The sequence below is a fragment of the Pipistrellus kuhlii genome, unplaced genomic scaffold (genome assembly GCF_014108245.1).
Source record: "Pipistrellus kuhlii isolate mPipKuh1 unplaced genomic scaffold, mPipKuh1.p scaffold_m20_p_24, whole genome shotgun sequence".
In the NCBI taxonomy this organism is placed as follows: Eukaryota; Metazoa; Chordata; class Mammalia; order Chiroptera; family Vespertilionidae; genus Pipistrellus; species Pipistrellus kuhlii.
In genome coordinates this window covers 10,204,028-10,314,046 of record NW_023425523.1, presented here as the reverse complement: position 1 = coordinate 10,314,046, position 110,019 = coordinate 10,204,028, and the positions used below count along the sequence as shown (strand labels likewise).

Below are 110,019 nucleotides of genomic sequence, written 5' to 3'. Positions count from 1 at the left end.
AGTGGCCGACGGCATCGCCCTAACACTCAGTAATTTGCATTTCCAAGGAGAGCAATTTATTTTTAATTATTTTATCAGGCGCAGACTCCTCTCCAAACATAATTAGTTCCTTTGCTGGGGGATTATCCGTGGCTATGAGAACTCCCACCGTAGACCTACTAGTTCCTTCACTTCACCTCCCTTTATGGCTTCGTTTGAGATACTCCGAATGTTTCCTTAAACACGTCAGCACAGTTTCTCTCAGGAAGGGGAGCGTAGCTTTCAGAGAACAGAGCTCAAGTTCAGACTTCTTAGAAAACATGATTAATGCCTCCCCGTCCCAATTTTTCCAGAAACCTCTATTTTCATGGGGATATTGAAGGGAAAGAGAGCAGAACTGAGCCCAGGCAGAGAATCGGTGGATTCTGGTGCCTCCCCCCCACACCCCTCCACCGCCTCTCTCCCCACCTGGAGACCGCCTTTCAGCGCTTGGCTCAAATACCACTTTTTCATGTTTGACTACAGCACAGAGGTTGCCAGAGCAGACACTGGAATATCTAACTGTCTCCCCTCCCATCCCCCTGCCCCCCCCCCCAACAGAGTCGGGGGATGATCATTTCCCTGTGTCTGGCCCGGGATGGGTGTGAGGGGTCCATGGAGACTGAGTTGGCCCAGCCCCACTCCCCTTGCTTATCCCCTTGTCTGCTCTGGACGCTCTGCTTTCACTGATGGGATGTGGAACATGTCGGGTTTTCTAAGAAGCCACATTGCACTCTTTGGCTCATGGTGCCGTTTCAGGCAACGAAAACCCCAGTCTTCTTTTTTTCCTTTTTGAACTTCTAGAATAAAATTTGTTTTCAGCCATTTCCACAGGCATTTTACATGAAACCTCTACTCACCCCAATTGTGTCCTTGTTCATCTTATTTCTTAAAACTTAACATCACCTTTCCTCATTGATTTCAACTTTTCCATTCTGGGTCACCGCCTGGTTTTACTTTACTTGCTTGTGTTATAAAGTCTCCCTGGCAACAGGACAAACCTCTGCCTCCGGAGCTGGCTACTTACGCCCCACGGGCAAAATACAGCCCACCCCTGTTTTTTAAACTACACTTTATTAGAATACAGCCCCTTTCTTTCATTTGCCCACAAATTCTCTCTGGCCACTGTCATGACAAAATGGCGGAGTCAAGCAGTTGCCATGGAGACTGTAGGGCCCTCGCAAAGCCTGAGATGTTTGCCGTCTGGCTCTTTATGGAAAATATTTGACAACCTTGCTCTGTGTAAGTGGCTGGTGTTCTGTCTGTCTTCACCTTGTGTTATATTCCTGGGAAACTTGACTTGAATTATATATGTACTGGTTATAGATCTGATTAATTTAATAAAGAATCTAAAGCTTCCATATTGGTGTCTAGCTCAGCAGTTCTGAAGGTGAGATCCTCTCCACCATACTCCTACTAGCCATGGGAAGTCCACACCCTCCTGTTGAGTACTTTCTCTGTACAAGATGAGATGACTCAGATATGAGGCAGGAACAGGCTCCTTTCATTATCCTTAGTCTATTGGGGCATCTATAGGAACAATGGGTTTATGGCAGCAGATGAATGCAATGGTAGACGAAGTCATGTGACATGAGAACTTGTAACCATGGGACAAGTGATCATCATCTCAGCGTTTCATGGCCTCCCCATGTGAAAGGGATTCTTCTTCCCATCCTATAGGTAAGAAGCTGAGGTTCAGAGAGGTGGGATTTACCTAGGATCACCCAGCCAGCTGCAGAAGAGCAAGAGCTCACATTGAGGTTGGCTGGCAAGTCCTGGGCTCCTTCTGGAATAAGCGTGGCAGGTGCTTGTTTTGTCACGTGCTCTCAAAGTGCTGGTTTGTTCTAAAAAGCTGGAAAGGATTCAGACTGTAAGAGCAGGGGACCCCTTTGCACTCTGCCCTGATTCCCAGATTTCCATTCAACCCAAAGCATGTGGATTCAATAGCTCCTCTGTGTTGCCTTGTGATGGTGCTCAAACAGACACACAAGAGCATGTTTTTGTTACAGCCTCCCATGACTGAAGGCGGATGCTACAAGTTCTGAAGTCTGTCTTCGGGGAATCTTTGTGTTATTTAACTGTCTGTCTCCAGCAGCTCTTTGTACCACCCTGCTGGCAGCAGGAAATGGTTTGAGGATCTTCTGCTCTCCAGAGCCAAGGCATGACCAGCCCCATCAAAGGGCGCTGATGCAAAATGGTCTTTGCTCCCTAAATGTGGGCCGAGTACCTTCTAGCCATAAAAGCGACAAGTTGGGATGCTGTGTGCAAAAAGGCACCACAATTGAAGCAAAACATTGAGCAGTATAAAAGAAGTCTGAAGTGGTTGGAGTTAGCGTCAATATTGAGTAAGGGTTACTGGCTTTGTCCAACATCAGCTCCCCACACATGTCTGAATTCCACCGGAAACATTATCTCTGATGGAGAGAGGTATTCAGTGTAGTATTAAGTATGGCTCATTCAAATGCAATAAACTGGGAGACTTCCACTTGGCAACTGTGACGTTTAGTAATCTTTCCACACACAAAAACCATAGTCAGCATTTGAGCCCTCATAAGGAGTAAGCTGCAGCGAGATACAACTGAGGCTGCCACTACTTCCTCTTAGGATCTTCCACTTTGGCTTTTTGCTCCTTTTAAATGATGTGCCCCATGAGTCCTTCTACTGTAACTTAATAGTCATGAATGTGATCTCTGGACTTAGATTCCTAGGTTCAAATCCTGACATAACTCATGGGCTGTGTAGTCTTTAGTAGTTAACTTCTGTTGGCCTCGATTCCTTCCTCCATAAAATGAGAATAATCCCCATTACTTCAGAAGATTTGTTGTAAGGATTATATGAGATATTCATGTGAAGGAGAAGTCATCAATGTTAGAGATCATCATCATTATTGACATCAATGACAAGCTGGCCGTTGGAATCCTTTCTACGCCTGAGAATTCCTTCTCAGGAATTCCTTCTCAGACAGCTGATACTTTACTACCTGATTCTTAACACAATAGTAGAGAGAACAGGACAAGAGAATGAAATGCGAGCAGGGATTTGGCCACAAAATGGGATCATTGCTTGGGTCCTCAGCCCAAAAGGCTAATTTAGAGAAAGAGAAGTGTAAAGTTCCAGAAAGAAGATATCAGGGCAGTGTGGACTGAGGAATATTTGGATAAAATTGAGCGCTTTCCAGTTAAATGAGGAGTCAAGAAAGTTTAATCCAGGAGTTCCAAGTGAATATATGGGAATTAATGGGAAATGAAGCCACCAGAGGCTCCTATCCTGAGGTTCTTTATACCTGTATTAATTAGCTAATTCAATTTACATGTAGATTTGGAGGCAAATAATTAGCTTGGGAATTTGTATTAGTCTGCTCAGGCTGCCATAACAAAAGGCCATAGACTGTGTGGCTTCAACGGCAGGAACTTATTTTCTCACGGCTCTGGAGGCTGGCAAGTCCCAGATCTACCGGTAGATGCCAACTGACTGACGAGGGCCCTCCTCCCAACTTATACACGCCAACTTTTCAATGTACCCTCACATGACAAAGAGAGAGAGAGAGAGAGAGAGAGAGAGAAACCCTCATGACCTTATCTAAGCTTAATTATCTCCCAAGGGCCCCATCTCCAAATGCTATCACATTGGCAAGCAAAGCTTTCACATATGAATTTGGAGGAACAAAAGTAATTCAGTCCATGGCACTTGGGAAGGGTGCCCAACTTAAAAGGACAACCATTCGAGTGAGCAGAATTCTTCCCCAATCTCTCCTCCTACTTAGCCATGCTCCAGCTCCTCCATCAGCAGTGGGTGATTACTAAAGGGGCAGGAAGGGTGTCATCATGAGGAAAGTTGAAGGATAAATAGGGATTGCTTAAACATACATGCAGGGCTCTGGGTGGGAACACAACGAAGCTGGGCCATGCGTCCTCCACAACCATCACCAATGGCATTTATTATTATTATTATTAATATACTTTATTGATTTTTTACAGAGAAGAAGGGAGAGGGATAGAGAGTTAGAAACATCAATGAGAGAGAAACATCGATCAGCTGCCTCCTGCACATCACCCACTGGGGATGTGCCCGCAACCAAGGTACATGCCCTTGACTGGAATAGAACCTGGGCTGGGACCTTTCAGTCTGCAAGCCGATGCTCTTTTCCACTGAGCCAAACCAGTGTAGCACCAATGGCTGTTTTTGTCTCCTCTGGACCAAAGAAGTATTGAGGGTTTGAGGGAGGTGTTATGGGGGAAGCAAGTGAAAAAGAGGAATTGGGGAAAAGGAACAAGCAATTAGCACATAAGAGTGAGAAAGCAGAAATAAAAGCCAACATCTACAGAAAAAAGAACCTCACACCCCCCTGCCCACCCAAGCTCTGCCCTTGGGCACAGATGAGTCTCTGACCCGTCCTCCCCCACCCCCTCTGCACCAGGCAGCTTCTGAAGGAGGAAGCCTGCCTGCCCGCAGGGAGAAGCCCTTCCTTCAGACACCAGGAGTGGCAGCAAGCTCCACAGCACTGGAGGAACACCTTAGGTTTGAGGTGTAGGAGAAACAGTAGGAGAAACACCTTAGGTTTGTCGTTTCTTTCCTTTAAAAAAAAAAAAAAAATATATATATATATATATATATATATATATATATATATATATATATATATATATATATAATTTTTATTTTTTAATTTCAGAGAGGAAGAGAGAGATAGAAACATCAACGATGAAAGAGAATCATTGATCTGCTGCCTCCTGCATATCCCCCACTGGGAATCAAGTCTTCAGCTCAGGAATGTGCCCTGATCTGGAGTCAAATCGTGATCTCCTGGTTCATGAGTAAGACGTTCAACCATTGAGGCACACTGCCGGGCTGGTCTGTCAGTTTCTGCTCAGAGTAAGGTGGAAGTTCAGCCCAGGAAAGGGAGGGTGAGAAAGTACTAAAGAGGAACTGATGAGCTAGGAAGAGCTGGACCTTTTGAAGGGGCTGCCCTGGGCTGCCTCAGATCTTCATCAAAAGAGTCATTAACTCTTCCTCTTCTCATGATTGGACTGAAGCAAACCCCTCAATTAGCCTTCTTTCTAATGCATGCAGACCTCCAGAGAGGACCAAGAGGGAGAGGAAGGAGGGGCTGATTGGCGAGGAAGTGAGAAGTGACAGGTGTTGTGAGGCCAATTGACAGGACAGGAGATGGTGTGACTGAATGAGTGTGACAGCCATTGTCCTGAAAAGCCACATCCCCCTGTGGCTTCTAGTCTGTGTGGTGTCCTGTTTACCCAGAAACAAATCACCCAGATGAACCCCACTTCCTTTTCTGCTAGGCTTTGCAGGCTGAGAAGTCAAGGGCTAGCTCTACAGAGCTATGCAGGAGCTGCAGCGAGGTGCTCGAACCAGAACGAACAAGTGGCATTTATGGGACTCCAGGCCTGACTAAATGACCTTACCCAGAGCATGATGGCTAAGGTGTCATGTTTACCTGGAGCTCTCTCCGGATTGTGCTCAAGTGCCTGCTCGGCATTTTCACTGGCAGCTCGAAGGCAAAGGGAGCAGCTTGTCAAGTGTTCAGCTGACACAGAGTCGGGAGATGGCACTACTAAGTCAGCTGACAGGAGTGGACAGGTTAGAATGATGGATAGAAACTAATGAGATGGAGAGAGAACCCCTGGTTAAGTTTAGGCAATTAGATGCACCAGGCAAGGGAGAGTTGAGTTCGTGTGTGAAAAAAAAGAAATAGGTGATTTCGGTTGATTGCACACTTGATAAAAATTACTAACTAGCATGATATGTTTGCAGCTTTAAGTTGCTTATATAGAGTGGTCAATACATTTATAAAAAAAATGATGACAGCAATACATGCGAGTTTTAGAAATTAAAACCACACCCAAGAGGAATGAAAACCAATGCCCATAGAAAGATGTGTGCATTCATGTTCCTAATCACCACAGAAGGAAATCAACCCAAATATCCATCAACTTGTCAATGAATATCATGGAATACTGTTTAGCAATAAGAAGGAGTGAAATACAAATACATGCCATATAACACGATGAACCTCAAAAGCATTATGCTAAGTGAAAGAATATGAGGCAATAGACTACCTATTGTGCGACTCCTTTTACGTGAAATGCTTAAAAATGTTTAAAGGCAAATTTCTAAAGACAGAAAGCAGATCGGTGGTTGCCTTGTCCTGAGACTGTTATTAGGGATACAATTTAAACACCGCTGAAATGCATACAAATTATGGGTACGACTAAAGAATTTGTAAAGTCCCCCTGCGCTTTCAAATTATAACCAGAGTGGTTCCTACTATAATGGCAACCTGACTGTGCCTGTGTGAAAGGACAAATTGAAAATGGTCGTTTTTGTGAAAGGCACACAATGGAATGAAATTGAATTAGCATTACACATTGTTAAGCCAGAAGAATAGAGCCTCAGAAGAGGAGGGCCTTCCGTTTGTTTTTTATGTTAATATGCTGCTACCTAGTGATCATTTAGAAAATGGCAGGACTCGGCTTTTTTTTTTTTTTTTTTTTTTTAATTTGTTAAACCATCTCTGTATGCCACAAATATCTGAATGCTGGGCTATTAGGTTGGTGAAATATTTGCATGAATCACTGAATAATTTATGCTTCACAAAAATATTATAGTGGCAAGAACTGGATTGGGAATCTCAAAAAATGATTTCCAGTCCTCATCTGCTGGTGTCAGCTTTGTGATTTTTGAGCCCGGGAGAAGATTAATCTGATTCCAAAACCCAAGGAGAAGCTCTGTAAGGCAGTGGTTGGGAGCAGGGCCTGGGGGCAAGCTCCTGAGGACTCTAAACTTTGAAATCTTATGCTTTAAATGAGGATAAAAGAAGACCCACTTCCAGGGTCATTATGAGAACTAAGAATGCATGTAAAAACCCTTAGAATACACCTCAGAAAAAGTTAGGCCAGGTCTGGCTAGTGTGGTTCAGTGGGTTGAAGTGTTGTCCTGTACATCTAAAAGTCTCAGGTTCTATTTCTGGACAGGGCACATACCTAGGTTGCAGGTTCGATCCCTGGTCGAGGCGCTTACAAAGAGGCAAACTGTCAATGTTTCTCTTTCACATCCATTTTTTTTTTCTCTCCTTTTCTCTCTATCTCTCAAATCAATAAAAACATGTGCTTGAGTGAGGATTTAAAAAAAGTAGGCTCTAGTACAATAGTATTTCCCTAGAGTAACAATTTGCATCATCATTGTGACCCTCTCCCACCCCATCCCAAAACAATGAGCAAAACCCAGAGGGATATATATATTCAGAAAACTAAATATATTTTGGTTTACCAATTAATTGGAAAACACATTTGAATAATTTAATTTCAAAGTAAGTAAAGGTTGCATAGAAGTTGGAATTTTCCAAATAACTTGAAACCTGGCATTGCTGATGATGTCAAGGGGCGGCTGCTCTAGCCGAGCCTCTGACCACTGGTATCTTCTAGATGTCCGACATGTTTATATATACCAGCCACACAGTGCTGACCAGAGAAAATACGTTCCTTCTACATTGAAATTGGGTCTCAAAAGAACTGGTGGCCCAGAAAGAAACTCACTACAGACTGGTTCATATGCCTTTCAGCACAGCAATTATTGCTTGTCTCGTTTTTTATTCTTATAAGTATATTTCCAGTAGGACATGATCTCACTCATCCAGGGGAAATGGTGAACAACAAAGACTGATGAACAAGAACAGACCCAGAGAGAAGGAGCCATGGGTCAGATTGTTGGACCTCAAAGGGAGGGTGGGGATAAAAGGGAGAGATCAACCAAAGAACTTTTGTGCATACATATGAGCCTAATCAGTGGTCAAGGACAATAGGGGGGTTGGGGCATGAATGGGGGTTGGGGGATTGGAATGGGAGGTTGAGGACAAATATGTGATTCCTTAATCAATAAAGAAATTTTTAAAAATACGTTCCTTCTATGTCCCCATGAATTACAACGTGTGTTGGAACCACTCTGGATTTCGTTTCACACATTGGAGAACCATTTTGCTTAAGGAGCTACACTATCTGAAACAAAACAGTTTCTGCTACAATATTTAACTTCTTCACCATTTTATTTCCCGAAGATGTCAAAATAGCGTAGATAATTAACCTTGGCTCTTATTTTCCATGCTGACTTTCTGACATTGCTTGCACCTTATATCTTTTGTTTCTTTGTTTTGTACCGCTTCTATTGAGTGATAACTCAGATGCCACAGAATTCATCTAAAGTATGCAATTCCGAGTCTTAATACATTTATAAGGTACAGCCATTACCACAACCCAGTTTGGGAGCAAACCCATCACATACTTTGTGTTTGACTAGCCCCATATGGAAATAATTTATTGGATCATTAACTTGCGTATTTAAGCCATCTAGCTCTAGGACCTAGCTAGGCATTCCTTTTGAGTAAATCATCAATCTCTAAAGAAAAACCAAATCAAGATCTCAATTCGACTCAAAGTAGAGGTCCGGAAAGCACATTCTTCAATGATTTCTCCACAGGCATATAAGCCATTTAAGGATATAAGTTAAAAATGTGAATAAAGAGTCAGAGTTAATGCACAGACCCTACTGTACGTGTATATATTGAAAAGCGTATATTGTATAATTCATCATATTTTATGCTGATATTATGGCCACCCTTCACCCAGTGACAAATTTTTTTTTCACTCTTATGAATATGATTAGGTAGGATAAACTGTCCAGAGCCTAATCATTTCTTCCCTTTATTTTTTATTGTTGACATTATTACAGATGTCTAGCCTATCACATATTTATGAAAGAAATAGTCCCCCTTTCTGTGATCTGGCTGTGCACACTTTCCTGGAGTTGGTCTTGAGATATATTGGCTGGGATATTTACAACGGAAGAGCTTCTTCCTGAATGGGATATTTAAAGGGGCCCCGACTTTGTCTTGTTTCAAAAGGATATTATTCAAAAACTGATTACATTACCATGCCCCTCTTCCTGCAAACCCACCATTTATGGTCTGCTTCTCCCAATTCAGCATCTATTAAGTGTATGTACCTAAAAATGTCTCAGTGCAAGAATTATAATCTGGGAATGATGAAAATGCCTCTATTTATTTATTTGATTTTGCTTTGTCTTTGAATTTAGCTATAGGCATTTCAGAGGGGGAGTTAGATACAAACTAACTCCACTTTGGTCCCAGGGACATCTTTATCTAGCCCTACAGAGTTTACTGCTAATTCCACTCATCTTCACGTTTAAATACTATTTCGTATTATTACTTAAGTGTTCAGTCTCTACCAAATATTGAGTAAGCCTTTTGTGTTAGTTGTTAGAAACTTTGTGTGTGTGAATAAATAAATTCCATATTTCTCAAGCGCCTCGTCCACACCAGACACACAAAAAGCTATTTAATATGTATTTGTTTAATTAATAAATGATACCTAAGGTTTGCTTTCCCTCTTCCAGACCCCAATGACATTTACATTTATCAGATAGCCCGGGCTTCCTAGACATTGAACCTTTTCTGTCCTGCTGTCCCCACTAAGTACAGCAGCACATGTCATACAATATGTCTGACCATATGGCCCTTAATAGCTATAATACGAAACCATCTCTATTGCAATAATTTTGATTTCTATTCCTCCATTTAAATACACACACACACACACACACACACCCTAGAGGCCCGGTGCACAAAATTCATGCATGGGGGGTTGTCCCTCAGCCCAGCCTGCACCCTCTCCAATCTGGGAATCTGGGACCACTGGCTCCTAACCACTCGTCTGCCTGCCTACCTGATCGCCCCTAACTGACTCTGCCTGCCACCTGATCACTCCTACCTTGCCCCTCTGCTGGCCTGATCAACCCTAACCACCTCTGCCTTAGCCCCTGGCCTAATCCGAAGTCTGGCCTCCCTCTGTGGGAGGCAACCTGGCGAATCAGGGGAAGGTGCCACCCCCATTACCCTGCTGCTGCTGCCACTGCCAGCCTGAGCCTGGGTCCTTCGCAGCCGCTGTGGCTTTGTACACGTCATCTGCTCTCATTAGCATATTACCCTTTTATTAGTATAGATTTTTTTTTATATTATTGATTTCAAAGAGGAAGGGAGAGGGAGAGACAGAAACATCAATGATGAGAGAACCATCCTTCCGATGCCTCCTGAACGTCCACTACTGGGATGGAGCCCGCAGCACAAGCATGTGCCCTTGACGGTTGACAGGAATCAAACTTGGGACTCTTTAGCAGGCGGAGGCTCTTATCCAGAGCCAAACCTGCTAGGGCTATTCCTCCCTTTTTAATGGATAACTTGGATTGTGATTTCAAATACAGTCCCCTTTCATTTAATTTCACCCTCGATTTTTAACATTATCAGAGCATACTAGTAGAAAAAAGTTTGACAATAAGTACAAAGTCAAGTTTCCCTTCACCCCTCCACTACCAGCGTCTAGAGAACATTCTGTACACACAGGAGGCAGCTGCGCGGTCCGCTGGGCACCTGCCCTTAATTCGCTGGTTCTATGACCTTGGGGGAGTCACTTTAACCCCTATGGGTCTCGGGGGTCCCTCCATAAAATGCTGCCCATCCAGGTTATCTAGAGACATGCGTGTGTAGGCACTCTGTGGGGTCTTAAGCATTACACAAATTTATTTTTTTTAAATACGTATTTTATTGATTTTTTACAGAGAGGAAGAGAGAGAGTTAGAAACATCAATGAGCTGCCTCTTGCACACTCCCTCCTGGGGATGTGCCCGCAACCAAGGTACATGCCCTAGACCGGAATCGAACCCGGGACCTTTCAGTTCGCAGGCCGACATTCTATCCACTGAGCCAAACCGGTCTCGGCAAGAGCTACACAAATTTAAAAGACTGGGGTCCTTTAAGCCTGTCCCTGGGGCACACCTGTCAGTTCACCACTTAGCTTTAAAGGACGCCCCCGATCACCTCTCACCCGCACCCCATCTTGCCCCCCCCCCCCCACCCCCCGCGGCTCCAGCACCACAAGTTCGGCGGCTCCTCCTGCGGTGGCCGCTCCCCCAGGCCTGCCCCCCCCCAGTGACCGTGACCGAGCACCGCAACAGAGCGCCCACGAGCGCCCGGCCCCGCCCGGGGAGACCCGGAAGCCCGCGGCGTTCTCTGCCATCGGGAGGAGCGAGCCTTCTTTGCAGCGCTCCTTCCTCCCTGCAGTTTCTAAACCCGTGTTTCTTCTAGGTTCTTCCCCCCCCCCCCCCCCCAGGGTCTTCAATGGAAACCCGGGTCACCCAGGCCTTGGTCCAGCCCGCAGCTCCCCAAGCTCCTGCCAAGCGAAACCCCGCCGACCTCTACTCTAAACCACCCTCCAGCCTTAGCCACGCCCCCAACCGAATGCCCCGCCCTCACGCCGCAGCCTCAGATTTGATTTCTCGCGCGCCTAGTCTTAGCGTAGCTATGATTGGTTGGAGGTGAGCAAATCTCCAGTATGGTTGGCTGGTAATAGCCAGAGGGTGGGGCTAATGCCACGGCGGGGCATTGTGGGCGGGATGAAGACTGATGATTGGTTCTGGAGGACCGACTGAAAGGCGGAAGCAGGTGTTGGGGCGGGACTTCGTGGGAGAGGCCCGAAGGGACGTGATGGAATTGGTTAGGTGTCCAGAGCATGGTGAGGGGCCAGGGTCCTCGGGCCCCCTCCCCGGGGTCGGTCCATCTGTCATGGCGTAATTGTTGTCGACCTTCTTTCCTCAGGGACTGTCTGCTTTCTGAAGACCGGCGTTCGCGATGGCCCGAATAAAGGGAAGAGCTTCTACGTGTGCCGGGCGGACGCTTGCAACTTTGTGCAGGCCACCGAGTAGGTCCCGACTCCCTGCGGCCTCGCGGGGCCCCTCCGGGAGGAGCCGCCGACTCTCGGCGCCCCCGGCGTCAGAGGGTGTAGGAGCGGTGGGGCCCCTGGTCTGCGGAGCCAGGGCCCTTGAAGCAGTTGGTAATCCCAGGACCGCAGGGCGTGCTGGGAGACGCTCCGCTCCTGCTTGCTGTGTGACCCGAGCCTGGTTGCTTACCCTCTCTGGTCACCAAGAGCTGTATAAGGGGGGAGGGGATAGGCTATAGCTAATCCTTTCCAGCTCTGGGTTTCCATTTATTTGACGGGCCTAGGCAACTTGGACATTCTCCTCCTCCGCCCCAGCTGGGCCTTGTTTTGAATTAGTTTCAGGCTGAACTGGTTTTTAAGTGTTTGAGGTTTAAACAGCCCGATGGCCCCATCTAAAAACAGGATTCTCTGCATTTAAGTGGTGATGATAATGATAATCCAAAGAAAAGTAACTTCAGGGGTTAATGCTGAAAGGAAATCAGATATCTGATTTCAGCACTCTAGTTTTACAGAATGGAAAGCTGAGACTCAGCAATATTAAGTATCTTTTTTAAAGTGAGAAAAATTAATACTATTCTCAGAGTGTTCATGTTTTGTAGTGCCAGCTGTCCACAGTCTCTAGACTAGAGGACTTGAAAGCGATCACATCATTAAACACGTTTTCCTTTTCTCTGCTAGACTTGATAAAAAAATAAATAACTTTTCTCTACACCATGTAAAGCACACAATGGATATCAACTAGAAAATAAAGTATTTTTCCAACATGTAATGTTAACTTTTCCGAGAAAAAAATTTTTTTTTTCAATTATCTCTCCGAGAAAATATTCTTTTACTGGTAGCCCTCTACTAAGGTTTTTAATTGAAAGAAATTACTGGGATCCACTTTAATTAAATACAAAATGATTTTGAGTAAAACTGTCAAATCTTGAGATAGGAGGAACCAACCAAAAATCAGCTACCAGCAGCATACTATGTTAGGGTTTGCTATGTATTTCTAGTTTCTTTACTGAGCTTCTTAGGTTCTGTGTCTAGCTCAAGTTTCATGAAACATGAAAGCATGTTCAATATTAGTAGGAATTCAGCATTAATGGTAGCATAAGATCTGGTTTTACATTAAAAGGAAGACACCCTTATGTAGAGTGCCATTTATACAAATGTACTGCTATATAAACTATAATAATAATAGTGTAAAATGCTAATTAGACTAGACATCCTATAGGGCCATCTTCTAGAGTCTAGACAAAGGGCTGTGAGGGAAGCCCAGGGCCTGGTTGCCTGTTGGCGGCTGGAGGGAAGCCTGGGTCCCAGGAGCCAGAGGGAAGCCAGTGCTGTCAGCTGGGGAAAGGAAGGCCTATTCTTGCACAAATTTCGTGCATTGGGCCTCTAATACAATAATATTTGACTTGAAGACAGTAGGATAAACTTGATCTGTTTGGAATATGCCTGGTAACCAGAATATAAGCAAAATAAAAAGAGTTGCAGGTCATAGGAAAGGAAAGTACTTCACTTAAACCAATTTACTCTAAAATGTCACATCTTTTCATAATAAGTTGGAGGATAGGATTTAAGTTTATGGCCATGCATGAGCAAATTAGGGTATATTGCTACAGTAGGTATATGAACAACACTAAGTGGCAGCGAACAGGTTATGAAAGGAAAAAGGAGGATGGAAGGACCTAGGGAAAATTCCCAGCCACTCTTAGATACTTCAGGCATTCCTGGGGTCTTACAATGTCAAGGTCATGTACCATAGTATATTTTAAAACTCTTGAGTCATCAGGAAAGAGACAGTATTGTCACGTGTGATTTGAGGGGTGGGAAAGAGGAAAACTGGGCGCTTTCCCCAGAGGAGTGCATGTACACATGAAATGTCTGGGGTTTACAAACTCAGTAGAGGTCATGCCTGGACTTGTACAGTTTGGGTTTAATTGTAGGATGTTTGCTTCTGTTCTTTGCCTTCTAAAACAAAATTTCAATTTTTTCCCCCTCTAGCCTTCCTGTTTCTCATTGTTTACTGCACGAGGGATTTGTGGTAGAACTTCAGGGCTTATTGCCACCCCAGGGCACGAAAGAACATAGGTAAGTGTCCAAAAGGAACATCTAAAGTACTTTTTTTTTTCCCCCCTTGCCTGGAAGAGTTAGAGCCAGATAAGTTTTCCTAGGATTCTCTAATACTCGTTATTTAAAAAAAAAACCAAACAAACAAAAAACAAAACCAACAGCAGTATTTTTACATATATTGAATATTATCTGAGCTGTCACTCCCTCACTGCCAGTAACACCAGCCCACCAACGGCCATTAACTCGTCAACTTTCTCATTCTGGTAATAGAATGAGGTCATGTGTAAAAATGTCTAACATATGTTAAGTACTCAGTGAATGTTAGTTGCCCTTTTTATGGGAACTCAGAAGTGCAGGAACGTCTATTTAGATGTTAGATGATATTTCCTAGGAGAATTGAAAGATAAGTAGGAATTTACAAGGAGCAAGAGAGGGGTCATATTTAACTGGTTAATACTCTAAATTAGGGTACAGGGGCACGAAGTAACAGAATTACATGCATTTGGTTCAGTAACAGTTTAGCACGTGTTTGAGTAGAGACTTCAGAAGATTAGGCCAGCCAGGAAGGCAGGGGCCAGGTGTGTTGGTCTTTATGTGATATTCTGTGCAGTATGGAATTTATATATTCTAGATTGATTTCCCCCAACCCTCTTCCCCACAAATAGAGGCATTCAAGGGTCATCATCACAATTTTTACATACCTGAATACTGCCTGTTTTACTATTTTTCTTAATTGAGTTATACATGCAATAAGATGTATAGATCTTAAGTCTTCAACTGGTTGAGTTTTGGGAGTATACTAGTACACCCATTTTTATGACCAAGACCTCAGTCAAAATATAGAATGTTTTTATTGCCTAATTAAGTGCTATTGGACTCGCCTCTAATTAGTCTCCTCATCCACCATAGGCAACCACTATTTTGATTCATAATATATACATTTTTTTTGTTTGTCGTTTATGTAGCAGTATCTGTGAAATTCTCCATCTGGTTTTGTGTATCAGTAATTCATTCATTATTATTGCTGAGTTGAATTCTGTTTTATGAATTCCACAGTTTGTTTCATGTGCTCATTTGCCATCTGTGTAGCTTTGATGAACTATGTTTAAATTTTTTGCCCATTTTTTAAGTTGAAATTTTTATGTAATTGTAGTTTCACTTGCAGTTATGACAATACAGAGAGATCCCTGTAGACTTTATCGAATGGCAACATTTTGCAAAATTTAGTATAATGTCATAGCTAGAATATTGATATCAATACAATTCATTGATCTTATTTGTAAAGATAGTTTTACTTATACAAATTTGTGTGTGTGTGTGTGTGTGTGTGTGTGTATTTTTATGAAACCGTTTGCAAACTACTGGGGGCTCTCTCATGCAGAAACACTGTTCTAGGTGGTAGGAAACCACTGAAGAATTTTTGATCCAATTTGCATTAAAAGAAGAACTAACTATGGAGGATAGATTAGAAAGTGAAGATAGTGGAGGCAAGGGGACCACTGAAATAATAGCTACATAGCATATTCATGATCTCTTATTGTCATAGATTCTGCTGTGATAAGTTTCAATACCCCTGTTTTACAGCCAGATAGGGAAAATGTAGAGAGATTAGAATGGAATCCGAGTTCCCATGGTTATAAGTTACATTGCTGATATACAAACCGAGTGAGAAAAATGGGCTTGGATTGAGGCAGTGGCAGTGGAATTGGATACACTTAGACTGGAGAAAACTTGCTGAAAGAGAATTGATAAGATGAATTTTCCGGTAGGGCATTGGAGCATGCTTCTTCCCTTCTTTCTCATCAGGAATAGTGATCATGGTACCCCTGGGCCACTTTCCTGTTTGTGAGGACCCAGTGGGGCTGTGTGTGATGCCCTTAGTCTGGTGTTTGGGTTATTGTCAGCGCTCAGTCAATGGTTGCTGAGTTGGGGCTTATGGGTGATGAGTAATACCATTAAGCAAGATAGGAAGAAAGGGTTGGAATGTGATCACGTGGAGAGCTTTGGATTAATCATATGTGGTGTAATGTGAAACCAGCTAAAAGAGGTTTAGGCTACTGGGGATTTTGAGAACTTATCATTAATATTCTCCATACTAGATAGGTGAAGTTGAGAAGTGATTATTGTTTTAAAATAGAAAAAAAATATGCCACATGTAATTCTTTTAGCCCAAGTCCAAAACATTATTACTAGGAGGTATTTACTAGAGCTTTAAAAACATTGTTTTAGGATAAATAAAATAAAGTTCTGCAGCATTCAACCCCAACAAAAATCATGTATCCAGCTATGTGGTACAGGCGGGGAATAAATACAAGCAGAAGTAGACAGCCCATGGATGATGATGTCCTTTGTAGACAATAATACGTTTAGCCAGTACTCCTGTACTCTGGAGAATGACCTCACACTGGCTTTTCTTTTCAAGAACTAAGGTACTTTGCATCCCCAAATTATCTTAATTATCCTGCAGCCCAGGATCGCAGCTAAGTAACAGGAGAGAGGTGCAGCAAAGTAACGCCCCTTCTATACGCCTTGGAGTGCAGCTGCATTTGTGTGCAGTTCTCCAATTTAAACACCAGGTGGTATCACTCACCAGCGTTTGACTGGTCCTTCAGCCATGGCCCTCTGTTGGACAGTGAAGGAAGCTGTGTTAGTCATTCAGTAGGATCAGAGGGAAGGACTCTTGCCTTGTTAAGGTGTCCCGCTTTTTAACAATTTTAACAAGTTGGCTTTTTTTAAAATGCCGCGGGACGCGGGACAAATTGTTAAAAATCGGGACTGTACCGCCAAAAGCGGGACGTCTGGTCACCTTAGCCTTGATATGCATGTTTACCATATAAAAGTGGCACATTTTGATTTACAAATGTGGGACATTGTCATTGAGCTCTGAGTTCATGTTTTCTTTTTTTCTCTCCCTGTTCCCAGACCTTTTACTTTTTATTCTCAAGGATTATGGGATCAAAATGGGTGGAAATAATACTCTTGCCTATAAATAATAATACAAGTTAGTTCTTTAAGAAACTGGTTTTAATAGGATGCTCAACATATTTTATTTTTAATAACATTTGAATCTTTGTATGCCTAGAAAATTCCTTGAGCGGTTACTTTTTGGGTAAATTTGGCTTGCAGATTAGCCCAATGAAGATTACCTAGGCTGTTGACAAAGGGGCATTAGGTCATGAGCCAGAAGGACCTCAGGCCCCACCAAACCTTAAAGAACCCACATCAATAAAGCCAGTACCTAGTAGGTATTATATAGTATCATTCTCTGTGCTGTACAGCAGGAATAACCCTTGTGTATAAAGGATATCAGCCCTTTGTAATATGTGTAGCAACTACTTTTTCCAGGTTGCTTTTTGTCTTAAATTTGCTTATAGTATTTTTACTATATGGAAGTTTAAAACTTATGTAGTCGAAATTACGGAATTCTTTATTTCTCAGCTGTAGAGTCTTATGTCATGTAAGAAAAGCCTTCACTTTAGGATTACAAAGATATTCAACCTTTTTCCCCCCCTATATTTATCGTTTCATTTCTTACATTGCCATTTTTGTTTCAACCTGGGTTTTAGTGTTGAAGCAGCGAACCCATATTCCTAAGTGCCTTATGACAAAACTGGGTAAGAATTAGACATGGGAAGGTCATCGAGCAGCCCTATATGCACATGTTAGAATGCCAAATTAGATGTGTTCAAATGCCAGGTGCTTCTGTGACTTTAAGACCTACAGGGAGGGATTATTGCAAATCAAGATTACTTAGAAAGTGGAGGAATTCAGACTTGAACTTGGCCTTTAAGATTTGGATAGAGATAATGACAGGGGAGTGTTCCAGTCTGTAAGCAGAGGTCTGGGTATAGGAATAAGGGCGCCCCCCCCCCCCCCCCCCCTCCTCGGCTGCAGGAGTGGAGAAATGACTGTAGTTATTTATTAAGTTTTTATATAATATGGGTCAGACTTTGATCTGACTCTGTTATCTTCACAGCAACCAAATGAGGTAAGTACTTAATTATTTGCTAGAGGCCTGATGCACGAAATCCATGCAAGAGTAGGCCTTCACAGCTGCGATCCTGGGCTGCAGCCCCATCCATAAGGACGTCCGGATGGCTGTTTGGTCGATTTGCATATTATGTTTTTATTATTATAGATTATTATTACTTTTTACTATTTTACAGGAAAGTAAACTGCCACATATGGTGTCATCATTTTCAGAGCTAATTATGTGGTAGGACTGAGATTCGAATCCTCCCAGCCTGCCTGACAGTGTGACGCTGGGTTGGACAATCAGCCTTTAGAAAGAAGGGAGGATGTGCTTTCTGATGAGAGAGACTGAACTGAAGATGTCTGGCTTCCTCTGGCTGGTTTCTTCATCCTTGCTGTTTATAACCTGTATCCTGGAAAATAATATGCTACAGACATTATGTTCTCCTTATAGTGGAATCAGTATTTGCTTTCACATGTGTTTTACTGGATTTTCACATCCTTGATTATTTGTGTTTTATGCTACATTAGGTTGTTATTCCGTTGCACTAGAAGTAAGGCTGAGAAGAAACAATGGTGCGGATATATACCATGGCAGGTAGGAGTTTTTACCTGTTTCAGACCTGCTCTGTTCAGACTGTTTAATCTGTGGCATCACCTGGAAAAACTCTGAAGTACAGCATAAGCTGGTTGGTCTTCATCATGCTGTCTCTGTTTCTTTTCTTTAAGGAAGATAGACCCTGTTATGGCTTTTAATTCAAAGAACTATTTGGTTATAGTAAAGATTTAATTAACTGTCTTCTATTTTACTTAACTAAATATTTTTGGAGGCCTTAAATGTAGTCAATATTCTCCTACTTAGGGGAAAATTTAGATTTACTTGACTAACTTCAGCATCTTTTTATACACTGATATCTCCTTGATATTGGTATAAGTTGATTAGAATTCATAAGCTCTTAGAATGTGAGAACTAGGAGAGATCCCACAGATATCCAGTAGATGAGAAACTAGACCTAAGGAAGTGATGAGACTTGTTTTGATGGAAGGATAGCTTGAACTTATGATTCCGTACTCCACAGTGAGACCTTCCAAATCAGGTAAGCATAGGACCTTGATTTGGTTTGGGGAAAAGTTCACATTGAGCAAATAGTTTTTCGTGAAAAGAAAACATGTGGCTGTTATTAGAAAAGCTCTTTGATTTAGTTAGCACATTTCCTGGATGCCTGGGAAGCAGTGATCGTGGACAGAGAAGGAGCCAAGCATTGAAAGTGCTGTTAAGAAACAAATACTTCATGAATTTGACAGGAGTCTTTTTCTAGAGGCAGGCCTAGTCGGAGGCATATTCAGAAATATTGTAATGCTTTTACTGTTTCCATTTCTTCTGGAAAGAAAGGCATTCTAAAAATGAAGTTTGCATTAATATCTTATATTAAACTAGAGGCCCGGTGTACAAAATTCATGCACTGAGGGGGAGGAGTCCCTAAGCCCAGCTTGTGTCCTCTCTCAGTCTGGGAGCCCTCGGGAGTCGGCTTAAGCCAGCAGTGGACATCCATAGTGCTGCTGTGGAGGCGGGAGAGGCTCCAACCACTGCTGCTGCACTCACCAGCCATGAGCCCGGCCTCTGCCTCCCCCGACCAGGGGGCAGCTCCTGCGTTGATCGTTTGCCCCCTGGTGATCAGTGTGTGTCATATTGACAGGTTGTTCTGCTGTTCAGTCTATTTGCATATTAGCCTTTTATTATATAGGCTCATGTTCTTTTTCCTGTAGGATCCTAATTCCAAAGAGCATTCTGTAACCAGCAAGTCTCAGCATGCATCTGAGCCATCTCATTATCCTCCCATCCAGCAGAGAAACCCGTTCAAGGTACTTGACAAGAATCAAGACCCATCTCTGTGGAAACAGCACATCAAAGGTGAAGATGTGGGAAAGATGGCTGGTAAGAAGCAAAGGGAAAAGGAAGACCCACTCTTGGATCAAAAGAAGGAGCAGAAGCCTGAATCTAACTGCTGGGTGGAGAAAGATCTCTCATCCGGCCAGGTGGTAAAGGAAAAATCTGCAAGTCAAGAGAAGCCACGAGGGGAGAAAGCAGAGCTTCAGCGTGAAACAAAGGGAATTGCAGGGATGCACAAAAGGTACCTTCCTGAGATGAAATCCAAGCAGTGCCATGGTAATGAGCTGAGAAAACCACCTGCAGCTCCTCAGGAGAACCTGAATGGTGAGAGTCATGTCCAAAAAGAACCAGAACCTCTGAGAGAAAAGAAAACCAGGCCTTTGCCTGAAACGGTTCACAGCCAAAACCCAATCAACAAACCCCCGGAAGCAGGACACCTCAGCAAGGAGCAGCCCAAGAGCCGGGAAGCTACAGACACAAAGGCCAAGGACGACCCCGGCACGCAGGCCACCAGGGAGAGGCGGCTCCAGGGGCCTTTCCAGGCACAGGCAGAGGCCCATCCCGAATCTGCCCCAGAAGGGCCGGCCGTCCAGCCTGCGGCGCCGGCTGCAGGGCCTTCCCTGGGAGAGAGGCGAGAAGCGGACGCGAGCAGCGGCGAGGAAGATGATGTTGTTTTTGTCTGCTCGCAGCCAAGGATCCCCTCATTCTCAGACAGGACTTCGGACTCACAAAAGAAAGAGAGCCTCCAACGCCCTGGTCAGACTGTGCCAAGGAAAATGTCTCCTGCCTCAGGCGTTTCCAGGAAGGTGGAACCCTCAGACCCGGCATCCCAACGTGCGTCCCTCGCAACGCAACTGAAACAGAAGAAGGTAAGTGGTGCCTGGTGCTCCTTTTTGAAGGTTAGGACTCTGCTTACTCTGATAGGGACTCCGCCAATAAGTTAAAGGTGGTTATGTGAGCAAAGTGCCATGGGTGGGTGTTCAATCCTGCCTTTTCCTATGTTTGTAGTTTCAGGATGGGTAAATCAGCTGGGCTTAAAAAAAAAGTTTTGGTTTTCGCATGTATAGTTCAAAGACCATCATTTCAGAGTTTTAGCATTTTAGGTATTTTAATCTGAAGCTATCTTGAACAACTGAAGAGGAGCGATCCATTTTGTTGGATCTGTTTTCCAGAGCACACTGGCATCAGTGAACATTCAGCTTCTTCCAGACAAAGGTCAGAAGCTGCTCAAGCAGATTCAGGAGTTGGAGGAAACACTCAGCGCTCTTGCCCTCTCCCCAGAGCCAGGTAAATGGGTTGTTCCCCAGGACATTCGAGAAGCCACCTTTTTAAAAATGTATATATTTTTATTGATTTCAGAGAGGAAAGGAGAGGGAGGAAGGGATAGAACCAACAATGATGAGAAATAATCATTGATTGGCTGCCTCTTGCATACACACATATCCCCCAACCCCCACTGGGGATCAAGTCTCAAGTCTCAAGTTGGGCTTGTGCCCTGACTGAGAATCAAACTGTGACCTCCTCGTTCACAGGCTGGCGCTCAGCCACTGAACAACACTGTCAGGCACGAGAAGCCATCTTGATACAGAAATGTTGACTCATTCACCTTTCCATTTCAATATCTGCTTCTGAGCTTCCTTTTAAATCACAAGTGTGATTTATGAAAGCTTTCTCCTATTTCCTGTACACTCACCTCTCTTTCCCATAGTTTTATGCACCTGTAATGCTACATACTCTAGGAAGCTTTCCCTAGCTTATTTCAATGGCGCTCATCCCACTCTCTCCTTCCCTTCCCTCACATATAATCCCTTTACTTTTCTGAACTTTAATCTGTTCTCACCTTGCTTTTTTGAACAGGCCCAGATGAGAAGAATAGCACTCAAGTACCGCAACAGAGTAGCGTCATCAAAACTACCCCTGCCCCTCCCCACTTGGTGCCACCCAAACCCCTACAGCCACAGGGTCAGGGTCTCCAGCCTCTGGGTTCTTGGGGACTGAAGGCTGCCAGCCAGGCAGCTGCTGGACAGTCCATTCAGCGCTACGGAGGTAAGATCAAGGGCCTGGGCCTCTTGTGAATAGCTTACCCTTAGGAGGTAAAATTCTGCCTGGTAGATGTCTTTCTGCCCACATGAAGGCGAAACCATTTCTGAGCTGTTAGTTGCCTGTGTGAGAAAGATTGCGATGCTCAGCTGAGCTCTGCACAGTGTGTTTGGATCTCTGTGAGGGCAGACACTGTGTCTGCATGGTTCACTGACCTTGATCAGTCAGCCAGGGGTCGGCACATAGGAGTCAGTAGTAAGTGTGAATGGAAACTTGAACTCACAGCATGGTGAAGTAGGTAGACCAGCAGATACATTTGTATTTCCTCTGTGCAGAGCAGAGGAATGACATGTCTGAAGACCGATAGCAAATAGACCCATCAAGAGCAGTAACCCCCTGTGTAGCTCAGTGTTTTCATCCTGAACTTTCCAGAAAATGATGAATTTAGAAGTAACTGCAGAATGAAGATCTCATGGAGAGCCTCAGATATGTAATAGGGTCATTTGGCTGCTGATCACGAGCCAGGAGCTCAGTTTCCTTTCAGTGAGAACTGTTCGAGAAAGATCTTTTCTTTCCAAAATCCTGATGGTGTTTAATTTCCTCTGCTACTTCTTCAAGGCTGAAAAAAAAACTCAGCAAAAATATGATGGGTTATCTTATTTTTTCATTTTACTTTATATTATCTTGTCCTTTATTATGTGATTTTAAAAAAATACCCCACACCCACAAACAGAGAACGGGGACAGAGGAGCCTGTGGGCTAGGAGGATCTGCAGGCAGGGAGTTTTAGTTCAATATTGAATGCCAGCTATAAGTTAAAAATAAAGAGAAAGAATTTTTAGTCCACACAAATCCATCATTTGGCAAATAACGAATTTCTTTTTACATGATAATGGCTGTGTCACCTCTAGGTAACACCTCTCTGTCCACAGGCCCTCCCAACCAAGAACGCCTTCACGCCGTGTGGAAAATCACAAGTGAAGCCATTGATGAGCTGCATCGATCACTAGAGTCCTGTCCTGGTGAGACAGCCGTGGCAGAGGACCCAGCTGGGTTGAAGGTGAGCCGGGGGGTGTCCTGTGGGGATGTCCCCACGCCCACGGAGAGGTGACCACTGTGCGACGGCTCCGCAGAGTGCCGCTCCGATGTGTTTCCTGCAGATGATGCCTCAGTAGCTTCCTTTGCATTATTTTGTCCTTTTCTGTTTAGCAGTGAGAAATAAACAATTTTTTCTCCTCAAGGTCATAAAGTTATACAATTGACCTTGCACAATACCGTTTGAACTGCATGGATCCACTTATATTTAAAATCCACATATAATTGGATCTGCACAGTTCAGATCTGCATTGTTCAAGGGTCAGCTATCCCTATGTATAGCAGAAGCAGATCTACTTAATGAACTTCGGTGGGTGCCACAGGATACAGAGGAACTGCTGCTCTTAAAGAACTAGTTGCGGGGGAAGTGCCTGCACAACATACATAGAACAATAGAAAGTGACTTAAAGATAGGGATAAAAATGTGCATTGTCAGGCACTATGGATTGTATACAAAATACAAAAGGGATTCAAAGTAAAGGAAAGGTCACGCTAGGTCAGTAATTACTAGTGCCTTGAAGCTGCAGGCCTAAAGATAGCTGGGAGGATGGAACCCAGACACCCCAGTTAGAGGGAGGGGTGGTTAGAGGGAAGATACAGAGATTGATATTAATAACTGGTGACAGGGTTACATCAGGGCCTGAGCTGGGAGCAGCAGGTGATGTTCCTGAGTGGGAAGACTCCCGTGCTGTGGAGCCTGGCCTGGTGAAGGGGCTTAGACCATACTCGCTCAAGAGATAAGGAGTCACTGTAGAATTTTGAGCAAGGGCGTTGTATGAAGATTATTTTTGTCACTGAGTACAAGATAAACTGGATTAAGAAAAGACTAGAGAGAGAGGTGCCAGTTAAAGGGCTGTTGAAAATTATGGTTAACAATGCAGACTGGGATATTGGCTACAGAGAGGAAAGTGAAATCTATAATAAAGTAGGATATGCATATCGACTGAACAGCCGAACAGTGAATGACCACCCAGATGTTTTTCCGGACAACCTTCCAGACAAGCTGGGGCTTTGAGGGTGGAGGCAGCCGGGGCTGGGAAGGCCTACTCTTGCATGGATTTCATGCGTAGGGCTTCTGGTTGAAGAGATAATAAGGAAAAGCCAACAGAATGGCTGGTAAAAGCAGGGTGACCAGTCAGAGGCAAGCAGTAGAAACTGACTTTGGCTGATTAGGCAGACAAACCAGGACTCTCACTTGATAGACATGCTGGACAAAAGGCGTAAATCACACTGATAGATGTACAGGTACCCAAGGTGACATGGTGGAGTCAAGGACTTACAGGTTATGTGACATCTAGACTATTAGGAGGATCTCTTAGAGAAAATAAAAGAGTAGAGTGTGGCGTCGCTGTGGGCAGGATCCAGGAGAGCCTGTCATGAGGAATTTAAACTTGACTTTTGGCGATTACCTTTGCCAGGTCCCTTTGCTGCTGCACCAGAAGCAGGCATTAGCCTGGTTACTGTGGCGAGAAAGTCAAAAGCCACAAGGAGGAATCCTGGGTAAGCTTGGTATTATGGATACAAAGATAACATTGTACTATTTCATCTGATCCTCTCAGCGCCTCTTCTGTTGTTGCCCTCTATTACAGTTGAGAAACGGGTTCAGAATGGCTAAGCAACGTGCTCAGGATCCTCAGCAGTAGGATCAGTCAGGTCCCCGTTGCAAGCAGTAGAAGCTGAGTCTGGCTAATTAGCAGAGACGGTTTATTCTGTGGTGGGAGGTGTGGAGAGCCAGGCTGGCACCAGACTTCTAGGAGCCATGGTCAAAGCCAAATAGCAAGCCCGTGTCTTGTGGGAACTGGCACTGCTGCTTCGCTCTCTCAGGCACTGCTACCCCAAGATCAGACACTTCTGTGCCCTGTCCTTCTAGCCTCTTTTCTCAGGTCGCTTATATCTGACTCTGGGTCTTGATTTCAGTGGATAGCTGGGTTTCCTCTTTTTCTACACAGCAGCAGAGCCAGGATTTGAACCGGTATTCATGCTGTCACATTTCACTTCTGCTTATGTCAGAGTGATAAACGGTTGAAATGAGGATACTGTTTTGCAGGGGATAAATAGTAAATTAGGCAAGTTCAGTTACTGACACATTGACAGTTCTCAAGGAATGTTAATTCATGCCTCTCTCTGATGAATAAATTAAGGGGGTGTGGGACTGTTTTGAGCTAACTGTAACTCCAGACATATAGAAGCACCAGGAAAGTAGGCATAGGATGTATTTATTTTCTGGAAGCTGAGTTGATTCTTTGCCCTAAGTAATTAACTCTCCTGTCTTTATTTTTATTTCCCAGCGGATGATATGGGATTAGGAAAAACCCTGACAATGATTGCACTCATTCTGACCCAGAAGGATCAAGAGAAAAACAAAGAGAAGGACAAAAACACGACCTTGACTTGGCTTTCCAAAGATGGTATTCAAGTGCCTTCGTGGCCTGTCATTTCCTACATCATCATTTGAGCCAGTGGGGGGTGGAATCTTTTAAACTCCAATAGAACACCTTTGTTCATCTTTAATTAATCTATTGGAAATCTAGTGTTAGACTACTTTCCTACAGTATCATTTCTGATGCTGAATAGGCTAATTTAAGTGATCTTTTTTCTCGTTTAATATAAACTTAGCTTGTCCTGTGAACTAGAAATATTTTATGGAGAGAGCTAAGGCTCTAGAAGACTTAGTCTAGACATAATGATTACTTTTATTAATATTGAGGATATAACCACAGGATAGGTCCATATTAGTTAACGTATTATTTTTTAAAGCAGAATCTGTCACAAACTCAGATTTGAGCCACCATAGCTGAAGCTGTTTTCCATGTTTCTGAAGTTCCAGGAGTTTCCAGATTCTAGACAATTCCTATCTTGTTCCATTCTATTTTTAATCTGTAATGACTATAAGTACTTTTAAGTCCTGTGTATTGTTTATAGACACCACCACAGTAAGTTGCCATGGACACAGTACATTTCTCAGTTGGTTAGATAGTTAAACAAATCAGTGACCGTCTGCTTTCAAGCCTCTGATGACCACTGTTGCAGCTGGATCCTGTGTCCCTGTGTGGAATAGCACCTTAGGTGTGCACATATTTATACTTATGCACACATGCACGCATGTATACAAACACACACACACACACACCCGGAATGAGGGGCAGAGGTACAAATACTACATTATTACCTGGTTCCAAAGTAGTGGTTGCCTATCTTAGGGATTTTTGTACTTACATTTCAATATAGATATAATTAAGTTAAAGCTTTAAAAAAAAAATAATACTCCCCCATAAAGCCCAGGATGAGCTAGGATATGATCCAGCTTCTACCTTCTGGCCACTGAAAGTACTCTGGTTTCTTTTTCTTTTTCTTTTTTTAACTGAAGTTGTGTACTACCCACTTTCCTTTCCTTTTTTAGCCTCTATGTCTGACATCTATACAAGGGTAAATAAGAAGTAATTAAGTATTTTGAGTTAAAAGGCCATCACTTCCATTTTCTATTCTGCTGTTACCTATGTGTAGAAATATTATAAGAGCAGCCGCTGTTAAAAAAAAAAATTGACTGAAGGGATGAAACCAGTTGAGAGAAAGGGAATGTCTCTCAGAAGCTAACGGCTATTTAATGGGTGTAACTAGGTGTTGCTTTTTTCTTCCTCTTGAGACTCCACCGAGTTTACTTCCCATGGAACACTTATCATCTGTCCTGCTTCCCTGGTCCATCACTGGAAAAAGGAGGTGGAGAAACGTGTAAGCAGCAACAAACTGAGAGTCTATCTCTATCATGGCCCAAACCGGGATCAACGTGCAAAAGTGTAAGTGCAGAAATACTGAAGTCACTGGGCTTAAGAGGCCTCATTGATTGTGCCTGTTTTCCCCGAGGTTTCATTTAATCAGAACTAATGATATTGTCAAGACCAAAGGTACTCTTATCCCCAATCAGCCTTCACCTGTGTTGAGAGAGAACTTTGAGAGAAAATGGTGTTCTTTTGCTATATCCTTGTCACCTGCAAAAGACGCTGCCATGTGAGCAGGCCTGATACGCCTGAGTTGTCAGCCAGGCAGCAGCGGCATTCCTGGGTAGAAGAGTTGCTGTCACAGGTATTTCATGATGGTGAATTTCTGATTCCAAACTCACATTCTTTTTCTGTTGGTGTGAATGGAACTAGCCCAGTCTTAAAGAGCATCTTGATACACTACTAATGATTAGTTGATATAGGCTGATTATATTTTTATTAGAGGTCCAGTGCACGAAATTCGTGCATGGGTAGGGTCCCTAGGGCCGGAGCTTTACTTCCCCTGCGGGGGCCTTCCTTCTTTCCGTGCCGCCCCCTGGTGATCAGTGCATGTCATAGCTAGTGATTGAACTCCTGGTCTTCTGGTCAAACTCCCGAGAAGACACTTTGCAAGTTTCAGAAAGTGATCTTTATTCTCTTTTAATATAAACTTAGCCACATATATAAACATATATATATATGTGTGTGTATATATATATATATATATATATATATATATATATATATATATATGGCTTTTATATATATGACTTTTATATATAGAGGTGACTATAATTTTTAATATGTGAATGATCTAAGACGTTTAAGAGTTTAGGATTTGACCTAACTGTGAATTCCTGAGGAGGAATGATCAGGAAGGGGAATATTTCCTCAGATGTTAAATTGAGTCCTAGTCTTTGTCTTTTGGTTTTAAAGATTTTTTTTTTCTTAACTGTGATATAAGGGTCTGAATTGAATATTTGCTGATCTAATTAAGAACGGATTTGTTTCCACTTCTCTCCCCCACCTCCGATACTGAATCTTTTATCCCCTAAAGAACAGGGCAGTGGTCTTTTAGGGGGAAATTGCCAGACTGGTGACCCTTGTATTATACACCAATTCTTGTGACTGAGAGTCCCTTCAGCTGACGAGGAGATTGGGGCAGCAGCAGCAGGCCTGCATGCTTCTCCGGCAGAGAGCACTGAGTGGCCTGCCTTTATTTAGAAATAAATTGCATTGGCTTGCACTTTGATCATACCTGGTTTGGTATTCAGAGTGTATTAGTTGACTGATTGACTTCATTCTCAGTTATGCTTTGTATGATGCTAAGGCCACCTGGAGTCCTTGCTGCCTCTCTGAATTAGGCATGTCATTTTTATCAAAGATACTTATGGACGTTCTCTCAGGTTCACATTATTAAGCTTCTTTGGGAAAAGATTTGTGCCTTTCACTAAGTATCTTTACATGTAAAGAGTGTAGGCAAGGTAAACTCAAAGTTTACAGCGTGATTATACCCACATGTCAAAGCTAGATCAATGGGGTTTTACAAGTCCATTGCAGAACAAAGAGGAGAAAGCGTCCTTGATGAAAGGCATACTGCTTTGAGAGTCTCTTTACTTCCCTGGCCTGGAGCATCATCTGTGTCAAGTCATTACTAAATGTTAGTTCCCAGCATTCTGTACAGGCCAGAGATTATTATCAAGGTTAATCTGAGCCCCGCTGGTTCTCCTTTATGACTCGTTGGATGGGAAGAGGGAAGCTGTTCATGTTATAGTGAGTTAGACTGTAGAAATGATCGGAGGTAAAATGGAAAAAAGCCAAATGAGTCAAGTTTACCTCTTCAGAATTATGTGTGTTGATGAAGGACATAAATGAAGGAATTCTGCCGTCTGTCCATCCAGCCACGGGAATTTTTATGACGAGATCAGCTCTGCTTCTCATGGTCAGAGTCACAGGGTGATCGTTTACCATTTGCTTTACGTTATGTCTACACAGCCTCTCTACGTATGACATCGTGATCACCACCTATAGCCTTCTGGCCAAGGAGATCCCCACAAAGAAGGAAGAGGGACTGGTCCCGGGCACAAACCTCAGTGAGGAGGTGAGGCTGGGGGCTGCCAGGAAAGGAGGGGTGGAGCCCCATCTCCTTTTGCTCAGTCTTGTCACAGCATCAGAGACAGCAGAGGTACCTTCCTGAGGGGCCAGGAGAGTCCTAGCCGGTACACTTGTGAAACAAAGTGCTCTCTGTTCCCTCTCTTTTATTCTAGACCACCTCCTCAGTGATAAAAGGAGAGGCTTGGCACAGTGTTAGCTGTTTACTTATTTTTTATTTTTTTTAAGAAAGAATGATAATTACATCACAGTTGCGTTGGTCATCACACAATTATAGGAAAACCTCACTTGTTGCAATTTTTATTTTAGATTCTGTGGGATATCCTCTCAGGATATGTTTTATATTTGGTGTGAAGACTGGTATTTTAGGATTAGTATTTTGGTATTAGGCCATCATTCCCTGCCTCTCTCCAACTCTCAGGAAAAGGGGTGGCAATAATAAGACTACACATGGGCCAGAGGCTAAATGATAACCAGCGAAAACCTGATGTTTGCTCTGCACTCAGGGAGTCGCAGTTGTCTAGGGCAGAGGCCTTATTGCGTAAGTGATTAAGGGGCTTTTTTGTTCTGAAAATACAGTGTTGCTCCAGGAACTCCTCTTTCACATATGTTTTTACAATAGAATAGTCACAGATTCTGTATGTGGGGAGATCTCTGGCATGGAGACATTTGATAACTCTGCCTTTTTTGCAGATAATTAATTTTGCAGGTTTCTCAGTGGTTCCTCATTGCTTTTAGGATAAAACCTTATTTTTTTTTTACATGATATTTTAGGCTTTTATGGTCTTGCCCTGCTTGCATGACCCTCTTCACCTACACCCCAGCCCTCCCTGTGGCCCCCCCTTGCTCAGCCATAACAAGGCATGTGTGCTGCTCTGCCACGCTCTGCCACCCCGTTGTGCCTTTGTTCACTCTAAGTGGGATGCTTTGCCTCCTGTTTGGTTCAGTGTGTCTTTTATGCTTATGTGACAGCACTCCATTTACCCAGCAAACACTGAGCTGCCTCTCGGGTTTTATGGGTACAGCAGTGACCAAGACTGGGTCCCTACTTCACGTGCTGAAGGATGCAGTGGGGCTTACTATACACTCACAGTAGTGTACATAGTTATCTTGGTGCTTGCTTTTCTCCGGATTGTGAGCTTTCTGAGGGTAGGAACTGTCCGTTTGTATGGCTTAGTATCACACATATGAAAGCAAGGCTTTTAGTAAGTTTTCAGTGATTTAAAAAAAAATTTAGTAAAATTTAGTAAATATTTTATCAAATGAATGAATACCTGGTGAAGTCCTGACCCATAACTATTGCTCAAAAGTGGATTGAAAGAGTAAATGCAAACTCATATTAGAAAACATTTTATTCTTGAGCATCTTGAGCTCAGGGACTGGGCTCTCAAGTGATTTGTTTATTTGGACCCATTGAGAGTTTCCACTCCAAGTTTCTTAAGCTTAATGCTTATTTCAGTGTACCCCAAACTAGGAGGTCAGAGCGGATCTTCAGTGGAGGACCACTTGTTTGTCATCTCCCCTTATCTTCTTGAAGACATACACGTTTTCCCATACTGTTGGTGTGTCTTCCAGGGTACCTCAACACCTTTGCTTCGCATAGTCTGGGCCCGAATCATCCTGGATGAGGCTCACAATGTTAAGAACCCCCGCGTGCAGACTTCCATCGCTGTGTGTAAGCTGCAGGCCCGTGCCCGTTGGGCCGTCACTGGAACCCCCATTCAGAACAACCTGTTGGACATGTATTCACTGCTGAAGTGAGTAAACTCTTTGGGATTATGCAAATGTGAACCCTGTCGATGACCTTCCTAATCATTTCGTATCTCATCGTAAAGCTCTGGTGTATGCCAGGTTATCTCATGTAGCAGATGGCAAGCCTCTCAACCTCTGAAGGGTAAAAGAGTTAATATTTATGAGAAAAATAATCGGTCGATTGACTGGCTGATGTCGGACTTTGGTTACATTCAGCCACTGTATATGGAAAAATATAAAACAGATTAAATTAAAGGAAACAAAATCACCTTTTTTCAGTCCAGTGAATGTTTTGGGCTATTTCTGCTTTAAAGCATATGACCTGGGGTCAGCACTACAATTTATTTGAAGTGAACAGAAAAGAATGCTGACTTTAAAATACTGGCTTTTATTGAAGTCAGCCTGTAAGGGGATATGGAATTTCTTTGCTAGCCTTTTAAGCTTTAGGAATAAATTCTAGCTATTGGTTATATGGCCTGTTGTGACGATACAGACAGTGTGTTAATGGGAAAGTTCACAGTTTTATAATGTGGTTTTCCTTGTTGACCTAGGTCCTTTTGATCTGCCTAGCAGAGCTTTACTGTGACATTCACTTTTAAGAATGATGGGATGGCAGATGTAACAAAATCTGATTTGTTTTTCATCTGATGTCTTTCTTGGTACCTTTAATCTGTCCTCCCATCCTTTTCCTTCTTTCTATGTCCTTCTCAACCAAAAAGATTTCTCCGTTGTGCTCCATTTGATGAATTCAATCTGTGGAGGAGCCAGGTTGACAACGGTACAAAGAAAGGAGGTGAACGGTTAAGTATTTTAACCAAGAGCCTTTTGCTACGGAGAACAAAAGACCAGCTGGACTCCACCGGCAAGCCCTTGGTAATCTCATTTACGTGTGTTCCAGGGAGGGGCCAGGGAAGGATGGGGACCATGTCCTTGTCTTGGGTTGAACAACCATCTGCTTTGCTTCGGAGCCTCTGAACCCCACTTGCCAGGCAGAGCCCTGGGTTGCTGTCCTGCACCCCTGTCGCAGCAGCCCTGCTGTGCTGGTGTTAGGCAGCCCTACTTTTAGGGAAGGGTGGAGGCTGCTGTCCAGCCTTGACTAGATTTCAGTGTCAGCTCTGGGAATTTACTCTAATATTCAGTTAATTTCTGTAACTCATCCTACGGGTTTTTCCCCTTTACTGTCCCAGGTGGTGCTGCCCCAGCGTAAGTTTCAGTTGCACCGTTTAAAGCTTTCTGAAGAGGAAGAGACTGTTTATAGTGTCCTTTTTACAAGCTCAAGGTGGGTGCCATGAAGAAGCACCTTCTCGCTTGTACTGTTGCTTTTCTGTCCGTGGCTTGGTAGTGGGTTCAGGGTAAAGTCTTCTCAGCCTGTATTTCTGGTATTACTGATAAGGCAGATATCTGTTCCTTTTTTATAATCTCCCTGTCTTGCTCCTTACCCCCTCCCCCGCTCACCTTTGTCTCACATTGAAGGCTTTTGAAGCTGCTCTTCATTGGCTTCCTTGCATCGAAGTACCAAGTGATCTGGTCCTTGTGGGGCCATGTTGGGAAATTATCTCTTTGACCTTTGACCTGTTACCCAGCATCTCATTGGAACTTAAAAACAAAAACTGCCCCATAATCCTTGTCATCTGGTCTTTGCACTTTCTGTAAACCCTTCCCCTTCCCTGAATCCAGATATATTCCCCCACTACCTCTCACTTCCAGCATAAATTTATCTTTTTCTCTTTGTATACCTCATGTTTATTAATATCAATAAATAATATTAATAAAAATACTAATTTTTAATAACATCAACATGTCAGTGATTTACATATTAATATTCTAACATTTTGCATTGATATTTATTAATTATTTAAAAATGATTTGGGGGGTTTTCAATAGTTATTTTTCATTGCCTTTGGGCCAATGCTTGCTGTGAGCCTGACATCATTTAACAAGCCCACCTTCATAGTTTTTCGAGGTGCGACTGCAAGCACAGTTAGGCAGTGGCCATTGTAAACCTATTTAGTTGTAGTGAACATTATATGTGCATTTTCTTTTTTGATCTGAGGCAGATCAGCTCTACAATCGTATCTAAAAAGGCAGGAAAGTGGGGATAAGCAATCTGGACGAAGCCCTGATAATCCATTCAGTAGAGGTAAGCAGCGGGGCACTCATACATAACCAATGACAGTGTGCAGTCAGATTCATAAAATCACAGCAGGGAGGTTATGGATTCTTGGTATCAGAGATTTGACCTTAGCTGGGAACCTCAAACCATAGTGTATAGACTGATCTGTAGCATCAGTCCTGGTTGATCTAAGCTTTTTAATTATTTTCAAACTCTGATCTATTAAATATAAGTAGGTCAATAAAAAAACAAAACAAATGCATTTCATTTGGCTTACTTGGTATAGAAGTGTTATAACTATATCATTGGGCCTCAGATCAAAGAAATTTAAGAGAGCATCGCTTAGTTCTTGATTCGTCCTCATACCTCAGTTTTAAACCCTTACTGTTTTCCTGTGGTTTGTTTTCCTTCCTGAAGTGGCACAGGAGTTTGGGTCCAGTGGGCCTGGACGCTCTGTGGCCACAGACTCCCAGAGATCCAGCACCGTCCACATACTGTCACAGTTGCTGAGACTCCGCCAGTGCTGCTGTCATCTCTCTCTGCTAAAGTCGGTAAGAAGGGCCTTTAGCTTCGTGCCAGAAGGGCTGTTAGGAAATTCCTGTCTTTCTGCATCTGGGACCTGGTCTGCTGGACCAAGGAAAATGGGGTTTGGGTGTGTCTTTGGTGTTTGATGGAGCAGAAAAGAGGGTGCTTTTCTTTTACTTTGTTTTACATTAATTTTTATTAATCTTGATAATTCATTCCCATGATGTTGAGAACAGTTTTTATTGTTTGTTTTGTTTTAAATAAGCTTTTTATCGATATAAAGAATGGAAAATAGCATTTTGTTAAGAAGGAAACCGTTTATGAATACTTTGGTATTTTAGGATATCATAAAGCTAATTTAGTTACTTTTTTTATGCCTTTAGGCAGTAGGACTTTTAAGTCTAGTTATGAAAACTCAAGTATTTGTACAATTGGAAAAGTTGCCTTTCTGTTTGAGAGAGGTACATTCATAATTAAGGGGCGTATTTTATTCTTTTGAGGAGTAGTTGTAATGTATCTCGATAAACAGTAGTTTAATTTACTGTTCTATCCCAGCTGGGGAAAAAGAATGATCATGTGATTTGTCTGGCAAGTCACTAAAAAATTCCATCATTTGATTTATCTTTAATCTGGTGAAAAAACTTGCAAAATTACATTTTTAACGGTGGTTTCTCTGAGGAGCTACTGGTGATCAGTGAGAAGACATTTTGCAGTGTGGGGTGTTACAGTCAGCACTGCATTGGCAAGGGCTGTGGCTTGCTGCCTCAGTGCCCACCTGCTCCTGACCCGTCTGTCTCCTGCTCAGGTCCTGGATCCGACAGAACTGAAGAGCGAAGGCCTGCTCCTCTCCCTGGAGGACCAGCTCAGTGCGCTGACCTTGTCCGAACTCCAGAACTCGGAGCCGTCTGCCACTGTTTCCCTGAACGGCGAGAGCTTCAAGGTGGAGCTCTTTGAAGACATGAGAGAGAGCACCAAGGTACTTTGTCGCCTCTGTTCTGGGGGACAGAGTTGGACTCCACACGTTTATCCACGTGGGCCTTTGATGGCAGAGCTAGAACTGCTGGATTTTAACTGCTCACATTCTCCTTCCAGTCTTAAATTCTCATTTTATTTCACAATTAAAACTGAAGTTAGATAGTGAGCCAGCCCGGGCACTGGGCTGGCAGCTTTTGGTCGTGGGTTCCTGGGAAAGGAGCCAATCAGGTTTGTGCGATTTGTTTGGGGAAGCCTTCAAGAGAAACAACAAAAGCTGGACCCTAGAGGCTGTGTAATACATCCGAGTGCCAATGGCTCTGACTTGTCGAGAGGCTTCCATCTGCGCTGGTGTTTCTCACTCGGCCTCCTATCTCTTTCAGTCACTCTGTTCTGCTCATTAGAGCTCCTTAAGGCGGACAGCCTGTCAGAGGAAGGCTGAGACGCACTGCAGCTGTAGCCCTACCTTTCATCTCACGCCCACTGCTAGCCTCAGCCTCTTCCTTCAAAGGCTTCTTTAAAAAGTAACTAGAAAGGCGGTCACTGCCAAGGGAAATGTGTTACTTAAGAATACTTTTAATTAAAACTTTAAAGTATTTATCTAGGTCTGTACCACTCATAATCAAGAGAGACATAAGAAGAGCGCCATATGTGGCCAGACTTCCTGTCTTGGCTCCTTCTGAGTTGGTGATTGGGTTAACACTTACATTCCTAATAATCAGTGTTCCTTGTCTAATACTCGGGTCATGTTTATTCACAAGGCTTCTTAGCATAGCCCATTGGCGGTCGCTCACACCACTGAGGTTGCCCTATGAAGGGAGGGAGTTTTCTCTGGTCACATAAACCTGAGTTCAGGCAGGATGTCACTGGGCTTTGACCCCAGCACATGGCCCACGAATCCTGCTCTCACAACACTTTTCTCAAAACACCTGTGGCCATTCTCTTCACATGGCAATCAGAGCACTTTCTAGAATCTCAAGTTGCCAAGATACCACACGCTTCACATACCTGCTTTTTTACTTCCTCTGATTCAAAATGGTACGGTCCTGTGACTCACTTTCGGCTCAGCATCAGCATGTTTTCAAATTGGAAAGCAGCCGCATGAATGGGGGCCTCTACAGGTCACTGCTGTAACCATAGTGTAGCGTGTAGGGGCTGAGGGCACCTCAGAATTCATCTAGCTCAGCCCAGTTTTTTACTGATGTGGAATCTGAACTCTTCACTGGGAGTTCTAAAGTGATAGTCGTGTGGCGGCAGAGGAAGGATTGTCTTCATCTCCTGGTTCCTGGTCTAGTTTTCTTCCTCCTCCGTTATTCTAGGGATGACCTCTAGGCCCCTTCAGAGGCTTTTGCAAGGTCATTCACATTAGCAGTCAGGAGGAATGAACTGAGCTGCTGCCCAAAGTCCTGCCCATGTGTTCTTATTGACCGGTCCCCTGTGGACTCAACTGTGACAAATAACCAGAGAGCTTGTTTGGACGCTTTAGCAAGTGTTCCTCAGTCTGGACACATCCTCTCCTTCAACAACATCTGGAACAGGCCTTCCCTTGGGGAAAGCCTTTTTACCTTCTTCCCCAAATGTTAAGATGGTTCCTTCTCTGGTTTAGTAATGTGCTAGGGGTACAGAAGTGAACCAGACATATGCTGGCTCTGCCTCCTTGGGGCATCTCAAGTTATGGAAGCAAGAGATGATTAAATGAGCAATTAATATATAGCATGAAGAAGATCTTGGTCATCGAAACAAAAGAAGCTTTGGTAGCACATAGGCAGTGGACACCTGACCCATACTCTGAGGGTTAGGGAGGACCTTCAAGAAAAAGTGACATGAAGCTGACGGGGAACAGAATGGACAAAGATGAGCTAAAGCATGGCTTGGTGAAGGAAGAATTTTCGTATGTCTAGAGTGTCGTTTGAGGAGGGCATAGTGAGAGATGAAGCCGGAGCTGGAAGCAGAGGCCAGAGCAGCCAGGATCAGTGTACAGAGCGTGGGCTTTATCCTAAGCGGGGAGCCACTCAAGGGGCTTGAGCCAGGGAGGGAAGTGACTATACTGACATTTTAGAAATAGCTGCCTGGCTACAGAGATGAGAGTGGAGTAGAGAGGATCAGACCGGAGCAGAGAGGCCATCCAGGTACCGCTCGGTAATGCAGGAGAGTGACAATGCGAAGAGTTCTTAAGCTACATATGTTAATGTAACCTTTTCCAGGTTTCAGCTCTGTTGGCAGAATTGGAGGCAATCCGAAGGAGTCCAGGGTCTCAAAAGAGGTAAATGTGTGGTCTCATTATCCAGGTATTTCTTGTAATTAAGCAAGAAAGTGTGGTATTGCTGATAGTCACAAATCTTAGCGTTTTATATCAAGGGACCTTGAGCAATGCTCAGCAGAAAGTACTGACGTTATAGCCCAACTTCCCTCTGATTTCTAGGGAAAGTTTTTGTGGCACTGGTTAGAAAGGAAGGCCCTGGAGGATCCGAGAAAGCTAAGCCTCCGAGAAGTGTTTAAAGGTAGAGCAGTATCTAAAGAAAACCAAGGGTGACAGATGCAAAAGGGAGGGAGAACTGGGTGAGCCGGCCGGGAGTCCATTTGGTGTTTGTTTCAATTTATGTGCATGTTATAAACCTGCATTTGTATATGTGAAATATTTTGATCTAAAAACTTTGAACTCTAATTAAAATAGCATGGAGGGGTTGGGTGAGGGGAGTAGAGAAGTCCTAGCAGCTTGTTACTATGACTGGCGACGGGTCCCTCTCTGCAGGGTGAGCTCTCAACCCCCAAGGAGTAGGAGGCTGCAGTGCTCACCCGAGTTTAGTCACCACTGTGTCTTCACCTCATTCAGTGCCGGATAGATTGGAAACAACTCGGGAGCATTACAGTCTTTTTTACATTGTCACAATTTATCTATTTATCCACATATAATCTTAAAATGTGACCTAAGCATGTGCCTTTCCCCTGTAGGTAACAGAAGGCCTTTGCTCACCACATGATAACAGGTTCTTAAGACTCATAGGGGCATGGCAGGCTGCAGACGAGTTTAATCTGTTTGTTGGTTGTTTTATCCTTCCTTCCAGTGTCATTGTCTCTCAGTGGACCAGCATGCTGAAGGTCATCGCCTTGCACCTGAGGCGGCACAAACTGACTTATGCTACCATCGATGGCTCTGTCAACCCCAAACAGAGAATGGACCTGGTGGAGGCATTTAACAACTCCAGGGGCCCTGAGGTATGAGCTGGTCACATCAGAGTTATAGAATTAAGAGCAAATTTTTCTCAGTTATACAGAGAATTCCAATGTAGCAGCTCAATTTAAATATATTCCTAGCTTTGATCCCTCCAGGTCTTTTAAATTTATTAAACATTTATGTGGTACATATCAAAGTATGCAGATACTCTAAAGAGAATAAAATATGAGTGCTAAAAGAAGAGGGAGAGCAGAACTGGTTAGGGTCAAGAGAATCTTTGTGGAGGAGGCAAGTCATAAAGAATGGGTAGGATTTGGAGATGAGGAAATACGGGGGGAAAGGGGAAGAATGAGGCATCAGATGATGAATAATAAAACTTTGGAAAGCATTCATGAGTGACGGGAGGATCATAAAGGTGCTGAGGGTAAGGGTGCAGAGACTGATGGGATAGACAGAATCTGGTTAAAGGAAAGTGTATTGAGCTAGCCACTCCCAGTCCTCTGGAGTGCAGTATTTGTATGTTTTGTATTTGCATATTTTGGCAGGCACATAGTGTTTTGAGATTCACTCACCAAAAAACTGAAATGAAAATTTTCTTAAAGGTGGGGCATTTCAGGGTTTCAAAATAGTATATTTATGGCAGCAGAAGGGAGTTTGATAGGAACTCGGTGCTGCTCTGTACTGATGTTGGGCTTGAACCTGGGACAGAGGAGAGTGTATTATATGGAGTTACTGATGTGCTCTCTTTTGTAGGTCATGCTAATCTCTCTTCTGGCTGGAGGTGTTGGTCTAAACCTGATTGGAGGAAACCACCTTTTTCTTCTGGATATGCACTGGTAACAATTCTGGATTTTTCTTGAGTTTCACAGCAGAGCTGGGGCCCAGCAGGCTGGAGGGGCAGCAGGGCCTGCCTTCGTTGGTGACTCTGCTCTATCTGCGTTAGGGAGATGCTGCTGCACTTGTGTGGAGATGCAGATCTAAATAGGGCACAGGGCTAGTGGACAGCCCTAAATTCCTGACCAGCAAGGCTTCACATGCTACTGAAAATAGTCCATTCACTTTATTGTTATTCTAATGTCTGTTTCCATGGAAACTGGGAGCAGGGCTTTTCCTATCGCTAAGACCTAAGACCTACATCCCTCGGTTCTGCCTCTTCAAAATATACTGTATTCCAGACATAGGTGTTTGCCTCCAGGGAACTCTCAACTCTGGAAAAGAAAAAGGGGGAGGGATTTTCTAATTATGTAAGGACTACACTTAACATGTCGCCCTTGGCCTCTCGTGTAATGTCAGCACCAGGAGCATAATAGCACCTTTCCTGGAAATAAGATAAATGGGTAGTGTGTTGTCAGGAGAAAGTGTGCCAGCTTTTGGTTTTCCAGTTATGCCAGCCAGGGATTGCTGCACGTGGGTCTAATTCTCCGGCAGTGGAATCACAGAATATGAAAGTTGAGAAAGGTATTCAGCTTTCATGTTTCCAGGTAACAGCCAGGAATGCAGAGGGTTGAGGTTAGTTGACTTGCCCAGGGTCCCTCAGCTAGTTAGTGACCGAATTTGAATGTTGGTTCCACCTCTGTTACTTACTGTTTGAACCGATAATGCTGAGTCACTATTAGCAGTGACCCCAGTTTCTCATCAGAGGGCAGGAAATATTAGGTATTCAGCTCTCACGTTTCTAGGTCTGCAGCCAGTATAGCCAGGACAGGGATCTGCAAACTTTTTCTGTATATAGTTTAGGCCAGATAGTAATTATTTTAGGCTTTGAAGGCTGCATAGGTTGCTGTTGCATATTTTTCATTGTGGGATTTTGCTTATTTTTCAACCCTTTAAAGCTAAAACAACCATTTTTAGCTAAAGAGCTATACCAAAGATAGGCTGTGGGTTGGATTTACCCATGGAGTTGGCTGCCCCTAGCCTAGGATGTCTGAGCCTTTGAGCTTTACCTCTTTTTCTCCCAGGAACCCCTCACTTGAAGATCAAGCTTGTGACCGAATTTATCGAGTAGGACAGCAGAAAGATGTTGTCATACACAGGTAAGTAAGGGTCTCCCAAGACCTAGGACCCACACTAGTACAGTGAATGCTTAATCAGAAGTGGTTGAGTGATTGAATGACAACAGTGGCGTTTTCTCCAATTGTAAAACCTGTTATAGTGTGAATTAGCCCCAAAACAGATACTCTGTTTAAACTAGCACTGCATGCCTAGCAGAAACTTCCTCTCCATCTTATCAAGACGGAGCTGCTGGTGTGAAAGCTGGCTCTCTGTGCTTTAATGGATAGGGATATCTTTTGCTCATGTTGGCATTTCTCAATCACCTTGCTTCAGAAAGAAAAAGAAAAAAAAAAAAGTCAATTTGAGTCACATAATTTTAAATGTACATATAGTTAGTGTTGTCTGGGTTGCCTAAACTTAAGAGTTCTTAACCAAACCTAAGAAAGCTTAAATAAAGAAAGAAACCTCATTTAAAAACTAAAGCATAATTAGAAGTTAGAACATGTTATTAGATACGCTACCTCGGATTTCTAATTGTTTGCTTGTCTGTGTTTTAGATTTGTTTGTGAGGAAACAGTGGAAGAGAAGATCTTGCAGCTTCAAGAGAAAAAGAAAGATTTGGCCAAACAGGTTCTATCAGGATCTGGAGAATCTGTCACTAAGCTGACCTTGGCTGACCTCAAAGTCCTTTTTGGCATCTAACTTCCTTTGTAGAGCTCAGAAGGGTGCCACTGTCGGTGTGTATTAGGATCTGGGAGAACAGCCTAACCCTGGTCCTTTGGGCTCTCCTTGCATTCCATTCCACCATCACGCCTTCTGCTTCCTCAAGTGAGGCATACTCTAACCCCCAGCACTGAGTGAGTGGCACAAACCCATTAGTGGCTTCACATGAAAGAAAATGGCTTAGTGCTGGATAACTTTGGAAAACAACTCCGGGAGGGTTGTGCGTAAGCTTCAGGAAAAGCTCCGTTGCCTTTCTCTTCTCAGCTGATGGGGGACCTAGTGTTGCTGCCTTTCTAACAGTTCTTCCCTCTCCTGCCCATGAGGCTGCTTCTATAATATTCTCTTTATGGGCCAAGCAGAGAGGACCTTACACCCATTCCTCTGCAGTGGTCTCACTCCCAGGCCCTTCTCCCTCTCAGGGTAAGATCAGAGGTGCCCTATACGTCATTTTGTATTGCCATCATATCATGTAGTATTTGTGTCATAATTTAGTATTTTTATCATTTTTATAGTATTTGTATTTTTACAAATCTACAGTATTCATAGCATTTAGTATTGTGTTATTTAGTCTTTGTACCATAGTATCATTTAGCATTGGTATAATCTAATGTGTCTGACAGTGTAACAGAAATAATGCTGTTTTCATTAAACTGAATTTTCTTTCCTCCTGGGTTCCCAGAGAGACTACAGTTCCCAGTCTTTACTGCAGTTACATGGGTCATATTATTAAGTTCTCACCCCGGGAATGAGGACAGAAGTGATGTAAGTCATTTTTTTTAAATCTTTCCTCTAAAACTTTGCAAGTGATTCTTCAGAGGACCCTTTGGAATGTTACAAGGCCGCAGAGAATTGCAAAGCCTCTAGATTAGAGATTCGTACCCTGGTTGTTGGCCATGGACCCTTTTGGTTCCTGAATGACTGGGACCCATATGCGCCTCCCTTCTCGCCCCAGCTCACCCACATTGGACTGTGACATGGTTTTTTTAAGGGACAGAGATTTTAGGGTTGTTTATATAAGAGTTAGTACCCTAATACAAACCCTTTAGACTTTTATACTTTGGGAAACTCATCAGATTTCCTTCTTCCCATTAGCAACTGTTTCCAGAACACTTACTGTGCTAACGGTGCTGGAAAGAATTGAGTTTTCCCTAGATAGACCCTCCTTTGAGTTGGGAATAGGAAACGAAATCCTCTGTTAACCCAGCCGTGGTCTGGACAGGGGCATTGGAACCTGTTAAAGCAAAAATGCCTTTCTAGGACAAGCATGTTAGAGGAACATAGTCGGTGTTCGTTCCAAGCACTGGTTAGGACAGAGGAGATGTTGAAGTCCAAGTATTCTTGCTTTTGGGCTGGAGAGGAATGAAGGGATTATAGCCGACAGTATTTTTCTAAGGCCTGCAACGGAAAAGACAGTATGGCCTGGTAGGAAGGGTTCGGTTTGGAACTTAGACTTAACTCCAGTCCCAGGTTCACCGTAGCTGGGGGTGTAACTTTGAAAAGAATCCTTCACTTCTCTACACTTTGGTTTCCACATTTGTAAGGTAGGTATTGTTTTCAGAACTCAACAACTACAGTGTGGTCGCTGATAAAATCAGGAACGTAAGATTACCCTCCCGGAGTTATGCTATAAGATCACACCAGGGCACAGATAAATGTCACCTGAGCAGCAGTGGCTCCCAGGCCAGCAAGAGCTTACGAACCCTGCCTCTTGCTGATGGTCTGATAATAGGCTGGTTACACATTTCATGTCCATCTCCATTCTGTTATCTATAAGATACCTAGATTAGCATTTAGCCCAGTGTGCTCCACTGGGAATTCACCAACAGATACCCTGCTATAACCCCTTTGACTAGCTGGACGTTGTCAGAAAGCACGTTAGAGGAACATAGTCGGTGTTCATTCCAAGCACTGGTTAGGACAGAGGAGATGTTAACTTGGAAGTGTAAGTAACAAGGCCAAGAGGGAAGTGCCTCTTCCCCGTTCTGCTTTCAATTCGCATTCACTTCACCCAACCGTCTCTTCACTGAGACAGACCTAACACATGGGTGTACAGCCTCTGCAATGAAGCTGAGCGACTTTCAGAGATTAGGGTGGGTGGGCTGGCAGGTGTAACGTGTACGCTTGTTGCCCAAGACAGCAGAGGTGTTTATCCTGTTATAGTACCCCAGGGAACGAGGGCTGTAATTATGGCTCTTTTTTCTGATCTGTTAGCACCAGAGGTATAACTTACATCATAATACTGCATCGTGTGGATGCTTCGGTGCTCACAACTCAAAGGTGACTTCTGAAGTACTCTGTTACCCTAGGGTAACAGAGTACTTCTGAAGTACTCTGTTACCCTAGGCTTTTTTCCCCTTTACCTTGGAGTCTTGGGCTCTGCAGTTCACTCATCCTTTGCCAGGTTTTTCAGCTGGCAGGGCAGCTAAATTAAATTGAGGGTAGATTCCACTGTAGCGCAGGCCAAGGAACATCCCTGCCCCCACCTGCACAAACTTTCTTAATATCTGTAATGGAACCATTGCCATTAATATTGCTTAAGGGTTAGGGCATTGGCCAAAAACTAGGTATCTTATAGAAGTTTTCTGTTGCTCTTCTACGGTAGTGTTATCTAATTATTGAAATATTTTCCAACTGAAATAAGCTTTTTATCCTCATTTCTGAAATCTTATTCATTAAAAGACCGTGGTGGTGGGGGAGAGAATGATGTAACTACAATAAGCTTCTTTGTAGCAAGCAATTCCCTACATGTCAGAGGTCATTAGAAAATTTAAGGCTGGTCCCCAAAGTGCATTTAATTTATCCAATGTGTTTGAGAGAGGCCGATTTTTTTTTTCTAAGTGGTATATGGTTAAATGGCAAATATTGTAGTTTAGGGAAGGGAAGTCTGGCTTGTAGAAAGATATGAAGGAGATCCAGACTAAAATTTCTAGCAATCACTTTTTTATTCATTCAACAAAATATTGATTAAGCTCTACTGTGTGCCAAGAACAATGTAAAATACACAGGGACAAATACAGTAGTTAATGCCAAATCTCTGCCTTCATAGAGCTTACAGTCTAGTATAAGAGGACAGACAATAAGCAAATAGAATATTTATGATAGATGGTGATTAAGCCAAGTAAGGGTAAAATAGAGTCCTGGTGAGGGGAGGGTTGCTCTTTTGTATGATATACTTAGGGTCCTTTCCAGAAAGACACTTGACAAAGCAGAAATCTGGTGGTGGTGGAGGTGTGTGTGTGTGGGGGGGGGGGGGGGGGGGGGGGTGATAAGGCTACAAGACAGAGTACTTGGAGGGCTTGAGAGCACCAGGCAGGCCAGTATGGCTGCAGTAGAGTGATGGGCAGTGGGGAGGATGGGTAGGGAATGGGAAGAGCAGGTGATACAGGGTCTTACGTGCTGACATAAGGACTGGCTTTGTTCTCCGTACCATGGGAATCCATTGGAAGGTGTTGAGCAGAAACATGATTGTCTGGCAGGAGCAAGACTGCAGTAAAGGCATGAGGTTCTATTTCAACACCACTTCCCTTTGTCTACTTACTACTTGTGTGCCCTTACGAAGTAGTCTTCTAGGCTCTGGGGGTACGAGATGAACGTGGTATGGAGGAGGAGGAAGGGGACTTCCATCTAAACAGCAAGATTACATGACAATCCATTGAATCTGCTAGTGAAAAGTGGATGTGATAAAAAGAGGTGTTTATTCCTGTGGAAATTATCTATATAAAATGTACCTCGGAGAAGTAAAAAAAAGGTTAATTACCAAAAAGTCAGGGACACGGTGATTGGTGGGGTGTCCTCCATGTCCCCACTGGTTGCCAGTGGAAATGGTCTTGTAATGCAATGAGGAAAGGTATTTTCTAAGACTCGCATGGGAGAATGAGTGGTACTTATTGGCGTGGAATTAAACCCCTGAGTTCTCAAGGACCCATCTCCCTCTATCCCACCAAGAAAAAAGTCCATTTTGTCTTTAAGCAGAGCTAGGATTAAAGCTAGTGCCCAGAATTTCCACTTTTTCATATTTGCACAGACCAATCCAGCATCAGGCTAGCTGAGTTTGTATTCCCAGCTTGCAGCCCATTGCGTGTGGGGTCCGCATGGCCACGTGGCTATGGAGGGAACATGGGAGAGTGCAGGGAAGCAGGAGCAAAACAAAAGAAACTAGAGGAATAAGAAAGAGAATTCCTTTCAGTTTAACCTTCTTACGATTTTGTGCACTCGCAGTGATTTCACCCTCTAGCCAAGGATTCTGTTCCTAGGTTTGATTGACAGGCAAGCATCTTTCCTACATCACCCCGACTTTACTGCGCATGTGTCCATCTTCCCCTCCCCCCAGTGATCTGCAGGGACTGGAACAGTGGTCCCTGGGAGTGTGACATTGCAGCTTCCTGGCGAAGCTGCCCAGATGTCCATGCTTATAATGTCTGGCCTCCCTTTTGCTCCTTTCCTATTATTAGCTAGCTGGTGACAAGAGTAGCAAAACTGTCCCCATGATCTTGAAGTTTAATGGCATAGGTACCTTCATACCCATACAAACAGAAGCCAGCCTCCTGTGACATATAGTGGTGGCGTCTTGTGCTCAACCACCCACACATACAATCGGTGAATAACTCACAAAAAGTATTTGCGCTCGAGCATCTAGGTAAGGCACTTTGTGTTTAATTCTATCAGTTTCTTCAGAATTAATCGAGGTCCGGGGTCTGGTGATCTGAAGCCGTGCTGGCTGCAGCTTTAGCGGGTTGACCTGGGAAACCGTCAGAGTGCCACCGTCCTGAGTACACTCCTCGCTGTGCTCTGCCCGCCTGTCCACGTGCATTCTGACTTCTCCGAAAACTTCCCACAGCATGACCAGTGGGGACGGCCTGGGTGGCCTTTGTGTCCGTGGCCACAGCCCAGGTACCCACCTGTGTTATACAGAGAGGAGAGGGGGAAACACCATCAGTACCCATGGACATTAAAGCTCCTGGCAACATTCCAGCTCCTGGATGTGAAAACATCTCATAAAAACCCGGTGAGAGGAACAAACTACCAGATGCCCCTATAGTCAGAACTCCCAGGACTGATGACAGCAAATCAAGTAAGATGAGCTGAAGTTCTGAGAAGAGTGTTATTTTAACATTGTGCTAACTCAAGGAGATGAGCTCGTTTGGGTTTTAATTCTGAAATAATACAAATAAAAGAGTGGTGGAAATAAGAAGATAGATCCTAAAATGTTTATAGCAAAGGGTGCCAAAGCCACACTGAAGGCCCGCCATTGGAGTAAGGACACAATAGAACGCTTTTAAAAACAATTAGATCTCTTGCCTGAGCTGAATCCTCCCCCCAGAAGAGTCAGACCTGGTTCAGTTGATTTAATCATCCATGCCCCCGTCCCTACCTCATTTGGGACTTCTTTAACCTTTTACTAGTATAAGGAACAGGATGGGTTAACATTGGTTATGCTGCCAGGTTGCTGGAAAGAGCAGAAACGGGAAACCAAGCTTCTAGGGAGAAGCAGGGCTCATGGGATTGGTGAACTGTATCAAAATGAAAAGAGCTCAGAGCTTGTAAGCTTGCTGTTTCAGTATTCAGAACAAAGAAGCTTTAAACGAAAGTTTTAGAACTGTGGTCCTTGTAGCCACAGACTATATTCTTTCTTTTTATTATGTTAGTCCTCACCCAAGGATATTCCTCCATTGATTCTCAGGGAGAGGGGAAGAGGGAGGAAAAGACAGGGAAACATCAATGTGAGAGAGAGACATCAACTGGCTGTCTCCCACGTGCTCCCGCTAGGGCCCGGGCCAGGGAGGTGCCTGCAACCAAGATACATGCCCTTGACTGGAATCGAACCTGGGACCCTGTGGTCCACAGGCCACGGTCCATCCACTGAGCCAAACCAACCAGGGCCACAGACTATATTAGAAACGAAGCCTAAGGCAGAATATCCCAAACTTAGTGCCTGTGCTAATTCCCACTGCTGGGAGACGGTCCCAGAGGGGAAGGACTTTCAAGAGCGACTGGCCTTCCTTACCTGGCATGGTGCCCCCGCAGGCACAGCGAGCCGTTTTCTGGCCTCCGCTGGAGCAGAACGTGCAGCAGTGAAACACGCCCGGGTGCGGGTGGTGCTTCTTCCTCACGGTCACGGTGAACGGCGAGCCCTTGGGTGTTCAGACCAGGAGCAAAGAACGGCACCTTACGTGTGAGCCAACAGGATGTGCGGAGCATCCCGTGTGCTAGAGGGAGGGTAAGTCACAGGCCTGCCCAGAGAGGGGAGCACTAGGGGACAAGAGCCAGCTGGGTGCTCAGCCAGGAGTCTGCGCTGCCCTCCTAACACCTAGACCACGTGACACACTGGTAAACCCTGTCTGTGCTTTCATGCCACTCACTCGGTCTTAGCCTCTCCGTCCTTGAGGAATCTCGGTTAATCCGTGGAGCGCCATAACCAGAGGCCCGGACATCTTGTGATTCTCCAGTTTCTCAGCCTCACACGTCCTCCCTCCCCTCATATACTGAGCTACCTCCTTCCCTTCCACCCCTCCATCCTGGACACGTTTGTGTACCCACCCTTTTATTCTGGGACAGTGAAGAGATTTGCAAGGGAGAAAGGTTAAGAGCGTGGTTATTCATTCTCAAGTCAGAAACTCTCCTACCTGCCCCCTTTCCTTCAAGGATAACTTCCATTCTCCAGCTGCTAGCCTATGTTAAGCAATAAATATTCAGTAAGTGTTACTGTGTGCCTACCCCTATGTGAACCATGCAAAGTCGAGAGTCTGGCATATTAAAGCCTTTCAGATGTTAAGTCTCTCTGCCTTTAGAGAATTTACAATCTATCTTAAAAATAAATTGGAGTTTGCTGAAACCGGTATGGCTCAGTGGTAGAGCATCGGCCTGCGGACTGAAAGGTCCCGGGTTTGATTCCGGTCAAGGGCATGTACATTGGTTGCGGGTGCATCCCTGGTGGGGGGTGTGCAAGAGGCAGCTGGTCGATGTTTCTCTCTCATCGACGTTTCTAGCTCTCTCTCTCTCTCTCTCTCTCCCTTCCTCTTTGTAAAAAAACAATAAAATATATTAAAAAAATAATAATAACTTGGAGTTTAAGAAAATGGGGTCAAATTATGGTGTTGCTATGCAGGTACTGTATGCTTTGACACATTTGGTGTCTCAGTCTAATCAGATGATGATCTCCATACCTAAAAATGGTTCGGAGGAAAAGTGAAATAAATGTATGCAAAAATACCTAACCCACGCTGGCACACCGGTTAGGCAAGCGACGTGTGGCTAGTGAACAATGAATCTTCTAGTACGCAGACCACAGGCCTGACATGTCATGACTCCATGGTATTTGTGTCCCTGTCAGTATTGATTTCCGGTTGGGGGGAACCTCTGGTTACTCAAATGTCAGCAGAGAGATTCTGCTGGAAATGTTGAGTATGGCCCAAGTTTTTAAAAATTCATAATCTCTAGCCAGAAACTGTTACACTTGTCTGTGGAGGTGGTATAGTAACCATGGTAACAGTTAAGCATCGATGTCAACAGAGAATCACATGGGCAGCAGACAGATGACTAGGCAGTTGAAAGGAGAGGGTGTATGCCTCCCAATCATATTCCAGTAAGTCCACCATCTGGTCATCGTCCGAGCCAGATTTTATTTCTTGAGTGTGTATTCTTGCCTGCTAGTAGATTGTCCCCTGTGATTAAGGCATCTTTCCCAAATTCAGAGTTCCAACAAGCCAATTGGGAGAGTGATAAAATACAAGCATCACTGCCCAAAGGTAAAACGGGGCTCGAGAATTCTTAGGTACAGCATCCTCTGGTAAGAACGAATCACAGAATCGGGGGCATTTCCAAAGGGAAGGGCAGCAAGAAGGAAGAGAATCCTATTCGGTCCCTCTCTACAGCGGATGCTATGAGAAAGGTCTCCACATCCGAAGGCGACAGAACCCACGAGGGCCAGGGCGAAAGGAGCTCGGAGAAGCGTCCGCACAGGCCTTACTCACCTGCACGTGCTGCTCTTTGACGCAGACCAACACCTTGTAGATGCCAGGCTCCTTGGGGGTGTAGGAAACGCCGTAGGTCCCGTCCTTGTTGTCTTGCACTATTGTTCGGACTGGACTGGACGGAGAGAAGAGTTCCAAAAAGCCACTCACTCTCACCGCCTGCATCATTGCCCACTATTTTAGGCTGGAAACTACACCATTCAATTCAACCAACTTTTAAATGTCCCCCACACAAGATGCTGCTCCCACCTGCCTCAGAAACTAATTTCACAACAGAGGGAAGTGAAATAAACACCGACTTCATCTGCTGTGTGGATGAGCTCCATGGAGACCTTATGGCTCTGCTGTGGCCTCCTGTACTCTGTCCTTCCCTTCCCTCATCGGAGCCACGTAGCTCAGCTCCCAATACAATTCAGTAGCCAAGTGGGGTTGAATTTTGAGAAGGGCACCGTTCAGTCAAATATAGACTATTTTTTCACTCTATTCAAAGCTTGGGATGAAGACAATCGGGCAGATCGGACCTTTGGGAGAGAATTGCATATAGGCATGGAGCCCAGAAGAGACACCTGATCCAATTGGCCATATTTTTAGTAGCACCACAGGGAGGCAGATGGTAACCACCACCATTACCAAGCCACCATTGCTTCAGACCTCAAGCTTCCAGTGTCATTGCCCAGGCCACGTGACTGTGTGGTACAAACCTGTCTTTCTTATCCTTAGGGACAACGGCGACTTGGATGTTGTCTCCTCCCCTGCCCATGCCCTCTCCCGCAGCGTCCTTACACAGCAGGGTGAAGGAGGCCGTCTGCCTCTCCCGGGCTCTGTGGAGATCTGCAAGATAAACACAGTCCTCACCTTCATGGCGGAGGCGGTGCCTCCCTCCCCAGGCCACCATAGAACAAAGGGCTGTGCTTCCCGTGCACGGTGGTCTCCCTGTTCCCTTTCCCCCCTCTTCCCGTTCTGTCTCCCAGCGCCATGTCCCTATTCACTGCCCTGTGCCAACGGGCAGTGCTTTCCTACCTTTTCCTTGAAGGACACATTTGGCTGGATCGACCTCTTTGGTATTGATGGCCCCGTAAACTTCATAGCCACGGCACCGGCCTTTCTCCTGAGGAGAGAAGCAGATCTTGTCGTTGACTCTGGGACGGGCGCTGTACTCGACTTGGTTCAGCTTCGTGAGCCGCTCCACGACCACCCCCTTGGTGATGAGGATCTCCAAGTCGGAGCCGCTGGTCAGCAGGTGCTCGGTGAACTCCACTCCAGTGCGCATGTCCGCCAGCAGCTGCTCCAGCTGGGCCTTCTGCAGCTGCAGGGAGTTCTCCTGCTGGAGCCGGATGTCTTCCAGCTGCTTCAGCAGCCCATCCCGGTGCTCTTCGACGGCCTTGATGTAGCCCTCGGAGAACGTCCGGATGTCGGCGGCCACGGCCTGCACTCGCTGCTGGAGGGCACTCTTTGTGTCTTTGACCTGGGCCAGGGCTCCCTCCAGGGCCTCCACGCGGGGCTGGGTGCCTTTGAGGAGCTCCCGCACGGAGTCCCCGTGCTTGTGGATGACGTTGCCGGCGAAGTCACAGGGGTGCTCCCGGTGCGCCCCCACCGCGCAGTCTCGGCACACCGGCTGGTCGCACAGCTCACAGAACAGCCTCAGCTCCTCCGCGGGGTGAGCGGGACACAGGATGGCCTTCCCAATCCGGCTGCAGTCCTTCAAGTCCTTGAGGTCCACCATGGTGTGGTAAGTCGTTTTCTTCTGCCTCCTGGGGGCAAGCAGAGTCGGGAACAGGACATGAGGGAAGCATTCTAGTGGGGAAACAGCCCCGCAGTTGTGAGAGCATGGCCTCTGAAGTCAAACAAACCCGAGATCGGTTCCTGGCTCTAATCTCTGAATAACGACATGATCCTCCCTGATCCCAGGCCCTCCTCTGTGCAGTGGGGATAGCACGTGCCTGAGAGGGCTGTTGTACAGAATGCATAGCAAACTAGGGCTCTCTTGCTCAGGACATGGCATTGCAAAAGGCTGTGGCACTAAGTTTACATCTTAGAACTTTGCCCAAAGAGTGAAATCGGCAAGTTTAGACAAGAGCCACAGCCTCCTCCTCCAGCAAGCTGGAGGTGAGAGCACGGTGAACACCCAGCCCCAAGAAACAACAGCCCAATGGCACAGCGGTAAACCCCGGCCACCGAAAAGCAGCTAGCTGGCCCCGTAAGCCTCCCTCAGCTTTTATCTAAGGTGTGGGTAGAGCTCTTCCTTTGGTCAGTGCCTACATCACCCAAAGCACCAAGCTAGAATTGTCCTCAAGAGTTATCGACATCAGAAAGAGGGAAATCAATGATCAGAAGCAAAGCTCTTAGCACCCCTCTTCTCTGTAGCTCTCCAGAGACTCAGGGGAACTCCTGGGAAGCTGTGGTGCCTGTTGGGGCAGAGGAGTGGCTGTAGAGAAAACGGGGTCAGCTGTTCAGCTGGCAGCAAGACAGAGTTACAAGTTAAAAATAGACCCAAGACTCCTAACTTGTTCTGTGGGTGAGGCCAGAGAATAAATGGAAGGCAGAACTCAAAAACTACCTGAAGCTAACCCTAAACCTTGGGTTATTTTATATTCTAATGTGTTGGAATGAGCACCTGTGACTTCACCAAACACTGGGAAGCCAGCATGGACTAGCAGGAAGCAGATCTGGATTGAAAAACCAGTTGTTATATGTTACCACCTGCGGGGCTGTGGGAAATCATATATCGAGGAGCTCGTTTCCCCAATAAATAGGGGTGGAAGCAGTGCCTACTTTTTTTTTTTTTAATAAGAGGGGCAAGGATCAAATGAGATCGAGGCAGGAAGTACGCTATTCTATTCATTCTCTTTCTCCAACACCCAGTGCCATTACTCAGCATACAAATAATCGATGAGCCAAGGACCCCGTGAACGTGCTTTGCCACCAGAAAAGGACTGTGCAAGCCTGGGATGCTGTTATTGCTGTGGGTATTGTCTAAGGCGGCAGGAAGATACTACCACGCTATAGAGTATTTGCTGTCGGTGGCTCTTTGACCTCCCATGGCATTTGAGAAAGCTTTCCTTCCCATCTGCTCACCAAGGAGGGATGTGGCTCAACACCTTTCTCCTCTACTCCTAAGCCACACCAGGTGGGGGTAGCCCGTCGTTACCTATGCGCCTGGCAGCAGAAATGGCACAGATTGGCTTTGCAGGTCTGACACCTCTTCTCCACGTCCCTGTCGCTGCACAGGTCGCACACCAGGCCCTGGCCTTCCCCACGCAGACTCTCCAGCATCACATCATTCATGGCCAGGTGGTCTATGGTTAAAGCTTTCACTCCGCCCATGGGCAGGTCCACCTGAGCATCACATACTGGGCAGAGGATGCCGGTCTGCGGCTGCAGGCAGGGTGGCTTGAGTTCCTGGAATAGTGACCCCTCAGAGCTTGCGTCAGAGTCTCCCCCTCGGATGTCCACTACTGAGAAGGGTTCCAGCCGCTCCAAACAGGTGGTGCAAACTGTGTGCAAACAAGGCAGGAGCCTGGGGGCTTGGAAAAGCCCCATGCACAAAGGGCAGTGCGTCTTGCCGGAGTTCCCCAGGGCAGGCCCACTGGGGAGTTTGCCCATGAAGCCCAGCAGCGGCTTCCTCTTTTCTGACATATTCCCCACGTCTATGCCCAGTATCAGAAAAGGCCCCGGGCAGTTCTGTAAGGGAGTAGTTGATTAAGCCCACCCAAAGAGAAAGCTCCCGGCACGGGAACAGAGACCATGGGGAACCGCTCTCCAACAAATAATCAAAGGGCAAACGGGGAGAGGATTCCTCCGAGGAAGGACCCACCGCTCTGCTCAGGAGTGCCCCCTCCTTTCCACGGCATCCCATGCCAGACACACCCACGCCTGCCTCTGCCCCCCAAATCCTCCCCGGAAGCGCTTCCAGGTCTAGGTCAGGCGTTAGTCTCTGGCTGCTTCCTCCTCAACCTATCCCTGCACCTCTCAACCCCACCCACCCCCACCCTGCCCTCCCACCCCACTGGTGCCGCGCCCGACACGCGACAAGCGCCCTCCTCGCCCCCCGTGATGAGGTAGGGGGCCTCCCGCTCCTCCCCTCGACCCGGTCCTGGGGGGGAGGGCACACAGCGGGCCGGGATGTGGCGAGTCCGCACCAGCTCCTCAGCGGCCGCAGCCTCCCCAGGTTTGGACCCCAGGTGCTGGAAGGCCCCGGCCGCTCTTCGCACCAATCCCAGCCCTCCACTCAGGAGCGTCCAATCACCGTCCGAGAGGGGCGGCCCGCCCTCTAGATGGACACCACCGACACTCAATAAGCTCTGGAAATCCCACATCGCCTGTCCACTCAGGCGGGGAGGGGAGAACCAAACAGAAGGGCGGGGCGGTGGGAGGGCTCGGGCCTCACTGATGGGAAAAACACACACAAAAAAAGCAAGGTGAGGAGTGAGCGGCATAGTAGAGCCAGCGTCACCATTTTACGGGGATTGTTCTCTTTATCCCTGTGGTGTCAGAGAGGCCAGAGGACCACTTGATAGGCCTCGGGGATGGCCTCCTTGGCGCGCTCAGGAGGGTCCCACCAGCCCAGACTGGGCCCTTCCATTGGTGGTTGGGGCTGTCAGTCAGGCCGGGCATGCTGGGAGTTGTAGGACGAGACGTTTTCCTGTTTCCGGATGTGGCGGCGGCGGAAGTTTCCCCTCAGGGCCTAGAGTGCCCGCTGGTGGGCCTCTGGGGCCCGCTGGCACCGGGCGCTTTGTGGGACCAAGGGCCCCGCCCCCGGGGCTGGAGAAGCCGCTGTTTCACCCGCTACGATCAGGATGGAAATGACCTAAGGAGTTGAGTGTTTGTCGCCCAGAACGCTACAGTTCATGCCTGACACGGAGCAGGTTTGTCCCGATGTTTTTGCCAGTCCCTCCAGGAGGGCCCGCGGGCGGTCACAATGGGATAGTGGAGGATGCCAAGGAGGGTAGAAATGAGCCCTTTGTGGGCTCACAAGCTAATCAAGCAGATGAACTCACTGAACACCCTTGAACATGCCTGTGTTTATTGGTGCCCTTACCAGTCGTCTCCTGGTTCGGCCATGTCATGTGGCGCCTTTGCTGTTCCTGGGACCTGGAGCCTCTCTCCCCAGAACTCCACACGTGGCAGCACCGGCTCCTCAACTCCGCCCTCTCTCTGTCTCCACCGCTTAGGCCCGAGTAGGTACCATCTTATATTCTTTGTTCATGGCCTTCTCTACATTGACTTGGATCCAAGGGACAGCTGTGTCATCCATGTCTTTCTTATCCGCCTTTTCGAGGCACAGTGCCCAGAGCACAGGCTTTTAAAAATAAGGTAATCTGAAAAACAACAACAACAACAACAACAACAAAACTTGTCGACTCCAAAATATGAAGAAGAAAAAAACACACCTATTTACAAAAATTTGAAATGTTTAGCCATTTCCAAAATAAATATAACCTGTCAATGAGTCCAATGCCACTTATACAGGGTGAGGCAAATGTAGGTTTACAGTTTGTATGGGAAAATAATACAATAATAAGTAATAATACCAAAATAAACTGTTTCCTATACTCAACTGTAAACCCTCTTTTGCCCCCACCTGTGTATAAAAATGACACGTGATTTCCAAAAGTAAGCATGCCTCCAAGAATTCTTACCTAGATTTCTTCATCTACCCTGACTCAGAATCTGCTTTCTCCGTCCCGGTGTGATGGAGTTCAGTCACACAAACTGTGCAGACTTGGGCTGGCTATATATTCCAGCTTGAACTTCACCTTCACCTGATGGCTTGGCAATGCTTCATCTCTAATTCATGCCCTATCCCATTTCCCAGGTGGGTGTCCCAAGCTTCTCTTGTTTAAGAAGTGCTTTATAATTTACATTAGCGTTATCTTGTTTGATCCTTGAGCAATGCTTTGAGGAAAAGCTCAGAGAAGTCTGGTGGTCAGCCCAGGTAATAAATACATCTGAAGACTTGTACTCAGTCTTAAAATGCCTTTTCTTTTTTTTCTTTTTTTTTTTTAAATCAATCTTTATTGTTCATATTGTTACAAAGATTCCTCATTTCTTCCCCCCTCCACCAGGTTCCCACCCCACCTTCCACCCCCTCCCCATCCCCCATTGTCTTCATTTATAGGTGCAGTTTATGTTCAGTCTCTTCCTCCCTCCCTTTCCTCGATAATAAATCCCTGTTCAGATAGTAAATCAGTTACTTAGCATTTTCTCATATCAATAATACCACTACATGCCCAATGATAAATTTCACATAAAAGACATTTCCAAGTAGGTCAACCAGCCTCATCCAGGCCCCACCCAAGGCACTCACAGATCAACACCTCAGCCCTATATTAACTCAACACATCCAGATCTAAGCCTTCATCACTTGATTCAGCAGACCCTCAAGTTCCCACAAAAGTTTTCAGCCATGTCTGAGAGGCAGCCGTGGGGCAGAGGCAGGCGAGAAGCGAGCTGTTCCAGGCCTGGCTGCTTCGGGCCTGGCCTCTGTTGCTCTGGTTCGTTCCACAACCAGCTGCTCCGGATCTGGTCACCGCCGTTCCCGACCTAGTTGCTCTGGACCTGGCTGCTGCTGCTCCGGGCCTGGCCGCACCCGACCCGGCTGCTCCGGGCCTGGCCGCTCCCAGCCTGGCAGCCGCTGCTCCGGGCCTGGCCGCACCAGACCCGGCTGCTCCGGGCCCGGCCGCTCCCAGCCTGGCAGCCGCTGCTCCGGGCCTGGCCGCACCAGACCCGGCTGCTCTGGGCCCGGCTGCCCCGGGCCCAGCCGCTCCAAGTCTGGCCGCTCCCAGCCTGGATGCTCCAGGCTTGGCTACTGCTGTTCTGGACCTGGCTGCTCCCAACCCGGCTGCTCTGGGCCCGGCTTCTCCGGGTCCGGCCACTCCGGGTCTGGGTATTCCTGGACTGGCCACCCTGGGCTTGGCTGCCTCCGCCTCAGGTCTGGCTGCTCCAGTGCTGCCTGTTGTTGCTCTGGTTCTGGCTGCTGCTGCTCTGGGGCCTGGCCGTTGCTGCTCCAGGCCCGGTTGCCATTGCTTTGTGCCTGGGCACTCTAGGCCTGGCCGCCGCTGTTCCAACATTCTGTCCTTTTTTTTTTTAAACGCATTTATGTTGCAATGTTGGCTGGTGAGTTGAGTTCTGACTTATCTTTGATTTTTCAAGATCTTCTTTGTATTCTTAAGTAATTTTACTATCTTTTGCTCTCACTTGATTTCTTCACATTGAGAACTTTGGTTTCTTCCTCCTTGTCCTGGGAGCTCAGCAGATTTTACCCCAATCACCTCTTTCTTTTCCTTTCCCAGTTTGTTACACATCTCAGCAGGTTCTTAAATTTTTTATTTTTATTTTTTAAAGATTAAGTATTTAGCCTTTAATTGAGTGAGAAAAGCAAAGCTATTTGGAGAATTCTTATTTTCTACTTAAAAACCTGATTTATCATACCTCCTTTTTTTTTAAAAAATATATTTTATTGGTCTTTTACAGAGAGGAAGGGAGAGGGATAGAGAGCTAGAAACATCGATGAGAGAGAAACATCGACCAGCTGCCTCCTGTACAGCCCCCACTGGGGATGTGCCCTCAACCAGTGTACACGCCCTTGACCGGAATCAAACCTGAAACCTTTCAGTCCACAGGCCGACGCTCTATCCACTGAGCCAAACATAACTCCTTTCATACCCTTCCTGCTTGCCTTTCTCCTGTTGTAAGGTTAACCCCTCAAGACCTTTGCTCTTGAGTCCCAGCCTCCTCAAAACCTTGCTGCTTTTACATTTTCAATCTGTTCTTTTAAAAAATGTTTTTTCATTTGCAGTTTCTGCTCAGTATTATTTTGTATTAGTTTCACATGTACAGCATGGTGGTTAGAGACAATCATATACTTTACAAAATGTTCCCCTTGATATTTCCCATGCCCAACTGGCACCATAAATATTAATTACAATATTATTGACTAGATTTCCCAGATTGTACTCCAGGTCCCCATGAACTAGTGTGTTCTTCCGCCAATAATTACAAGCAAGTGGAAAAGGGGGAAACAAATCCCCCATTGGCCCCACTGCTTTTCAGCTTAACTTCTGTGACTCTCGGCTCTACATTGCTGAGTCGCCTCACTCTCTGCTGTCATCATCATCTTCCCATTATCATCATCACCCCCCCGCCCCCTTTATTTCCCTGACACGGATGAACTGTTGACCCGCTTCCCTATTGAAGCTTTCCTCTTGCAGATCACAGTGATATACCTGCTGGCCTCTTCTTAGTACACGGTCTCGTAGTAAGTAGTCACCGTTGCTGTGTACTTCCCCAGCCTTACAACGTGCTTCTTCTTGACTTCTGAACTCCTCTCCTCTCCTGCCTTCTAACCTCTTGGGCTGCCTCTCACACTCCTCCCTCCCATACTTTATCCCCTACCTTTTCTCTGCATTTTTCTCTCATGCAGGTGACTCCCGGGTCCACACTCTCAGGACTGACCTCTCCCCCTGAGCTTTGGCCACAAACATCTATTAGAACTCTGCACCCAACTGTGTCCCCATCACCTTAAGCCCCACGTATTTTAGACTTCAGAGAACTTTTCTGCTCACTAAACTGTGCTTCCTGAATTTTATTCTCTCAAGGATAAGAGCATTCTCCCTTCCCTCCAGCTTGAAACCTTATAGTGCTCTTGGCCTCCATGATCGTTTTCCATATCCAGGCAGGTACCGATTTCTTTCCATCCTCACTACCAACCCCGTACTGTGTAGACTGTTAGGACCCGGTCATCCTGACCTCAAATATCACGATAGTCTCCGAATTATCCCTCCCCTCCGCTTTTCCCCCCCAAACAATCCCACACAGCTTTTACCAATTAATTGTAAACACATGGTACGTGGTCAGCCTTTATTCTAAAAGCGTCAGTGGCTCCTTATGTCCATAGGACAAAATCTGGATATAATAGATCCATAAAACTGGCCTGTTACTTATTCCCTGAACATTGCTAAGCACACTTCTTGGCCTTTTTTTTTCCCTGCAGAAATTGTTCATCTTTATTTAAACCTCCCCTTCCTTCTGAGTCAAGCCTGTCTTTCCCTGTTACTTCAAGGTCTCAGATTTGAACTCCAATAGCTCTTTACATATACTTTTTCACTTTCAAGTTTATGCTACATTGTAGTAGCAAATGTTTTTATTTATTGTGTATATTGTACGGTATGCCTGGATTGCAGGCTCTATCTCTATCCCCAGTAGGGGGCGTGCAGGAGGCAGCTGATCAATGATTATCTCTCATGGATGTTTTTATCCCTCTCTTCCTCTCCCTTCCTCTCTGAAATCAATTAAAATATATTTTTTACAAAAAGAAATGTACAATGTTAAGGAATTAGTAGAGGTTATCACAGAGCACCATCAGTACCATATAGAGGGGCGTCTAATACAGACTTGGTCGATGCAGAACTCCTAGAGAAAATGATGTCTTGAAACTGAGCTCTGAAGAATGGATGGAGGCTAAGGAGGCAAAGGAGAGAAGGCATGCATCTGACTCAGAATTGAACCGTGATCTCCTGATTCTTAGGTCAACCACTGAGCCACACTGGCTGGGCAACATTCTCTATTTCAGTCTTTTTCTAGTTGTTCAATAAACATTTGTTGAATGAATATGTCATTGCTGTGTTTTCTTCCCGTATTTTTTTTAAGAAAAAAAAATCACATTAAAATAAAAACTGGTATCTGTTCATTATAAAGAATTCAGTAAAACATGCTGAAATCCCAAAGATGGAAGTGAAAAAACAACCCCAATCCCACCAGCCATAATAACCAATCACATTCGGTGAACATCATTTTGGGTAACTTAATATGCAAACACAAGAAGAGAAGCATGGGTAATGAAAAGATGGATAGAGGTACTTTTTTAAAAAAACAACAATCATATTTCAGAAACAATTTTAAATTTAATTTTACTTGAATTTCACAAAAGAAAAAGAAATTGAAGTTGATGGAATTGCTTTCATATAAATATTTCCTATAAACCGAGCAGGTTTGGCTCAGTAGATAGAACGTTGGCCTGCAGACTAAAGGGTCCCAGGTTCGATTCCGGTCAAAGGCACATGCCTGGGTTGTGGGCTTGATCCCCACTGGGGGGCTTGCAGGAGGCAGCCAATCAATGGTTCTCTCCCATCATTGATGTTTCTCCCTCTTCCTTCCTCTCTGAAATAAAAATAAATAATTCCCCCACAGAGGCTGCTGCTCTGATGACTACAGACCGGCCTAAACCAGGAACAAGTGCTGTCCCCATCTGGGTGCCAGGATCTGAAACCAGGCCATCTAGGGCTGTGCTCTGTCAGAGGGCTCCAGGGCAGGGTCCTTCCTGCCCGGTCAGCTTCTGGGGGCTCCCGGTGCTCCTTGTCTCCTGGCCCCATCCCTTCACTCTGTGGCTGTGGACGAAAGGGGCCACATGCTGACCTGACAGGCTCACGGAGGCCTGCGTTGGCGGTCTCGCAAACTTGGAGACCTAAAGTGACCACAAAGGATGGTCTGAAATTAAACTTTAACTAAACGCGGTTATGGTGGGTAGCCACATCCTAGGCCAGTATGTTCACTGACAAGGTCAACCTTTACCTTAACTGAGCCTCTCTTGTCTTTTTGCATCTATGGTAACATACCCTTGAAGTGTCTGGGAAACTTGTAACTTACCTTTTTCTGGAGCCCCTGGGGCACAACCTAATGTGGTGGACGCCAGGACAGATGTCTCAAATTCCTTCATTATCATGTTAATTGTTCCTGCACCCTCCTAAGTTTGTGTCCATCATTTTACTTTTTATCCAGTCCCAGGGGTTTCCCACCGCTTTGCTTTCTCCCACCTCCTTAATCCATCACCAACGAATTTCACATAACCCACCTATGTCCCTCCTTTGATTGCAATTATAAATAGAAATGTAACGCGCCATTCTCCGGAGTATTATCTCAATTCGTTGAGGTTCTGCTTCCCGGCATATATAGACAGCGTGGCTCAATAAACTCACAAAAATTCTTTACAGATTTCCATGTTTTTTTACGTTAATAAGGACTGTCTTCAGTTGCCCCCTCCTCCTTCCTAACATAGCCCCACACTGTGTTCACGTGAGCACTGCCCGCTGGCCACGTGGCCACGCCCCCTGTTCACCTGTGCACTTCCGGCTGATCACGTGCCCCCACCCCCTTGTTCACGTGCCCATCTGGCTTCGAGGGTACACAGCAGTGAAAGGACAGAGCTGGAAATGGAGCCCTCCGCTGCCCAGAGCCTCTGTCTCCTTGACCTGTGACCTCTGAGTAAGCGACCCCTCACCCTGTGGCCATTTGCTCTGATGGGCTTCAACCTTCCCCTCACCTCCCCCCCTCCACTCCAGCAGGTCTGTCTGGCGGCTGCTCTCTGTCCCTCGGTCCCTCCCAGCTGGGAACCTTGGGGAGTCCCGCTGCACTGGGGTGAGGGCCTTGCGTGGAGAAGGTCCCGCCTCCCCTCACTGTCTGTGGCTTTGACTACAAAGTGCCAGGATTGTCCTGTCTGGCCCACACCGCCTGCCTCTCCTGGCCGATTTTGTTTTACCTTGAAATGAATTGATTCGGGGTCTGCAAACCAGCAGACTCCCTGCATTCGCTCTGTGAGACCTGGCCCTGCCCCGGTGCCTCCGTGGCAGCATCTCTCATCCCTGGGCCCCCAGTCAGCACACAGCACCCTCAGCGCTCCCCTGCAGCCCCATGGACCTGCTGAGCCCAGGCCCTGCCGGTCACCTGTTCCCCAGGTCCTGCCTGCAGCCCCAGGCCCTCAACCCAGCCTGGGAGGGGCGGAGGGGATGGGGTTGACCCGTTAGGCAGAGGGGTGCAGACACCAGGTGGGCACTCTGCCCCACACCTGCCTCCCCTCTCCCCGGGAGGAAATGCTGAGAACACTTAGTCTGTGCAGACATAAGCTCCTGGAGGGCTCAGCCTGCGCAGAGCGGTCACCAGAGGGGACCTGTCTGCAGGGTGGTGGTAGAACAGCCTCCCAGGGCAGCTGGGTGCCCACCTGGCCCCAAAGCCATCCTTCTGCTCCCCCTTGCCCCTTCTGAAGGGGAACCAATGTGGTTTCTGCCCAGCCCAGCAGTCTGTCTTGGGAGGTGGCAGAGGATATCTCCATCTGCTGGCCAGTCTTGTTACTGCAGAAAATAAGGGTCACCCTGCCACCCAGCCCATGCCCACTGGGAGCCAGCCCAGCACATCCTTCCCATTCCACAGGTCAGAACCAGACCTGGGCGCTGCCCTCCGCTGGGATGGGGCAGAGCTGGACTGGGAACCAGGTCGGTCTCTGCCGCTGACGTGTGTGGTCCCCGTGTTCGCGAACCCAGGAGGCTGGGGGCCCTCTGTGCCTGTGTAACTGCGGCTGTATCACCAGAGGCCCCTTCAGGGCCCACGCTGGGACATGGCGGCCAGGATCTGCATGTAGCCTCTAGGATTGGAGCCCTCTGCTGTTTCCTCCATACGCTGCAGGGACACCCTGCAATGAGCTCCACTCAGAAATAAGGGGGTCCCTTGCCTCCAAATGGGCATCTGACTCAGGCCTGCGGATATGGAGACGGCCTTTGAGCCAGCTCCCAATGGGATGAGGCAGAAGGTGCTGGAGCCCACGCTCAAGTGGAGGCGGCAGGAAGGGAGCGGCTTTGCTCCGTGCCCAGGCCTGTGCCGGGTGCTCATGGTCCAGATCCTCTCCCATCCTGGTGTTACAGAGTTCCCGAACAATCAAACAATGCAGGAGGGGAGTTTGGAGAGACTTACTTTATTCATTGTGTGATGGGCTTAGAGAAAATGAATTCAAACTCTAAGCAAGGCTACAAGCAGAACTTCCCTTTTTACTAAAGAGCCAGCCCTATGTGCACATAGTAGTTATCTCAATGCTGGCCTTGAAAACAATACAGTTCTATCCAATTAAAAAACGCACCTGGCATGGCATTGAGATTGTGGGCATATCTAGTCTCTGCCCTACAAGGTCATACAGCTAAGTTTATCTTCATCATTATTCAAACAGGCTAAAGCAGACTAGAAAGCAAACATTTTAGAATAAGAGGCCATCTCAGAGCAGAAAATTCCAAACAGCAGTTTGTTACAAAATAGGGGTTTTCCTTCTCACTAGGAGAGGTGTTTCTTTGCTCCTTTCCCTTCCCTCCCTCCCTCCTTCCCTTCCTTCTGGCTTTACTGAGCACCTGTTTGTGCCAGGCGCTGGGGTACAAAGGCAAAGCCAGCATCCCAAGACCAGAACCCGCTCCCTGGGCCTTCTGCCTCCTTAACCTCCTTTGCTCTCTGCTGCTTGGCCAGGAGAGATCCCTTTTGTCTACATGCACAAAAGGAGGCTTAGCCGGAGAGAGTGAGTGAGGAAGGAGGGGCCAGCTGATGTGTATTTTTGGATTGCTTCTCAGAAATCTCCTCCTCTCTGTATTATACTTGTTTTATACTTGCTTATCTGATTCTGCCCTTGACCCTCACAGAATCCCCAATCCCTTCTTCCACACTGGGAACTCTTAAGGACAAGGAACCGTGTTGTATTTCTGCATCCCTATCGTTGGGCACAGTGTCTGAAACATAGTAGGGTTAATAAGTGAAAAAACTGAGATTCATGTTAATTTCTAAGAAACTGGTCATAATGACAGAGTACCGGGGACATTTATTCTTTATTGCAAGATAATTTTTGCCCTTTGATTTTGAGTCTGATTTTCTAAAACACAGAGTCTTTAGTGCCACCTCGTGGCAGTAGCTGCAATAAAAGTCTGTACCATTAAAAAAAGCTTGGACCTTGCATACTCCTGTTTTATTTATTTTGAACTGAGACACAGAAGGGAGAACTTGCATTGCATGATGGTACTTTGATTTTTTTTTTTTAATGTATAAATTCTCTGGACCATGAGATCATTCCAATTGTGAGACCTAAGAAGCATCAATAGTCCCTTATAACGGATATTTTGTGAAAAACGGACAACTCTTCAATTTTGAGAAGGTGCAGGATGAAATGTTCAGAATGATCTGGAGTTCGTAGCTCTGCTAGTGTAGCTCTTCTGGGTCAGAGTGGAACGAAATGAGACGTAAGTTCCGTTATTAGTACCCTTCCCGAAAAGACTCTTCACTGTGTGATCCGAGGTTGTCTAACACCTACAATACTTTGTCTCTTCACTTAACTCCTCGTTGCCGGACCAAACCCCTGCCATGACCCCAGACTGTCTGCAGTTGATGTAGTGAGGGAGCTGCCCCCAGTCTTAGTTGGTTTGGCATAAAGATATTCTTAGACTGTTTACACTTTATTGTGCACTCGATTCATCTCTTCCTGTGAATCCCTTTCTTTCTTTCCTTTTTAAAATATATTTTATTGATTTTTTACAGAGAGGAAGAAAGAGGGATAGAGAGTTAGAAACATCGAGAGAGAATCATTGATCAGCTGCCTCTTGCATACCCCCTACTGGGGATGTGCCTGCAACCAAGGTACATGCCCTTGACCGGAATCGAACCCGGGACCCTTCAGTCCGCAGGCCAACGCTCTATCCACTGAGCCAAACCGGTTTCGGCTGAATTCCTTTTTTTCAATGTTTAGTCAAGTAATAAAGCTCATTATGACCTTTTTGAAATAAATATTTTAGGAAGCAACTGATACATTATATTCATGTGTTTATTTAAAAATTATTTTGGATGAACGCTTTGCGATAACATTATCTTTTATATAAACTTATCTTCCCTATAAAATATACACTGTTAAATGGGTAATACTATAAAGAAAATGGCATATTTATAGACTGCGTTTTGTGGTGCAGATGGCAATAATTCCCGTGATTAAAATTAGCAGCCGTATGGAGTGCTCCTACTGTTGCATTAAAGAATGGATCAGAAAAGGCATCCGTTGCACTCTTTACAATATGGCATTGTAATTTTATATACGCATTTTCTCTTTTTTCCTTTTAGGATTCTTCCATTCTTATACTTAATGAACACGTCGTCTTGCAAGATTCATCATGAAAATGTTGGCCCCTGGTATCTTCATGGCTTGCCGCAACTCAGAATAGTAAGTCCGTTGAATTCTCTGTGTATCATGGTATCTAGGTGCATGCCTGGCCCAAAATTGGAGCCACCAAATAAATACTTGGTGAATGGATGTATGAGCAAATTGAGGCACAGCTGTGCCAAGGCAATGGCCTAAGATCACACAGGAAGTTACTGGAAGAAGCGGGGCAAGAACCCATGACTTCAGACTCCTACTCTGTTGAGTGGTTTAATATGACACCTTGTCTCTCATGAGTACTGCTTTTCATCCGGCACCTGAGTTTCCTGACCTGGGCCTTTTACTTTGAAGGGATTCATTCTGGCCCTTTCCTAGTCACGGTTTTCCGCAGGGCCTACGGGATTCTAAGAATATGTTTCCCACTCCCTGCTTGGAAGCTTTCCCCACAAAGGCCCTCTTTTATGTGTGCATCTTAGCACTAGAGGTGAGCATGTTCGCGCTCCCCCCCCCCCCCCCTTGCATGACTTTGGCCAATCATAGATTTTTTTCAGTCTTTAAGAACTGCTAAGAGAATTTTAGTGAGAAGGAAAAAAAAAGTAATAAGAGCTATTTTCTGTCCTGAGAGCCCCAGGACAGAAAAGATAGTAATCTACCTCCAGCCCAAAGGCAGACTTACTGCTCAGCATTTAGCTTAGTCACATAGAGCCAAGCTGCCCCTAACCCTCAGCCCTCCTCCTTTGAAGGTTGGACCCACACTGGTTTTATTTTCTATATTTTCATGCTCTGTGGTCTTTTCGTAACATTTAAAATAGTAGCCTGCAGTTTGGGAGGCCATAAGCCAATTCAGTTCTTCTACCTGCTGAGCCGTCCTGCGCTGGTTTTCTAGCGTCCTCTGACCTGGTTTGAATTGGTAGCAAGGTTTTCATCGTGTGCCAACTGTTGAAACATTAACCATTTTTGGTCAAATAGCGGGTAGAAAGCAAAGTGGTTCATCTTCTCTGTATGGTTGCCTTGCTATTCATTAGCCCTGCCCAATCCATGTTCTTAAAAATAGCTCATTTTTATTAGTCCCTTGATATTTGCCTGTATTATGAACTGAACTGTGTCCCCCAAAATTCTTATGCTGAGTCCTAACCCGAAGTATACCTCAGAATGTGACTGTATGTGGAGAGAGGGCTTTTGAAGCCGTAATTAAGGTTAAGTGAAGTAATGTGGGTGGACCCTAATCTACCATGACTGGTACCCTTATAAGGAGAGGGATACAAGGAAAAGGCCACGTGAGGACACAACAAGCAGGTGGCCATCTGCAAGCTGAGAAGAGAGGCCTCAGGAGAAACCAAACCTACTGACATTTGGGTGTTGGCTCTCCAGTCCCAGAACATGGGGAAATGAATTTCCGTTGCTTAAGTTACCCAATCTATGGTATCTTGTTATGACAATCTTAACAAACTGTGACAGCTAGGCAATGTAATAACTGCTTTTTTATGAACTCTCTCTTCAATGGTCATATTGAGGCAGGCCCTATGGAGACAGGGCCTGCAATAGAGCATTTGCCGAGCAGGAACCCTCTTCAGTACGCTCAGACCTGGCCCTGAACAGAGGGCAGGACAATACTCTGGCTCCTAAGCGGATAAGGTGGGGAGAGAATGGCATTTTTGACACGTGTACCTCTATCCTGATTGTGTTTGTGTTACTCTCTGTTCATTATATTAAGAGAGAATAGTAATATCTGAATTTACATCAGTGTAAATTTTTACAAGGCTCTATTGATTGAACTGATAAGCCCCTTCTGATCATTCACTGTTCTTTTCTTATTTTGTCCTATATTTTGGTCTTCCTCGCTGAGAATCACAGGTTTACACTCTGATACCCCAAGTACCTCTCACTGGTTTGATGTTTTTATATGATACTTGCACTTCATTTCCATGAAATAAAGGTTTGCCTCTATGGGAGGGCCATACATTAAGCTAATGAAAAAAGTAGTTAATAAATTACCGTCTCATGTGTAGCTAGATGCTAGGGGGCAGTTCTTATTGGGAGGAGGGCAGAGTTTGAAGGAAAGAATGGTAGAAACACTGAGAGTACTCAGGGTCTAGAGGAGGTTGATTGGGCCACAGAGAAGATGGGTAAAAGGAACATTGAGAGGAACTGATGACAACAGTCATTTAGCAGGCTGTGACTTGGCTTCTGCTGAGAGTACCTACTGCCTCTCAATAGAAACTGCTCTCTCTGTGCTGTCACCCTGTCACACTTCCACCCTCGCCTACCTAGATGTGATGGGACCTGGACCTGCCACTTGGGTCATGTATGGCTACTTGAACCATCTCATCGAAGTCATATTAAGTACATAAGGTCCTGGAATTTTATCTGTCAAAACCTAAATAGTTGTCCCTAAAATAGCACATGAATGGTTACAAATAAAATTTGAAAACTGCAAACATGGGCGGCAAAGACAAAGAAAATAGTCTCAGTCTGCTATTGCTCACAGACTAGATGAACTGAGCACCGCTTTTGTCTTGTTCTAAAGAAGGGATGGAGGACCAAGGGACCCATAAAGCTCTCATTTAAAGTCTTATTTAGAGTTTTGGGTTAGGGACCTTATCATTGAACATGCTAAAAATACTTCTTAGGCCAGGCAATTCGATTTGGACTGAAGAGATAAGATAATGCTGAAGGTCAACTTTTGACTTTGAGAAGACACAGGTGTATCATTATCTGGGGGAGCCGTGCTTTTCCGCAGACACAGGGCCTCCTGTAGTGATAACCACAGACCCCTCTTCCAGGCTCTGACTTAACTGCTGTGGCCCAGCAGACACATCAGCAAACAAGGCTTCCTGCCTGGCCCTCTTTTAAGAGCAACTTCCGAGGACAGCCTGAGCTCCCAGACCTATTTTTGTCATCATCTTCAAAGGAGTCCAAGTAGACAGCCGAGAGGGACCGTCAACAAGACAGTGTGTGATTTTGTGCTAAATTGATGAAGGACTGCTTAGAGACAGCTTCGTGGGGAAAGAAGAATTTTTGCTTGAGGGTAGATAGAAAAGAGAGCACACCTAAGGTCCTGTTTTTGAGACTGTTCATTTTCTCTCCTGGCTGCCATACTGAAACTCCTGGAGATGCTGATGTGAAAGGGGATGTAAGACAAGGTCAAAAGGAGCAAGGAGCGCAGGCACATAGTGAGACAGTCTGGATGAGAGCTGCCAGTGGATGTGTGGAGACTTCACCAGCTGGAGGGAGGTTGGCAATTATGTATGTGATTTTGAAATCACTGTGTCTTGAAGTCACACACAGTGTCTTGAAGTCACTGTGCTGTTAAGTCTCATACAACCTGAGCTGTACTTCACGTTGAAGTTAGAATTGTCTGTTCCTTCCAGTGTGCTAAAACTTCTGAAGTGTCTTAGCCTTGGGCATCTAGATGTGAGCTTCCCTGGATGTTTGCGGTGAACACGATGTCCTGGTCCTTGCACTTCCGCTGACCTGACGTTTCTGGTGCCTGATGCATCTCTGTGTGCTCATGGCCAAGGCCAAGGGGTTAGCCTGGGCGGGGCTGAGCATGTTATGCTTTCACAGTCTGCTTTCTTGATTTGGTTTCACAATATTTCCTTTGTGCAAAGGGCCTATGGGAATCTGAAAATTACATTTTCTATAGATTTTACTCTTCCACCAACCACCAGTGTGGTTTTGGGCAAGCTATAGAACCTGGAGATAGCCAGTTACCCACACTTCCCCTCTGGGTCTTCATCTGAAAAGTGAAAAGCCCGGGAATGATGATTTTGAGTTTTTTCTTAGGAGCTTTGAGAATTTGAAATTCCTGAGTAGTCGAAGCCAAATTTTGTTGACACTTGAGCATTGGGTTTGTCCACCAACATATACCCTTCCACACTTATGTGTCAAGCCCATTTCAGCACTTATTTTCCTAGATGGGAGAGATGCCAGGTTGGTGAGCCTCGTGGAGTTTCTTTAAGAAACTAGACCCCGCGACCTGGCCATGCTCACAGGCCCCTCTCGTGTCTTCCCATTCTTTTATCCATTCACTCAACAGACATTCCCTGAACGCCTGTCATAAGCGCGGCACTAAGCTTTAGAACCTGATCTATGACTTTTTATTCATCTTCCCTTATGCTCACTTTCTTGGACAAACCAGGCAGGCAACAGTATAGGAAATGTCTATTTAATCATTCTCATGAGTGATCAGAACTATACAATCAAGTTTCCTATAACAAAACGTAATACAGTCGTGGTGGCCCCAAGTGCCGTGGCGGCAGTAGTCAACACGTGCAAGGTGTGGGTAGGGGGCTGGAGACAAAATATTCTTTCCTATCAAAGCCTCGTTCCTCAGGGCCTCCCTTCGAAAGTTTATGGTCCCTGCTTTCAGATTTCTCTGCGCGCTTCAAGGAAGGCACACGTTTTTATCGTCTTAAATGTGACGAGGCAGGGTTCTGAGATCTAAATTCAGAGCGGGAGAACTTGAGGTGGAACTCAAGCAGCTCTCTCACATAACTTAATTGGTAGAGAAAATTTAAGGGAAAGGAACTCAGAAGCTCAACAGCTGCAGATAATCCATCAGAAAGTCCTGAGTTCTGGCTCTCTGGTCTGAGACATCAGCCTACATCACAGAGGCTAATGCCTACATTTAAGAACCTTTCCTATTTCGAGTCAGGGTTTCTTAACCCCAGCATGAGTGACATTCTGGGCTGGATAATGCTTTGTCGTGGGTGGATGGCCTGTGTATCATAGGGTGCTGAGTTCTATTCACTAGGTGCCAGTAGCGCCCCTCCCCCCAAAAACGTGACAGCTAAAGTCTCCAAACATTTCTCAATGTCCCCGGGCGTTTGCAGAATGAGTCCGGTTGAGTGAGTTTCATGGCTCTAGATGCTGCTGAGACCTGAGGTCCTTGCAGGCCACGCAGGCTGGAAAGCACAAGCCTGTGACCTAGTGGTGACTCAACACCCATGTGGTCACCTAGATGGGAGGCCCTTCTGAGCCCACCTAAGGCTAAAGCCACCTGAGAAATAATGGGGCATGTTTGTTTTTGAAAAGAAGGTACTCAGATTATTTAGAAAATGTCACCCAACTACGACTTGGACATTAAATGACAGCCACGTCCCACAGTCCTCCGGCGTTTGTCAGGTGGGAAGAGGTGCCAGGGCACATCTGGAAGCATCCTAGTGACAAGCGACTCATTTGACCCAGCTCCAGGATGCAGCCACCTCTGTTGGGAAGTGGCAGCTGATTGGCTGCTTCCTGCTGTTTCCACAGAAGTTTAAGGTGGGCATTCTGCACCGGAAACTTTCTGGGAGCGACATTACAGCAGGGTAACTGAAGATCCAGAGATGGGGAGGAGAGCAGCCCACCCTCTCACTCCCCAAATGGGGATGGGTAAGGGGAGGTCCCTGAGATATTGGGGGAGGGGGTACACTTGTCTCCACATGCATTTTACTTAGCAGTCTTAACACACTTCTCAAGTTCAGATGAATTATTTTCCCAACTTTGAATACATGTCTTTGAAGATAGATTTATCTTGTTCATATTGGAGTCTTCAGTGGGTTGCCTTTGGCTTCTTTTTGCTTCTTGATCTTTGTATGTTCACTCCAGGCTTTTAGGCATGAATTCATTTCCCCCAAGAAATAGAAAACTAGGTCATATCTTGTGGTGAAATCGTTCTGCGGATTCCTGGGATTCTGAAAAAAAAATAACAGCAACAAGATACCATTACAACCATTTAGCAAACACTTATTGAGAACAGAACCTCTCCCTGCCATGGATTGAATGTATGTCTTATTCAGGGGTGGCCTCACTTTCTGTATTTTGATGATGTTCTATCAAGGCCACATGGTACCCTCAGTTGCTCAGGGATAGGAGCTGGCTTGAGTCTCTCCTTCAGGGAGGGGATCATCCTCAGAGATGATGCTGGAGCAGCTTGATCTTGTTAGGAACACAAGCACACACACAATGGACCCTCCCATACCATTCGGGACTCATCTCACCTGCTGTACTAATGACATTGCATGTTTCTGTGTGGCCAAGGCACGTTATTTTAGGACCAGGTGAGAGGAGAGAGGTAGGAGTACCCAGCCGATGGCAAAGAAAGAAGGGCCACACAGCGAGGCCTTTGAGTCCAGCAGCTCTAGGTGACTCCGCCTTTTGATCTCAGAGTCTGTGAAGGGAGAGAACAAGTTCAGGGTCAGAGAGGGGAAGCTGCATACCTTCTTCACGTGGCTGGTTAGCAAGGAAAAGTACTGGCAAACAGCAAGTTCCTAATATAACCTGTTCCCAACTGGGGGGCAACTTTGTACCCCACTATCCATTTTTCCTTTCTTCGAAGCAAGCTCTATTCCATGGTTCACTCCAGTCAGCACGCAGCCAAATGAAAAATGATACCAATAAAGAGATAATAATTGGTGACCAAATAAAGAATGGGCTGTACAAATAGCCATAGCCAGTCCTTGGTTTCAGACACATTTTTTCCCCTCTCGGCAGTGACCTTTACAGGTTCTGGGATGCTCGCTTTCTTGACATCATTGCAAAGTGATGAGAAAGTATTGTTCTCATTTTGAAGTGGGGAAGAGAAGTAAAGAAATTAAATTACTCTGTTTTTTTCCCCTCGACAGTCCACTCTCATTTAGTTAATTTTGGCTCTTACTAGCTGTGTGACTTTAGTTAATGTATGTGTGTTTCCATTTCTATAAAGTCTATAAAGGAGGACTAAAATAATAATAACCTATTTCTTAGGAGGATTAATGAGTTAATACATTAAAGAATGTGGGACGTACTTGGCACATACGTAAGCTCTCAATAAGTATTAGCTGTAAAAACAACAACGGCAATCCTGCTCAAGCCCAATTCATAAATATTACTTCCATTAAGTTGATCATTTCCAAATCCATATCCTTATTCTGAATTTGGTCGAGTTTTACATCGGGATTCACAGTTGCTACTGGGTAAGTTAAAAAGATAGTTAGTGAGTAAATGTTTGAACACCTACTGTTGGGGTTCAAAGGAGCCCAATAAGCAATGCCCCTTCTTACAGCTGAGTTCTGAGTCAGTTAAAGAGTGGGACAAAAAGAATGAGGCAATTGGGAGACCAAAATATCACTTTGATTGCTAATCAGTCTGATACCAGATGGAGCTTTGTCTGCTCAGAAGGGAGCTGCAGCCCAGGCATCTCCCGGGACAGGCAGCACCAGCCCGGGGCAGGCTTCCCCCGCCAAGCGGATCGCACCCCTGAAAACTGGATGGCTGGGGAGAGCAGAGTAGAAATGATACTTCCTGAGGGTAGCTAGAGAGATAAGAAAAAAGAAGGAGCTGAGCCTCTCAAATCTAGCTTCTTTTAATAAACTCACACATCAGATAAATGAGTAACTTGTGCTTCTCTGATGAGGCATGAAAGAGGGGCGGACAGAGAGGTGAGAAGGGTGAGATTGGTGGGCATCTCTTCTCCTGGAGGGGAGTATGTGGAATAGGGATGGAGCGTTCCCAAAACCCTCGTTTGCTGGGTCACGTGCAAACCCAGCAAACAATGGGCACTTCCAACTCAACATCTCTAAAATCCTCATCTTTTTCTCTAAACTGTTGCTTCTGTGTTTTAACTGTTTGTTGGCAGTGTTATTAACCTCCTAAGCAAACAGGGTAGAAGTATCACGCCCATTTGACTTGCTCTTTCTCTTCTCTTTCACATTTGTGTCTCTAAGGCCTGTAGATTATTTTCTTCGCTAGCTTTTGATTCTTCCCTTTTCTTTCCCATTGCCACTGCCCCCATTAAGACCCTCATAATTTCTCCTTTGGACATTGACATAGGCTCCTGACTTCATGCCTTCCTGTTCTATCAAAACCATTCTTTTGCCCTGGATGGTGTGGCTCAGTTGGTTGAGCATTGACCGTTTTAATACCCAGTCAGGGCACATACCCAGGTTGCAGGTTCGATTCCCAGTCAGATCGGTACAGGAGGCATCCTATCGATGTTACTCTCCCTCTTCCTTCCTCTCTCTCTCAAAAATCAATAAAACTATTGTAAAGTAAATAAAGTATACCTATGAAAACCTATGGAATGAGATAAAATATTTGCAAATCATATGTCTGATAAATGTTTCCTATCCAGGATGCAAAAGAATTCCTACAACTCACTCAAATTGAATTCAATTTAGCCTCAAGAGGGATGGTTTTAAAAGTTATAATTCGGTCTGTGCATTTCTTCGATGCCAGCTCATCCCTAGGTTTTGTATGCACTAAAGCACTGAAGAGAGACCCCAGTGCTGGGCTCCTTGGGTCCGGGTCTTCTCAGCCTTGGAGGCCAGTTCAAACTAGAGCTGTCAGGTAATCCTAGCCACGTTAGTGGGAACATGAGCTGACCAAGAAGAGAAGGGCCGAATGAGACTAAGGCAGGCTCTAAGACCTTTCGTTTTCAGATTGAAAGCCTTTTCAAAGGCAGGCTAGAACCAAACCAGTGTTGTTGGACTTGGCATATAGCTCACTAGCTGAATATATCAGAGATGTCAAGTAATCATCACATTCCACTGCTTCACCAAAGCAGTCCTGCTGACTTAGGGCCTCAGAACCCTAAACACCGCTCTCTAAGCAGTCAGAAGATTTATGAGGGAAGGCTTAGTTGCCATCTTTGACCTATTATGCCATAAATATTGTTTTGTATTAGTCTTCTTATGTAGTGTAATCCCAACTGGAATGTTGATCTAGGTCTCCGTGAGGAGAACTCCAGAGCTTTCTGTGCCCTAGTACATGATATATCAGTTATAGAAATTATATTTTAATTTAATTCTCACCCCAATAAAACCATACAAAAAGCCTGAAGGGACCCACCTGTCACTTTGATATCCCCTGTGGCTTTGGCGATGCTGTTCTCAATCATACAGGAGTATGTGTTGTTGATGGTGACATTGTAGAGTACAGAGATAACTTTCATGGTCACGTTCTCCGAATCCAGCTCAAAGCTGGTGTTGGCGACTTCTGAGAAGTTGGTTCTTCGGTCAACTTGGGATGTCCAGACCACTGTGGGCTGGGGGAACCATCGGGGAGCCTCACACCGAAAGCTCTCTGAGCTGGCATTATAGTCCACATCCATCTCTGGGATGCTGAAGGCTGCAGGGTTGAAGGTCAGAAAGGGCTGATGTCAAGGTCAGAAAGAGAAGACAATATAGCCTTGGAAGTACTAGGTCTTAAATACCCCGCGATTTCTATCATTGAGGTGGCTCAAAACTTCACTTCCCCAGTGGGCTCTCTGTGTATGGCCCATTGTACTGTAGATGCAAACAATAATCTGCTCATGATATTATTGTACATCATACAATTCTGGCCAAGATCACAAATTTCACAGACATAAGTTCTAGGTTTCATTGTTACAACAGGCAGATTCTCCAAGTAAGAGGAATTCCAGTGATTACAAAAAAAGTTTATCCATTAGGGAAATTGGGTGTTCCCTCCTGAACTTTATATCTTTTTGCTACCTGGAGAAAATAGTTAGGGGAGGGAGAGAGAGAGAAGGAAGAAACAGTCTCTACAACTGTCACTACAATATATTATTTAAATAATATATATGAAAATTCAGAAGAAGCTAGGGTTCAGAACAAAAGATTTTAAGACCTAATATAATGGGGTACTTTTGGAGTTGGTGTGGATCTTGGACAGCAATGATGGTTGCTAACAGACTTGGAGGGTCTTGTCGGATATTAATCACTCATGAATGTAAAAGCATTATGTTTCATCAGCTAACCGCTCTTTAGCCTCAAATAGTTTTTGGCCCTCTCTTTCCCTCTGCCTAAAAATAACTTACCTCCAGTTTTATACTCAAGGTTAGCATTCCCCCTGCCTTTGGAAGTGATGATGTAACAGGTATAGGTGCCAGCATCTGTGAGTTGCACATTTTTCAGCCTCAGAGAAGCATTGCCAACTCTCACTTGGTCAGCAAACACCGCTGTCCGGCCTCTGAACATCTCATTCTGGTCTGACAGGTCATCTTTGCCTTCTTTGAACTCATGGACCAAGCCCATGACACCTTCCTTTAGCCACTGAATCACGATGTCAGAGAGCCTGATGTCAGGTTCGAAAGTGCAGCTCAGGATTCCATCCTCCCCGATGTTCCCAGCCGAGGTGAGAGTCGTGACTGAGATGGAGTGTGTACCTGCAATTTAGGAAGCAGGGGTCAATGCCAAGGCAAGCTTTGGAACTTCTGTCACCAAACCCTTCATTACCAAAAGCCACACAGAGACTTCTGTCATAAATTAGAAAGACAGAAGAGCAGGGAAGGCATAGGAAAGAAGACATAAGATGGGTAGAAAGAGCAGGTAGACATAGTTTGTTTTTATAGCTGCAGCGATCTAAAATAAATAATAGCTTTTTTGGACCAAGTAACCCTATCCTGGGGAGACAATGAGAGGAGAACATATGGGGTTTGGGGTTTAAAGATGAGAACTCAAGTCCTGGCACTGCTGTTCAGTATCGGCGTGACCTTGAATAAGTCATGTAACCTCTCTGGACTGCAGAGAATAGAGGTAATGATATATATCTATCTTGCCTATCATAAAGGGTTCCTGTAAGGATCAAATCAAACGATTATGAAACTTGACTTGAAATTTGTAATTACACATATAAGGTATTGTTTATTCTTAGTTAACCAGAAATGGTGTAGGAGTGAAACCTCATGTTAACCAAATGTGACTAGGAATCCTGAAGAATGCTAGATTCTAAGGCGCTGTTACTTTTATCTCCATTTGAATGATGAAGGAGCTAAGCAGAGAGAAGATAAGTGACTCGGTCAAGGTTATAGTGCCAGCAATGGCATAGTGAAGAATGGTACTTAATTAAATTATTTTTTGGCCTAAGATAGAAGATATCCCCTCCTCTCCAAACACACCACCAATAGATATGAATCACGCTGCCTGATGTGTCCACTGCCTTTTCTGCGCTTGCCCAGCCGACAGCCCACTCAGTCTATAAAGGACTGACCAGCTCTTCTTTCTGCACTGGGGCTGCTGGCTGGGGACGCCTGTAGGACTGAGTTAATGAAATGAATCTTCTTGAGAAGCTCCTTCTGGGTTATGGAGGCGAGGATGGTTATTGAGCCCAAGAGGACAGTGGGCCAGACAAAAAATGTAGGGGGAGGGGAGAAAGATCATGAAAGAAAGATGAAGAGAGAGCCTTCATCCCCAGAGGTGTCTTACAGCCTGAGGATTTTCAGGTCAAGTTCCATCCCAATCTTTGAGTATCCTTTAATACCTTATATTAAAATGGTCTTCACTAACCTCTCCTCCCTAAAGCCTGAAAAATGTGTGCTGAGTGCTTTCTAGCTTCTTTATTGCTTTACCTTCCTCTTATCTTTGCCTCTATCCAATATATTTTACATGCATTAGTCTAATCGGTAGTGCTTAAAGAATAATATGAACATGTTAGTTTCATGATCATTAGTCTTCTATGGCTCCCAAGGACTGTGGAGTCAAGGTCAGCCTACCCAGCATGACCTTCAGACCTAAATACTGCATGGCACATAGGAAATTCTCATTAACTGTTACCTTTCCACCCTCATTTCCCACTGCATTCTTTCAAAGTCTATATTGTCTGTTCACATCAAGTGATTTATTGATTTTCTGCTTTCAATGGAAAAATAAACAAGCATATTTGCTATTTTTCAAATGTCAGAGGTAACATTATGAACATAAGGATATTCTCTCTTGCCCACAGGCATTGGAATTGTCTAGCTGGGCCCTAGGCAATGGATGAGGGACAGACATGAAGAAGCTAAGCTAGATGAGTTTGTATTAGAAAGAACAGAGAGCTACTGATGGAAGAAAAATGACAAGTAGCCCTAACCAGTTTGGCTCAGTGGATAGAGTGTCGGCCTGCGGACTGAAGGGTCTCAGGTTTGATTCCCGTTAAGGGCATGTACCTTGGTTGTGGGCACATCCCCAGTAGGGAGTGTGCAGGAGGCAGCTGATCAATGTTTCTCTCTCATCGATGTTTCTAACTCTCTATTCTTCTCCCTTTCTCTCTGTAAAAAAAATAAAAATCAATAAATAAAATATATTTTTAAAAATGATAAGTAAAAAAGGCAGAGGAAACACAGGTGCACAGGCTGGGATGTTTGGAGTCTTAGAGTACAGGGGATAGAGCGGGAACTGCTGCCATGCATGGCCACGCAGGTGGGAGGTTTGGGAGAGAAGTCATGAGAGAGGATGGTGCGAAGTTTTGCTGTGTGATATGAGTGCCAAACACCCCTTCCCCCACCTTGGCACTGCTTTAAAGATTTAACTTGTTTTCAATGATTTTTTTTACTCGACAGACTAATATCCCACACATCCCAGGCTAGTACTGGTTATGCCAATTATACTGTTATCTTCACTCCCCTATTCATCTTGTACCTCCAATTCATAGTTCCGTCCTCTCTTAGCAACAGCTAGTCAGCTGTTCAGATGGCAGCCCTCACAAAAACCCTCCTTCGATCTATTATACCAAGAAAGAATGAGTAGACTCTCTCTTTCCTCTCCCTGAACGCTTTCCTATGCCTCTATCACAGCAGCTGTCTCCCCTCTACCTTGTCTCTGGTTTCTAGGTGATACTAAGCTGTAGGCTTTCCAAGGGCAGAAACCGTTGGAATCATATGTGTAATTCCCATACTGCTGTGGTGATTAATTTTTCACGTCACCTTTCCTGGGCCACAGAGCGCTCAGACATTTTGTCAGATCCTTTGGGTGTGTCAGTGAGGATGTTTCCGGGTGAGAGTAATATTTGAATGAGTAAACGGAGCAAAGCTGATCACCCTCCCTCTGACGGAAGCCTTAGAGATGGGCCACGTGGGGCCTGAGGGTTCTTCCCCGCCTCCAGAACTGTAAGAAAATAGACTTCTGCCATTTAAGCGCCAGGTCTATGGTATTTTGTTATGGCAGCCTGAGCAAAAAAATAGGTATTTGTTTAGTGAATGAATAAATGAATGGAAGTCAGAAGAAAGCAAGGGACTGTTGAATAGTTCTATCCAAAATGATGTTAGGAGTGAGGAATATTTGGCAGGATTACCACATCTAAATTTGGGGCAAATGTGAGCCAGTGAAAAAGAAGGCAATGAGCCTGGCCGGTGTGGCTCTGTGGTTGAGCATTGATCTATGAACCAGGAGGTCAGGGTTCGATTCCTGGGCAGGCTACATGCCCAAGTTGTGGGCTTGATCCCCAATGTGGGGTGTGCAGAAGGCAGTTGATCAATGATTCTCTCTCATCATTCATGTCTTTACCTCTCTCTCCCTCTCCCTTCCTCTCAAATAAATTATATGTATATGTATATGTACACATATGAATATGTATATATATATGAATATATATTTATAAGCAATGAAAATATATAGAGATTCTCAATAAAACCATAAGGCAAATGTAACTATATTAGAACAAATCAACTTTAATGGCACTTTATCAAGTACAGTCAAAGGTAAATTTGACTGTACTTGATAAAGTGCCATTAAAGTTGATTTGAAAAATCACTTTTCAGGAAAGATACATAATTAGCACAGTTTATGGAGAGAATGAAATGGTAATGACATATCTTAGTTCGGTAATTGTGTTACCGAATTAACTGTAATGCGTTGGCCTGGAGCCCACTGTGGAGGACTTGTTGAACTCTCTCTTAGAGAACTTAATGAACAAAAGTAGCAGCGGTGGGAGCCCCAGGGAGCACTGTGGGTTCCAGACCAGTTAAGGCTGCATTGCAGATGTGGCAGATGGAATGAGTGTAATGTTGATTAAACCCCACCCTCCACATATCAAATCAAGAGGAGGAATAAAGACCCGTGAGATCTTAAAACAGCATGAGGACCAAGCCATTGTTTTGTACCCAGAAAGCAATTAATAAATACTTGTTAGCTGAATAAATGATGATAAGAAGGGATAAAATAAAATTTAATATGCTAACAACAGGGAATAAATATTGCTTCTCACAAAAATAAATTTATATACATACTTGCAAACAAATACTAATTCAAGGAGCTGTGCTCTAGGAAACACAGACTGGTCTGATATGACTCTCTAGGCCTCAGAGCCACCAGGGGCTAGCTCTTGAGTGATTTGGTGAACCACAGGGCTGTAGGGGATGGGTTAAAAGCAGCTATTTTTTTTTAAAAAAACATGTTTTCATTGATTTTTAGAGAGAGAAACATCAATAATGAGAGAATCTGCTTCCTGTATGCCCCCTACTGGGGATCGAGCTCTCAATCCTGGGCATGTGTCCCAAGCAGGAATCGCACCGTGACCTTCTGGCTCATGGGTCAACATTCAACCACCAAGCTATCCTGGCTGGGCAGAGCAGCTATCTATTAATAGAGAATTCTGTTAATTTAAACAGGCACGTATTCTAAGGATTTCATTGGCCTCTAAGAGCCCATCAAATTCCTTTCAAGTTGGAAGACCAGTCGCTTACTGAAAATGAATGACTGTCACAGGGGAGCAAGTGAAATCTGAGCACTATTCAGTTGCCCTCTGATGTAGGAGCAGGCATCTCTGGGAAAATGAGGTTTCAGGTAACACAAGGCAAGGATTCTTTACAGAAACGATGATTCTGGGATGCCCAACAACACTGGATAAAACTTGAAAAATTAACTTCCCTCTGAAAGGACTCAGTAAGACAGGTTCTGTAGCGTCCAATAGCAGAGAGCGGATACTGGAAGCCTTCAGCAGACGGTCACTCAGCATCTGCTGGAACCTAGCTGTCCAGATGGGCGCCACGGCACATGGCTTAAAGGTGGAAACACATAGGTTTACGCCTGTGCCAGTGTAGTATGTGAGTCCCACTATTGCCAGAGAAGAGGGCAGGGTTGGTGGTAGCAAGTGCTTCTGTGAGAAGAAACTATTGATAGAAAGGATTCTGGGCCGGACTAGATTAAGGCACACGGTAGGGAAGTGGCAGCAGAGCATAGTGTCTGAGAACAAGGCGCAGGTATCCGGCGGTCTGGGTTCAAATCCCAGCTCTGCCCCTTACTTGCGCAAGATTTCTAACTTTTTATTTTTATTTTACTTTTTTTAATTTTTATTGATTTTTTACAGAGAGGAAAGGAGAAAGATAGAGAACTAGAAACATCGAAGAGAGAGAAACATCAACCAACTGCCTCCTGCACACTCCCTACCGGGGATGTGCCCGCAACCAATGTACATGCCCTTAACCGGAATCGAACCTGGGACCTTTCAGTCCGCAGACCGATGCTCTACCCTAGGGGTGTCGAACTCAATCAGAGAAGGGGCCAAAATCTAAAATCCAGCCTAAATCGCGGGCCGAATGGTTTACTGAACAGTCATAAACTGTCATTGTGATGGAAACACAGCGGAGTGCAGTGATGACAGCGCGGTGCGGGCCACATTGCAAGGCCTGGCGGGACGGATTTGGCCCACGGGCCTTGTGTTTGACACATGTGGTCTAAATGATACCACGCAGGTAAAGAGCTTCCCACAGTACCTGATTTGCCACGTGTTAAACCTTCAGTTGTGGTTGATTAACTACTATTAGCTAGAATCATTTGGAAGGATGGCAGATGAGAGTACCAGGAGGAAAGAAACAGTTTACTAAGTACTTACAGTCACTCGTGGTAAGCCTGATAAACCATGGAGGGAAGATGGTCATTTGTGAATGAGGATAAGGAGGCTCTGTGGGACTAAAGGGCTTTAGGAAAGCCCTTTAAGTAGCGAGCAGTAGAGCTAGTGTCAAGCTGCATCTTATCCGGTGCTAAGCCTGTGCTCTCCCTCCCACGTTTTCCTGATATCTAGGGCCACACTGAGATATGTAGAGAGCCTCCTCACCTCCTATAAATATAGAAACAATTAAAAACTATAACACAAGTATAAGAAAAGCCAATAGCTGTTCATTTCTCAGATGACCACAATAAAAAAAAAATCCATTTTGTTCCAAACAATTTGTTGAATGCTCCTGTTTTGGTGCCATAAGCACATCCCTGACCGGCTTACTCAGTAATGTTTGCCCAGTGTCCAGAGTTGGAGAATTTGTGTCCTGTGGCTTCCTGCTCTGGCCTCCCTAACTTCAGAGGGGGCCTGGCCTGCCTTGGTGTGGCCAGGAAATTGTGCAAGTCTCAGGAGGTGGTATATGAATGCACCAATACCAGCAAACTCTGAACAGCACTGATGGTGTCACCATAAATAACAATGGCAGCCACCTATTCCACACATGCCAGGCACTGTGCAAATACTTGTTATTTAGTCCCCACAGCTACTCTGACTGTCTTACCCATGAGGAAACTGCCTGGAAAATTAAGGTATACCCAAATGGACACACACCATTGGCGCCAGACCAGAGATTAGAGCGCCTCTGTCTGATTGCTAGCTCTCCCACCACACAGAGCTGCCCCAAGCCATCCAGTGAGCGAGTGAGCGATGATAGCACAGGGACCAGGCAGGGTCAGGGGCCTCTCCCCTGCCACTCCCTCCTTTAACGGCCACCCGGGCTGGCAGCACACCCACAGTGGAGAAGAGTGACAGAGAAAAGGCGGCTGAAACTATAAAGTTTTGAAGTGACAGCTCTGGCCACAGACTGAGCTCACTGTGTTGGCCTGAGTCAGACAGCTGCAGGGAAATAGGAGCAAAGCACTCGCCTCAGCGCAGACAGCTGCTGGCCAGCTCACTCAGTGTCTTAATTAATGTGGCTTAAGTAACAGATGCTTTTGAGACACAGAAGAGGAAGAAAAAGACAGTTCCCAGCAGCTGCCAGCAGATAGCTGCCTTCTGAAACACACCATCCATGCTTCCTATGTGAGACTACCGTACATGGAAGGACAGCCATAGCAGGTCTTCTGTTTTCCTGAGACCCCTGTGTGCAAAGACTTGATATTCTTTAAAAAAAAAAAAATTATTGATTTTTTACAGAGAGGAAGAGAGAGGGATAGAGAGTTAGAAACATTGATGATAGAGAATCATTGATCAGCTGCCTCTTGCACACCCCCTACTAGGTATGTGCCCGCAACCAAGGTACATGCTCTCAACCGGAATCAAACCTGGGACCCTTCAGTCCGCAGGTCAACGCTCTATCCACTAAGCCAAACTGGTTTCAGAAAGACTTGATATTCTTTAACAAGCCAGCTGAGGCTTCATTGCAAAGGAATCATCCACCCAGGCCAGCCATTGGTAGAGCGGCTCAGCCCTGCAGCACTTCACCTGTGACCCAGAACCCCCGAGCGCTGTCTGATAGAGAGAACACTGATAAATGTCCATTTGGTTCTCTCAGCCACCTGGTGATGCAGACACTGCTCCCTCCACCCCGTAAACGGGGAAACTGAGGCCCACAGAGGTGGGTGACTAATGCGGAGAGAACACAATCAACAAGGAGGAGGCCCAGTGCTCTACTCTGAGGCTTTCTGGGTCCAGGACCCGCACTCTTTCCCTTCTGCCACCCTGAGTGGCTGGGGGCTCCATGGTGAGGGGTGAACGGCTAGTGGTGATGCAGGAAATCACGTACCTGAAATACCAAAACCGATGATAAGGGCAATTGCTCCAGCCAACACAATGATGATGCTAATAATGCTAGGGAGAGACAGAGAAACAGGAAGTTATTTAATTACGTGAGACGTGCTGATATGCAACCTGGGCTCATATCTGTTGTAACAGGTGCTGCCTAACGCCCCTCAACTTTCCCTTCAACACATCCCTAGCAATGGGCACCTTAGGAAGGCATCTCAGCATTTCTGCCCCGTCCCCCTGGGGCACGAGGTAGGTTAAAGGAGTGACCCTTTCATTTGACTGTTGTAGCATCTTTCTTTCCCGTGTCCAGACCAGGGAAGACCACGCCTAAAGAATGTTGGGACAAGACTGACCATATGTCTGTAGTGCAGGTGCCACCTGGGGAGTGCTGGCCACACCCAGCCCACCCTGAGCATTGCTGCCCATCCCTCCCTCCTGGAGCATTCGCCTACCTGTTTCATCTCCTCCCATAGACTTCAAACTTTGACCGGGGTCTTGTTCCCTTTGAACTCACTATTCCCTAGTCCCCTGCGTCCCATAGGTCCTCAGTGGGACCTTATTTCCTCTTATTAACAATTAATACATAAAGGTTAGAAAATACAAATAAGCAAATATTCCATCAGCCAGGCATAACCACTGTTAACTGCTTACTGTGTCTCCTGCCAATTTTCAGTGACCAGATTAACAAATGACATCTGGGAAGCAAACAAGGAAGTATAGCTTACATTTACCGAGTGCTAAAATTATGTGGCAGAAGTGTCCTAGGCACCATCTGTGGGCTATATCACTTATCCACACGCCAACCCCGTGAGGTAAACAGAGTTATCAGCTCCATTTCACCAACGAGGCATGACAGGGAGGTGAAGCATCTCCCTAAGTTCACACGGTTGGAAAGTGGCAGAGCTCCGATTGGACTCTCTGGAATCTGCACTTGACTATTTCCTACACTGTCTCTCAAGGGTGGGGGCTCCCAAATGGGGTTTGTCGCTCCTCTCTGGTCAGGAGCACCCAGGGGCCACCAGCTTTAGCCGGGGAGAGTGACAGGCAGAGCAGGAGGTGCGCGTCAGAGCTGGTGTGTGGCAGAGCAGTTCCTGGGAAACTTGCCCATCGCTGCCCACCCTGGCATATACATAGGTCATCAGGCTGGTGTCCCCAGCCACACCCTCTCGCTGCTGGCAACCGACAGAGCCCACACCCACACGGTTGTTACTCCACAGGCAGGACAAAAGAAAGGCACACGGAGGCAAAGAACGATGCCATAGAGAGGAGGGGAAGCACGGGCATTTTACTTCCTTCCCTGAATAGGATTGTTGTACCCAGCTCCCATCGGCTCAGGGATGGGCCCCCAGGGAGAATCATCAGATGCACAAGGAACAGTTTGGGTAAACAGACCCCCTGGAGGTCAGGCCCTCATGAGGTACAGCCAGAGGGGCAGCACCTGAAGACGCAGAATGGAGCTTTTAACACCAGGGCGTCTGCAATTGATCCCAAGAGGAGACGGCATATGACTGCTTCTCCTCTGTTTACTCAGCTCGCTGCAGCCCCCGTTCTCACTGGACCGTGTGTGTGAGAACAGCTAGACGACCTCACTGCAAGAGGCCTTGTCTGGCTCTCTCAGCCACTGAATTAGGCAACAGACTTGCATTTGTGACCCTGGGATGGACCTGCCTTGGGGAAATGACTTCAACCCTCTGAGACTCAGTTTCTTGATCTTTAAAATGGGAATAAGAGTAATTCCTGCTGTACCTGCTATAAAGGTGTTATGGGTTGACATGTGTCTCCTTCCCCAAATTCTTACTTTGAAGTCTTAACCCCCAAGTGCCTCAGAAAGTGGCTTGACTTGGAAATAGGTTTGCTGCAGGTGTAATTAGTTAAGATGAGGTCATGCCGGAGTAGTGTGGGCCCCTGACCCAATATGATGGGTTTCTTGTAAAAAGGGGAGACTTGGACACCGACATGCACACACAGGGAGAACACCATGTGAAGAGGAAGGCAGAGATTTGGAAGTCAAGGGACACCAAAGATGGCTGGCAGGTCACTAGAAGCCAGGGGACGGGCATGGGACAGATGCTCCCTCATGGCCCAGGCGACACCCGGACTGCTGGTTTCCAGGACGGCAAGACAAGCAGATTTCTGTTGTTTAAGCCTCCCAGTTGGCAGCACCTTGTTACAGCAGCGCCAGCAAACTCATACAGGAGGGCTGCTTTAAGGTCTAATGAAGTAGTTGCAGTGAATTTGATGATCCAAAGGGCTATTCATTTATTACTTTTTATTATTTAAAAAGCTGAGTTGGCTCTGGCCAGGTAGCTCAGTTGGTTAGAATGTCACCCCCATATGGGAGGTTGCAGGGGCGTGTGCGGGAGGCAACCAGTCGGTGTGCCTCTCTTACACTGATCCCCTGCCAGGGCACATACAGGAATCAATGACTGAATGCATAAATAAGTGGAACAACAAATGGATGCCTCTCTCTAGCTCTTTCTCTCTCTCAAATCAATTAAAAAAAATTTAAAAGAGCTTAATTGCACCTACCTGATTGAATTTATTAGGAAAAGCTAATGACTTAAACCTGGAGAATAATCCAACTGAGAATAATAAAAATATCTTAGTATTTTGAGACATCAAAGTAGCAGGTTCCAGCCTTGGTGCTCAGGGTTCACATGCGTTTGAATCATCCAGTCCTGTCACCTCCTTCCTTTCTCTTTCGTCCCCTCCCTGCGCCTGCTCACCCCCATGCCTCCCCAGCATTGGTGCACCACTCCTGTCAGTTACCCCTGCGTGCAGTCTGTCCACATTGCCAGGGTCAGCAGTGACTTCAGAATTTCTCAGTGGCAGCAGCGTAGGGGCAACAGCCTAGTTGAAAATGGGAAATGGGGTGATCACTGAGGCTTCCAGACCCAGCCTGTACCACGTTCCAGGCCCAGCACCACCACTTACTAATGGAGGGGCCTCAACTTCCGGTCTTGTGAAGATGGAGTCAACACATTTTAACAAATCACTTAGCACAGTGCCAGGCACGTAGGAAGATCTGTGTTAGCTACTCTCATTCTTGCCTTTCTGCTAAGTTACTTAACAAGCACGTGTTTCTAAAGGAGCGTGTGTTTCCTCAGTGGGGCTGATGGGTATTGTGGGGACTGCCCTGTGAGTCAGCTACTGAGCTATTGGCAAGAATGAGCACAATACTGGTGATCATGGTAGCCCTCGTGATAGTCTGAAAGCTTCCAGTGCCCTTCCTATTTTCCTCCTGATAAGACTCTACTCTGTGATGTCACCCACAAGGTCTTTCAAAGGGGTTCTCATCCTCTCTCTCCAGACTGTCCCCTGGGGTCCCCCTGGCATCCTGCACTCCAGCCGTGTTAATCATCATAGACCCCACCCCCACCACAGATACGCTGCCCCTCCACTCCCCCCTCCTCTCTGTGGGGGGCTGGACAGCAAGGACACGGAGCAGATATCTGCACATTTGCCGGTAGGAATGGGATAGTGGAGGTTGGGAGCTCCTCTCCCTCCCCAGACCCACGCTCCCCCTGCTGTGGAGGCAGAACCCCCTCTGTCAGCAGGTTCCCTGTCTGAGCAGGATCACCCTGAGCTTTGTTCTGAACGGCCGTTCCCTCGGGGAACCGCTCGACCTGCAGAACCTTGGAAAGCGAAGCAGCAACTATCAGAGCAGCTAAATTAAGTAATTCCTGCTGCTGATGAATTTTTTAAAACGATGAATAAAATATTTCACATAAGGTGTTCTTACACTGCTTCTTGGTTTTCGCTTCCCTAGCATAATTTCCAGTAACTACGCTATAGGAAATTTTTAATGCAAAGCGAAGCCTTCCTACCACTGCGTTGGCATTCACAGGGCACTGTTGTCACTCTGTGCAGAAGGGCCCAGACATGAGTCAGGGCTTCTGGAGGGTTTGTTCACATAGGGAGTACTTATTAGTGCTTTCCATGCGAAAGATACTGCGTGGGCAAAGGTGAGGAGGCACAGGGAACAAGCAAACAAGCGCCTGCCCTCAGGAATTAGAGTGCAATTGAGGTAACACTCACACACACACACACACACACACACACACACACACACGCACTTGCACATAGAGCGTCCACAGACACACACACACACACACACACACACACGCACACACACATGCCACTGTAATAGCACAAGACAGAATGCGGTCGGGGCTTCAGTAAAGAGAGGAGCATGTTATCACAGGAATTCAAAGAAAGGAAAGAGACTAGTTTCAAAGAAAGGAAAGAGACAGGCATTATTCAGGGATATATTTAGCAATTCATGCTGCTACGTCCTCTCTCCAAAGCAGACACTCAGAGAACAGGGTATTCTGCTGCACTGGACGGGGCAGGACCAAGCAGCACACGTTAGTGCTCTGGGCTGGGAAGAGGTGCTTTTCAGGAATATGGAGCTCAGAGCCACCAGCCAGGGACCAGCCTTAAACCCCAGGCTCTGCCCCAAGAGTGGCCCTTCTCGCTTCCTTTCTGTGTCTTTCTGCAGCACTTGAAATGAATTACGAAATGGTATATTGTGCTCCTGAAAACCCTCACATTCTATAAAATCACACTGTAAAGGTAGCAGGGCTGATGGAAAAACAAAGTTAAGGTGAGGGCAGATCACTAAAAACCTATGTGACTCTGTAATGGGCCCCTCACGGAAACGGTAACTGGTACCTCGGGATAACGTGCACAGCCAAAGTTGGCAGTGAGGTAGGGCCGGAAGCTGCTTCAGGGATGTTCAAAATGCACAGGGCCCTGGCCGGGTGGCTTGGTTGGTTGAGCGTCATCCTGTGCACCAAAGAGTTGTAGGTTTGATCCCTGGTCGGGGTGTGTATGGTAGGCAACTGATCAATGTTTCTCTCTCACATCGATGTGTCTCTTTCTCTCTCTCTCTCTCTCTCTCTCTCTCTCTCTCTCTCTCTCTCAAATTAATAAAAATATATCCTTATAAGGTAAGGATTAAAAAAATGCACAGAAACAACTGAGCAGAAACTCTGACTTAGGGTGCCGTGAGCCAGTGAAGTCGGGGTACAGAGGGAAGTACACCCTGGGATGTGCAAGGCCAGGATGTGCTTCTCGGGGGACAGTGCTCCCAAAGCAGGTGCTCATTTATAAGAGAAAAAAAAACCAAAGAACTGAAAGCCAGTGAAGCTGACATTCTCCTCTGCTGTCTCAGCTCCCTCGCCTTGGGGAAGATGCATGTGAACCAACACAACTTCCATGATACAACTGTCCTCATTCCCCAGTGTCCCAACCATGTATGAGCTAATTGGTGATACAGAGACCCATTCTGCTGCAGACAGGCTGTGTTACTGGGTTACCAAGAAATAAACTAGGACAGAGATACCTATCTTTGAAGAAAGGACAAACTTTCATTGTCCCTGAGGTCCATGAAGGCCATGAGGTCCATGAGGATAAAACAAAAACGCCAATGCTGATGGGCACGTTGTGGGTGACAGTGCTACATATACATACAGTGTCTCATTCATTCCTTCACTCAGCAATGCCATGAGTAAGCATGACTATCATTGCCTTTTTACATGTGAGGAAACTGAGGCTTAGCCCAAGTAACTGACCAAACTCTCACAGCTAGGAGGTGTGAGAGCCAGGTCTCAAACCCAGGAGTCGAATAGATGAACCCGTGCTCCTAAGAACCATACTTCTAGAAAGAGCCCCATGTGGCAGGCAGGAGGCCATCAGTTCAGAAGGCTTCCCTCATCCGCATCCCGCATAGCTCCCACAGCTCCATTTCAGAAAACAAGGGCTCTGGATCTGCTCCAGGACGTAGCATTCTGGAAGACATAGGGCCTCTTTGTTCCATTCAAATAGGAATGGTTTCTACGTTCTCCAGTGTCTGCCCCCGTCTCAAACACTGACAGAACTGAGAGGTGTCACATTCCTATAGATCATCAGCCTTCTCCCACTGTGTATCCCATAAAGGATTAACGCTCTGAAAGCTAGCTGAAATGAGCAAATGTGTGATTTATCTGAATAAGTCCTACTTTAAAATTACATATACCAAGCAGAATATTTGAGTAAATCAAGTAAATCTTTGAAAAACAAACGTATTACTTGATTCTTAAACTGATGAAGTGACTAGGTTTATAAAGGAATGCTGAAAGTGAAGACATTGATTTCAGCCTGTCCAAAAAGTTTCTCTCTCTCTCTATATATATATTTTTTCCCCATAAAAGGAGAAAAGGCATTATTTTTAAACACTATGTGGAACAGAGCATGTGTTCTGTTACAAATTTTAAAAATATTGATTAGTATGGGTTTTAGGTTTCTGAGACGCTTAGATTATTGTCTACTTATTATTTTCCCCCTGAAGAATCTTTTATTTTCTGTAGAGAATGTTTCCTCATCTCTGCATGCCTCTCCTTTTCCTCTTTGTGTTGGTGAAATCAAGGCCAGCTTTGATCCGGGGGCGGGAGAACACGAGCATGAGGAGTAGTAACTGGAGGGTCAGGAAGAGATGGACATGGAGGTGCCATATGGGCCTGTTCTCCATCACTCTGTAAGGACTGACGCCAGTAGGTGAATGTTCTAGGCGGTTAGACTGAGCTTTATGTACAGAGAAGCTTTCCAACAGAGCTCTCTGGTACTTGCCTGAGACTGAAGAGTTACATCGTTAGACGTGTGTGTACAAACAAGGGCTGAGCAACCACTTAGGGAGAGATGTGGGCAGGGGAGAGTTTCTGGCACCAGGTTAGGTTGGGATGATTTTGAAAAGTCCCTTTCAAATGCCGTTAGTTGCATGATTCTGTACTGATATTCCCTGGGATTGCCTCTGGCCTTGCCCTGGTCATAGTCAGGTATTCTGATATGGTGCCTAAAACCTTGGTTAAGAACATAACGGTGATAGCTGATATTAACTGAATACATGACCTTGTTTATCTCATTTATTTCCCACAACAACCCTATGCGATAGGTACTGTCATCTTTGCTTTATGGATGGGGAAACTGAGACCTAATATTAAGTAACTTATCCAAGGGCTCATCCCCAGAGAAATTAGAGCAGGATTGGACTTGGGTCTGAGACCCCCTCCATGGCTTTCATTATTATGATGTATTTTATGTAAATCCAACGCTTTGTAAATCCCCGGATTCAGATCAGTTCCCAGGCTCATGTTCTGTACAGCCGCACCTGCGGAGGGACAACATGTCCCATTTTACACTGACTGAAGAAGTCCGTCTGTCAGGAGGGATCTTTTGTCTGAGACTCTGGAAGGAAAGCTAGAAGGAGCGTCTCGGCTGGAAAGACACAGACTATTAATAAATAGACACCTTCCCCTGAACAGTATTTGAGTCTGTGGCGGAGCCATTCCATTATTTTCCTAAGCCTGCTCTGTTTATAACTGCTCCCCCGATATCCCTGCAGCGCACGCCGGCATTTCATCAGCCCCATTCACTGCTTCCCAGAAGCACAAGCAAAGTGAGACAGGAGTCCACGTGAGGGTGATTACCGGGCCTTTTCCTAATCATACCTCATTTCCCCGTCCTCCTTATTCTCACTGCAGAGAAAAAAAATTTTTTTTTTCCAGAAGATTCCTTCTGCAGTGTAACATCCTGTCGTGTTCAATAGCACACATGCTTTAAACCCTCTCTGAACCTCCCACGAAGTGTCCGTCCTGTGAGAAGAGCTGGGTGTCCCCTGAGCAGCCTGTGTGGTCTGGATGGAAGCAGCCTAACGATTAAATCTCCCAAACTGGAGTTTAGGACAGATTGCCAGGGGTGCTCCCAGCACCTGCAGTGTGGTTTGGCAGCGAAGGAGCACTTCCTTTTCAAACTGTCAGACACAGCCCCCTCCCACCTGCCTCACCTTGTCCGCTCAGCCCTGCCCACCCGCCTCCTCAGGCCCATAGGGGCACTGCTCAGGGACAGCCTTGTTATCTCTGGAATGGCCCTGCCATCCCCCTTGCTCCACCCTCATCAGCTCCCCAGAGAGCCTGGCCTTCTCCTAAGGAAGCCTCCGTGGGGGCAGGGGGCTTCACACCTGGGCAGCGCTGCACTTGACCCCAGACCTGTGTCCGGATTAAACACTGCTGTCTCCACAGGCCCGTTGTAAGGGTCCCAGGAAACCAACTATCAAGGTATAAATATCAGCTGCTATTTTGAATTGTAAATGTTGATTCTTATTTTTACCCCTTCTCCCTCCCCCAGATGTAAATGACTTCTTACTGCTCACAAATTTAAGTTCAAACTAAGCCTAGAAGTTAAGACTCTCCCCAGATACTGCAAGCTGTCTGTCCAATGCTTCTCCCCTTCCGGAACCCCCTGTTCTGGTCAAACTGACCCGTGTTGTCCCCTGTCACCTTCTGCCTAGAACATTCTTCCACCTCCTCTTGGCCACCCAAAGCGGGCCCCATTCACAGCCTGGCTTGGCTCCGACTTGCCCCTGACGTCACTCCTGAACCCAGCCTGGAGCTTGCTCCTTCTCTCTCCTTGGTGGATGAAAGGGGCTAGGGGCAGTGCATTTCCGAAGGCTGGGCTCCATTGAGAGAGGAGAGCCAGGCACTGGGGTTTGGGATGGCAGCTGGGAGGCGGGAGCTGGAACTGAGAAGCTCTGATGGGGAAGGACAGGACAGCCTGTCTCTGGAGAGAGCACATCTCCATGCACTCTCTCCCCCCATCAGTCACGGTGATCTGGGCCGCGGGCAGGTGGACGGCCCGCAGAGCCCCAGTGATCTGTGATCTAGATGACTCAGCAGCGCCCTAAAGCACGGTGGCTGATTGACTTGTCGCCCTTAAGGTGCCTATCGGAGGCCCGTGTTGTCACTGATGACACATGCTCGGGCTGCCTCCTCTCAGGAAGCCTAGCCCTGGGTCAGTTCTGTGCCTTCATTACTAAAGCTGGAAACAAGCACATGTCACCCTCCGAGCTCTTCCCCACCAAAGCACCTATCCCTGTCTCAGCATTCTGATGCCTGTGTTCTGAAATGGGAGACAGGGTCCTGTTTGTGCGCCCGAGGCTTCTGTCACTCACTCTCTTCACTTCCGTGACACCAGAAAATCTCCCCACTGAAAAGCACACCAGCAAATCTCAGAACCACAGGGATACGTTTGCGGTCTTCCCAAGGTCCTACCTGGAGTCCCATGGCAAACCCTCATCTGCTCAGACACGCGTTCTCGCCTTTTAGATGTGAGCACTGTTCTGCAGGGCTGGCCGGGTAAAGCTTGTGAGGACAGAGGAGGCCCGGACCGCGTGAGCCGCACTCATCCACAGACCCTGAGCTGCCAAGAATGGTTCTGAGACCCAAGGCAGGGGAGATACCCCTGTCCCAGGTCCAGAGCCAACCTTAAGGTGAACTCCTCCGTGAACCTGTCCATCTGTAACAAACACAAAGGAAACTCCTCTGGCCTTCCTGGAGTCTGTACCTGCCCCTGCCCTGGAGTGAACTTGAACCTAGGGCCTCCTTCTGATTTCACGCTCTGCTGCTTGGTCCTTTCCCTCTGGTCCCGCCTGAGCTGCAGAACACCAGTCTTCACTCTCCTGTAGATTCGTGGTTTCGGCAATCCCCTCAGAGGGACTCCCAGCCAGTTACTGCATGCAGGAAGGTGCTATTGTGCTCTCTCGTAGGCACCCCAGCTCCTGTCCTGGACCCTGTGGCCACCCTAAACCACTGTGGCCCAGGGCCTGGCGATACCAGGGATTGGTTACAGGGCTATTATAAAACACAGAATTCTGTTTTAACTTTTACACATCCAGATAGCATATGTTAGTAAAAGCTTACGATTTAAATCTAAAGTATTGATTTGAGCATAAAAAGTGAAGAATGCATAGCAATTCTAAAAGTTTAAAGAGTTTGAACACATATATATAAGCTCAAGAAAAGTTTACATAAATTTGTAATTACCCCATTTTTTTAGCCCCATTTCTGGCCCCCTACCTCCATTCTCTTATCTATTTTTAACTACTTGGGCCCCTAATTATATCAGGCTGTTTCTTGCCTCTAAGCTTTGCTTATGCCCCTTTTCCATGGTAGGAACTTAGTAAATGTCTGTTGAATAAGCGCTCCACCTTAGAGAATGCTTCCCAGTGTGTCTAGCAGATAGTATTTAAAACTTTTTGAATTAATGAATAAATTAAATGGCCACACAGTGTTACTAAGAGCAACGAGCTCATTTGTAACTTCTGAGTAGCCATTTATGGGAGGAATTCTCATTTATCTTCCTCCTTAAAGGAAAATAATATTTTATAAAACTGTGGTGTGTGAAATCTTCCTGACACTATGAATTATTACAGAATTCCCTGGAGAGTTGAAAATGGAAGACCTGGTTGGCTGGGGTCAGGAAGGGAACCTGGAGAAGAAATTAATTGGTAACAGCTATGCTTGAGTCCTCGCTAAACTTCAGCCATTTCAGTCATTACTCTCAACAAATGTCTTTCAAAATAGAGATATCCTTCCAAAGAAAAAAGGAGCTTTGCAGGGAATGAAAATTTAAATTTTTAGCAATAGTGCATAGAAATATCCTTAAAAGAAGTAATAATCTTACTAAAAATGTTTAAAATACTGAATAAAAAAAAAAACCCACACGCATTTTTGAACATTTAGTTTTGCTGGCAAGAACAAGGAGATTTGCAGAGGCTAAAAGTGAAGCAAAAAACATTGTTTTCGGCAGATAAGAGGGAACTGAACACAGTGTCTGTCTATGAATTCCACTGACAAAAGAGCTATCAGAACATCAGTGTCACAGCAAGGGCCCACACAAGCTGGAGAATCTAGTTGGAGAACCACATAAGCTAGAACCCTCCACTTCCCTGAAGGCACTAGCCAAGTCAGATTTTGGCTTACATTTAACCTCATTTGGTCTTAGTTCTGGATTAAAAGAATGCTTCCTGAGATTTGAGGTCTGAATTTCCAGTGCCTCCAGTCTTGAAGAACCCCAAACCAAAAATTAAGTCTACAGTGTTCCTAGTTGGTGTAGTTCCAATGCTTAATAGAAGCAAAAGCAAAGGATCTCTGAAGAAATGCATTCTGTACCCAGGCCTCAAAGAATTTCAGCAAATGAAACTTCCCAAAATACAAGTTTATAATAAAAAACCCCTAAGGGTACAAAAAAAAAGGCACCAGGAACAGAATAAAGGAAAAGGCTTCATATATTGAAACCATTAGGTACAGAATATAAAATAAGCCTTCTTAATGTGTTAAATGAATAAGGGAATGGAAAGCTTGAATATGGAACAAAAGATTAAAAAAACTGACCAGATAAAGATTTGAAAAAGAGTCAAACAGAATATCTAAGCAATGAAAAATAAATAATTGAAACTTAAATCTCACTGGACACATTAACTAATAGATTGCATACAACTGAAAGAGAATTGGTTAAGCAAAAGAGTTGAAATATTAAATATTAAAGAGAAGGTAAGACACATGAAGACCAAAATAAGAAATTTTAATATTTATATCCAATCAGAGGTCCAGAAAAACAGAACACAGAGTGAGAGAGAAGCAATAAATGAAGAGAAAAAGACTGAGTATTTTTTATTATGTTTGAAATATCCCAATCTTCAAACTCAGGAAGCTCAATGAATCATAAGTAGGTAAATAAAAAGAAAACTACAAGACACTTCATAGTGCAACTGAAGAAGAACAAAGCAAAAATCTTAAAAGCAGTGAGAGAGAGAAGACAGATTGCCTAGAAAAGAATGACAAGTAGACTAATAGCTTACTTTTCACAGTAACAAGGGAGGCCAGAAAAATTATGGAATTATGTCTTCAAAGAAAAGGAAATACGAGACATAGAGTATATCTATAGAACCCAGCAGGTATTGTAGACTGTGATGTGACATGGAGAGAATACAGCCCCACCATTAAGGCTTCATGCCCAATAGGCTGCTAGGTGATGCTCTAAAAACTGGAGAGTAAGATGGATGATTTCTCCAGGGGATAGAGACAGCCTTAATGGTCATCCAAAGGATTTGTTTCAGGCATAATAAACAACTTGGAGAAACAAGTCATGGACAAAGCTGTGCTGTCCAGAGGTCTAAGGGATCAGGAACTTCAAAGAGATAGACCAAAGGAAGCTTTGATGGCCAGCATAGTGTGCCTGAAGCCAGGCAGCCCTGGGTGATTCACTAGGCCCGTGGTCGGCAAACTCATTAGTCCACAGAGCCAAATATCAACAGTATAACGATTGAAATTTCTTTGGAGAGCCAAATTTTTTAAACTTAAACTTCTTCTAACACCACTTCTTCAAAATAAACTTGCCCAGGCTGTGGTATTTTGTGGAAGAGCCACACTCAAGAGGCCAAAGAGCCGCTTGCCCCATGCATGGCATTAGAAAGGCAGGGATGGCAACCCGCCATTCCCACACCAGACCAAGAGACTCACATACAAGGGGACAGAGGTCAAAGTTAAGGTTCAATGAACTTACCTAAAAATTTATAATGAGGAAACCAGAAAGAAGTGTTTTCTATTTTGACTTGTGTATAGTTTTTTCTTTTTTCTTTATGGTTTTGTATTCTTTATACTTGAATTATGTGCTAGCTGGTAGGGACATTGGCAGGTACCACTTTTTTTTTATGCTTAAGGCATTATTTTTGAATTTGAAGTCAGAAATATTTGAGGGTCAGCGAGGGAACTACCTTCTTTACTTGGTGCCTTTCTTTATAATGTGTATAATTTCTGTTACACAGTGCTGGCAAATGCACTAAAATGTTAGTGTCCCCTCCTGCTACCAAGCAGTTAAGACCCATCCAGAACCAGGGTGACAGTGGATACAAAGTGTGATTTATTTCAAGGTCAGAGAGATGAAGAGTAAGGTCTCCCTCAGAGACACTTAGAGGCAGATTGTGTTAGGGACTGAGATCCCTATTAGGCCTGAGAGCAGTGCCTCCCCACTTCTCCATTGTCCCAGAAACTGGTTAGCTCTGCCTCTCATAACATACCTAGAAGAACAAGGCAAAAGTCTTTAGAGCCGTAAGAGAGAAAAGAATGGAGATGAGAAAAGAACCAAAGCTGGTGCCCATGAAGCTGCACCAGCCACGTCAAATCTTGGCTTAGATTTAAGAAGTTAGGATAAGAGGCTTTGTTAGTTTCATATTCACAATGTTTTTAATTTCCTCTTCTCAGACATGTGGCTCTGGTGCCGGGAGAACAAATTCAAATTGGACTATGTGTCTAGGTTGCTTATAGGTCTCCTCCCTGCTCCAGAATAGCTAGCTCACCTCCAAGTTGTAAGCAAATTAGATGAGCACCTATGAACTAGGAAGATGATAACATCCTAAAAGGATGGACTAATTAATAATTATAATAATGAGAGGGCTGTCATAATAATACACTGTGTTTATTTAGTATCTGTCACTTGAGGAAAATGGGGTGAGCCACTGATGTCACCTCATGAACCTTCCCTTCATGTTTATAAGAGAGAAAAGGGCAGAGATTCGTTACCAAAAAAAAGCCTATTTGGCTGAAGGTCAATCATGGGAGGATTACTGTCGAAGGGGAAGCTCTGAGAACTGTGATGTCTGTGGATGCAAAGAGGAGCGGGCGGCCCGTGAAGGAGACCACGGTCTGCCGGTCTCTCCTGGGCTCAGCCCTTCCTCCTGCCCCAGGCCCTTTCATTACTGTGCTTGCTTTCTGTTCATGCCCTCTGTTTTTTTGTGATTACTCCAGCCCCTCGTTTCCAAAAGTGTGCCCTGTATATAAATAAGTATTATGTTTAAAAGAATTACATTTTCATAACATTGGGTCAACCACAATCAAATAGATTCCTCTAGCTTTAGGACTTTAATATGCTCATTGCATAGTGAATGTCCCAGGGGAGTATATGTTAGGCTGAACCGTTTGAAATAATCATTTCTGTAGGTCAAAATCAATCAAATGTTGGCAATTTCATATGGTCCAGCCAATTACTATTCAGGTCTCCCAGCCTCGCTTGACTACAGAACTCCGGGAGGAAATTCTGTGGCAGAGGCGGTGTCCCTGAACTCACCTTGGGAAAACAGTCGTAGACACTTAAATACAGACTGTCCGGTGCCTGGACCCATGATGTTCAGATGCAACAGGGTAATGGGCTGAACAGATTGGGAAAGATGGAGGAATCCTGCCAGGCCCCCGGGTGGGCGGAGCTTCCAGGAATCTTCCACCCCATTGGAAGTAGGGAGATGCACATTACTCTACAGTTACACCTGTTGCAGTGGTAAGACACAAGGATGTTCTTAGCTATAAGATTGCTTTAAAATTCTTAGTATAGTACACCTAGGTTCCGCAGAAAAAGCGGATTGTGAAAGGATACACACTCTACTAATAACTATGTGAAATGATTTGCAGTTGGGTTTGAAAAAAATCCGATTTGCAGTTGGATTCCTAAAGCTAAAGGAATCTATTTGATTGTGGTTGACCCAATGTTATGAAAATATAATTCTTTTAAACATAATACTTATTTATATATATATACAGGGCACACTTTTGGAAACTAGGGGCTGGAGTAATTACAAACAAACAAACAAACAAACAAAAAACAGAGGGCATAAACAAAAAGAAAGCACAGTAATCAGGGGGCCCAGGACCAAAAACTTGTATTTCCTTTTAAAAATTTTTTTCATAAATGCTATTATACTGCTTCAAGTGAAAAAGAAATCATACCAGTTGCTCCTTAAGCTCTGAGTCCGTACCAGAATATCTTGTGGGGAAATCCCACTGTACCCTCTCCTCTTCTTTGCAGCTGGGAGAATAGCATCAAGGAGCAGATGGCCTCCCAGCCAGGACTTTGGTAAATTAGGTTCCTCTGGCCAGGACTTTGGTAAATTAGGTTCCTCTGGCCACCTCACTGAGCTGGCTGGGGTCCGTTACCTCAGAGATGGACACCTCTGCCTGCCCATCCAGATGAAGGGCTGGCCCAAAGTCTACAGGCCTTCCCAGGGGCAGGGCTGAGACTGCACCGATGCAGCCTGGCCTCAGACTGTGCTGGGATCCTCATCACTCCTCGCCACCCTGCCCAGGAAGATCGGAACTCAGACAGCTCTTTCAACAAGCAAGTCTGCTGAGAAGGAAGAGATGGGGAGGGAGCTGGAGAGGTTGGGGGGCTGCAAGAGGGTTATCCTTTTAAGATAGAAAACACTGACATGTGGGTTGCCTGTGGACGGGGATAATAGAGTAGCAAAAGAGAGATGGATGACGCTGGCTGGAGGAAGTGAAGCTGGGTGGACCAGGACACAGAGGGGTCACCCATTGATAGGAGTGAGGTTTGTCCTCTGGAGCCGGGAAGGGAGGCAGGGGAAAGGGCCCAGCTGAGGGCAGCAGGTGGTTTTGGAAGTGCACAGATGAAGGAGCACCTGTCTGCAGGCTCCTGCTTTCTCAGTGAAAGATAAAGCAGGATTGTCACCTGAGACTGCGCTAGGGGAGGAAGAGAAGAGCACTGAGGAACGGCCATTTGGGGGATGGGTGGTGGTGGTGGCAGAAGAGTACATGAGCAGTTCATCAGAAGCTAAAAGAGACAAGTTAAGACCCTTGGATTTTATGGATGCTGCCTGTGTTTCCGAAATCTTTCATGGTTTTTATTCTCTGAAGATTTCTATTTAAAATCTGCAGAGAAAGGAAGAGGGGGAGTGCCTGTCCCCCCATCACTGTGGCACTGAAGGGATGTCAATCTGAAACATCTCAGGCGGGTGGTTTGGGATTGTGGAGCGCCGCTACAAAGACAGACACAACCTTCGTTTAGTACCTGCAGGAGCGCCATGCTTCTTCCTTGTCCTCAAGGCCCATCTGTTCTCTCCTAAGGACATTTCCTAAGGAGACATGTGGACTGGGGAATGATCCTGGGTGAAATGTATCCCTCTATGGCAGTGGTTCTCAGCCTTCCTAATGCCACGACCCTTTAATACAGCTCCTCACGTTGTGGTGACCCCCCCACCATAAAATTATTTTCGTTGCTACTTCATAATTGTAATTTTGCATAATTGTTATGCATCATAATGTAAATATCTGTGCTTTCCAATGGTCTTGGATTACATCCTATGCTTCCCCTGAGGAGTCAAGGAACCCAGAGAGAATGCTAATGCAGTTGACCCCCAACCCCTCGCTGTGCCCCTCAGTTTCCGATGCAGTGGGTCCGGAGGGTGGGCCTGAGAATGTGCATTTCTAACAGGCTCAGGTGGTGCTCCTGCTGCCAGCCAGGAGACTGCATATGGAGTTTTGAGTGGGTTGCCACCTCAGTCAGCCGAAGATTTCCCCTTCTGTCCCAAGGAGAAATCTTTGAATAAGGACTAGGAAGTCCACTGAAATCCCTGAATTTGGACACATAGGTCCCTTAAACCCAGCTGCTCCTGTTGGACTTGTCCCTCCCACCAAGTCACTTTGTTATTCTGTAAAACCAGTGGAAGGGAATGATTGAATAAGCTTAGCTAACACATAGAGGCCAACGAGGTACAAGGTGCTGCTCTGAGCTCTTTACATGTATTAACTAATTTGGTTTCCACAGCAACTCTAGGAGGGAGGTGTGATGAGCCACATTTCACTGAGGAGGGAATGAAGATGCAGGTTAAGTAGCTTACCTGAGGCCAGCCAGCTAGGAAGTGGAGAGCTGGGATAGGAACCCAGGTCAGACTAACTCCAGTGTCCACATTATCCCCACTTCTGCATATGTCACAGGTAAATGTGGATGGAGCGTTGGTCTCTCAGATCTAGGGATCCTTGATGTTTGGGTAAACCGTGGTCAGCTGGGGTCCAGCACCATTTTGAGCAGGGGTCACCGGGCAGTATGCGTATGATCATTGACAAAGCTCTGTTCTGCCCACTTTTAACTACTTGACCGTTGAGCAAGTTGCACAATTTATTTTAACTAACCCTATCCTATTCTGTCCCATTCCTTGGCCTATCGTGTCCTTCCCGCCCTTCTTTCCCTGGATCACGCTAACTCATCTTTCAAGACAGCCCAGCCCTCACCTGCCTCAGGAAACCTTCTCTAAAGCCTCAAGTTAGGGCCGTTGCATCCTGCCCTGACTGTTTCATGATTTATGAACCACATTATGAAATGATCTGTTTAGTAGCCTTTCTCCCCATTAGCCTATAATCTTGTCCACAGCTTAATCATCTTTGCTCTAGTATCTAGTGCAAGGCAAGCACATAGTAAGTGCTCAGTTAATGTTGTTTACCAGCATGTAACCCCTTCAGAGCAGAGATCATGACTCTTCCACCCTGAGACTCCTAGCAGCTACTCAACACATGTTCCCTGGGAGAGTGCTGTGCCCTCTGACAGCCATGATGAAAAGGGGAGTATGGTTTTGACCACACAGCTCATAAATGTACCACAGAGGTCAGGCACAGTGGAAACTGCCTTCCAGCATTCCATCCCTAAGTGGCATGCATGTGAGCATGAGGTCTGGAGGTCATGAGCTCTCTAGTCATTATTTAAGAGAACGATCCATTGGGCCTGCAGGCCCTCTGATGAGCTCTCCTACACCACCAATGGTCACCATCACCTCGCCAATAAGAATCGCTATGGATTAAGGAAATTATGGCAAAGAGAGGGTTTGTTAGGGCCAAGGGTAGATACCAGGTTTCCTCAGGACGAGCTTTGTTGATCCAACTTCCCACCAAGCCTGCCCATGGACCCTCTTCCTGGGGGCCTCTTTGCACAAGAGATCTGCTGCCCGTGTGGCTTATCTCTGCCTTTGCAACTGTAGAGCCAGAATAGCTGAGCTAGGCCAACAGGATGCGCCTCTGTCCGTCCCAGTGGTCTCCCAAGCCTCCTGCAGAACCAGTCAGGCTGGTTGCCATGTGTTGTTAGAAAGCCCACATATCTGTCCCTGGAACAACAGAGCTGCCTGTGGAAGGAGGAGTGTGCATATCTATGAGACTGTGGCACAGTGTAGAGGGAGGAGCTGGGGTGGGCAGGGAGGGGGTAGGCAGGGCACCCGGGACAGAGCTTGGGTTTCAGAGTTCAGAAGAGTGGATTTCAAAGCTGCCCTGCCTCTTACAGGCTGTGTGGCCTTGAGCAAATGACTTAACCCCTCTGAATGATAATGAACCCTCACAGGCTGTTGTGAGGAGTGAAGGAGGCTCCTATGCTAGTCAGGCATCTAGCCCAGGGCATGGGGAGAGAAGCGCTGGCACAACACTGGCTCCTCTGACGTGGGTGCCGTTGGGGACATTCTTGCAGATAGAAGAATCCAAATCCCCCCCCCCCCCCCCCCCCCCCCCCCCCAACACACACACACCTGCTGCTTCTCCAGTGAGGGCTGTCCTTGCAGGGCACAGAAAGGGGAGTGCTGGCCCCAGCCCTGCCCGCCATGCAGTCCCCCAGCACCCGCTGCAGGCCTGGCCACTTCAGGCGGACACAGTGAGGGAGCCGACCTTTTGTTTTAAGAGAGAATTTTCTAGGCTGCCTCTGGGAAGCAGTGCTCTCTCAGTCTCTTCCCAGACTTCTCTGTGAACCTGAGGTTTTCTCTCCCCTCTCCCTTTTCTTCCTTTCACTGGAAAAGACCCCTAGAACCAACGAGCACCGGCCTTCCTACACACCGGCGGCGGGAGTTAGGACGACATGGAATCACTGCCGTTTCCGGAAAACCCTTCCTTTCCTTTCCTTCTCTTTCCTCCCGAAAGGGGAACAGAGGCAATAGAGGTGGCCGGGGCACGGAGCCACAGCGAGGGATGGGGCTTCCTTCATCCTTCGGCTCGGGGAGTTAGGCTGGGCCCGGGCATCCTCCTCCTCCAGCCCCTGTGGGCTCTCCATCCTCAGCTCCCAGCTCTGCCTGCACAGCAGCATTGCACACGCCCACTCCTCCTCTCCTGCTCGCCACCCCTAACCGCATCCCAGCCCCAGGGTGAGCCGGCTCTAGCCTCTTACAAAGGCCTTTTTTTCTCAGCGGCAGCAGGGTCCCCTCTCCAGCGAGCCCCCAGGAAGACCAGGGACCCCGTCCTGGAGCGGGGAGTGGAAGAGGGTTGGTGTGAATCCCTCACCAGTGCAGGGACATCATACCCAGAGAAGCAGCAAAGCATAAGCAACCCCGTTCTTTATCCTGGGAGCTATATACAGAGTGCCCCCCCCTGTCCCCGCCCCACACCTCAGCCATCATCAGCCATCGATTCTCTTCCTTCCCACCAAGCATCTGTGCCATCCCGCGCGGTGCCCCCGTAAGAGCCTCGGTGCTCCCAGTCAGGCACACACACTCCTCCGTCCAGAGCTGCCTCAGCAGGTGTCAGCTCTTCATGGCAGAAAACCAACCCAACCCTGAACAAGTGCCCCACATGTCTGGGGTGTTATGTCAAGTTAGGTTCTTGTCCCACCAGGCTCCTGTCAGCCCAGGGCTGGCTCAGATACGGATGGGGACCTATGGGGCAGCCTGGCCGTCTCAGCACCCCCCCAAAGCCCCACCCCTGCCCCCTCCACCCATAGAGACAGAGAAGTGTGCACTACCTCCAGAAGATGATCTGGCCCAGGGAAGCCATGGCGCGGGGAGAGTCCCTTCCCCTGTGCCGGCGCCGGGAGAAGCAGGTGCCTCTGCCCTCCTGTGTGTGACTCGCAGCCAGCGGGCGGGCGCTGGACTTAAATAATGAGCTCAGGCCGGGAGTGTGCGTGCAGCGGCGGAGGCTCAGGTATGAGGAAGCAGACACCCCTGCAGGCACACAGGCTGCGGCTCCCAGCCGCCAGGAGGCCAGGCCTGCGGAGCTGCCTCTCCAGGCCTTGACCCGAGAGACAGCAAAGCTTCCCAGACCCCCTGCTTCAGGGCTGGTATTTGGCACAGGCTTGCTCCTCCTGACCCTGGGATGGAGATTTAATCTCCAAGTGAGAAAGGACTGGGACCACTCAAGGAGTCAGGGCTCTGCCGAGAAGCTGGAGGCTGGCATCCCCAGGCCGGCTGGGTCCCCATGAGGGGCCTCTTGTGGAGGAGGGTGGTGCTGAGGGACCTCGGGAAGGCTGTGGGTCAGAAACGAGGAACGCTGAGTTTGTCTCCCAAGACTGAACTCGCCTCAGGCACAGAGATTGCCCAGCTGGTTTTCCTCAGTGAAAGCGCGGGGGGGTGGGGGGGGTGGGGGGGAGTGGGGGGAAAGGGGGCCAGGGGGGCTGCCCTGCTCACCTCACAGCTATCTCGAGACTCAGGAAGACACCGAATGTGCCCTGCACAGGAGCCGTTGCTGTCGGGTTAGGTTAGAACAGCTCGTCTGTGACATCCCCAGCACCCAGACTTCCAGTGGGGACATTCTTGAGGCATAAAGCTGGCTCCCTTCGTACTGTTTACCACCCCCCACCCCCCCCATCCCCTGGAGGAAGAAGACCAGGTAGAAAACCTCAACCAATTGGACTGGCTAACCTGTGTGGAAAACAGCTGCCTCACATGCCACAGTGCCCCAGTCCAACACCTGTACGTCGTCACCCTCTACTGTCTCTTCCCTTCGCCCTACATCCCCATGCTCCCCAAGTCTCCTGATTCGTCCTCCTTGTACTAGTTTGCTCTGGCTCCCATAACAGAGACCTGCAGACTGGGTACCTTAAGCAACAGAAAGTTACTTCCTCAGCTCTGGAGGCTGGAAGTCCAAGATGACCGTGTCTGCAGGGTCAGTTTCTCCCGAGGCCTCTCTGCTTCGCTGGTAGACAGCTGTCTTTCCCGTGTTGTCACGTGGTCTTCTTCCTGTATGTCTCTGTGTCCAAATCTTACAAGCAGAGCAGTCATATAGCATTGGAGCCCTCTCTAATGATCTTCAACTTAATGACCTCCTTAAAGACTATCTCCCGTACAGCCACAGTCTGAGGTACTGGCAGTGAGGATTTCAACATAAGAATTTTTTTTTTTAGAGGAGGACATAATTCTTCCCATAATACTCCTTTATGCGTCCCAAAGCCACCCCCTTCTCTCTATCCTCACTAGGACCACCTGCATTCAATCTCTTGTCGTTTCCCATTTGAAGTGAATTATTAACGAGTCTCCTATTTCATTGGCCTGCTCCCAGTCTGCCCCTCTATATGTCAGTCTACCCACGTCTACTGGAACGATCTTTCTAAAATGCAAGTCTGGCCGAAACCAGTTTGGCTCAGTGGATAGAGTGTCGTTCTGCAACTGAAAGGTCCCAGGTTCGATTCCGGTCAAGGACATGTACATTGGTTGCAGGCACATCCCCAGCTGGTTGATGTTTCTCTCTCATCGATGTTTCTAACTCTCTATCCCTCTCCCTTCCTTTCTGTAAAAAAAATATAAAAAAATAAAATAAAAAATATATATATATAATAAAAAAATAAAATTCAACCACTTCCGAGCTTGACGTGAGCAGTGGTCCTCCAGCGCCTGTGGTCTGGCCCCTGCCTGCCTCTCCCTATTTCACTCTCCCCCTTCCCACTCTGCACCCCAGGCGTGCTAAGCTGCTGTGGGTTTCTCCAACACGCCACTCTCTGCCAAGCCAGTCTGCCTTTGCTCATGCTATTCTGTCTGCCTGAAATCCATCACGCACCCACTTCCGGTTTTATATAAATTCTATAGGAAACCTTTCGCCACCACTTCAATCTGACAGGTGCAGCACTCCCATGTGAACCTCGTGTCTACTTCTGTGTTCCCAAATGGTGCTAGTTGGCTTGTCCAGCCCCTTCACTAGACACTCTTTAGCAATAGAAGGGAGTCTTATTCCTTTTTGTATTTCACACCATGAGGCATGCATGGAGTAAGGGATCGTTAACGTGTTTGTTGAATAAATGCACTTTTTTCTTTCATAGCACACCGTAATAGTCCTATTTCCTGTTGATGCATCTATCTCATCACTAGGCTGTGAGCTCCTAGAGGATAAAAACTAGGCCTCATTTATCTTCATGTCACCAAGTCCTAGCACCATGCCAGATACATAAAAATGACTTGGTAATGTTTGATGGATGGGTGAGCAGGGATCAACTTGGAGTGCAATCCATCAAAGCCTTGTAAGCTGGGACATCTCGGAAGCTGGAGTGAGGCTATTAGAAGCAGGAGAGGACAAGTTGCATATGAGATAGAGAAACAGTTTAGGGCTAGAACAAAAGGTGAAGCAGATGTGTGAAGCATACAAAATCTGTTTTCTCTTTGTTGGTCTTGGGGAGGGGGTGGGAAGGAGAGAGAGAGAGAGAGAGAAAGAGAGAGAGAAAGAGGAAAAAAAGGAAGGGAGAGACTAAGTTAATGTTATCTGGAACCAAAAGGTCTTTTCATAAATTAAAAATTATTTAAACATCCCACTCACCCGGAGCTCTGTGTTCTCCTTGAATATCTGTACCGTCCCCTGTGCACCAGTCTACAGTTTCCCTCGTAGCCTCTCCTGGCTGGTAGAAGAGCATCTGTTTCCGTGAGGAGCTTTGCACTTTTCACAAAAGGCTAGGGAGCTCGTGTGACCCTTTCCATAACCCTATGAGTTGTGTTTTGCAAATGGGAAACTGAGTCTCAGAGATGAAGGGATTGGTTCAAGGTCAATGATTTTAGTTTCCCCAGACCTACTTGCTGTGTATACAGATGGGAGTGTAGTAATGAAAATAACAAAGATCTTACCAGCTCTTGAGCCTACCTCCTAAGGTAGAACCTCCAGCTGCCGGCAGTTTGACCTTTGAGAGTCTCAGGACAGTTTACAAAGGTTCTCAGAAAAGCAAACTGGAAGATTCTCTACATCTGAAGGCTCCCAAGGAATCATGCTTTGGTGTCTGTGCGAGGCCTTTGTGCAGCTCTCCCACACTGACTCTGGGCTTCACCTTGGCTTGGGACATTAGCAAGTGTGATGTAAACAGAGGCCTCAAAGGATGTGCACACTTGGGCTTGCTCTCTCTGGCTGCTGAGGACTCTTCCACCACCTTATGATAAAGCCTATGGAGCAGAGATGAGTGTCCTGACTGAGTGTCCCCTCCATAATTAGGCCCTCGGCCACCTGACAGCTCACTGCAGCCACGTGCATGACCTTAGATGAATGGAAGAACCACCCAGCTGAGCCCAGCCCAAATTACTGACCAGCATTATCATGGGCAAGTAAACTGATGGTTGCTTTGAGCCACTACTTTGGGGTGTTGCTTACATAAACAATAGGGACACTGTCCTTTCAGTTTATTCTGCTCCAAGTTTCTCTCTGAGGGTCACTGCCTCTGAAATCACTTCAGATGACACCTCACATTACTACGACTGCTGGGAGCCTGCTACGCGAACCCTAGTACCTGTAGCAAAAGTGTTCTCTTGCTTCCAGATTGGAATGGTGTTCCATGGAGCTCCCAGCATGCTCAAACATATACACAGATACACACACACACACACACACACACACACACACACACACACGCGCGCACACACACACTAGTGCCTCAGAGTTTAAATTTTAAAAAAAGGTTTATTGTTGAATCTGCCCGCAGGAAGGAAGTAAAGAGAGCCCTCACCTGCTGAAAGCAACGACCACACCCGCATCTCTGGGCCTTTCTTCAATACTTCTCTAGTGCACTCTGAGATCTGCTCTGAGAAATATCTTGTAGTCAGCAAGGCTTTGGAACCTTATGATACTCTGCTAGAGCCAAAGAAATCTCATAACACTCAGCAGAGCTGCGAAGAGCAGACCTTGTGGTCTTAATACAGCACATTCCAAAAAGGCTAATTGAAAGGGAAGTTGACATCGTGTAAAATATTCAGGAGCTGTCATTTTGTTTGAGATTTGGCTTCCTTTGGCCAGTTGCTAGAGCTCTATTATCGGAGAGGGGCTGATTGCTTCATCTGCAGACAGACCAGGGACCAGTATCCAGGCAGGTGCCATTGTTGCTCTCTATTCCCCTCCCTCATCCTTCAGCAAAGCCTTCAGGTAGGGACTCCTGGCAGCCCTGCCCATCAGTTCTCCTGTTCAGAAGTTTGTGAGACCCCTGGTGCCCTCACACAGTCACAATTTGCTAGAGCCTGCATGCATGATCTGGTCAGCGGACTCTAAATTTAATACTGTCCCAACCTCACATTCATGGAAGACCTTACCAGTTGATCATGGGTCTCTTTCCTGCTAGTCTTGTGTTGCTATAGAAACCCTTTCAAAATAGCATCCAGACAGCCCTTAGTAAGCCTTTGGGGATGTTCCCGGTATTAGTTTGCTCAGGGCTGCTGTAACAAAGTACCACAAACTGGGTGGCTTAAGCAGCAGAATTCATTGTCTCTTAGTACCGGAAGCTGGAAGTCTGAAATCACAGGGTTAGTTTCTTTCGAGTGCTATGAGGGTTAGGGATCTGTCCCAGACCTCCTTCCTTAGCTTATCAATGGTTGTGTTTCCCCGGTGTCTTCTTAGCATCTTCCCTCTGAATGTGTCTGTGTCCGAATTTACCCTTTTTGTAAGGATACCAATCATACTGGATCAGGACTCATTCTAATGACCTCATTGTGGAGCAGAGCTTCTGCCGAACCATGATGAACAGACATGTAGCACGAGCTTGAAAGAAACCTTTCTTGCTAAAGATTTAGGAGTTGTTATTGGATATAACTTTGCCTCTCCTGTCTGATCTAACAGCCTTCCCAATAGAAGAGGGCTGCATGTTAGTTAGAAATGTAAGTGTAAAGAGAACACAAAGATACCTTCCAAATGGGTCAGCATTTAAGTGTAATTAATGAATGTACTAGAAGAACAATAGGACTTATTTCCTTAAAATTTTTTTAAAAAAATCTTTATTGTTGAAAGTATTACACATTTCCCCTTTTCCCCCAATGAACCCTTCTATCCTGTCTGCCTCCCTCCCCCCTTCCCCAGGCCTTCACTACCTTATTGTCTATGTCCATGGGTTATGCTTCAAAATGATTTTAAAATTAATTTGAGAGAGAGGGAGAGAGAAAGAGGAGCATCTATTTTTTAAAAATATATATATATTTATGGGAGGGGGGACAATGTTAAAATATGTACACAGATAATAATTTAATTAAAAAATGTAAAAAAATAAAAATAAAAAATAACATAAAATAAAATTAAAAAATATATATATATATTTTATTGATTTTTTTGCAGAGAGGAAGGGAGCGGGATAGAGAGCTAGAAACACCGATCAGCTGCCTCTTGAACATCCCTTACTGGGGATGTGCCCACAACCAAGGTACATGACCTTGACCAGAATCGAACCTGGGACCTTTCAGTCCTCAGACCAACGCTCTATCCACTGAGCCAAACCGGTTTTGGCTCTATTTGTTTTTCTACTTATTTATGCATTCATTGGTTGATTCTTGTATGTGCCCTGACCAGGAATTGAACCTGCTGTGACCAGTGTTGGCACCCAGTCCTCATTTTTGTCCCTGGAATGGTCACAAGATATCCCACACATTCCAACATAAAGTCTGAGATTGCCACTGAACAAAAGGATCTAGTTACTTAAGAAATAGTGGATCCACATATAGTATAAGGAGGGGGAGTCAAGACTGTTTGAGAAGCATATGAGGAAGTTGCTATTCAGGTTGATTAGGTTATGCAAACAGAAATTGGTTAGCTGTCAGGAAAACACAGGGCCAAGCAGGAATCTCAAGCTGGGACTGTGGTTTCAAGTGACTCCTTTTTTTTGCTCTCAGAAATCACAACCTTATTTTCTTTTTTCCATCAGAGCCAAATCTAGTGACCTCTGCCAGGGCCTTGTAAATCATCTCTTATCCAACTGTAAAACCCATGGTTGTTTATTTCTTAGCTGGCCATTCTTGAACACAAGTAGACAGACTCTTAGCTAACTCAGCTAATGTCATTAAAGGAAGTGAGGTCCTTTCTCGGGATCGTAAAGTAAGCATTCCGGGGGACCCACATATGGGAAGTTGTGGCGTGGTAAGATTTATTTGAATAGAAGTACAGGCTGCCCCCAGGTTCCTGATGTCTCATCTTCTTCCATCCTGCAAGGGAAAAAGTTCAGCCCAGAACGAAGACCAGTGTGCAGAGATTCTGTGCCTTACTAAAGCTTAGTCCTATGGGCCCCAGGTGACTGCTAGACCTACATGTGTGCTACAAAACATACAAGCAAACACGATGAGCATGTTACTGAGAGAGAAAGAGAGAGAGAGAGAGAGAGAGAGAGAGGAAGAGGAAGAGAGAGTCCTTCTTTGTTAACCTGATTGTTAATGTTATAGATTACCTTGGGTTTGGGAAGACCACGTGCCCTTTCAAATGAACCAATTAACTTCCCAAGCTTTTGCAGGCTAGTGCTGGTTCCCCCATCCCCAACCCCATCTCTTTCCTAGGTCCTTGGGGATACTGTGTCCCTTATCTAATTGGATCCTTTTTCCAGGCTAGCACCCCATCTTAGTTCCTACTGCACTTGCCTCAAAGTGGAAGTGCTTCCCCCATGCACCATGTTGACTTCTAACGGGTATGTGCCCATCAGAGAACTTTCTCCTGTTTTCAGTCCGTCCCCATTATGCCAGCTTTGGGGGATTAGGTTCCAAGGGTGGAGGATGACCTGGGGGGGGGGGTGTAACTTCCTAGGGAAGCAACTTCCTAGGGAAGTAAGCCTACCCTCACTAGTTGATTATACTTAAATAATGCCTGTTTTCCTTTGCTCCTTTTTTATTTTATTTTATTAATATCTAGCTACCAATGCTAAAACTTCTTCTTTGCAGTGGTTACAAGTAGGTGAGAACTGCCCCTTGGCCAAGCACCTGGGTTGGCCAGTGGCTCCTGTTGCTATTCATTAAATAAAGGGGGGAAACAGGCATCCTTTGAGGAACTCCGGTCAAAGATCTAGGGGGTCATCTAACAGGCCTGGGGACTGTGTGTTCATTGTTGGGTTTTACCTCTGACACTGATCTGATGTGTGACCTTGATTAAGGCCTTCCACCTTTCTATGCTCAGTTTCCTCATCGGTAAGGTTACACTAGTGAAGACCTTGACACTATATGATTCTAAGCTTTTAAAATCAGGACTCAGCTACCCACTCCACTGGTTTCTCTTGAGAAAGGTTTTTTGGTTTTTTTTTTCCTTTATATGTTACACTCTGTTTCCCAAATATGTATACAATGGACAATGTAATAGCTTGGATGATTAGATTTACTGGTTCATTACAGTTTTAGAAATAGAACAAGTCACTTAGAACTCTTATTAATCGCCCCCTTGAGGCTGATAGAATCAGTGGGTAAAAAGGCAACACTTTCCTCTTTTAAGATTGAACTTGAAACTCACATGCTGTGTGACATTGGAGGGATTAACGTGCAATGAAGATGCCAACTTTAAGTATCAGAGGAGAGGAGAGAGGATTGTTGACCCCATGGCTCAGGATTTCCTACATCTGAGCCCTTGACCTACTACTACCCTTAGGCAGCCAGACGCCTTCCCTCTTGCTTGGCTCTGCCAAACCTTGTCCCTCTTTCAAGGCTTCAGAAGCTTCTCCCATGTGGCCTTTAACCTTTCTCCTCATCCCCTCGTTGGCAGGGGCCCACTCTTGTCCTCTATGAGCACTGCTTTGTGTAGCAGACTGCTCTGTACTATGGATGTTTGTGTCCAGGCTCCATTCTCCTGGAGGGCAGGAGTCACGTAGTCTGCAATATTATCTCCCATGGAGCACACACAAGGCAGGCAAATGGAGGACATGGAGCATGAGGATTCACTCACCCGGTTCTCATTTCTTTCCTCTGTTGCTTGTCCTGAACCCTTACCCCATCTGTTCTGTTCTTAAATCTCAACACGTTCACTTTTTCAACCACTTTCTTAAGTGCTATTGAGGGGTTAGACACAGGGGCCTGTATACCACTTTAACAAAGAGTGATAAATCATGGAGTAGTGACTAGGCAGGGGAAAGGTGGGGGTAGTTTGGGCTTCTAGGGACAGTACATTGTGGAAGGTGACTAGGGAAAGTATGGTAGATAACGGTTGCTCAGTAAGGTTTGTTATTCGAACTCCAGTTACTGCTGTCTTCTGTGGTGGAGTCATCTCCAGTGATTAAAACTGTTCTCTTCCTGGTGCTGGAGAAGGAGACACCTTTATAAATAGAAATTTTGCTGTGTTTGCAAAGGGAAATTTATGCCCTGCTTTTAGGCAGCAAGGGGGAGGTAGACAGTTTCTCTTATGTCTACTTCTTCATCGTCCTCACCTCAAAATCATCCTTAGACCAAAGTGGCTGTTGTGAAGTAGCATCGCCTGATCCCCTTCATCAGCTAAGGAGGTCCCGGTTTCCAACAGAGCGGTGTCTAAAACATATGAAACAGAAATAGATATATTAAACAGAAAAACCAACACTTTATAATGCTTCTTGAAAACAAATGAAAACTCCATTCTATAGCTCCCCCTTCCCCTCCCTCCTTCTCACGTCCCCACTGCCACTGTTCTAGTGCACGTTCTCAGTTCTCAGCTGGACTCTCCCGTTAGTCTCTAACGTATTTTCCTTTTCCATTATTTTCTCCCTGGAAGCCAGTCTGTAAACCTGGTTAGATTACTTATCCATAGTTCTAATGGTCATGTGTCCCTTTCCAACAAAGAAGCTGAGTTTTTCAATTCCTACAAGATAAAGTTTAAACTAATTTTTCTTTTCAATGCTTTTTTTTTTCTCAATCTTGTTCCCAAGTTACCCGTGCCATTCTTGTACCCCCTCTTCCCTTGCTGAATATTGTCTTCCATTTAGACTAATTTACTCAATGATCCTTAGCCATTGCTTTTTCTTTCTTTTCTTTTCTTAAAATATATTTTATTGATTTTTTACAGAGAGGAAGGGAGAAGGATAGAGAGCTAGAGACATAGATGAGAGAGAAACATAGACCAGTTGCCTCCTGCACACCCCCTACCAGGGATGTGCCTGCAACCAATGTACATGCCCTTGACTGTAATTGAACCTGGGACCCTTCAGTCCGTAGACCGACACTCTATCCACTGAGCCAAACCGGTTTCAGCCATTGATTTTTCTTATGCATCATGCTCTTCACTTGGAGAGCCACAGCCTCTCTGCCTATCTCAGCTACCTCTTGTACTGCTCAAGTAGCATGGACTGTTCCAGTAGCATCTCTCCCTTCTCCCCATACCACCTAATGCCACCGATTGTTTCTATTACTCCTTTAGCTCTTACATGCTCCTAAATTTGATAGATATCTTTTATGTGTCTATTTATCTCCTCAGCTAGATTCTAAACTCCCAACAAGCAGAAGCCATGCCTAATACCTCTCTGTCTGGACTCTCAGCAGTTTTGCACTTGGAAAGTCAACCCTTTTTCAGCATTTAATTTTGTTTGCTGACTTAGAGCAAAAATCATTCCACCAGGGAGCCTTCGCACGCCCCTGCTGATTGGTGGCTTCAATTACAGGAAGCTCACACTAGAAGCCCTCCCCCCACCCTTTGTTTTCACTCCATTAGGAAATTCTTTGTGTTAATTCAACATTTTGTCCTATGACCCATTAAATAAAGCGACTTTGAAAGCAATTTAATTAAAACCCGGTGATTTTTGCAAGATTGCCAAAATTTCTCGAACTATCTCTAGGCAAAACTGTGGTATATAAAATGCAGCACTTTCAGATGTCACTGTAGGCAGCGGAGGAGCCCAGCAGCTCAGGCTTATTCGAAGATGACGTTCTGAGAATTTCCTCCCATATTGTTGAGGTCACTTGGCTGCTAGATAGATTTTGCAAATGAATCTTTTTTTTTTTTTAAATATATATTTTATTGATTTTGTACAGAGAGGAAGGGAGAGAGATAGAGTTAGAAACATCGATGAGAGAGAGTCATCGATGAGCTGCCTCTTGCACACCCCCTACTGGGGATATGCCTGCAACCAACGTACATGCCCTTGACCGGAATCGAACCCGGGACCCTTCAGTCCCCAAGCTGACGCTCT

At 45.8% G+C, this 110,019-nt stretch overlaps 3 protein-coding genes across 12 annotated transcripts; 1 reads left to right on the top strand and 2 right to left on the bottom strand.

Annotated features, from left to right (window-relative positions):
• Nucleotides 1–11,502: 11,502 nt before the first annotated feature.
• Nucleotides 11,503–40,666, top strand: TTF2 (transcription termination factor 2). Of its 6 annotated transcripts, none has more exons than XM_036452698.2 (23): nt 11,503–11,612; nt 11,696–11,798; nt 13,809–13,895; nt 18,381–18,447; nt 19,695–20,609; nt 20,913–21,027; nt 21,598–21,786; nt 22,712–22,839; nt 24,293–24,374; nt 25,163–25,282; nt 26,518–26,668; nt 28,625–28,730; nt 30,317–30,498; nt 31,213–31,366; nt 31,681–31,772; nt 32,551–32,633; nt 33,024–33,157; nt 33,937–34,107; nt 36,308–36,366; nt 37,169–37,319; nt 38,032–38,114; nt 39,237–39,311; nt 39,828–40,666. In XM_036452698.2, the coding sequence occupies exons 1-23, from the start codon at nt 11,504–11,506 to the stop codon at nt 39,970–39,972; spliced, it is 3,501 nt and encodes a 1,166-aa protein (XP_036308591.2). In that variant the 5' UTR covers nt 11,503; the 3' UTR covers nt 39,973–40,666. The 6 variants fall into 6 exon arrangements, with proteins under 6 accessions (XP_036308591.2, XP_036308590.2, XP_036308593.2 ...); XM_036452697.2 differs by having other exon boundaries at nt 19,617–20,609; XM_036452700.2 differs by lacking the exon at nt 13,809–13,895.
• Nucleotides 40,667–42,916: 2,250 nt separating this feature from the next.
• Nucleotides 42,917–51,923, bottom strand: TRIM45 (tripartite motif containing 45). 4 transcript variants are annotated; one of them, XM_036452693.2, is made up of 6 exons: nt 51,112–51,923; nt 48,984–49,714; nt 48,665–48,794; nt 47,964–48,078; nt 45,998–46,158; nt 42,917–44,891 (listed from the first exon to the last, which is right to left on the bottom strand). In XM_036452693.2, the coding sequence occupies exons 1-6, from the start codon at nt 51,597–51,599 to the stop codon at nt 44,567–44,569; spliced, it is 1,950 nt and encodes a 649-aa protein (XP_036308586.1). In that variant the 5' UTR covers nt 51,600–51,923; the 3' UTR covers nt 42,917–44,566. The 4 variants fall into 4 exon arrangements, with proteins under 4 accessions (XP_036308586.1, XP_045442952.1, XP_036308588.1 ...); XM_045586996.1 differs by lacking the exon at nt 51,112–51,923 and adding an exon at nt 50,661–51,092; XM_036452694.2 differs by having other exon boundaries at nt 44,616–44,891; nt 45,998–46,124; nt 51,112–51,919.
• Nucleotides 51,924–67,058: 15,135 nt separating this feature from the next.
• Nucleotides 67,059–99,834, bottom strand: VTCN1 (V-set domain containing T cell activation inhibitor 1). 2 transcript variants are annotated; one of them, XM_036453105.2, is made up of 6 exons: nt 99,709–99,834; nt 80,345–80,409; nt 72,686–73,033; nt 71,716–71,994; nt 68,889–69,058; nt 67,059–68,582 (listed from the first exon to the last, which is right to left on the bottom strand). In XM_036453105.2, exons 1-5 carry the CDS (start codon nt 99,738–99,740, stop codon nt 68,934–68,936), a joined length of 849 nt encoding a protein of 282 aa, XP_036308998.1. In that variant the 5' UTR covers nt 99,741–99,834; the 3' UTR covers nt 67,059–68,582; nt 68,889–68,933. The 2 variants fall into 2 exon arrangements, with proteins under 2 accessions (XP_036308998.1, XP_045442950.1); XM_045586994.1 differs by lacking the exon at nt 99,709–99,834 and adding an exon at nt 96,845–97,042.
• Nucleotides 99,835–110,019: the final 10,185 nt, after the last annotated feature.

Bases quoted from the DNA above. Each gene is read 5' to 3' on its own strand.
- VTCN1 (XM_036453105.2), bottom strand. From the start codon at position 99,740: ATGGCTTCCCTGGGCCAGATCATCTTCTGGAG. The intron at 80,410-99,708 runs GTAGTGCACACT...GTCTCTCCCTAG, and splicing joins GGCCAGATCATCTTCTGGAG to CATTATTAGCATCATCATTG. The intron at 69,059-71,715 runs GTGGGTCCCTTC...CTCCCTTCACAG, and splicing joins AGGGGATATCAAAGTGACAG to ACTCTGAGATCAAAAGGCGG.
- TTF2 (XM_036452697.2), top strand. From the start codon at position 11,504: ATGATTGGTTCTGGAGGACCGACTGAAAGGCGGAAGCAGGTGTTGGGG. The intron at 28,731-30,316 runs GTGAGGCTGGGG...TGTGTCTTCCAG, and splicing joins GCACAAACCTCAGTGAGGAG to GGTACCTCAACACCTTTGCT. The intron at 31,773-32,550 runs GTGGGTGCCATG...GATCTGAGGCAG, and splicing joins GTCCTTTTTACAAGCTCAAG to ATCAGCTCTACAATCGTATC.
- TRIM45 (XM_036452693.2), bottom strand. From the start codon at position 51,599: ATGTCAGAAAAGAGGAAGCCGCTGCTGGGCTTCATGGGCAAACTCCCC. The intron at 49,715-51,111 runs GTAACGACGGGC...GCTTGCCCCCAG, and splicing joins TTCTGCTGCCAGGCGCATAG to GAGGCAGAAGAAAACGACTT. The intron at 46,159-47,963 runs GTGAGTAAGGCC...CTCACACGTAAG, and splicing joins TCAAAGAGCAGCACGTGCAG to GTGCCGTTCTTTGCTCCTGG.